General features: G+C 42.8%; 4 protein-coding genes, 1 long non-coding RNA gene and 2 pseudogenes across 8 annotated transcripts; 5 read left to right on the plus strand and 2 right to left on the minus strand.

Moving 5' to 3' along the window:
- Positions 1-15171: 15171 nt before the first annotated feature.
- On the minus strand, positions 15172-20575 carry LOC111955448 (type-4 ice-structuring protein LS-12-like; annotated as a pseudogene).
- Positions 20576-34813: 14238 nt separating this feature from the next.
- LOC111956211 (LIX1-like protein) lies at positions 34814-53309 on the plus strand. Its single transcript, XM_023976664.2, has 6 exons — positions 34814-35334; positions 36387-36550; positions 39292-39432; positions 39628-39723; positions 45356-45433; positions 49071-53309. The coding sequence occupies exons 1-6, from the start codon at positions 35013-35015 to the stop codon at positions 49323-49325; spliced, it is 1056 nt and encodes a 351-aa protein (XP_023832432.1). The 5' UTR covers positions 34814-35012; the 3' UTR covers positions 49326-53309.
- A 5595-nt stretch (positions 53310-58904) lies between these two features.
- LOC111955857 (splicing factor 3B subunit 4) lies at positions 58905-68141 on the plus strand. Of its 2 annotated transcripts, XM_023976205.2 has the most exons (6): positions 58905-59013; positions 60526-60654; positions 65983-66525; positions 66844-67005; positions 67336-67497; positions 67911-68141. In XM_023976205.2, the coding sequence occupies exons 1-6, from the start codon at positions 58980-58982 to the stop codon at positions 68081-68083; spliced, it is 1203 nt and encodes a 400-aa protein (XP_023831973.1). In that variant the 5' UTR covers positions 58905-58979; the 3' UTR covers positions 68084-68141. The 2 variants fall into 2 exon arrangements, with proteins under 2 accessions (XP_023831973.1, XP_070292581.1); XM_070436480.1 differs by lacking the exons at positions 58905-59013; positions 60526-60654 and adding an exon at positions 61790-62485.
- LOC111955856 (synaptic vesicle glycoprotein 2A-like) lies at positions 60565-93796 on the plus strand. Of its 2 annotated transcripts, none has more exons than XM_023976203.2 (13): positions 60565-60654; positions 79352-80126; positions 83209-83389; positions 83696-83847; positions 83994-84127; positions 88963-89052; positions 89347-89454; positions 89723-89811; positions 90086-90250; positions 90427-90560; positions 90822-91025; positions 91241-91400; positions 91578-93796. In XM_023976203.2, the coding sequence occupies exons 2-13, from the start codon at positions 79526-79528 to the stop codon at positions 91759-91761; spliced, it is 2202 nt and encodes a 733-aa protein (XP_023831971.1). In that variant the 5' UTR covers positions 60565-60654; positions 79352-79525; the 3' UTR covers positions 91762-93796. The 2 variants fall into 2 exon arrangements, with proteins under 2 accessions (XP_023831971.1, XP_023831972.1); XM_023976204.2 differs by lacking the exon at positions 60565-60654 and adding an exon at positions 70864-70982.
- Positions 93797-96617: 2821 nt separating this feature from the next.
- On the plus strand, positions 96618-97696 carry LOC111956206 (uncharacterized). Its single transcript, XR_002876222.2, has 3 exons — positions 96618-96706; positions 96825-96954; positions 97115-97696. It is a non-coding gene; the product is annotated as an uncharacterized lncRNA (long non-coding RNA).
- Positions 97697-103897: 6201 nt separating this feature from the next.
- Positions 103898-120061, plus strand: LOC111955627 (dysbindin). 2 transcript variants are annotated; one of them, XM_023975845.2, is made up of 4 exons: positions 103898-104224; positions 117927-118160; positions 119343-119486; positions 119595-120061. In XM_023975845.2, exons 1-4 carry the CDS (start codon positions 104179-104181, stop codon positions 119843-119845), a joined length of 675 nt encoding a protein of 224 aa, XP_023831613.1. In that variant the 5' UTR covers positions 103898-104178; the 3' UTR covers positions 119846-120061. The 2 variants fall into 2 exon arrangements, with proteins under 2 accessions (XP_023831613.1, XP_023831614.1); XM_023975846.2 differs by having other exon boundaries at positions 119352-119486.
- Positions 120062-122737: 2676 nt separating this feature from the next.
- Positions 122738-125577, minus strand: part of LOC111955739 (protein Jumonji-like) — an 89023-nt pseudogene continuing 86183 nt past the window's right edge.

Genomic DNA, 125577 nt, shown 5'->3' on the forward strand with positions numbered 1-125577 from the left:
CGTCATTGGCGTGACATGAAGGCGTCGCTCTCTGACCAAATATGGTGTCCTATAGGATATACTACACCCCTAATGAAATAGTGAAGTCTTGTTACCTTCTAGGATCTCTGAGGAATACATATAAACGTGATTTGAATCGTTCAAACAACATTTAGGGAGAAATTTTCACAGATTGCTTTCTTTGCAAATTGAAAGAGTGGAAATACAAAATCAGTCGCGTGTGCTATATGGACCTTTTTATGATATGAAAAATGATTTTATCTAACAAAATGACACTTCATGTTATCTCTGGGACCCTTTGGATGATAAATCAGAGCAAGATTTCTGAATGTAAGTACACATTTCACCTTCAGAGGTGAATTATAAAACCTATCGCGTTGAAAAAAGTGTTTTGTTGTTAGGAGCTCTCCTCAAACAATAGCATGGGATTTTTTCGCTTGGACAGTGCAGTTATATTAACAAGAATTTAAGCTTTCAGCCGATATAAGACACTTCTATGTACCAACATTTGTTGTTACTCTAAAATCTGAGATCTTGATATAACGCGCTGCATGATTTACAACTGTTACAATTTACAACTGTCCCGTTGACGGAACGCCGATCCTTAAGAAAAGTGGTGATCCTAACTGACCTAAGACGGGGAATTTTTACTAGGATTAAATGTCAGGAATTGTGAACAAATGATTTGAAATGTATTTGGCTAAGGTGTATGTAAACTTCCGACTTCAACTGTAGTTTTGATTATATCACTAATATTCTACAAAGTAAAAAAAAAAAAAAATCTTGAATGAGTAGGTGTGTCCAAACTTTTGACTAGTAATGTATAATACGAATTGAAATTTCTGGCATATCATACAAAATGGGTGATGGATATCCACAAATTACTATATACAGTACAAAACATGACATATCATGCTAAATGGAAAGCCTTGGATTTACGTACAGAATAATACACCATGCTCTGAGAGCAGGTTGCAGTGATGACAAAAGCCCTGGTCTACCCTAGAATGCCTCAACAAAAATATAGATGCAACATGCAACACTTTCAATGATTTTACTGAGTTAAAATTCATATAAGAAAATCAGTCAATTCACATAAATTCATTAGGCCCTGATTTCACATGACTGGGAATACAGAAGCTTATGAGAATGGCTTTCAGACAATGAGTTCAAATTTCTTTTCAATGACAGTCCACATATGGCTTCTTTTTATCTTCTTCCAAAAGTCCCACAAGAATCTTGAAAACCTCCCAGGCAGACCAGTCATCAGTGGTAATGAAAGTCTGACAGAACCCATCTCCAAGTACATTGATTACTTTATTAAGCCTTTTCTGACGTCACTGCCAGCCAATCTCAAGATACCACAGATGTGTTGAACAAAATTAAGGAATTGAACAATATAGGTACAGCTTCATTTTTGGTAAACATGGATGTGGAGTCTCTATACACCACCATTGAACATGAACAAGGATTGGCAGCTATGCACCATTTCTTGAGTACCCGGCCTGTGACTGAGATGCCTCCCATAGAATTCATTGTCTCACTGACTGAATGGACTCTTAATAATAACATCTTTGTCTTTCAGGACTGTATTTTTAAACAAAGGATGTGCCATGGGAGCTTGCTACAGCCCTTCCTATGCTGGTTTGTACTTAGGTAAATGGGAAAATTACTTCATTTTGGATCCTTCAAAAAAACAGTTATTTGACTGGATTATATGGCGGGGACGCTATTTTGATGATGTTTGCCTGTTCTGGTCTGGCTCAGAAGATGAACTTATTTCTTTCAACCAATACCTTAACAGCAATAACTCTAACATCAAACTAACTATGGAGTACAGCAAGGATAACATGCATTTTGTTGGACCTTGACATCAGTAAAAATGACGAAGGTAGTTTGCACACATCAATCTTTAGGAAGCCTACAGATGGGAATACCATTCTGACGGCAGACAGTTTTCACCCCAAAAGGCTAAAAGAGAACATTCCATATGGCCAATTCCAAAGAGTCCGCAGAATTTGCGATCAGGCAACAGACTACAGTGTCTAATCTGCTGAATTGGAGAATCGCTTCTTGAATCGGGGCTACAGCGCTCAGGTCCGGAAAGATGCAGGTATAAGGGCCGGATGACTTGACAGAGAGAACTTGTTGCGAAGGGTAGCGCCTCGTGATGCATCAGAGAACATTAAAAAATAATTGATGAATCATCCAAAGTGATACGCTACCACGCTAAGTCTTCCCAGAGCCACCAGTCATAATCTTTAAGAGATGTCCTACCTTAATGACAAATTAGTTCACAGCTATCTTCCTGGTGACAGTCAAAAAACTTGGCTAGCACACAAACTCAAGGGCTCTTTTAAATGTAACCAGTGCAACCATTGCAGATATTTTGCACAGAAAAAGTTTTTTGTTGACACAGCTTCTAAAATGGAGTATCAAGTCAAGCATTTCATTAACTGCAAAACCAATCATGTCATCTACAGATTGGATTGTCCACAGTGCAAGGTATTCTACATTGGACAAAGAGACGCCTTCAAGACCGCTTAGAGGAACACAAGTACGGCTTACGGGTAGGCAATGAAGACTACCCCATGGCAAGGCACTACAAGTCCTTACACCATGGTAACGCTGCCTCCCTACAAGGTATGGGTATTGATCATGTTCCGGTCTCAATTATAAAAGGGGACCGTCTTAAACAGCTATACCAAAGGGAACGGTTTAAGATTTACAAACTACAGGCCACTAAGTACCCTGGTTTAAATTAAGATATGGATTTCTCACCTTTTCTGTGGGGTCGTGATAGGTCTATTTGCTGTCATCTAGTGGACATTTTTGCTCTTTTGTCCTCAGCTATGTTTAGACTGTTGTCCATGTTCGCTGTGTTTTAGGGTACTATGGAATAGATGGCCCTCCTATTCTTGGCACTTTGTCCAGTCATATTCAAGGTTGGAACAACCTTTCTAGGGGTTCTGATGCTTCTAGCTTGGAGTTGCATTTTTGATAACATATTTATAGTATTTCACCTTTTAATGTGTATAGTATTGCTTACTAGGTGTTGTCCAATGAATGCTGTAACCACTCCCTCTTCAAATCAGGACTGATTTGAAAAAGCTGTTCAAAAGAGAACATTTTATTATCATTTCTTTGTACTCCCTGACGAAGGCCATGCAGCCGAAACGCGTCAGAGTTTTTAAACTTTGTTTCCATTGAACATGCCATACAAATAAAGGCATTTAAATTACTTATATGAATAGTGCCTTGGTCCTCCTTTCTTTTTGATGACAGATTTGCATCTGTTGGCCACAGACACATAAAAAAAAGTTAGGGGCGCGGATCAGTAAACCAGTCAGTATGTGGTGTGACCACCATTTGCCTAAAACAGCGTGACACATCTCCTTCACATAGAGTTGATCAGGCTGTTGATTGTGGCCTGTGGAATGTTGTCCCACTACTCTTCAATGGCTGTGCGAAGTTACTGGATATTGGCTGGTACTGGAGAACGCTGTCCTGCACATCGATCCAGAGCATCCCAAACATGCTCAATGGGAAATATGTTTGAGTATGCAGGCCATGGAAGAACTAGGACATTTTCAGCTCCCAGAAATTATGTACAGATCCTTGCGACATGGGGCCGTGCATTATCATGCTGAAACATGAGGTGATGGCGGAGGATGAATGGCACGACAATAGGCCTCAGGATCTCGTCATGGTATTTCTGTGCATTCAAATTGACATTGATAAAATGAAATCGTGTTCATTGTCCTAGCTTATGTCTGCCCGTACCGTAACCCCACTGCCACCATAGGGCACTCTGTTCACAACGTTGACATCAATACACTGCTCGCCCACACAACACCATACACGCTGCTTTCCATCTTGCAGTTGGAAAGTTGAAACCGGGATTTATCTGTCGAGCACACTTCTCCAGCATGCCAGTGGCCATCGAAGGTGAGAATTTTCCCACAGAAGTCGGTTTACGATGCTGAACTGCAGTCAGGTCAAGACCCTGGTGAGGACGACTAGCATACAGATGATTTTCCTGATTTCTGACAGTTTGTGCAGAAATTCTTCGGTTGTGCAAACCCACAGCTTCATCAGCTGTCTGGGTGATTGGTTTTAGACAATCCCACAGGTGAAAAAGCCGAATGTGGAGGTCCTGGGCTGGTGTGGTTACACGTGGTCTGCAGTTGTGAGGCCGGTTTGAAGTACTGCCAAATTCTCTAAAACGACTTTTGAGACAGCTTATGGTAGAGAAATTAACATTACATTTTCTGGCAACAGCTCTGGTGGATGCTCCCTCAAAACTTGAGACATCTGTGGCATTGTGTTGTGTTTCATTTTATTGTCCCCAGCACAAGGTGCACTTGTGTAATGATCATGTTGTTTAATCATCTTCTTTATATGCCACACCTGTCAGGTGGATGAATTATCTTGGCAAAGGAAAAATGCTCACTAACAGGGATGTAAACAAATTTGCGCACAATCTTTGAGCGAAATAACTTTTTTGTGCGTATGGAACATTTCTGGGATATTTTATTTCAGCTCATGAAACATGGGACCAACACTTTACATGTTTACACTACACTTCTTCCATTTAAGAATGATTGAGGCCACTGTGTTCTTGGGGACCTTCAGTGCTGCAGAAATGTTATGGTACCCTTCACCAGATCTGTGTCTCGACACAATCCTGTATCGGAGGTCTACGGACAATTCCTTCGACCTCATGGCTTGGTTTTTGCTCTGACATGTACTGTCAACTGTGGGACCTTATATAGACAGGTGTGTGCCTTTCCAAATCATGTCCAATCAATTGACCTCTGAATTTACCAGAGGTAGACTCCAATCAAGTTGAAGAAACATCTCAAGGATGATCAATGGAAATAGGATGCACCTGAGCTTAATTTCGAGTCTCATAGCAAAGGGTCTGAATAATTATGTAAATAAGGAATTTCTGTTTTTCATTTTGAATATATTTGCAATCATTTCTAAAAACGTGTTTTCGCTTTGTCATTATGGGTATTGTGTATAGATTGCTGAGGATTTTTGTTTATTTAATGCTTCTCCCTCCCTCTTGGTCCTAGGCTTTGGGATAGTTAAAAGGCCAGTGCCAGAGTACCTTAAAGACCTACTAGAACATTAATAATTTAGCTGTTTGAAAACCAATTTCTCCAGAATCGAGTTGTGTGACATTATTATTATGCAACAAGTATGTAGTCACAAGCTTGATGTCATCATTGCATGCTAGGAATATGGGACCAAATACTAAACGTTTAACTTCTTTCATACACTATAAGTACATTTGTTCAAATACTTAACTTCTTCAAATCGGGGGGCTAGATACATAAAGTGGGGAAGAACTGGGACGAAAGGTACACTTTATTTTCTTACGTACTCAGAGATTGATAGAGCTAGAGCCACCATATTTTACTATAAACCACTTATACATGTCCTCAACCATTAGCAACTGTAATTTCATTTCTAGGTTAAAGGAGTTCAAATGAAATAGACAGAGAACAGAACTACCACAACTTTTGTACCTACTGCGGGCCGAAGTAACACATGCTTTGTCGGAAGTAAGGGCTAGCGAGAAGTGCACAATATCTGTGTCATGACTGTCCATGAGAATCCAAATAGGTCAGATCAGGTTTGCAATGAATGACTTCAGTCAGACGTAGACGGGGAAGGAAATAACTAGTGGGGATTAACAACTCACGTACTGTTGTAAATCAAGGGAGAAGATCCAGGCCTGTGCTCTCCAAATCCACCAAAGGAATGTGCTTTGTCTCAACAGACATTTTTCCCGCTGAAACTCTACCACGTTCAAAAGCAAATACTGGAAAAACATTTCTAATGTAGAACATGGGGAACGGTCAGAGGCGATCTATAGAACACTAATGTCATTTTGTTTGTCATTAAAAATGTTATAAAGGAAATACTGTAACTTGGAAAGTATACCCACTACAGTACATATATGAAGTTTCCATACTATGCGTTGTAATTACTATGTGTTGCATGTAATATGAAAAATTATTTAAATGATTTTGTTAAGATAGGGATGTGATGTGAGAAGCTGTAAGAGAGAATTGTTTTCTATAACTTTGCACTGTGAGTAGTCACCGCCCCGAAGTGAGCCACCCCTTTCAAGCAAAAGGTATAAATGATGTGTTAAGAAAAAAAACACATTAGACCGGAAAAAGTATGAAGCTGCACGTTTAAAATGTTTTGAACATTGAATCTCAACACGAGGTGGAGACGATAAACTCACCTCCCCGGACAATATCTGGTACAGCTGATTAGCTGTTGTAAGTAAAGTATCTTCGAAAGCGAATTTAAGTAGGACCATTCTGTTACTCTGCTCAAACCATCATATTACGCTACTCTCATCACCCCACTGGGGAACCATCGATATAGCTGGCTAGCCTATCTTCAAAGAAGTCTCTTCAAGAGTGAATGGAAGGAAAGTCAACTCTGTAGTTCTTTTCAGGACTACACGACAAGTCACAGGATACCGGACAACTACAAAGAAGGACAACAGTAGAAGACTTGTTGGAACCATTTCGGACAATCAGAGCCTTACAAGAGTGCCGCCAAAAGGCCCAATCCCCTTTCCAAGGCTGCCCTATTCACAGAGAGATCCCCGGCGAACCCAGTCATTTCACATAAATACATTTATGATTTCGTACTCAAAGCGGGCGGCGGTTCGTGTGCAAAGTATATGGTTACTGTAGGTGAGAGTAGTTTCTAAATGTACCAGTGTCTCCGTCCCTCTCTCTCTCCATCTCTTCTTTAACAAGCAGCCATGTTTTTGTCATTCCGCTAGGGATCTGTTTTCAGCATATGAAGTCTCCAATCAATAACCGTTGGAAAGTGTGTATGTTTATCCTGTGTTCCCATTTAATTAGCTAGTAAATGAATAATTAAACCAATTTGTGTAGGAACTTTTCTGGACTCTATGTAAATTGGAAACTATATATCCGGGGCTGCATTTATTGTAGCTGGGAATTTTAACAAAGAAAATTTGGAAACAATGCTATCGAAATCTTATCAGCATAAAGATTGCACGACACGTAGGGCAAATATTCTTGACTACTGCTACTCTAACTTCCGTTATGCATACAAAGCCCTCCCCCGCCCTCCCTTCGGCAAATCTGACCACGACGCCATCTTACTCGTCCCGGCTTATAGGCAGAAACTCAAACAGGATGTACCAGTGACGAGATCCATTCAACGCTGGTCTGACCAATCGGAAGCCACGCTCCAAGATTATTTTTATCACGCGGATTGGAATATGTTCCGATCAGCCTTAGAGGACAATATTGACCTATACGCTGACTCGGTGAGTGCGTTTATAAATAAGTGCATTGGAGACGTTGTACTAACTGTGACCATTAAAACCTACCCTAATCAGAAACCGTGGATGGATGGCGACATTTGCATAAAACTGAAAGCGCGATCCACCACATTTAACCATGGAAAGAAGTCTGGAGATATGGCTGTGTAGTGTAGTTATTCCCTCCGCAAGGCAATCAAACAAGCAAAATGCTGGTACAGGGACAAGGTGGAGTCGCAGCTCACATACACGAGACGTATGTGGCAGGGTCTACAGGCAATCACGGACTATAAAAACAAAAACAGCCAAGTCACGGATACCGACGTCACGCTTCCAGACAAACTAAACACCTCCTTTGCCCGCTTTGAGAATAATACAGTTCCACCGTCACGGCTCGTCAGTCTGCGCCCCCCCCCCCCCCCAGATGGCATCCCTAGCCGCATCCTCAGAGCTTGCGCACACCAGTGTGTTTACAGACATATTTAATCGCCCCCTATCTTCCATGCTTCAATATGGCTACCATTGTTCCTGTACCCAAGAAAGCAAAGACAACTGAACTAAATGACTACCTGTCATGTTTTGTCATTGATTATCATGTCTTGTCCCTGTGCTTCCCTCTGCTGGTCTTGTTAGGTTCTTTCTCTTTCTCTCTCTCTCTCCTCCTCCCTCTCTCCCTCTCCCGCTCTCTCTCTCTCTATCGTTCCGTTCCTGCTCCCAGCTGTTTCTCATTCTCCTAACGACCTCATTTGCTCTTTCACACCTGTCCCATATTTGCCCTCTGATTGGAGTCCCTATTTCTCCCTCTGGTTTCCGCTTCTGTCCTTGTCGGATTCTTGTTTGATGTTTGCTGTTCCTGTGTCCTTGTTCCGCCCTGTCGTGTTCTTTGCCTTCTTCAGATGCTGCGAGTGAGCAGGTGTCTAGGTCAGCTACGGCCAGTGCCTTCCTGAACGACCTGCAGTCTGTGGTCGCGTCTCCAGTCTCTTCCTCTCTTTTGACGAGAGGATTTCAGTTTCCTTTTTGGATTTCCAGGAGAATCATTATTTGTTTTATATTGGAATAAAGACTCTGTTACTATTACGTCGCTTTTGGGTCCTCATTCACCAGCATAACAGAAGAATCCGACCAAGATGGACCCAGCGACTATGGATTCTCTCAACACTGCCGTCGAGTTCCAGGGAGCAATGCTCGGCAGACACGAGCAGGAATTGTTTGCTGCTCGTCATGCCTTGAGACCCTGGCCGCTCAGGTCTCCGATCTCTCTGGACAGTTTCAGAGTCTTCGTCTCGTGCCACCAGCTACTTCCTGGTCTTCCGAGTCTCCGGAACCTAGGGTTAATAACCCACCATGTTACTCTGGGCAGCCCACTGAGTGTCGCTCTTTTCTCACCCATGTGATATTGTGTTCTCTCTCCAGCCCAACACGTACTCTAGTGAGAGAGCTCGGATCGCTTACGTCATATCACTCCTTACTGGTCGGCTCGGGAGTGGGGCACAGCTATCTGGGAGGCAAGGGCTGAGTGTTCTAACGATTATCAGAACTTAAAGAGGAGATGATACGGGTTTTTGATCGTTCTGTTTTTGGGAAGGAGGCTTCCAGGGCCCTGCTTCCCTATGTCAGGGTGATCGATCCATAACGGATTACTCTATAGAGTTTCGCACTCTTGCTGCATCCAGTGACTGGAACGAGCCGGCGTTGCTCGCTCGTTTTCTGGAGGGACTCCACGCTGAGGTTAAGGATGAGATTCTTTCCCGGGAGGTTCCTTCCAGCGTGGACTCTTTGATTGCACTCGCCATCCGCATAGAACGACGGGTAGATCTTCGTCACCGAGCTCGTGGAGGAGAGCTCGCGTTAACGGTGTTTCCCCTCTCCGCATCTCAACCATCTCCTCCACCGGCTCAGGACTGAGCCCATGCAGCTGGGAGGTATTCGCATCTCGACTAAGGAGAGGGAACGGAGAATCACCAACCGCCTTTGCCTCTATTGCGGTTCTGCTGGACATTTTGTCATGTCATGTCCAGTAAAAGCCAGAGCTCATCAGTAAGCGAGGGCTACTGGTGAGCGCTACTACTCAGGTCTCTCCATCAAGATCCTGTACTACCTTGTCGGTCCATCTACGCTGGACCGGTTCGGCTGCTTCCTGCAGTGCCTTGATAGACTCTGGGGCTGAGGGTTGTTTTATGGACGAAGCATGGGCTCGGAGACATGACATCCTCTCAGACAGTTAGGGAAGCCCACGCCCATGTTCGCCTTAGATGGTAGTCTTCTCCCCAGTATCAGATGTGAGACACTACCTTTAACCCTCACTGTATCTGGTAACCACAGTGAGACCATTTCCTTTTTGATTTTTCGTTCACCTTTTACACCTGTTGTTTGGGTCATCCCTGGCTAGTATGTCATAATCCTTCTATTAATTGGTCTAGTAATTCTATTCTATCCTGGAACGTTTCTTGTCATGTGAAGTGTTTAATGTCTGCTATCCCTCCTGTGTCTTCTGTCCCTCTACTCAGGAGGAACCTGGTGATTTGACAGGAGTGCCGGAGGAATATCATGATCTGCGCACGGTCTTCAGTCGGTCCAGAGCCAGCTCCCTTCCTCCTCACCGGTCGTATGATTGTTGTATTGATCTCCTTCCGGGGACCACTCCCCTCGGGGTAGACTATACTCTCTGTCGGCCTCCGAACGTAAGGCTCTCGAGGATTATCTGTCTGTTTCTCTCGACGCCGGGTACCGTGGTGCCTTCTTCCTCTCCCGCCGGAGCGGGATTTTTCTTTGTTAGAAGAAGGACGGTACTCTGCGCCCCTGCGTGGATTATCGAGGGCTGAATGACATAACGGTTAAGAATCGTTATCCGCTTCCCCTTATGTTGTCAGCCTTCGAGATTTTGCAGGGAGCCAGGTTCTTTACTAAGTTGGACCTTCGTAACGCTTACCATCTCGTACGCATCAGAAGGGGGACGAGTGGAAGACGGCGTTTAACACTCCGTTAGGGCATTTTGAATACGGGTTCTGCCGTTCGGTCTCGCTAATGCTCCAGCTGTCTTTCAGGCATTAGTTAATGATGTACTGAGGAGACATGCTGAACATTTTTGTTTTCGTTTACCTTGACGATATCCTGATTTTTTCACCGTCACTCGAGATTCATGTTCAGCACGTTCGACGTGTACTCCAGCGCCTTTTAGAGAATTGTCTCTACGTGAAGGCTGAGAAGTGCGCCTTTCATGTCTCTCTGTCACTTTTCTCGGTTCTGTTATTTCGCTGAAGGCATTCAGATGGATCCCGCTAAGTCCAGGCTGTCAGCGATTGGCCCGTTCCTAAGTCACGTGTCGAGTTGCAGCGTTTCTCGGTTTCGCTAATTTCTATCGGCGTTTCATTCGTAATTTCGGTCAAGTGGCTGCCCCTCTCACAGCTCTGACTTCTGTCAAGACTTGCTTTAAGTGTCCGGTTCCGCCCAGGGAGCTTTTTGATCTCCTCAAGAAGGCTTTTACATCCGCCCTATCCTTGTTACTCCTGACGTCACTAAACAATTCATTGTCGAGGTTGACGCTTCAGAGGTGGGCGTGGGACCATTCTGTCTCAGCGCTTCCAGTCTGACGATAAGGTCCATCCTTGCGCTTACTTTTCTCATCGCCTGTCGCCATCGGAACGCAACTATGAGTGGGTAACGCGAACTGCTCCCATCCGCTTAGCCATAGGCGAATGGCGACAGTGGTTGGAGGGGCGACCGTCCCTTTTGTCGTTTGGACTGACCATAAGAACCTTGAGTACATCCGTTCGCCAAACGACTAATGCACGTCAAGCTCGTTGGGCGTTGTTTTTTGCTCGTTTCGAGTTCGTGATTTCCTATCGTCCGGGAAATAAGAACACCAAGCCTGATGCCTTATCCCGTCTCTTTAGTTCTTCTGTGGCTTCTACCGACCCCGAGGGGATTCTCCCTGAAGGGCGTGTTGTCGGGTTGACTGTCTGGGAATGTAGAGGACAGGTAAAGCAAGCACTCACTCACACTGCGTCGCCGCGCGCTTGTCCTAGTAACCTTTCGTTCGTTCCTGTCTCTACTCGTCTGGCTGTTCTTCAGTGGGCTCACTCTGCCAAGTTAGCTGGCCACCCGGCGTTCGGGTACGCTTGCTTCTATTCGCCAGCGGTTTTGGTGGCCTACTCAGGAGCGGGACACGCGCCGTTTCGTGGCTGCTTGTTCGGACTGCGCGCAGACTAAGTCGGGTAATCTCCTCCTGCCGGTCGTCTCAGACCGCTTCCCATTCCTTCTCGACCATGGTCTCACATCGCCTTTAGACTTTATTACCGGTCTGCCTTCGTCTGCGGGGAAGACTGTGATTCTTACGGTTATCGATAGGTTCTCTAAGGCGGCACATTTCATTCCCCTCGCTAAGCTCCTTCCGCTAAGGAGACGGCACAAATCATCATTGAGATGTGTTCAGAATTCATGGCCTCCCGTTAGACGCCGTTTCAGACAGAGGTCCGCAATTCACGTCACAGTTTTGGAGGAGTTCTGTCGTTTGATTGGTGCTTCCGTCAGTCTCTCTTCCGGGTTTCATCCCAGTCTAACCGTCAAGCAGAAGGGCCAACAAAGTCGATTGGTCGCATTTTACGCAGCCTTTCGTTTCGAAACCCTGCGTCTTGGGCAGAACAGCTCCCCTGGGCTGAGTACGCTCACAACTCGCTTCCTTCGTCTGCTACGGGCTATCCCCGTTTCAGAGTAGTCTTGGCTACCAGCCTCCTCTGTTTTCGTCCCAGCTCGCCGAGTCCAGCGTTCCCTCCGCTAGGCTTTTGTCCAACGTTTGTGAGCGCACCTGGAGGAGGGTCAGGTCTGCACTTTTTTCCGTTACAGGGCGCAGACTGTGAGAGCCGCCAATAAACGTAGGATTAAGAGTCCTAGGTATTGTCGCGGTCAGAGAGTGTGGCTTTCCACTCGTAACCTTCCCCTTACGACAGCTTCTCGCAAGTTGACTCCGCGGTTCATTGGTCCGTTCCGTGTCTCTCAGGTCATCAATCCTGTCGCGTGCGACTGCTTCTTCCGCGACATCTTCGTCGCGTCCACCCTGTCTTCCATGTCTCTTGTGTCAAGCCTTTTCTTCGCGCTCCCGTTCGTCTTCCCTCCCCCCCCCCCCCGTCCTTGTCGAGGGCGCTCCTATTTACAAGGTACGGAGGATCATGGACATGCGTTCTCGGGACGTGGTCACCAGTACTTAGTGGATTGGGAGGGTTACGGTCCTGAGGAGAGGAGTTGGGTTCCATCTCGGGACGTGCTGGACCGTTCGTTGATTGATGATTTCCTTCGTTGCCGCCAGGGTTCCTCCTCGAGTGCGCCAGGAGGCGCTCGGTGAGTGGGGGGTACTGTCATGTTTTGTCATTGATTATCATGTCTTGTCCCTGTGCTTCCCTCTGCTGGTCTTGTTAGGTTCTTTCTCTTTCTCTCTCTCTCTCCTTCCTCCCTCTCTCCCTCTCCCGCTCTCTCTCTCTCTATCGTTCCGTTCCTGCTCCCAGCTGTTTCTCATTCTCCTAACGACCTCATTTGCTCTTCACACCTGTCCCCTATTTCTGCCCTCTGATTAGAGTCCCTATTTCTCCCTCTGTTTTCCGCTTCTGTCCTTGTCGGATTCTTGTTTGATGTTTGCTGTTCCTGTGTCCTTGTTCCGCCCTGTCGTGTTCTTTGCCTTCTTCAGATGCTGCGWGTGAGCAGGTGTCTAGGTCAGCTACGGCCAGTGCCTTCCTGAAGCGACCTGCAGTCTGTGGTCGCGTCTCCAGTCGTTCCTCTCTTTTGACGAGAGGATTTCAGTTTCCTGTTTTGGATTTCCAGGAGAATCATTATTTGTTTTATACTGGAATAAAGACTCTGTTACTATTACGTCGCTTTTGGGTCCTCATTCACCAGCATAACACTACCGCCCCATAGCACTCACTTCTGTCCTCATGAAGTGTTTTGAGAGGCTAGTCAAGAAGCATATCACCGCCACCTTACCGGCCACCCAAGACCCACTTCAGTTTGCATACTGCCCCAACAGGTCCACAGATGACGCAATCGCCATCACACTGCACACTGCCCTATCCCAACTGGACAAAAAGAATACCTATGTAAGAATGCTGTTCATTGACTACAGCTCAGCATTCAACACCGTAGTACCCTCCAAGCTCATCATCAAGCTGGAATCCCTTGGTCTCAACCCCTCCCTGTGCACTTGGGTCCTGTGCACTTGGGTCCTTATGACGGGCCACCCCTAGGTGGTGAAGGTAGGAAACAACATTTCCACTTCGCTGACCCTCAACACTGGGGCCCCACAAGGGTATGTGCTCAGTCCTCTCCTGTACTCCCTGTTCACCCACGACTGCGTGGCCACGCACGCCTCCAACTCAATCATCAAGTTTGCAGATGACACAACAGTAGTAGGCTTGATAACCAACCCACAACGAGACAGCCTACTGGGAGGAGGGGAGGGCACTCGGAGTGTGGTGACAGGAAAACAACCTCTTGCTCAACATCAACAAAACAAAGAAGAAGAACCTGAAGGTTCTGGAGAAGGTCTGTATGGAGGAGTGGGCCAAAATCCATGCTGCAGTGTGTGCAAACCTGGTCAAGAACTACAGGAAACGTATGATCTCTGTAATTGCAAACAAAGGTTTCTGTACCAAATATTAAGTTCTGCTTTTCTGATGTATCAAATACTTATGTCGTGCAATAAAATGCTAATTAATTACTTAAAAATCATACTATGTGATTTTCTGGATTTTTGTTTTAGATTCCGTCTCTCACAGTTGAAGTGTACCTATGATAAAAATTACAGACCTCTACATGCTTTGTAAGTAGGAAAACCTGCAAAATCGGCAGTGTCTCAAATACTTGTTCTCCCCACTGTATATACTGTATTTTATACCATCTACTGCACCATGCCTATGCCACTTGGCCATCGCTCATCCATATATTCACCACTTTAGATTTGTGCGTATTAGGTAGTTGGTGGGGAATTGTTAGATTACTTGTTCAATTTGTGTGTAGTAGGTAGTTGTTGGGAATTGTTAGATATTACTTGTTAGATATTACTGCACTGTTGGAACTAGAAGCACAAGCATTTCGCTACACTCACATTAACATCTGCTAGCCATGTGTATGTGTATGTGACAAATAAAATTTGATTTGATGTCTGGAACAGGAAAAAAATTAAAAACACAATTCTACAAAAAACACGTCTTTCTTTTTTTACTTTCCCTTGCTCAAAACAACTTGTGTATATAACTGGTTGAAATGTTGTTGCAAGCGTACAGATTTTTTGCTGGGAGGTTGTCTTCCTCATTAGGCACATGCGTGTGTCATTACGTCATTCTAGCTTCTGTGTTATTTGAGAAAATGGGTGTGTTACTTCCGCACCGCGTTACTTTCGTCATGGTTTTGCGGTGAGGACTAGATGGTATACAGCTTCGAACAGAATTTACTTTTCATAGGTTAAGAGAACTTACACAGCAGGTTATGATAATTAACATAGCAGGTTAAAATAATTAGGTAAAGGTTAGGACACTGCTTAGGTTTATGCGTAATTAAAATGCAAAAATTCTGCCCGAAACAACAAAATAAAAGACAATTTATGCAACGTAGGTGTCACTTCCATATGTAGTGTCACGCCCTGATCTGTTTCACCTGTCCTTGCGCTTGTCTCCATCCCCCTCCAGGTGTCGCCCCTCTTTCCAATTATCCCCTGTGTTTTTATACCTGTGTTCTCTGTCTGTTTGTTGCCAGTTCGTCTTGTTCGTTCAAGCTAACCAGCAGTTTCCTGTCAGCTCCTATCGTTTCCCAGCCTCTCTTTCCTCATCTTCCTGGTTTTTGACCTCTGCTTATCCTCACCCTGTACTGCCCGCCTGACCTTTCTGCCTGTCCCTGACCCTGAGTTTGCCTGCCGTCCTGTACTGTTGCTCCACCTCTGGATTACTGAACTCTGCCTGTCCCTGACCCTGAGTCAGCCTGCCATACTGTACCTTTGCTTTACCCTGGATCTTCGACCCCTGCCCGCCTTGACCTGTCTTTGCCTGCCCCTGTTGCAACAACAAACATTGTTACCTCGACAGTCTGCACCTGGGTCTTACCTTTATTACTGATATGTAGCTGTATACCATGTAGCGACAACCCGGTTCTCCACTGCTTTTATTTAAAAACGGTAAAAACGATATGTATTAAAGTACCCTCAGATGAAAGGTGACATGTTGTACTGTCACCTCATATGAAACATTTGCTATAAAATACAAAATGCTGTAGAAGAGCCAAAAGTACACATTTTAGTTTCACTGTCCAAATAAATACGGAGGGGAGTGTATTGATGTTTTAATTGAGGGATTGGGTTGGTAGTGTATGACCTGTGATGGAATAAAATGGGTTATTGAAACGAGAATTCCTAAATTGAGGAATTAAACAGATTTTCAATAATCGTACACCAAACAAATATGTGAAGTGATTTATGACTGGAAACTAATTTCAGTGAAAATGAATAGACTACAAATTACAATAGAGACCACAGAACCAGTTTCCAAGTTGTAATGATGTTCTGGATTACTACTGTCTGTCTTTGCATGTCAACAATATTCGTCTTGGCACAAATACAGAAGACTTTCTAGGGAGTTTATCCTAGCCACCGTGCTTCTACACCTGCATTGCTTGCTGTTTGGGGTTTTAGGCTGGGTTTCTGTACAGCACTTTGTGACATCAGCTGATGTAAGAAGGACTTTATAAATACATTTGATTGATTGATTGATTTGATTGACTTAAGCAGAGGGTTGAAAGCTTGTCTGGTTCAACTCTTGGTGGATTGGTTTTGGCTGATTGAAGCCCATGGAGCTGTTGATTCGGTCCCAGGTGATAAGGTTATTGAAAAATAACTGCTTTATTGGCCGAGGGACTTGTCTGGTCCATCAGCTTGCGTAAGAGTCTTCCATCTGAGCCTGGAAGTTGTCGACCAGAGGCTTAAGCTGGGCCTGCATGTTCTCAGCCAGGGGCTTCAGCTGGCCTGGATCTGCTGCAGCTGGCCTTTTCCATCCTCTACGAACGTCCTGTTTGGAGGAAGCTGGTGGTTAGTGGTCTGAATATTGACAAAGGAGAGTGCCAAAAATATATTTGAAAATAAGTTCAAACACATTGCCTGTTAAGCTTTTGCAGTCATTGTCACGTTCCTGACCTGTTTTCTATTGTTTTGTATGTGTTAGTTGGTCAGGGCGTGAGGTTGGGATGGGCAGTTGCTGTTGTTTGTTCTATGTGGGAGTGTGTTGGTTAATTAGCCTTATATGGTTCTCAATCAGGCACAGGTGTTATTTCATTTCCTCTGATTGAGAATCATATATAGGTTGGCTGTTCTCACTGTTTGTTTGTGGGTGATTGTCTCCTGTGTCTGTGTTGCACCATACGGGACTGTTTCGGTTTGTTTGTTCGTTGTTTTATGTAGTCATTTTTCCTGTTCGTGCGTTCTTCGAGTTACATTAAGTTCTTACGTTCAGGTTTGTCTACTCCGTTTGTTGTTTTGTTTAAAGTCAAGTATAGTTCGTGTCAGTGTTCGTCGCTTGTCAATAAATCATTATGTCAACATACCTCGCTGCGTGATTGGTCCACCGATCCTTCTCTCCTCTCCTCGTCGAGGAGGAGGAAGAGCTAGAGACCGTTACAGAATCACACCAACCTAGACCAAGCGACGGGGGAGAGCGCACAAGGAAACCAGGACTCGTGGACATGGGAGGAAATATTGAACGGAAAAGGACCCTGGGCTCAGACAGGGCATATCGCCGCTCCATTGAAGAGAGGGAGGCAGCTAAGCCCAGGAGCGTGGTTTGAGGAGGCAGCAGGAGACATTGCTGAAACCGAAAAGCGCGGTTAAAGGGAGAGTGGCGAAGTCAGGTAGAAACCTGCGCCTACTCCCTGTACTTACCGTGGAGACGAGAGGTACGGGCAGACACCGTGTTACGCAGTAGAGCACACGGTGTCTCCTTACGTGTGCATAGCCCGTGCGGGTTATTCCACCTCCCGCACTGGTAGGGCTAGATTGAGCATTGAGCCAAGTGCCATGAAGCCGGCTCTACATATCTGGCCACCAGGCGTCTCCTCGGGCCGGCTTACATGGCACCAGCCTTACACATGGTGTCCCGGTTCGCCTACATAGCCCGGTGCGGGTTATTCCCCCCGCACTGTCGGGCGACGGGGAGTATTCAACCAGGTAAGGTTGGGCAGGCTCAATGCTCAAGGGAGCCAGTCGCCTGCACGGTCCGGTATTTCCGGCGCCACCTCCCCGCTCCAGCCCAGTACCACCAGTGCCTACACCACGCACCAGGCTTCCTGTGCGTCTCCAGAGCCCAGTTCCTCCTCCACGCACTCTTCCTGTGGTGTGTGTCTTCGGCCGGTGCCTCCAGTTCCGGCACCACGCACTAAGCCACCTGTGCGTCTCCAGAGCCTGTATGCACTGTTCCTTCTCCCCGCACTCGCCCTGAGGTGCGTGCCTCAGCCAGTACCTCCAGTTCCGGTACCACGCACCAGGCCTATAGTGCGCATCGAGAGTCCAGTGTGCCCTGTTGTTGTTCCCCGCACTAGCCTAAGAGGTGTCCTTAGCCGGTACCTCCAGTTCCGGCGCACGCACCAGCCTATAGTGCGTCTCAGTCGGCCAGAGTCTGCCGTCTGCCAAGCGGCGCCTGAACTGCCCGTCTGCCAAGCGGCGCCTGAACTGCCGTCTGCCAACGCGCCTGACTGCCCTCTGCCAAGCGGCGCCTGAACTGCCCGTCTGCCAAGCGCGCGTACTGCCGTCTGCCAAGCGCGCCTGAACTGCCCGTCTGCCAAGCGTCGCGCCTGAACTGCCCGTCTGCCAAGCGGCGCCTGAACTGCCCGTCTGCCACCGGCGCCTGAACTGCCCGTCTGCCCAAGGCGCCTGAAGCGCCGTCTGCCCAACGGCGCCTGAACTGCCCGTCTGCCCAACGGCGCCTGAACTGCCCGTCTGCCCAACGCTGTCTGAACTGTCCGTCTGCCAAGCGCCGCATGAACTGCCCGTCTGTTATGAGCCTTCAAAGCGCCCGTCTGCCATGAGCCTGCAAAGCCGCCCGTCTGCCATGAGCCTACAGAGCCGTCCGCCAGACAGGAGCCGCTAGAGCCGTCCGCCAGACAGGAGCCGCTAAGCCTTCCGCCAGACGGATCAGCAGAGCCTTCCGCCAGACCGGATCAGCCAGAGCCTTCCGCCAGACCGGATCAGCCAGAGCCTTCCGCCAGACCGGATCAGCCAGAGCCTTCCGCCAGACCGGATCAGCCAGAGGCTTCCGCCAGACCGGATCAGCCAGAGCCTTCCGCCAGACCGGATCAGCCAGAGCCTTCCGCCAGACCGGATCAGCCAGAGCCTTCCGCCAGACCGGATCAGCCAGAGCCGTCAGTGCGATGACAGCCAGAGCGTCAGCGAGCCATGACCAGCCAGAGCCGTCAGCGATGACCATGCGCAGACCATGACCAGCCAGAGCCGTCAGCGAGCCATGACCAGCCAGAGCCGTCATCCAGCCAGATCCGCCAGAAGCCCCAGAGCCAGCCGTCATCCAGCCAGGATCCGCCAGAGCCGTCATCCAGCCAGGATCCGCCAGAGCCGTCATCCAGCCAGGATCCGCCAGAGCCGTCATCCAGCCAGGTCATCCGCCAGATCGACGTCATCCAGCCAGGATCCGCCAGAGCCAGCCAGCCAGGATCCCGCCGTCCCTCAGTCCGGAGCTGCCGTCCCTCAGTCCGGAGCTGCCGCCCTCAGTCCGGTGCTGCCCCTTAGTCCGGTGCTGCCCCTTAATCCAGTGGGGTTAATTTGGGGGTGGCCATTTGGAGGAGGCTACGAAACGGGTAGTGACTATGGTGGGGTGGGAACCACGCCCAGAGCCTGAGCCGCCACCGTGGATTGATGCCCACCCAGACCCTCCCCTAGACTTTTTGGTGGTGCGTCCGGAGTTCGCACCTTGAGGGGGGGGTTATGTCACGTTCCTGACCTGTTTTCTATGTTTTGTATGTGTTTAGTTGGTCAGGGCGTGAGTTGGGATGGGCAGTCTGTGTTGTGTTGTTCTATGTGGGAGTGTGTTGGTTAATTAGCCTTATATGGTTCTCAATCAGGGACAGGTGTTATTCATTTCCTCTGATTGAGAATCATATATAGGTTGGCTGTTCTCACTGTTTGTTTGTGGGTGATTGTCTCCTGTGTCTGTGTCTGTTGCACCATACGGGACTGTTTTCGGTTTGTTTGTTCGTTTTCATTTTATGTAGTCATTTTCCTGTTCGTGCGTTCTTCGAGTTACATGTAAGTTCTTACGTTCAGGTTGTTCTACTCCGTTTGTTGTTTTGTTTAAAGTCAAGTATAGTTCGTGTCAGTGTTCGTCGCTTCTTTCCGCCCCCTTGGTTTTCAATTAAAATTTTTTCCCCATTATTTTTATTTTGGGGTCCTGTCACATACCTCGCTGCGTATTGGTCCACCGATCCTTCTCTCCTCTCCTCGTCCGAGGAGGAGGAAGAGCTAGAGCACCGTTACAGTCATTAGCATTTTTTTAATCTAATTTTGGAATGTATATGATTGTTGCGAAGCATCCATTCTACAGCATTATTTTTGACTGCTGTTTATTGTAAATTATGCAAAAGAATGAAGATGTGTTGTGTTTGTTTCACAGTTAATAGTTTAAAAAATGTCACTCACTCTGACTGGATCTTCTGCACTAGCTCCTGAGTGGTGGAGGTCAGCTGAGCTGACAGATCCTGGAAATACTGTGCCAGCGTCTCAACCTCGGGGGACTGTGCTGCTTGGCTTCCTATGGGTAGCCAGAGGATAACTTCATTAACATATTCCAACATTGTACTCAAACCGTTTATGCCCATACAGCATACAACAACACATACAAGACCCTCTCTACATACAGTCATTTAAAATACATGAGTTATAAATAAATCCACCAACTCTGCAATATAAGATTCCTATATCTCGCATATCTCTCAGTATTGTTGTATTATACGCTGAGTATAGCAAACATTAGGAAACCCTTTTGCCCTCAGAACAGCCCAGATTTATCGGGCATGGACTCTACAAAGTGTCGAAGCATTCCACAGGGATGCTGTCCCATGTTGACTCCAATGCTTCCCACAGTTGTGTAAAGTTGGCAGGATTTTCTTTGGGTGGTGGACCATTCTTGATACACACGGGAAACTGTTGAGCGTGAAAACCCAGCAGCATTGCAGTTCTTGACACAAACCGGTGCTCCTGGCACCTTCTACCATATCCCGTTCAAATGGACTTAAATATTTTCACCCTCTGAATGGCACACATACACAATCCACGTCTTAATTGTCTCAAGGTTTAAACATCCTTATTTAACCTGTCTCCTCCCCTTCATCTACACTGATTGAAGTGGATTTAACAAGTGACATCAATAAGGGATCATAGCTTTCGCCTGGATTCACCTAGTCAGTCTATGTGAGGGAAAGAGCAGGTGTTCTTAATGTTTTGTACACTCAGTGTATCGTGCAGATATATGAAATATAGTTATAGATCCACATAATCTCCATACAGAATGCAATCTATGAGACTGTGTGTGTGTGTACGTGTTTTTGTTTCAGCTATGATTGTGTATTTAATTCTGAGTGCTACCACAGGGGAGAAACTAACGACAGAGTGTTCCTTTCACTTATGAAGATTTTTCACTTAAAGTGTGCCAGAGCGAGCACGACAACTAGGGCGGCAAGGGAGAACTTCATGGCTGCTGAGTATGGCACCTGAGGAGAGAAGAAAGTGCTAGGATTAGCTTGACCCCATAGGTCTGTGGAGGCATGGTTTGATCACCGGATGGCTGTGGTGTAAAGTAACTAAGTAAAAATAATTTTAAGTACTACTAAGTCGTTTTCACTTTACTATTCATATTTTTGACAATTTGTACTTTTACTCCACCACATTCTTAAAGAAAAGATGTACTTTTTAATTCCATATTTCCCCTGACACAAAGTACTTGTTACATTTCAAATGCTCAGGCTGGAGAGAAATATGGTCCAATTCAGACACAACGCATTGTCATCACTACTGCCTCTGATCTGGTGGACTCACTAACCACAAATACTGCGTTTGTAAAATATGTCTGAGTGGTGGAGTTTGCCCCTGGCTATCCGTATATTTAAAACACAAGAACATTGTGCTGTCTGGTTTGTGTAATATACGGAATTTGATGAAGACACATAGTATTTACTTTTTATATTTTTACTCAAGTATGACAATTGATTACTTTTTCCACCACTGTACTTTAGTACATTTACTGAAGTAGTATTTTACTGTGGGACATTCACTTTTACTTGAGTCATTTTGTATTAAGGTATCTTTATTTTTACTCATGTATGACAATTAAGTACTTTTCCCACCACTCCCGGGTGGTAAGATTGCCATCCCTGAAGCATTTAGTTGTTTCAAGGATTTTCCCTTGGTATAACAAATAAGGGCACTCAGTGGCACGTTTGGGATCAGTTAAACTTAACTCAGTTAATTCAGGAAGATTTTGAAATCATAATGAATTGGTTTAATAGTAATGGAGTTGGTCAAATACATGGCTCCCGAGTGGCGCAGCGGTCTAAGGCACAGCATCTTAGTACTAGAGGCGTCATTACAGACCCTGGTTCGATTCCAGGCTGTATTACAACCGGCTGTGATTGGGAGTCCCATATGGCGGAGCACAATTTGTCCAGCGTTGTTAGTGTTTGGTTGGGGTAGGCCGTCATTGTAAATAAGAATTTGTTCTTAATTGACTTACCTAGTTAAATAAAGGTTAAAATAAAGAAAAAAAATACCCGTACCCCTGCCTCCCTAGTAAATTGCAACTTCTGCCTTAAGGACAACAAAGTCAAGGTATTGGAGTGGCCCTGACCTCAATCCTATAGACAATTTGTGGGCAGAACTGAAAAAGCGTGTGCGAGCAAGGAGGCCTACAAACCTGACTCAGTTACACCAGCTCTGTCAGGAGGAATGGGCCAAAATTCACCCAACTTATTGTGGGAAGCTTGTGGAAGGCTACCCAAAACGTTTGACCCAAGTTAAACAATTTAAAGGCAATGCTACCAAATACTAATTGAGTGTATGTAAACGTCTGACCCACTGGGAATGTGATAAAATAAATAAAATCTGAAATAAATCATTCTCTCTACTATTATTCCGACATTTCACATTCTTAAAATAAAGTGGTGATCCTAACTGACCTAAGACAGGGAATTTTTACTAGGATTAAATGTCAGAAATTGTGAGTTTGTATTTAGCTAATGTGTATGTAAACTTCCGACTTCAACTGTATATACACTACCATTCAAAAGTTTTGGGTCACTTATAAATGTCTTTGTTTTGAAGGAAATGCAATTTTTTTGTCCATGAAAATAACTTCAAATTGATCCGAAATACAGTGTAGACATTGTTAATGTTGTAAATGACTATTGTACGGCTGATTTGTAATGGAATATCTACATAGGCGTACAGAGGCCCATTATCAGCAACCATCACTCCTGTGTTCCAATGGCAAGTTGTGTTAGCTAATCCAAGTTTATCATTTTAAAAGGCTAATTGATCGTTAGAAAACCCTTTTGCAATTATGTTAGCACAGCTGAAAACGTTGTCCTATTAAAGAAGCAATACAACTGGCCTTCTTTAGACTAGTTGAGTATCTGGAGCATCAGCATTTGTGGGTTCGATTACAGGCTCAAAATGGCCAGAAACAAAGGACTTTCTTCTGAAACTCGTCAGTCTATTGTTGTTCTGCGATATGAAGGCTATTCCATGCGAGAAATTGTCAAGAAACTGATGATCTCGTATAACGTTGTGTACTACTCCCTTCACAGAACAACGCAAACTGGTTCTAACAGAATAGAAAGAGGAGTGGGAGGCCCAGGTGCACAACTGAGCAAGAGGACAAGTACATTAGAGTGTCTAGTTTGAGAAACAAACGCCTCACAAGTCCTCAACTGGCAGCTTCATTAAATAGTACCCCGCAAAACACCAGTCTCAACGTCAACAGTGAAGAGGCGACTCCGGGATGCTGGCATTCTAGGCAGAGTTCCTCTGTCCAGTGTCTGTGTTCTTTTGCCCATCTTAATCTTTTCTTTTTATTGGCCAGTCGGAGATATGGCATTTTCTTTGCAACACTGCATAGAAGGCCAGCATCCAGGAGTTGCCTCTTCACTGTTTACGTTGAGACCGGTGTTTTGCGGGTACTATTTAATGGGGCTGCCATATGTGTTATTTCATCGTTTTGATGTCTTCACTATTATTCTACAATTTAGAAAATCGTCAAAATAATGAAAAACCCTGGAATGAGTAGGTGTCCAAACTTTTGACTGGTACTGTGTATATATATATATGTCTGTCTGTCTGTCTGTCTGTGTATAACTATACATTTAATATTCATTTATACTGTTATGGCCTTTTATTCATAAATGTTGCATTTGGTAATATTAGGTCAGAATTCTTTAGTTATTAATGGTGGAATTTCTCCACAAACATTTCTATATGACGTCTGCATGTAACCTGGTGCCATTTATTTCCAGTGTCTTAGAGAAGGAGTGCCGATTTACCTTGGGTTAATCACAGACTGTGTTGATTCATACAATGCCCTTGAGCTCTTGTACTTTCCTTTCAGAAAAATATGCAGAAGCTAGGCCTAAGTGTTCACTACTACGGCTTTGAATGCAAAGGGCACTCAATATCATCTGTTATTTGTAGTGGTGACCCATCATTCAGGGCGGGTCGGACAGAGCCACACCTGTTTTGAGTCCCACAAACATAATGAATGGTCCAAAAATATATGAATTAGTATATATATATTTTATTTTATTTTTGGTTGCCTGTTTTGCATGTTATTTTGGCATTAATACGTGTCACATATCAGTTTGCAAACAATGTACAAAATAAATACAAATCTTTGAGTTAATAAAGCCACATACAAACATTGAGTAAGGCAACTCCAAAATGCAGGCTTTTAAACTTAGCTCAGTGCTTTCTGTGGTGGTGGGGCAGCCAAAGGAAAATACGGAGCGTAGAGTAAAGTAAAGTTCTCTAGTTGCGCCGTGATTGGCTCAATGTTCTGTCAGTCATGGGGACACTACGTCACTAAAAAATCTACGGGGAGAGCTCGAAAATTCAAGCCCCTTGGGTGCTGCCATACAGTTACATTAGAAGTGCCCATCCAAGAAGGGTCATTGGCCACAGATAAAATGACGTTAAATCGCGTTATATATACTGTAGCTTTGAATGGACTGATCATGTCAACATCATACTTTCAAAATCTTAGCTAGCAAGCTAGACAAGCAGTCATCATCATGAATCAAGTCGACAATCTACTGGCAAATCCTTTTCAATCCTTGTCATATGAAGAGAAATTATAGATAAAACATATCGGTGCTCATTGGCCATTGGACATAAATATTACACAACAAGTTGGAAATTGCAAATTCAACAATGAGTGGTTTGGAAAGAATCAGTGGCTAACTGCAAGTGTTGCAAAGCAATCATTAGCCTGCTTTTTCAGGGTGTGTGGTCCAAGTCTGGGTTTAACTTATGGCTGAGATCCCGTTAACGGGATCGATATGACAAACAGCCAGTGAAAGTGCAGGGCGCCAAATTCAAACAACAGAAATCTCATAATTAAAATTCCTCAAACATACAAGTATCTTATACCATTTTAAAGGCAATCTTGTTGTTCAAAAAGGCTTTACAGCGAAAGCACCACAAACGATTATGTTAGGTCACCGCCAAGTCACAGAAAAACACAGCCATTTTTCCAGCCAAAGACAGGAGTCACAAAAAGCAGAAATAGAGATAAAATTCATCTCTAACCTTTGATGATCTTCATCAGATGACACTCATAGGACTTCATGTTACACAATACATGTATGTTTTGTTCGGTAAAGTTCATATTTATATAAAAAAATCTCAGTATACATTGGCGCGTTATGTTCAGTAGTTCCAAAAACATCCAGTGATTTTGCAGAGAGCCACATCAATTTCCAGAAATACTCATAATAAACGTTGATTGGCGCGTTATGTTCAGTAGTTCCAAAAACATCCAGTGATTTTGCAGAGAGCCACATCAATTTCCAGAAATACTCATAATAAACGTTGATCAAAGATACAAGTGTTATACATAGAATTTTAGATCCACTTCTCCTTAATGCAACCGCTGTGTCAGATTTCAAAAAAGCTTTACGGAAAAAGCAAACCATGCAATAATCTGAGTACGGCGCTCAGAGCCCAAACCAGCCAAGAAGATATCCGCCATATTGTGCAGTCAACAGAAGTCAGAAATAACATGATAAATATTCACTTACCTTTGATGATCTTCATCAGAATGCACTCCCAGGAATCCCAGTTCCACAATAAATGTTTGTTTTCTTCGATAATGTCCAAATAGCTACTTTTGTTAGTGCGTTTTGTAAACAAATCCAAAGTCACGACGCGCGTTCACTAGGAGCAGACAAAATGTCAAAAAGTTCCGTTACAGTCCATAGAAACATGTCAAACGATGTATAGAATCAATCTTTAGGATGTTTTTAACATAAATCTTCAATAATGTTCCAACCGGAGAATTCCTTTGTCTTCAGAAAAGCAAATGGAACAGAGCTCACTCTCACGTGAACGAGCGTCACGAGCTCAAAGCATTCTGCCAGACCTCTGACTCATTACCCTCTCATTCGGCCCCACTTCACAATAGAAGCATCAAACAAGGTTCTATAGACTGTTGACATCTAGTGGAAGCCTTAGGAAGTGCAACATGACCCATATCCCACTCTATCTTCAATAGGGAATGAGTTGAAAAACGAACAACCTCAGATTTCCTACTTCCTGGTTGGATTTTTTCTCAGGTTTTTGCCTGCCATATGAGTTCTGTTATACTCACAGACATCATTCAAACAGTTTTAGAAACCTCAGAGTGTTTTCTTTCCAAATATACTAATAATATGCATATATTAGCAACTGGGACTGAGTAGCAAGCCGTTTACTCTGGGCACCTCTGGGCACCTTATTCATCCAAGATACTCAATACTGTCCCCAGCCATAATAAGTTTTAAGGGTCTCTTTACCAAGCTCAAAAGAATAAACATTCAACACCATGGGCCAGTAAAGGTTGTATACATTGGCCATGCTGTCAATCCAGCATGACTTCTGCGGCGTTCAAAACAACTGGAAACTTGGTACTGGGAAATCTCAGACTTCAGTGAGTTCAAGACAACTGGGAACTCTGAAAAAAACTAGTTCCAATTAGGAAAATACGTATTGAACGGTCATCCAACTCGGAATTCCAAGTCAGGAACTCTGGCCTCTTTCTTGAACTCCAACCTGAAGATCACTGATGTCATGATTCAACCTTGTTTTTTTCTGAGTTTGCAGTTGTCTTGAATGCATCTTCAATCCAGAGAATGCCAGACTTTGATGGCAATGTTTGATGATAAAATTTGCACACAAGAAGGACCGCCGCACCAGCTTCCTGTTCAAGTGAGCACCGCACAACAAGTTGAGTCCAAAAATGTATTGTATGCTGCTGCATATAAGATGTAATATGCCAGGGAGATATGTATACTGAATCTAAGAAAGTAATACTATGTGTACGTTATGTAATAAGCTGTTAGTAACCCATGAGCCTCACCCAAATAAGTTGGTCTCTTTCCCCCTCATAACTTAGCCTACTTAACCTGTTTTAGAGAAATGTAATCATCGAATATTGTAAGAGCTTTCATTGTCTGCATATATGCCCCCTTTATTTATCCGACGGTTCTAACTTGGTGTACAGGGAGAATACTATAAGAACGGCCCATGTTCTGAATTCTGTCACTGTACATGTCAAAAGTGCTGAACAGATTGACTACGTCCTTCCTCGCTCGGTCATAAATGTCTTAATTGAAATTACGGATTGCCTCTTATCCACTCATCGTCCCCTTATGCCATAGTTTGTACATGTCAATTGTCAGTAGAAACCACATTTGTTTAAGCAAGTCAGCCATATGAGCTATGTTTTTTTGAAAGGCAGTAAATGAGGCTGAATGAACTGTTTCGCTGCCAGACAAAGCTCTGCTGATCGCCAGGTGTAGCAGTGGTAAGGATTCACTCCATGGTGCTGAAAAGAAAGCTCTGCTGTTGGGACAGCTTTATGTAGGCCCTAACAGTTTGTGGGCAGTTTGTCACCGTTATAGTGTAATTCATGTATTGGTTAGTGTTGGGTTGTGTAGGGGCTTTGCTTGCATGCATCTAAAAAAAATGTGTTTGCCCCACCAAGATTTACATGCTAAAATCGCCACTGGTTATTTGGTGAAGATGCAAGTCCAGGGTGACAAAGAGAAACAGGGAAAAATGCAGAGAAAGTAGTGACAATGTAGTAAAAGCTTGCGTTCTTGGGATCTGTTGTGATATTATGTCAAATACTTAAGAGATTTTGGTTGCTGTGGCAGCTAGTAACAAAATTGAAATTGTCTACGGCGCTAAAAAGGTATTTGAAAGGGCAATGTAGAATGAATCTAAAAAGTATTATTTTACTGTGTGGACCCCATCCTGACAATGCTATGAAAGCTCTCTTTGGACTAGCTAAGTGTATCATCACCAGAAAAGAGTCATGTAACCTCATTTGATCTGAGCAGGATTCTTGCTATGACAACGCGTTTGGTCAAAGGTCAGCCTTCTTCCTAATCTATTAGGTTATAGATACAGGTAACTGCCAAAATAAAGGGTGTTAATAGGGCATTGGGCAATCACGAGCCAGAACAGCTTCAATGCACCTTGGCATAGATTCAACAAGTATCTGGAACTCTATTGGAGGGATGCGACACCATTCTTCCATGAGAAATTCAATAATTTGTGTTTTGTTGATGGTGGTGGAAAACGCTGCCTCGGGCGCTGCTCCAGAATCTCCCATAAATGTTCAATTTGGTTGAGACCTAGTGACTGAGACGGCCATGGCACATGATTTACATTGTTTTCATCAAACCATTCAGTGACCACTCGTGCCCTGTGGATGGGGGCATTGTTATTCTATTGGGGATAGACAAGACATGGTAGGCAAAATAATAGCCAAAATAATGGCCTGCCCAGCACTTTTATACATGACCCTAAGCATGATGGGATGTTAATTGCTTAATTAACTCAGAAACCACACTTGTGTGGAAGCACCTGCTTTCAATAAACTTTGTATCCATCAATTACTCAAGTGTTTCCATTATTTTGGCAATTACCTTTATATCGCCAACATGGAGCTGATATGGGCTGATATGCTAGATACCTCATCTGTATTCTGAATGTGTTTTAAATAGACATGCTATGATCTGCTTCTGAAATTGTACAGAATCTTCAGGAACGTTAAAGGCACAATCAGATATTTTTCTTGATACTCCAATTAATGATATATACCCACCGATTATTGAAGAAAATAACTTGAGATTTTTACAACCGTCTTTCCCCGTCATAACCCAAAATGTAAGGTTGCTTTGCTCAATTGTTTGTAAATAACATTGATGTTAACAAAAAGGTCCAGCTTCAAAATATGTTAAACATACAGTCTGGGATTGATTTTTTTTTCTTTTAAATATATGATATAGATTTTGGAAGAATATACACTATATATACAAAAGTATGTGGACATCCCTTCAAATGAGGGGTTTGGGATATTTCAGCCACACCGGTTGCTGACATGTTTATAAAATCGAGCACACACCAATCCATTCTCCATAGACAAACATTGGCAGTAGAATGGCCTTACTAAAGAGCTTAGTGACTCTCAACGTGGCACCGTTATAGGATGCCACCTTTCTAAAACAATTCAGTTCATCAAATTTCTGTCCTTCTACAGCTGCCCCTGTCAACAGTAAATGCTGTTATTGTGAAGTGGAAATGTCTAGGAGTAACAACTGCTCAGCCGCGAAGTGGTAGGCCACAAGCTCACAGAACCGGACCGCTGAGTGTACCAGTCCCATATTGCCTCTCTTTGGACTAGCCAAATGTATCATCACCAGAAGAGACTCACATCATGTAACCTCGTTACCTCATTTGATCTGAACAGGATTCTTGCTATGCCAAAGTGTTTGGTCAATGGTCAGCCTTTTTCCTAATCTACTAGGTTATAGATATACAGTGCCTTGCAAAAGTATTCAGACCACTTGGATTTCTGAAAATTTGATTGTGTTACAAAGTGGGATTAAAATGGATTTAATTGTAATTTTTCGGTCAATAATCTACAAACAATACTCTAATGTCAAAGTGGTAGAAGAAAAATTTGAACATTTTTTAAAGATTAATACAAAACAAATAAATAAATAAAATATAGTCGTTGCATAAGTATTCAGCTCGCTGATACCAGAAATATGTTAGAAACACCTTTGTTGGGGATCATGGCTAGACACCAATTTTCAGCTCTTGCCATAGTTTTTCAAGCAGATTTAAGTCAAAACTGTAACTTGGCCATTCAGGAACATTCACTGTCTTCTTGGTAAGCAACTCCAGTGCAGCTTAGGCTTTGTGATGTAGGTTTAGTCCTGCTGAAAGGTGAATTCCTCTCCCAGTGTCTGGTGTAAAGCAGACTGAATCAGGTTTTGCTTTAGGATTCTGCCTTTGCTTAGCCCTATCCAGTTTCTTTTTATCCTGAAAAACTCCCCATTATTTGTCGATGTCAAGCATACCCATACCGTGATGCAGTCACCATCATACTTGAAAAAAATAAAATGTGATTTAAGTATTGACATGGACTCAGAACATCCAATTTCACTGTTTCTCTATTAATAGTTTTTGGGGGTGGGGGATGGGGGTGAAAGCCAGGACAAATAAAACAGAGAAAATATAAATATAAAACAGAATTTGAGAAAATTAATCACAGATTTTATAGGGACCCCCTTAGAGTTGCTAATTAACCATTATTTTACCAAGTACAGTATGTTGCCAGAAAACATAGTGCACTACTTTCTCTTCTACACTAAGGACCTGGGAAAGAGTTGCGGGGAAGAGATGCCCCCTGCAGAAGAGAATGAGCCTATTTGAAAGCTCGAAAAATTAGTAGCTCGCGACATTCTTAATAAAAAAAAAAAAAGTATCTCTCATGCTAGAAACGTTTGGAGACCCCTGCTATATACTATAGTTTATTTCAGCAATAAGGCCCTAGGGGGTGTGTTATATTGCCAATATATTTATTCAAATGTGTCCTCTTATGTTTGTGTATTGTATTGAATTGTATTGTATTGTATGTTTGAGTGGGCTATGAATCCAGGAAGATTAGCCATGATGGACAAATGGATATATTAGTAAAATAAACTACAAACATTTAATATTGAGTCTGAGGTGATACACAACACATAGTATAAACCCATTCACCAGGTCAATGCAACCCCAGTGCCTTATCATACTTTATAACCGTTACGTTAATCTCGTCAGAACATAAGCCACCACTAGGTAATACATCAGGTGAGCAGAGTAGGGCCAATTGATATAGGCAGCAATGATGAGTATAATGCATTCTGGGAATTTTGATTGAAAATTATATTTGGTAAAACTTTACTGTAGCCCCCCTTGTGTATGCATTCAAGCATACAACCATTATAACCTCTACATTATAACCGCTAATTACCACTACATTATAACATCCATCATAGGAAGTCATAAACATTTAGAACACTGCCGTAAGACATTTGGCACGGCTGTCTTCCTCGTCTGAAGATGTGTAACAAGGATCGGACCAATATGCAGCGTGGTAGGTGTCCATGTTTTAATATAGAAAACTGAACAATGAACACCAATACAAAAACAATAAACGTGAACAAACCGTAACAGTCCCGTGTGGCACAAACACTGACACAGGAAACAATCACCCACAAAATACCCAAAGAACATGGCTGCCTAAATATGGTTCCCAATCAGAGACAACGATGAACACCTGCCTCTAATTGAGAACCAATCTAGGCAACCATAGACTTACATAAACACCTACAATGAACACAACCCCATTACTCTACAAAAAACCCCTAGACAGTACAAAAAAAACCTAGACAGTACAAACACCCTAGACGAGACAAAAACACACAAACCACCCTCGTCACACCCTGACCTAACCAAAATAATAAAGAGAACAAAGATAACTAAGGCCAGGGCGTGACAACATTATAAATGCACTTATAATGGGCATTATAGATGACAGGCAATTTTGTTGTCATGTGCTCTTATGTCAACACAGGCTACACAGTAACAATAACAGTTCTGCTTTAACATGCTACTTAGGAGGCTACAATGCAATTCATAAAGCTTTGTGTCACATATCTCAAGGCACACTATAGTGAATGTCATAATCCCCATAATTCTCCTTTGTTGTTATAGCGAAACATTTCAACTCTATATCTGACATGGTACAGGGGTCTTCTTTTTTTTATGAAGTCAACTGTGTCATGTGTCCTTATTGAGTGTACATTGCAGGCTTATGTAAAGTGACACCAGTTTGGTGTGACATAACAGCTTATAAACCACATCACAAGCACAGGTTCAAATTACTTAGAAAAGTCCCTGACTGAGAGGATGTGGCAGGGGACAGTTGAGTGGGGCTTTGGTTAGCATCTGTTGGCAGCAGCATGGGATGAACATTCGGGGGGAACAGTCTGTAGCTGCACAGTGCCCTCTACTGATGCATTGCAGGGCTGCCTGACAAAAGCCTGGCCTGAGAGCCATACTTTACGTATTTCTGAGCACCTTCAAGACATATACCAACTACAGGTCTAGTTCCTTTAGACATAAACGAAAGTAGAGAGTTTTTTTGAGAGGTTGGTCAGGGAAGATTGGTGGGCGTAATACGGGACTGTTTAGTGATTTAAAAGTTGCGTGTTCGAATCGCATTGGGGACAACTGTAGCATTTTACCTAACCCTTCCCCTAAACCTTATACTAAATGTAAAACCATATACTGGAGTGGGCCGAATCAGGAGTGTTTCTTGCCGGTCTTAAACAAATGTACTTTGAAACAAAAGTATACACCTCACACACATAGTTATGGGCTTAACAAAAAGAAGACACATGTACCATGTCAGATATACAGTGAAAAGTATTCAGACCCCTTGACTTTTTTCCACATTTTGTTACGTTACAGCCTTATTCTAAAATGGATTAAAAATATATATATTCATCAATCTACACACAATACCCAATAATTATGAAGCAAAAAAGGGTTTTATTCTAAAATGGATTAACTTATTCTAAATTTGATTTAAAAAATAAAAATCCTCAGCAAACTACACACAATACCCCATAATAAAAACAGAAGTACCTTTTTTACATAAGTATTCAGAACCTTTGCTCTGAGACTCGAAATTGAGCTCAGGTGCATCCTGTTTCCATTGAGCATCCTTGAGATGTTTCTACAACTTGATTGGAGTCCACCTGTGGTAAAGTCAATTGATTGGACATGATTTGGAAGGCACACACCTGTCTATATAAGGTCCTACAGTTGACAGTGCATGTCAAAGCAAAAACCAAGCCATGAGGTCGAAGGAATTGTCCGTAGACAGAATTGTGTCGAGGCACAGATCTGAGGAAGGGTACCAGCATTGAAGATCCCCAAGAGCACAGTGGCCTCCATCAATCTTAAATGGAAGAAGTTTGGAACCACCAAGTCTCTTGCTGGAGTTGGCTGCCCCCGGCCAAACTGAGCAATCGGGGGAGAAGGGCATTGTCAGGGAGGTGACCAAGAACCCGATGAGAGCTCCTCTGTGGAGATGGGAGAACCTTCCAGAAGGACAACCATCTCTGCAGCACTCCACCAGTATGGCATTTACGGTAGTGGCCAGACGGAAGCCACTCCTCAGTAAAAGGCACATGACAGCCCACTTGGAGTTTGCCAAAATGCACCTGAAGCATCCAACAAGTGCTCATACAATTTTGAACATGAAAAGTTATTAATAAACAAATTAGGCACATTTAGGCAGTCTTGATAGAAAGTTTTGAACAGGAATGCAATGGTTCATTGGATCAGTCTAAAAACTTTGCGCATACACTGCTGCCATCTAGTGGCCAAAATCTAAATTGCACCTGGGACGGAATAACATATTACGGCCTTTCTCTTGCATTTCAAAGATGATGGTACAAAAAAAAAATCTAAAGAAGGCTTGTTTTTTTCTTTCTATTATCTTTTACCAGATCTACTGTGTTATATTCTCCTACATTCTTTTCACAATTCCACAAACTTCAAAGTCTTTCCTTTCAAATGGTACCAAGAATATGCATATCCTTGCTTCAAGGTCCTGAGCTACAGGCAGTTAGATTTGGGTATGTCATTTTAGGCGAAAATTGAAAAAAAGAGTGGAATACTTAAGAGGTTTTTGAAATTATGTAAAAAATAAAATCTGAGAGGTAGATCTCGGCTTGCATTTTGACTCAGAAAGTGATCTTGACTCAGAAAAGGTTGGGGACCACTGTTCTAGAGTTTTCCCTGTTAACATTATCAACCATGTTTCCCTTTTTTCTGTGGCAATTGTGATCTAATCTACGCAATATTAGCCACTTTCAATGCAACATACTGAAACAAAATTAAGTACGCAAGATATTTTGTTGTAGGCAGAATGCATTGGAGTAGGATTCTATTCCAATAACACCCATGACTCAGCCCATACTCTACACAGACCGGTGTGGCATGAACAATCAGAGCTGCAGTAGGCCTATATGCAAATAGACCATTGCCATATATGGATCTGTGCCATTTACTATGAACTGGACTGTGTTTACAGCATGAGCGTTCATGAGTAGATGCACTTGTTTTGTAATCAAAGTGGGAGCTGCATGTAGCCATGTGTGCACATTTTGCTCATATCCTTTGCTAGTTAGTGAGTTATTAGCCCAGTTATAGATCATTTGTAGTCAGCAGTAGGGGAGTGATTGCTTCCTACAAGAGCACTACTTGGCCACAGGTAAAACTGTAACTTAAAGTGGGTACAGCCTCAGTGTTCACAGTAAAAGCATGCTGAAAGTTTTCACAACGTTTAAGTTTGCGATCAGCAGACCTGGAATTCAGTCAGTGCCAAAACAAATTAGAGGGAACATTGCCCCCAACCATCCGCTCAATAAAAAATTGTCCCACTGCTTGATCTGGACTGTGTTATATTTAGATGCCCAGTTGGTCTAGATAGTGAAGATGACTAGTTAGGAAGATGGATGGATGGATGGATCGAGATTGATGGATGGATGGGTGGGTGTGTGGGTGGTTGGGGGGTGGATGGATGGATGGATGGATAGATAGTGTGTGTTGCTTTTATGGTTAAAGAATAGTATGATTTAAAGGTATCTACCACCGTGCTGTCACGGTCATTTACCAAAACCTTTTTTTAAACGTTTTGAATAATTATTTCTGTAGCTACTATTTTTCCAATGTATAACAATTTAAATCACATTAGCCACAGAATTCCTTTACAGTTTTGGTTACAGTAAATGGCCCATTCACAGCTCCCCATTTTCACGTCTCTGATTTCTCCGCCCCTACTCCAAGATTGACAGCCAAGCAGCCTAATCCTCACAAAGACTAAAGGGATTGGCAGGATACATTTTTCTCCGTGAGGAAAACAGTGCTTTTATTTATCACTGTCTTTTTTTGTTTCGTTGTTTTCATTTTCTATTACAATATCAGCGGGGAAACCAGTATTTTCATCACGAAATTTCTCTATTACCCCATACTGTTGACGTTTACGCTTCAACAATGGAATCTATCCGCCCTCAGCGACTTCAACCAGGGATAGGATTTGGAGCTGGATCGACTGGGACCCTACGGTCTTCTCTCCGGCCCGGGGTTACAATGCCAACCGCACCTCTACTGCCTCCCCCGGCTTCTTTATGTGCTTCCTCTGGGCCGCCTCCGCCGCTTCAACTGCACAGTCTTCACGGCACTATTGGGAGTGCGGGGCTCGGAACAGGGATGGCTGGATTCGGTCTATGTAATCCGGGGAACCCGGCGGTCTTGAAGGAGGCGGTGGAGGCTGTTGTTCGGAGTTTTGCGAAGCATACGCAGGGCTATGGCAGAGGTAACCTGGAAAAAATTAGTCGCAGAATGTATGTCCTCCGACTTTCCCTGGCCGTTATTCAAATGCAACTGGTCGTAGTTAAAATGTAACCTACTGTAACTGTGATTAAGATAAGAAATGGGATTAAAATAGCCTAGTAGTGCATGTGCAACATGCAGATTGTGTCACCAAAACTGACCATTCAGTTCATAACAGTAGGCTACATGAACATACCGAGTTTATTATAGCCTATATTTTTGTCATGTCTAGCCTAATGACTACAGGATACAGTTGACTACAGGATACAGTTGTGTGCTCAATTTACATAGCATTTGGGCACTCCATCCGACATTTGACACTTCAAGTCACCCACAATGCTTTAAACTAGACCTAGCCAACATGTCATACTATCATCCAAAAACCCAATCAATTAAATGTGAGTAGATAGACCTGTTCAATTTTCATTTACAGAAGTAGTATGATGTTACATACTCTTCATTAATTTTTAGTTTATGTGGACTATTATAACTGTGTTGAATGTCAACACAATTATGGGCAGCTTCATTCAGTTCAGTGTCTGTCAGTGGGTGGTTCCTTGTTGTTTACTTATAAAATAAACAGGATGTTTTTGGCTATATCCATATATGTACAAAAGTAGTGTTAATGCTCACTCGTGTGTAATAACCCACTGTGCCACTTTTATCCTTTCTTAAATCCAAACCTGCATACCAAATGAGAACACCAGACCATATTTAAAGGTAAAATCAGCAATTAGAACTTGAGATATTGAGATGCAAGACTTCGCTCTCACAGTCACACACAGTATACGCATGTGCATGGGTTCACGTCAGGCTGTTACAGCGTGGTAGCCACAGGACCAAAACAGCGGAGAAGTTGAGCCTCGCACTTCAACGGTCTTCGTTGTTGCGGATATTAACCCACTATGCCGTTTACTTTCTTCATCTGTCATATCGCTGAGTCAGCCTTTAAGACACCATGCAGAGGAACGTTAAACTATAACTTTATGTCTCCTCCAGTGAACGTTAAGCTGTGTCATTTTATGTCTCCTCCAGTGAATGTGGTGGAAGCCTTGCAAGAGTTCTGGCAGATGAAGCAGTCAAGAGGGGCAGACCTCAGGAATGGGGCGCTGGTGGTGTACGAGATGGTCCCATCAAACAACCCACCCTATGTTTGCTACGTCAGTCTTCCAGGGGGAAGCTGCTTTGGGAGTTTCCAGGTGAGCTAACCTGTGGCCGTAGGTGTTCTCAATATAGTTGTTGGCACTAAAACGTTGGTTTGCGCCTCAGGTGGAAGCCCCCCTGTATAGTATCACTGAGTTAGAGAAAGTGCTTGAATATTGTCTTTATTTTTACCACAACAGTACAATATAATGGTTTGACATTGTGTTGGTGTAGCTGCATGAATTAGCCTAACTTCCTTATATGGCCATGACATTAGTGATTTATCCGACCATACAACTCTACTCATGCACAAAAGCTCCCACCCAAATCAATTCTGCCAATCTGACCTTTAGTACATTGCCCCGGATTTTCAGATCAAACGTCAATCACTGGGAGCCTCTTCTGGACTGTCATGAGAAATGTCAAGTGAGCGCAAGAGAAAAATTTGGCCTGGGTCATGTTTATTGGGGCACACTGTAGCAAAACGTTGTGCAATTGAAAACAATGTTTATGTAGTGTCTTTGTTTGCAAACTTCTAACGGTGCAACCATATTCTGCTGGAAGCATATGACACTTACAGCAGCAGACACTTTTATCCAAAGGGACTTACTGTACAGTGAGTGCATACATTTTTTGTATGTGATTCCTCTGAATCACGAAAATGTGCGTTTCTTATTAGAGAAGTCCATGTAGTCCCTCCAAGTTTCAGTCCGTTTTCTTCCGTTTGGTGCCTTATGAACATGATCCGGATGTTGCCGGGACTTACGGCTCACACTCTTGATAAATCTGGCCTAAGTAACTAATCAAGTTAAAAGGCATCGTTGCATGTTTTACATAGTTTATAACTTGAGCAGAACAGTTGAAGTGTGTGTATATGTGTGTATATACAGTACCAGTCAAAAGTTTGGACACACCTACTCATTCAAAAGTTTTTCTTTATTTTGACTATTTTCTACATTGTAGAATAATAGTGAAGACATCAACACTATGAAATATGACATATGGAATCATGTAGTAACAAAAAAAGTGTTAAACAAATCAAAATATATTTTATATTTGAGATTCTTCAAAGTAACCACCCTTTGCCTTGATGACAGCTTTGTACACGCTTGACATTCTCTCAACCAGCTTCACCTGGAATGCTTTTCCAACAGTCTTTTTTGATTACAACATGATTCCATATGTGTTATTTCATAGTGATAATGTATTCACTATTATTCTACAATGTAGAAAATAGTAAAAATAAAGAAAAACCCTTGAATGAGTAGGTGCGTCCAAACGTTTGACTGGTACTGTATATATCAAGTTTTTATTATTATTGGTTGGGGGGCTTGAACACACTCACAGCTAATAGCTGAATTGCAGTATACAGGGGGAAAAAGACAACTGTTAGCTGAAGAATAAAGAAATGGAGAGGGATAAGTCTCCAGCTTTAGGCTGCTCTTGGTGAATGGTATAGTATGTATACTGTGAATCCCAGATTAAAGCAGTTTGCTGTCTTCCATCAGGATTACAAACCAAGATTAAATTCAATAGCTAACCATTGGCAAATCTCAAATAATAATCCCTGGATCTGAACCTTTGCTGAGGTAAAAGACACTGCCACGTCAATAACTCTAGGCAGTTGGGTCCATCAAAAACATGTTAGCAATGTGTAGAACAGTTTTCTCCAACTGATTTTCATTGGCGGACATAAAAGACTGTAAAAACACCAGGAAATCAACTCCCAAGTTATTTTAATTTAAGAAATCTGTTCCCAAGTATTCCCATGCATAGTAGAGAGACGTGACCGTATGCAAATGTAAAAAAGGTTTGAAATGGTTATGTTTTAGTCAAACATTATATCTGTTTAAGCTTCTTGCGGTCAATTTGCAGTCTACAAATTATTTGTAATTATGTTTCGGCCCCCCAACCATCCGCTCAAGATGAAATCGGCCCACAGCTGAGTCTAGTTGATGATCCCTGGTGTAGGATCCTGCTTGTCTTCAGGCTTAGCATAAAACAAATCTTATAAGGAAATTCAAGTTTAACTGAATTCATGATGTAGGAAACCACATTTGGCTGTTGACGAGTTCATTATCTATCTATGAACTTGTATACATAATTACATACAGTACAAGCCATATTCCTATCTTTGCTAAATAATCCACCAGTATTATTGAAATAGTAAAGACTCCTTTAATGTACATTCTTATTTTTTTCAAATGTTATTTGAAATTCTAAATCATACACTAAATATTAGACAACTTAAGCATTGTGCCTAACAGAATATTCCATGGGAGAATGACATGTTTTGCCATTTCTTCCTCTCTTCGAATTGCCTGGCTGCAATGCATACTGGAATGGGAAACTCATCTGGTGGGTGGCTCATCTGGTTGTTATTAGAGCCAAACATTGAGCTTAGAAGGACCTGTGAAACCCCTCCCCACATTCTCCCCTCATCCCATTTGCACAGAGCCTCCCTTGCCCCTATCCTTCCTAACTCTCTTTCTTTCTTTGAGATAATAGCAATGAAGTGGAAGCGTCGATATTACTTAAATGTAATGATACAATTTAAATAAGAAAAGATTAACATACATTTCAAATGCATAATCTTTCAACAACAAAAAATGTCCCTATTAAAATGCACTTCTAAATGACTTCCAGAAGATCCATACAATAACTTGACCTAACCATCTTCCAGATATGATATTGCATGTATCCATGTCTCACAGGGTCATAACGTTTTGTGCTATAGGCTACATATATTTTTTTGGGACCATTCAGAAAAGTACTAAATATGCTTTACTTTCGGCAGTTTTGTCCAACCAAGGCTGAGGCAAGACGTAGTGCTGCCAAAATCGCTCTGATGAACTCGGTTTTCAACGAGCATCCTTCCCGCCGCATCACAGATGACTTCATTGAGAAGAGTGTATGTGAGGCGCTGGCCTCCTTTAATGTGAGTGTCATTGAATGTGTTTTTCAGATAAAATGACTGACATGAACAGTAGCAGTGAGCACTGCTATTTAATATAGTCATTACTGTAGCTCTTATTAATTAAAAGGTCACGTCCTTATGAGGGTAAGATTTTAATCTGATTGGGCTCTTAAGGAGAAAAAGACTGGATGATTGGACTCTACTTGTCTTTTACAGGGAAACCGAGAAGAGGCAGACAACCCCAGCACAGGTATCGGGGCGTTTCGCTTCATGCTTGAGTCCAACAAAGGAAAGTCAATGCTGGAGTTTCAGGTAAATAGAGGATGGAGGAACGCAAAGTTGGATTACTTGTAATGATACAGTGGACGTTACTGCAATGATACTTAACATAATTAATAGGTTGGACTGTATATGAGGCTAGTTTAGGAATGTTGCTGCCACTAACTATGGGTAATTACACAAAGCAGACAGATACAGTGGGGAGAACAAGTATTTGATACACTGCCGATTTTGCAGGTTTTCCTACTTACAAAGCATGTAGAGGTCTGTACTTTTTATCATAGGTTACATCTTCAACTGTGAGAGACGGAATCTAAAACAAAAATCCAGAAAATCACATTGTATGATTTTTAAGTAATTAATTTGCATTTATTTGCATGACATAAGTATTTGATCACCTACACAACCAGTAAGAATTCCGGCTCTCACAGACCTGTTAGTTTTTCTTTAAGAAGCCCTCCTGTTCTCCACTCATTACCTGTATTAACTGCACCTGTTTGAACTCGTTACCTGTATAAAGACACCTGTCCACACACTCAATCAAACAGACTCAACCTCTCACAATGGCCAAGACCAGAGAGCTGTGTAAGGACATCAGGGATAAAATTGTAGACCTGAACAAGGCTGGGATGGGCTACAGGACAATAGACAAGCAGCTTGGTGAGAAGGCAACAACTGTTGGCGCAATTATTAGAAAATGGAAGAAGTTGAAGATGACGGTCAATCACCCTCGTCTGGGGCTCCATGCAAGATCTCACCTCGTGGGGCATCAATGATCATGGGGAAGGTGAGGGATCAGCCCAGAACTACACGGCAGGACCTGGTCAATGACCTGAAGAAGCTGGACCACAGTCTCAAAGAAACCATTAGTACCACACTACGCCGTCATGGATTAAAATCCTGCAGCACACGCAAGGTCCCCCTGCTCAAGCCAGCGCATGTCCAGGCCCGTCTGAAGTTTGCCAATGACCATTTGGATGATCCAGAGGAGGAATGGGAGAAGGTCATGTGGTCTGATGAGACAAAAATAGAGCTTTTTGGTCTAAACTCCACTCGCCGTGTTTGGAGGAAGAAGAAGGATGAGTACAACCCCAAGAACACCATCCCAACCGTGAAGCATGGAGGTGAAACATCATTCTTTGGGGATGCTTTTCTGCAAAGGGGACAGGACGACTGCACCGTATTGAGGGGAGGATGGATGGGCCATGGATCGCGAGATCTTGGCCAACAACCTCCTTCCCTCAGTAAGAGCATTGAAGATGGGTCGTGGCTGGGTCTTCCAGCATGACAACGACCCGAAACACACAGCCAGGGCAACTAAGGAGTGGCTCCGTAAGAAGCATCTCAAGGTCCTGGAGTGGCCTAGCCAGTCTCCAGACCTGAACCCAATAAAAAATCTTTGAGGGAGCTGAAAGTCCGTATTGCCCAGCGACAGCCCGAAACCTGAAGGATCTGGAGAAGGTCTGTATGGAGGAGTGGGCCAAATTCCTGCTGCAGTGTGTGCAAACCTGGTCAAGAACTACAGGAACCGTATGATCTCTGTAATTGCAACAAAGGTTTCTGTACCAAATATTAAGTTCTGCTTTTCTGATGTATCAAATACTTATGTCATGCAATAAAATGCAAATTAATTACTTAAAAATCATACAATGTGATTTTCTGTATTTTTGTTTTAGATTCTGTCTCTCACAGTTGAAGTGTACCTATGATAAAAATTACAGACCTCTACATGCTTTGTAAGTAGGAAAACCTGCAAAATCGGCAGTGTATCAAATACTTGTTCTCCCCACTGTAACTATATTCTCATTTAGCTTTGTATTTCCAGTTCATAAAGAAAACTACAAGTTATTTCTGAGTGTTTATCTGTCACGTCCTGACCTGTTTTCTGTTGTTTTTGTATGTGTTTTAGTCGGTCAGGGCGTGAGTTGGGGTGGGCGTTCTATGTTATGTGTATCTATGTTGGTTAATGGGTTCCTGATATGGTTCTCAATTAGAGGCAGGTGTAATTCATTTCCTCTGATTGAGAACCTATTAAGGTAGGATGTTCTCACTGTTTGTTTGTGGGTGATTGTCTTCCGTGTCTGTGTTTGTCGCGCCACACGGGACTGTTTCGGTTTGTGTAGTCTATTCCTGTTCTGCGTGTTTATGTAAGTTTTTCCAGTTCAGGTCTGTCTACGTTATTTTGTTAATTATCAAGTGTAGTTCGTTTTCGTCTTGTTTAAATAATTCATCATGTCTTCATTACCCGTTGCGTCTTGGTCCAATCTCTCTCCTCAGACGATCGTTACAGAATCACCCACCAACCAAGGATCAAGCACGGGGGGGAAAGCAGCAACAACAGCGCACGAAGGAGGAATGGACATGGGAGGACGTTTTGGACGGCAAGGGTTGCTACACATGGGAGGAGATACTGGCTGGAAAAGATTGCCTCCATGGGCGCAGCTGGAGGCGATTAGGGAGCAGAGGCAACCGGAGAGAGGGACGGCGTTATGAGGGTACGCGGCTAGCACGGAAGCCTGTGAGTCAAGCCAAAAATTATTGGGGGGGGTAAAGGTAGTGTGGCGAAGTCAGGTAGGAGACCTGCGCCAACTCCCTGTACTTACCGTGGAGAGCGAGAGTACGGGCAGACACCGTGTTACGCAGTAGAGTGCACGGTGTCTCCTGTACGTGTGCATAGCCGGTGCGGTACATACCAGCTCCTCGTATCTGCCGGGCTAGATTGAGCATTGAGCCAAGTGCCATGAAGCCGGCTCTTCATATATGGCCTCCAGTCCGTCTCCTTGGGCCGGCTTACATGGCACCAGCCTTACGCATGGTGTCCCCGGTTCGCCTACATAGCCCGGTGGGGTTATTCCACCTCCCCGCACTGGTCGGGCTACGGGGAGCATACAACCAGGTAAGGTTGGGCAGGCTCAGTGCTCAAGGGAGCCAGTACGCCTGTCCGGTATTTCGGGCGCCACCTCCCCGCCCCAGCCCAGTACCACCAGTGCCAACACCACGCACCAGGCTTCCTGTGCGTCTCCAGAGCCCAGTTCCTCCTCCACGCACTAGCCCTGTGGTGCGTGTCTCCAGCCCATTACCACCAGTGCCTACACCACGCACCAAGCCTCCTGTGCGTTTCCAGAGTCCTGTGCGTCCTGTTGCTGCTCCCCGCACTAGCCCTGAGATGCGTGTCCCCAGCCCGGTACCACCAGTTCCGGCACCACGCACCAGGCCTAATGTGCGTCTCCAGAGTCCAGTATGCCCTGTTCCTACTCCCGCACTAGCCTTCAGGTGCGTGTCCCCAGCCCGGTACCACCAGTTCCGGCACCAGCCCCAGGCCTACAGTGCGCCTCACCCGGCCAGAGTCTGCAGTCTGCCCAACGCCGTCTGAGCTGCCCGTCTGCCCAGTGCCATCTGAGCATCCGTCTGCCCAGTGCCATCTGAGCCATCCGTCTGCCCAGTGCCATCTGAGCCATCCGTCTACCCAGCGCCATCTGAGCCATCCGTCTGCCCAGTGCCATCTGAGCCATCCGTCTACCCAGCGCCATCTGAGCCATCCGTCTGCACAGCGCATCTGAGCCATCCGTCTGTCCAGCGCAGTCTGAGCCATCCGTCTGTCCCGAGCCATTAGAGCCGCCCGTCTGTCCCGAGCCGTCAGAGCTCGTTCCAGTCAGGAGCCGCTAGAGCCATTCGTCAGTCAGGATCTGCCAGAGCCGCCAACCAGAGGATCTGCAGAGCCGCCAACCAGACAGGATCTGCCAGAGCCGCCAACCAGACAGGATCTGCCAGAGCCGCCAACCAGACAGGATCTGCCAGGCCGCCAGTCAGCCAGGATCTGCCAGAGCGCGCAGTCAGCCAGGATCTGCCAGAGCCGCCAGTCAGCCAGGATCTGCCAGAGCCGCCAGTCAGCCAGGATCGCCAGAGCCCAGCAGCCAGGATCTGCCAGAGCCGCCAGTCAGCCAGGATCTGCCAGGATCTGCCAGAGCCGCTAGTCAGCCAGGATCTGCCAGAGCCGTCAGCGAGCCATGAGCAGCAAGCCGTCAGCGAGCCATGAGCAGCCAGAGCCGTCAGCGAGCCATGAGCAGCCAGAGCCGTCAGCCAGTCCGGAGCTGCCGTCCTTCAGTCCGGAGCTGCCGTCCTTCAGTCCGGAGCTGCCGTCCTTCAGTCCGGAGCTGCCGTCCTTCAGTCCGGAGCTGCCGTCCTTCAGTCCGGGAGCTGCCCCTCAGTCCGGAGCTGCCCGTCCTTCAGTCCGGAGCTGCCGTCCTTCAGTCCGGAGCTGCCGTCCCTTCAGTCGGAGCTGCCCCTCAGTCGCGGAGCTGCCGTCCCTCAGGTCCGGAGGCTGCCCCTTTATCCGGTGCTGCCCCTTGTCCCGCTGATGCCTCTTATTTTAGGTGGGTGTATTTGGAGGGTGGTCATTGGGAGGGGGCTACAAAAGTGGGAATTGACTATGGTGGGGTGGGGACCACGCCCAGAGCCTGAGCCGCCACCGCGGACAGATGCCCACCCAGACCCTCCCCTAGACTTTATGCTGGTGCGTCCGGAATTCGCACCTTGAGGGGGGGGGTTATGTCACGTTCCTGTTGTTTTTGTATGTGTTTAGTCGGTCAGGGCGTGAGTTGGGGTGGGCATTCTATGTTATGTGTATCTATGTTGGTTAATGGGTTACCTGATATGGTTCTCAATTAGAGGCAGGTGTAATTCATTTCCTCTGATTGAGAACCATATTAAGGTAGGATGTTCTCACTGTTTGTTTGTGGGTGATTGTCTTCCGTGTCTGTGTTTGTCGCGCCACACGGGACTGTTTCGGTTTGTGTAGTCTATTCCTGTTCTGCGTGTTTATGTAAGTTTTTCCAGTTCAGGTCTGTCTACGTTATTTTGTTAATTATCAAGTGTAGTTCGTTTTCGTCTTGTTTAGTAAATTCATCATGTCTTCATTACCCGTTGCGTCTTGGTCCAATCTCTCTCCTCAAGACGATCGTTACATTATCAAAGTCGTTTGGCTTAATCACCTCTGCTTCATGACCTACTAATCTGGTTTCCCAGGTTGAATGAAAAAACTATACAGTAGAACTTGATAAATTCAATGGTATAAGACTCATGACCACATGAACTAAAGCAGAGCATGCCAGTTTCAGGAGCAAATAAAACAATGTACAGCCATTGAACTGGGACTTGAGAACTGCAGCTCACAATAACAGAGTTTGGACTCCAAAGTGCACTTATCAGGAATCAACTGTAGATTTCAAGGACTAGAGTATTAGACCCACTACATGAATGTGAGGACCATCATGCGTGAAGAAGAGAATAGTAGCAGAAACCATGTATTCTCTGTGGTTCTAGGAGTTGCGTATGAGAGCTTGTGGGTCTGGCAAACACATCTGGACTGTATTGCTGGCTTCCACTCTTTCATTGTTTGTCATCCATATCCACTGATCTAATGCATGGATTGGTTTTTGCTAAACCACAGCTCATGATTTAGGGTTCTACACATGCAAACAAATGAATGCTAGCTATAGACCTTTCTCCCTGTTAGCTTCCCCTAAAAACATCAACAAATATTGTGACTTTGACATTAAAAACTTGCTTTCTTGCGATGACAATCAAACTTGAAATTGTGCTCTCCATCAGCACAGGCACACACAAAAATGCTTCTTGTCGATGCTGAACTGTGTTTTTCTTTCAGGAATTGATGACAGTCTTTCAGCTGCTGCACTGGAATGGAAGCCTGAAGGCCATGAGAGAGAGACAATGCTCCCGTCAAGTAAGATCTCCTTTGGATAAGAGTACTGATTAAAGGTCCAATGGAGTTGTTTTTATCTCAATATCAAATCATTTCTGGATAACAATTAAGTACCTTACTGTGATTGTTTCTTTTTGACCATTTTAATTTAAAGCAAAAATAGCTTCTTAGCAAAGGGTAATTTCTCAATCAAGAATTTAGCTAGGACTGTCTGGGAGTGGTCTGAGTGGGGAGGGGAAAAATGAAAATTAGGTTTGGAACACTCTTATTTGTCTATTAACTAATTTACCGCATGGTGATGTCACCATGGAAGGCCACAATTCCCTCCCACCAAAACAGGCTGAAATGTCATGCAGTCTTTTCAAACAGCTCTTACACTTAAAGGGCATTATCATCATTGTCACAATTTTACAGTATTCCTCATAGTGTGGAAATATACACTGTGGCCCATTTATTAGGTACACCACCCTGTTCACGAAAATGGTTCGCTCCTACAGACAGTGAGTCACGTGGCCGTGGCTTGCTATATAAAGCAGGTAGAGCATAGTATGATCATCGGTGCCAGGCGCGAAAGTTCCACTATCTCAGAAACGTCCTGCCTCTTGGGCTTTTCACGCATGACAGTGTCTAGGGTTAACCAAAAAATATCCAGTCAGCAGCAGTCCTGTGGGCGAAAACAGCTCATTGATGAGAGTTCTAAGAGAATGGCAAGAATCGTACAAACAGGCAAATAACGGCGCAGTACAAAGGTGGTCATCTCGGAACGCATCTCAGACCCCCCTTTGACTCTAAAACAGCCTGAATTCTTCAGAGCATGGAAACGTTGCTCAATTGGTATTAAGAGACCTAACATGTGCCAGGAAAACATTCCCCACACCATTACACCACTGCCACCAGCCTGTACTGTTGACACCAGGCAGGAAGGGGCCATAGACTGCTTACGCCAAATCCTGACTCTGCCATTCGCATTTACGCAACAGGAAATGAGATTCATCGGACCAAGCTATGTTTTTCCACTCCTCAGTGTTGGTGATCGCGTGCTCACTGGAGCTGCTTCTTTTTGTTTTTAGCTGATAGGAGTGGAACATGGTGTGGTTGTCTGCTGCAATAGACCATCCGTGACAAGGACCGACGAGTTGTGCGTTCTGAGATGCCGTTCTGCACACCGCTGTTCTAATGTGCCGTTATTTTCCTGTTTGTGGCCCACCTGTTACCTTACACTATTCTTGCCATTCTCATTCGACCTCTGATCAACGAGCTGTTTTCACCCACAGGACTGCCGCTAACTGGATGTTTTTGTTTGTCGCAAAATTCTCGGTAAAACCTAGACACTGTCGTGCCTGAAAAGCACAGGAGGCCGGACGTTTCAGAGATACTGTCTGCCTGCTTTGTATAGCACGCCACAGCCACGTGACTCACTCTCTGTAGAAGCTAACAATTTTCGTGAACGGGGTGGTGTACCTAGTAAACTCGCCACTGACTGTACATCATCAGTCACAGGCTTCATTAAGAAATGTGTTGATGAGGATGTACCCACAATAATACCCCAACCAAAAACCCTGGATGAACAAAGATATCCGTTAAGTGCTAACAGCCCGTACTGCAGCATTCAATGTCCGCAGAATGAAACACGATGACTTGGTGATGCACAAATCCGCCGGCCCAGATAGCATCCCTGGCCGCATCCTCAGAGTGTGTGCTGACCAGTTGCCGGGCATCTTCTCAGACATCTTTAACGTGACTCTGTCCCAGGCTGTAGTCCACCATCACCATCCCAGTGCCCAAGGAGACCACCACCGTCCCAGTGCCCAAGAAAAACAAGGTGACATTACAATCGCCACGTACCGCTCACCTCGGTCATCATGAAGTGCTTCAAGAATCTGGTCATGGCCCACAAGGCACACTGGACCCACTCCAATTTGCCTATCGCTCCAACAGATCCATTGCTATTCACATGGCCGTAACACATCTGGACAAGAGGAACACCTACTGTATGTGAGAATGTTGCTCATCGACTACATTTCAGCATTCAACACTATTGTTCCCTCCAAGTTCAACACCAAGCTCAGACCCCTGGATCTGGACACATCCTCTGCAGCTGGATCCTGGACTTCCTGACGGGCAGGCCACAGGCTGTGAGGATTGGCAACAACATCTCCTCCACACTGACTCTTAACACAGTGGCCCCCCAGGACTGTATCATCCGTCCTGTACTCCTGTTCACCTACGACTGCATGGCTTTGTGCGTAACCAACTCCATCATCAAGTTTGCAGACGACACAACGGTTGTAGGCCTGTAACCAACAATGACGAGTCAGCCTAAAGGGAGAAGGTAAGTAAACTGCCATTGTGGTGACACACACCTGGTGTAAAAGATGGAAAATATAACTCAATCATAACTTTGTTTCAGCAACAGAATAACTGATCAAACTAAACATTTATTGGAGAGCAAAAACAGTAATTTGACTGACAGTTTCCATTAAATCCCTCTGCAGTTTTGGAGAAGAAATCATAGCACTTATCCTTACACACTGCCAGTGATAGTGTTTAATCATAACTCAAATGGTACAGCCAACACTGTATCTCAGTTCAACATACAAAAAGTACAGAATGGGGGTGAAACTCACTAAAGATAATGAGTAACATTGTCTGATTTAAACTCTGGCTTGAGTTAGGATGGAATGTCGTGCTCAAGGATCTCTCTAAACCACATTGTGTGGGCTGAATAAATACCTATGGAGGTATTCCGTTCCAGGCGGAGTCGGGTGACCTCAACGTTTATGTGCAGTCCTCATTATCTCATGCATCTTACTGTACATACAGAAACAACTTTTAAGGTGTCAACTACAGTATGAGCCTTGATCAGTTTGGCAAAAGTTTGCGTTTTTCTTTCTGATCTCAAAAATACACAACTTTAACTTTTTATTTATATAACCTTTATTTAACTAGGCAAGTCAGTTAAGAACAAATTCTTATTTACAGATAATAATGAATAATCCCTCACCCTTCATGTTTGCTAATATACAAATGGCAGCTTTATGACATCGTTATTGCAGAATGGGGGTCAATTCAGGCAACTTCCAATGTATTACTTCACCTAAATAATAACATTTGTGCCTCAACCCTGGCTTTTGCCAATCTACTCCATTCTGATCTGAAGTCTAAGAGGAGGAAGAGCAGCCAGCAACTCCATGATTTGGATAGATACGACTCAGTTGTATTGTGTTTTTCTAGGGTTACAGAGTGCTCTTGCCTTGTGTGTCCCTTGACTGATTAGGTATTCTCTTTGGTCTGGTCTTATGCCTTTCATCTCAGTGGTTAAGGAGAGGAGTTGAGCCACTGGAGTAATTAGCGCTTCCAGATGTCTCACATTCCTCATGTGAATTGATGTTATTGCTGGCCATGCAGCTTGCTTATTGTGCATAAAATGTGTGGTTCCAGGTCATTTCATGTCCAGGCATTTCTGGATCATTTAACATAATCTGGAACTCAATCAAACCTGCACTGCTAGGAAACCAGTACTGTTGAAAAATATAATGATTTAATGGAGCACTTCCACTTCCTACCCAGCTAGCCTGAATTTCTAATGATCATGGACGTGGTGTGAATAAGGTCCATTTCGGCCTAACAAATGTTTGATTTTGCTTTCCCCTAACAGGAAGTGCTGGCTCACTACTCCCATCGGGCGCTGGATGATGACATGCGTACCCAAATGGCTGCTGATTGGGTGAACCGGGAGCAAGGCTTGGCTGGCACCATCGCCCAGGAGGTGGCGGCAACAGATCGAGAACTTGAGGAGGCCAGGCTGTCCGGCCAGGAGCTGCGCTTCCACAAGGAAAAGAAGGACATCCTGATGCTGGCTGTTGGCCAACTGGGTGCAGCCAACAATGCCACCCTGCCTTCAACCTGCTAGGTATACGCTGGATTACAACCCCATAACTTGATTCACTTCTATCTTCCCACATTGACTTCCCCCTCGTGATTCTCAAACGTCTCCATAGGTGAGGGAAACGTTCTAGTAACTCTGCATAGCTTCCACTATATGGCTTTTACCTATTCAGTCCGATCAGATCTGCCCGTTCGGAGTCAAGGGCAGATGGAAGGAAGTTGGTTGTCAGTTTGGAATCTGGCCTTAGAGATGGAATGAGTAACAAGTGGCCAATACCATTGATTGGATAGAGGCTAGCAAGGCAGCCATTTAGGAGCTTTGAATTATAAACAGTTAGTGTTTTTCCAGCCAGTGCAAACACACCTGATTTAGCTAATGAAAGTCTTGAGAATAAGTTGATTAGTTGAATCAGATATGTTAGCGCTGGTTTAGAACAAAGTCTTGCACATGCTATGGGTCTTCGTTACCACGACTGAAAAATTCTGTTACATAAAAGTTTAAGTAATTGAGGTCATTTTGTGCTGCCATATTGTTGGGTTTGTGAAATTCACATGGAATAATGAACTGTTACCATTCCTCTCATTCCCTTTCTATACTTGTAGACAACTCAACCACATGGGTGAAATTAAAGCCCAGGACCTGCCTTTGCTAATGATTGTACAGGACATAATCTCAAGGATATTGTCACAGAAAGATCTTACACACCAAAATAGACCAATGTCTGTCACTTAAATCTATCTCACTAGATTTTCTGCATGAAGGACTTTGAAAGTTATTTGAACATTACATCATTTAAGCACATACAGTTGAAGTCGGAAGTTTACATACACCTTAGCCAATTACATTTAAATTCCGTTTTTCACAATTCCTAACATTTAATCAGAGTAAAAATTCCTTATTTTAGGTCAGTTAGGATCACCACTTTATTTTAAGAATGTGAAATGTCAGAATAATAGTAGAGAGAATGATTTATTTAAGCTTTTATTCAGTTATTCACATTCCCAGTGGGTGAGAAGTTTACATACACTCAATTAGTATTTGGTAGCATTGCCTTTAAATTGTTTAAATTGGGTCAAACGTGTCGGGTAGCCTTCCACAATAATATGGGTGAATTTTGGCCCATTCCTCCTGACAGAGCTGGTGTAACTGAGTCAGGTTTGTAGGCCTCCTTGCTCGCACACACCATTCAGTTCTGCCCACAAATGTTCTGTAGGATTGAGGTCAGGGCTTTGTGATCACCACTCCAATACCATTACTTTGTTGTCCTTAAGCCATTTTGCCACAACTTTGGAAGAATGCGTGGGATCATTGTCGATTCAGAAGACCCATTTGCGATCAAGCTTTAACTTCCTGGCTGATGTCTTGAGATGTTGTTTCATTATATCCACATAATTGTCCATCCTCATGATGCCATCTATTTTGTGAAGTGCACCAGTCCCTCCTGCAGCAAAGCACCCCCACAACATGATGCTACCACCCCCGTGCTTCACAGTTGGGATGGTGTTCTTCGGCTTGCAAGCATCCCCCGTTTTCCTCCAAACATAATGATGGTCATTATGCCAAAACAGTTCTATTTTTGTTTCATCAGACCAGAGGACATTTCTCAAAATTATGATCTTTGTCCCCATGTGCAGTTGCAAAGCGTAGTCTGGCTTTTTTAATGGCAGTTTTGGAGCAGTGGCTTCTTCCTTGCTGAGCGGCCTTTCAGGTTATGTCGATATAGGACTCGTTTTACTGTGGATATAGATAATTTTGTACCAGTTTCCTCCCGCATCTTCACAAGGTCCTTTGCTGTTGTTCTGGGATTGATTTGCACTTTTCGCACCAAAGTACGTTCATTTCTAGGAGACAGAACGCGTCTCCTTCCTGAGTGGTATGATAGCTGCGTGGTCCCCTGGTGTTTATACTTGCGTTCTATTGTTTGTAAAGATGAACGTGGTAGTTTCTGGCATTTGGAAATTGCTCCCAAGGATGAAGCAGACTTGTGGAGGTCTACAATTTGTTTTCTGAGGTCTTGGCTGATTTCTTTTGATTTCCCAATGATGTCAAGCAAAAAGGCACTGAGTTTGAAGGTACGCCTTGAAATACATCCACAGGTACACCTCCAATTGACTCAAATGTCAATTAGCCTATCAGAAGCTTCTAAACCCTTGAAATCATTTTCTGGAATTTTACAAGCTGTTTAAAGGCACAGTCAATTTAGTGTATGTAAACTTCTGACCAACTGGAATTGTGATACAGTGAATTATATGTGACATCGTCTGTCTGTAAAGAATTGTTGGGAAAATGACTTGTGTCATGCACAAAGTAGATGTCCTAACCGACTTGCCAAAACTATAGTTTGTTAACAAGAAATTTGTGGAGTGGTTGAAAAACGAGTTTTAATGACTCCAAACTTAGTGTATGTAAACTTCCGACTTCAACTGTGTATATATATATATATATATGTGTGTGTGTGTATATGTATGTGTGTATGCATATTTATGTGTGTGTGTATGAATAGCTATTACATTACAGATCTTATATACAGATGTTGGATCTTAATTTGATCACTCTTTTGTTGCTAAGAATTTTCCTGCACTGCAGGAAATGCAGATGAGCTTCGTGATTTACATAAATTCAAACTAACACACGGTTATATTAATAGCATTGCACTTTTCATACTTTTGGCCAGATAATAGCCTAACCACTGATCAAGAATATTATGGACAACATTTTCAAATCTTGTTGCTGCAGGATTGTTTTGCTGTGAAAATACAGGTCAAATTAAGATCCTATATCTGTAGAGTATCTTAAGTGATAGCCAGCCTTATTTGCAAAGAAAGAACCGCTTCACCGCTTCAAACTGATTTGCCTTGCTTTGCTTGTTAGAATGGATCATTCACAAGAATGTCAGTTATCCAAGAGTGTTGGAAAAACTGGCCTTAATGCAGCTTAATGACTAATCGTTCAGCGTTATCATTCATTTTAAACTCTATTATTTGGCTAACACTTAAAGTAATTTAGACGATACTGATATGCGGATTGACCAGTGCATTGGCGTTAACAACTCTGTAATGTGAAAATTGTGTGCAAAACAAAAACATAGCATACACAGTGCACAAACGTAGTGTTTGTAGGAATATATGGATTGCACTTTCCCCCTAACTACAAGTTACTCTCAAGGTTAAAAAAAATCTAATATTGAGGCGTTTTGGCAGCAATACGCTTCCATAGATGAATAAAAAGGACAAAAAAATAATTGTACATTTTAAATAAATGTATGGTGAGTTAGCCATGGTTTTTATGGCAATTGTCTGGCTACCATTAACATATACATTGTCAAAAAAACGTTGTACTTCAGGAATTAAGTTGTTTAATGTTTGGTTCCCACTTTTATATAAAGTATAACTAAAACTACCAATCTTACCTGGTTGTAATTACATTAGCAGGTACATTGTTCACATTGTTGTAAGAGTACTGTTACCTGTTTTAACCCAATCAATTTCAGTTTGTTGCAACATTTTTACACATGTAATTTGTATCCAGATTGATAAAATGTGTACCTACACTGAACCTGTCTGTGTAATTACAATGTAATTACATATTTTTTTGTGTCATTTAGCAGACACTCTAATCCAGAGTGATTTTCACTAGTGAGTGCATACATTTTCCGACTTTTTTTCATACTGGTCCCCAGTGGGAAACGAACCCACAACCCTGGCGTTGCAAGCGCCATGCTCTACCAACTGAGTTATTAAGCGACACTTAATATAACGTGGGACTAACGTTTGAGTGTAATTCCTTTTAACAGGCGGCAATCTTTTTGTTATTACCCTGCCTTCTAGTTATCAAGATGTGCATGATTCATAAATCCATTATAAGAAAATGTTATCTATATAAACTTTGTTTGTTTTATACTATTCTTATGTATTTTATATGACCCGTTTTAAATTGTTACTTTTTTACTCAGTGTAGGTTTGTATTTCGATTTATATACATAAAATGCAATAAAGCAGTCAAAAACAACTCTCACTGCTTCCAATGCCTTCCATTATGAATGAATGAAAATTTAGTTTGCTGGAGCACACTTCCTCATGACAAAGTCAGTTCTGCTAAAGAAAATCAGCAAAAAAAACTAATCTCATAAGTCTGTTTTTCAACTAAAACAGACTCCGAAGTGCCTTTCTCCTGTCCTACGTCAAGTCCCAGAGGAGGGGTCGTTGAAGTCCACAGACACAGTAGGAGGGCTATTACTGCAGATCCGTGTTTCAGGCACTGTGCCTCCTAACTGACAGATAGAGTTGCACATACTGTAGGACAGGGGTAGCTCGAGGCCTTCGATGTCCTTGAAAGCCTGGTTAACGATGCGGCCCCTGCACTGGTCACAGTAGAAGTGTCCGCAGACCAGCCGAGTCTCGTAGGAGATGCAGCTCTGGCAGTGCGGTGGGTCGAGGCTCAGGGAAAGACTACAGGTCTGAGGGCTGCTCTTCTGAGGGCTGCTCTTCGCCTCCGCTGGCAAGCTGTTTCAGGAGGATGAAGGAAACAAATGTCCATTACCTCCTAAAAAGTGTACAGCGGAGAAAAAATAAATAAAAATGCCATTAATTTCAGTCTTATAGTATACATTATACACTCACCTACGTATTTATTTTGACAGTGAAGCCTAAACTTTTAATTTGGCTCTATACTCCAGCATTTTGGAAGTGAGATCAAATGTTTTATATGATGCGACAGTACAAAATGTCACCTTTAATTCCAGGATATTTTCATACTTATCTATTTTCTCGTTTTAGAAATGAAAGCACTTTATGTATGCAGCCCCCCCCCCCCCCCCCCCCAAGGTGTCATAAGTACTAGGATACATTTACTGTATTAAGTAGTCAAAAGTTTTGGAATTAGCCCTATATTCCAGGCACGCAATGACTACATCAAGCTTGTGACTACAAACTTGTTGGATGCATTTTCAGTTTGTTTTGGTTGTGTTTTGGATTGTTGTTCCCAATAGAAATGAATGGTAAATAATGTATTGTGTCACTTTGGAGTCACTGTTTTTGTAAATAAGAATAGAATATGTTTCTAAACACTGCAATATTAATGTGGATGCTACCGTGATTACGGATAATCATGAATTAATTATAAATAATGATGAGTGAGAAAGTAACAAGAAAAATGATCATACCTCCAAGACATGCTAACCTCTCACCCTTACCTATAACAGGGGAGGTAAAACAGATATGTATGAAAATACCCCAAAATAAAAGGTGACATTCTGTACTGTCGCCTCATATGAAACATTGGATCTCAGATTCAAAATGCTGGAGTATAGAGCCAAATGAAAAGTTTAGCTTCACTGTCCAGTGTAGGCTATACTGTAGCTCCTAAACTGAACATGTAAATGGTCTATTCTTAGGCCCATGGAAGAATTTGACAACTCTGGTTCAACAAAGTGTCTGAGTGAGTTAGAAAAAGAACATGGTCAGGTCACCTCCATTCTAAAGCACTACATTTGAACCCAGGGTTCTTACATTCAGTTAGTTTTGGTTGTGTATCACCAGCTATAACTCAATGCATGTTTAAGGATTTTAGTCAGTTAAAGTTATGGTAACCTAAAAGAAAGTTAACCATTAGAATATAGAGGAGTATACATCCCCTGTACTTTTTACTACAACTCTCTTGTCTGAGCATTATACAGTTGAAGTCGGAAGTTTACATACATTTAGGTTGGAGTCATTAAAACTCGTTTTTCAACCACTCCACAAATTTCTTGTTAACAAACTATAGTTTTGGCAAGTTGGTTAGGACATCTACTTTGTGCATGACACAAGTCATTTTTCCAACAATTGTTTACAGACAGATTATCTCACTTATAATTCACTGTATCACAATTCCAGTTGGTCAGACGTTTACATACACTAAGTTGACTGTGCCTTTAAACAGCTTGGAAAATTCCAGAAAATGATTTCAAGGGTTTAGAAGCTTCTGATAGGCTAATTGACATTTGAGTCAATTGGAGGTGTACCTGTGGATGTATTTCAAGGCCTACCTTCAAACTCAGTTCCTCTTTGCTTGACATCATGGGAAAATCAAAAGATATCAGCCAAGACCTCAGAAAACTGCACTCTGATTCGCAATAAAAAATAAAAAAATAAAAATAAAATAAAAAAAGACCTCAGAAAACAAATTGTAGACCTCCAGAAGTCTGGTTCATTCTTGGGAGCAATTTCCAAACGCCTGAAGGTACCACGTTCATCTGTACAAACAATAGTACGCAAGTAAAAACACCATGGGACCACGCAGCTGTCATACCGCTCAGAAAGGAGACGTGTTCTGTCTCCTGGAGATTAACGTACTTTGGTGCGAAAAGTGCAAATCAATCCCAAAACAACAGCAAGGCCCTTGTGAACATGCTGGAGGAAACAGACACAAAAGTATCTATATCCACAGTAAAAACGAGTCCTATATCGACATAACCTGAAAGGCCGCTCAGCAAGGAAGAAGCCACTGCTCTAAAACTGCCATTAAAATAGCTAGACTACGCTTTGCAGCTGCTCATGGGGACAAAGATCGTACTTTTTTGGAGAAATGTCCTCTGGTCTGATGAAACAAAAATAGAACAGTTTGGCCATAATGACCATCATTATGTTTGGAGGAAAAAGGGGGAGGCTTGCAAGCCGAAGAACAACATCCCAACCGTGAAGCACGGGGGTGGCAGCATCATGTTGTGGGGGTGCTTTTCTGCAGGAGGGACTGGTGCACTTCACAAAATAGATGGCTTCATGAGGAGGAAAATTATGTGGATATATTGAAGCAACATCTCAAGACATCAGTCAGGAAGTTAAAGTTTGGTTGCAAATGGGTCTTCCAAATGGACAATGACCCCAAGCATACTTCCAAAGTTGTGTCAAAATGGCTTAAGGACAACAAAGTCAAGGTATTGGAGTGGCCATCACAAAGCCCTGACCTCAATTCTGTAGATAATTTGTGGGCAGAACTGAAAAAGCGTGTGCGAGCAAGGAGGCCTACAAACCTGACTCAGTTACACCAGCTCTGTCAGGAGGAATGGGCCAAAATTCACCCAACTTATTGTGGGAAGCTTGTGGAAAGCTACCCGACACGTTTGATCCAAGTTAAACAATTTAAAGCGAATGCTACCAAATACTAATTGATTGTACGTAAACTTCTGATCCACTGGGAATGTGATGAAAGAAATAAAAGCTGAAATAAATCATTCTCTCTACTATTAATCTGACATTTCACATTCTTAAAATAAAGTGGTGATTCTATCTGACCTAAGACAGGGAACTTTTACTCTGATTAAATGTCAGGAATTGTGAAAAACTGAGTTTAAATGTATTTGGCTAAGGTGTATGTAAACTTCCGACTTCAACTGTATATTTCGCAAAGTGGCAACCACTCACCCTTGAGCAGTTGTTTTTGCCCAAAGTAGAGGCAAATTGATGTCCAGTGTGTTAACAGTCACTGCTAGACAGCTATTGAACAACAGTTACACAGAAGTGCATAGCATGAACCCAGGAAAGTCAGACGTAATAAGAGATACAATTATAATACATTTTGTCAAATAGGCAGAGACAAAAAGTATAGGCCTATAAAAAAAAAATCCAATGTAGTTAACTTTTTTTATCCAGACCATTTGGTATTTATTGAATGTTATGTTAAAGCCAAGATTTGCATATACATGTGACCCCTCTCAAATTCATACACTGTGCTATAGATTCAAGAACATCCTCATCCACATGACAGTTGTAAGGTTCTGTGTTTATTTTCTTAGTCAACCTTGTGTTCTGAACGTAGCCCTGTTTCTTTGTGTTCTTGAACGTAGCCTTGTCTTTCATTTTTGTTCATTGATTTCACCTGTGTTAGTGACTCACCTGGTCTCATCAGCTCCATATTTAGTGCAATTCATTCTGTTTGTGCCTTTGTGGGGTATTGTTCATTTTGACTCTACTAATCCTTTAACCAATTTGTTTGTGAGAACCATTTATAGCTTTCAGTTCTAGTTTTGATTCACCTGCCTGTTTACCTACCTGTGTATGACCATTTTCTGCCTGTGACCACGATTCTTGCCTTCAGTGAAGGCGAAATAAACACCTGCGAGTGAATCTACACTTTTTTCTCAATGAGTGTTCATTACAACAGTTTTAACCCTTTTATCTGTTTATCTATTATTATTTGTCAACAATATAGTAATACAATAAAACCGTATTTGGAATTATGATATGATAGGGTAAAACAGTTGTGAGCTCAATAATTTGTCAAGAATAAATATATCTAATCGTAGATTCTTAGACTGAACATACAGGGCCTTCAGAAAATATTCACACCCCTTGACTTTTTACACATTTTGTTGTTTTACAGCCTGAAATTAAAATTGATTAAATTGAGATTGTGTGTCACTGATCTACACACAATATCTCATAATGTCGAAGTGGAATTATGTTTTTAGAAATGTTTATAAATTAATAAAAAACTAAAAGCTGGAATGTCTTGAGTCAATAAGTATTCAACCCCTTTATTATAGCAAGCCTAAATAACTTAATGAGTAAAAATTTGCTTAACATGTCAGATAAGTTGCATGGACTAACTCTGTGTGCAATAATGGTGTTTAACATGATTTTTGAATGAACTGTTAAATGGCTAAGAAAACTGAGGATGGATCAACAACATTGTAGTTACTCCACAATACTAACCTAAGAAGGAAGCCTGTACAGAATGCAAATATTCCAAAACATGCATCCTGTTTGGAATAAAGCACTTAAGTAATACTGCAAAAAAGTGTCAAAGAAATTAAATGAACTTTTTGTCCTGAATACAAAGCATTATGTTTGGGGCAAATCCAACACAAAACATCACTGAGTACCAGTCTAAAATATTTGTTTAAGCATGGTTGTGGCTGCATCATGTTATGGGTATGCTTGCAATTGGTAAGGCCTAGGGAGTTTTTTATGATAAAAAGAAAAGTAATGGAGCTAAGCATAGGCAAAATCCTAGAGGAAAACCTGGTTCAGTCTGCTTTCCAACAGACACTGGGAGCAAATCCACCTTTCAGCAGAACAGTAACCTAAAACTTAATGTAACCGATGTGAAATGGCTAGCTAGTTAGCGGTGGTGCGCGCTAATAGCGTTTCAATCGGTTACGTCACTCGCTTTGAGACCTTGAAGTAGTGGTTCCCCTTGCTCTGTAAGGGCCGCGGCCTTTGTGGAGTGATGGGTAACTATGCTTCGTGGGTGTCAGTTGTTGATGTGTGCAGAGGGTCCCTGGTTCGCGGTCGGGGCGAGGGGACGGACGTAAAGTTATATTAAGGCCAAATGTACACTGTAGTTACTTGCCAAGACGACATTGAATGTTCCTGAGTGGACTAGTTACAGATTTGACTTAAATCGGCTTGAAAGTCTATGGCAAGACTTGAAAATGGCTGTCTAGCAATGATCAACAACCAACTTGAAAGAGCTTGAATAATTTTTGTAAAGAATAATGGGCAAATATTGCACAATCCAGGTTTGCAAATCTATGATATCCATGATATCAATGATATCAGCTGCATCTTGAACGAGAGCTCACCGTTACAGACAGCCCGCCACTAGAGGGCGACTTTATCGAATCGCGTTCTTTGGTTTTGTCGGATATGTTCCTTGCCCATCAGATGAACATAACGCTGCCCTCACGCCGGATTTAACATGGCGGCGGGACCAATTTCGGAGCGAAACCAAGGTAGATAAGTCTTTATAACTTACAATGAATTTCATCAAATGTGGCCATACGGGTAGTTTCAATCACATTTGACCGCATGGCCAGAACACTAGCTAAATTAAGTAGTTAGCCATATCCCCTTGCGTGTGTGACTGCATTCCATTGCCAAACTAAGCTAGTTAGCTTCATTCTCGTTTACTAGCCAACGTTTGCCATGTCTAACAAGCTAGCTATTTAGATACATAGACATGACCTGGAAATACAGATACAGGACATTACATGGCAATATCGCTAGCCATATATTTTCATGTCCTGACGGACTCGTCAGATTTGTCTAGGTGTCTGCCGGGCTATGAATGGGTAGCTAGCTGGGTCATTCCTAGTATACGGTTCATTTTATGTCCCCAGGAATGTTTTGTTCATATTTAGTGTAACATTTGTATTCCGAAAGGCATTAACTATAAGGTCAGGTGTCCTTTACCTTAAAATACAAAAATATGGATCTGAAAGGGAATTTTATTTATTTTAAACGCTTTGTCAGTGGGTGTAGGCCATTATTTTGCAATGTCCAAAGGTGTCATTTATCAACTTCCACAAGAAATATAAGTAGAATACACAAGATGCAATTTTGAAATGTGGTTGTGCATCAACAGTTTCTCTTGTATAAATCACTTATAGTCACTCAATTAGCCTATGTCAGTATATAGATTGTTCTAGATAGCTGGACGCTAAACTAAGTTACCTATCTAAACCTGTAGTAATCAAAGTCGAATCAGAGCCAGTCTCACTCAGATATCATATAAAAAAAACTCCACCCTATGGCAAAATCTGTAGAATTCCAGGAAATTATATGTAAAATGGTTTTGATTTACAGGGTCAGCCATAGCATTAAAGTGCCCCTGGAGCAATTAGGGTCAAGTGCATATCGACAGATTTTTCACCTAGTCGGCTTGGGGATTAGAACCAGCGAACCTTCGGGTACAGGCCCAACACTCTTAATCACTGGGCTGCCTGCCACTTCTATTCCCTGTCTTTGGCAACACTGCCCATTTTGCAGGGTTTGTGCTAGTGAACCACCACAGATGGGATGTAAAAAGAGTAGATTTACAGCTTTCTTGTGCACTGCTCGGTAATGTAATAGGAACCGATTATGTACATGGGGATGGTGTTGCTAAAAACAGGTAACGTTAGTCATTTCGTCAGAACTTGAAATATCTCGTATGGCAAGGTCTTCTGTTTGGGTTTATACACATCCACTTAACAACCATGTTGTTGTTATGTTGTGTTGCTACCATGCTGTATTGTCATGTGTTGTTGCCTTGCAATGTTGTCTTAGGTCTCTCTTTATGTAGAGTTGTGATGTGTGTTTTGTTCTATATTTATATTGTATTTATTTTTTAAATGTTTAATCCCAGGCCCCCAGGAGGCCTTTTGGTAGGCCGTCATTGTAAATAAGAATTTGTTCTTAACTGACTTGCCTAGTTAAATAAATGTTAAAAAAATAAAAATTTGGTTTTGCTCGGATCATTTTAGATGCCACTGTGTATGTGGGTGGTCTGGATGAGAAAGTGGCAGAGCCACTGCTGTGGGAGCTCTTCCTACAGGCTGGGCCTGTGGTCAACACTCACATGCCCAAAGACAGAGTCACGGGACAACACCAAGGTAAATAACAGTCATAAACAACACATTGTTAACAAAACTGACACATTCTACCATCGGTAAGACCAATAAGTATTTTTTGCTTAAACGATGCATGGCCGTTATATTTCTGTTAATCATCGAAGAATGCGTTCCAGCTACATTTCCTAATGTTTTGCTTGAAGTTAATCTTGCATTTTATCAGAGAAAATTAGGTTATGCTGAGAAAAGTGTTAAGTTCATGTTTTAAGTATCCCTATATTTCGGTTATTACGGGGCTATCACTCTGTGAAGAGTGCGCCTGCGCAGGAAGTTTGGTTGTTGATGGACCTAGCCTTGAGAGGAATGGCTACCTTGTATTGTGTTCATACAGTATAGTAAACTTTTTAAAACTGGAACCTTGTCGTTGTGTCATTTCGAGTTAACAAAAAGTACCAGAAAAAAAGTAGCTACACGTCAGTCAGAGCGCTGCCTGTTGATAGAATGCCCTTTGGTGAATTCTCATCCAATTAGAGAAGTGCAACTGAAGCACAAAATATGTCTGATGCCGAGCAGAATTTACAATAGGAACCTTTTGTGGTCTGCGTTTACAATACGCAGCAAGATATTTGTTATATATATCTTTTGTGAAAAATGCAGAATTCTGCTTAATTACACTGAACAAAAATATAAACACAACATGCAACAATTTCAAAGATTTTACTGAGTTACAGTTCATATAAGGAAATTAGTCAATTTTAAATAAATTCATTAGGCCCTAATCTATGGATTTCATGACCGGGAACACAGATATGCAAGAAGCTAAGGTAACTGAACTAAGTGACTATCACCACGTAGCACTCACTTCTGTCATCATGAAGTGCTTTGAGAGACTAGTTAAGGATCATATCAGCTCCACCCTACCTGATACCCTAGACCCACTCCAATTTGCTTACTGCCCTAATAGGTCCACAGACGACGCAATCGCCATCACACTGCACACTGCCCTAACCCATCTGGACAAGAGGAATTCCTATGTAAGAATGCATTTAACACCATAATTCCCTCCAAACTCGTCACCATCCTGGGTCTCGACCCCGCTTTGTTCAACTGGGTCCTGGACTTTCTGACCCCCCCCCCCCCCCGATGGTGAAGTTAGGAAAATCTCCACCACGCTGATCCTCAATACTGGGGCCCCACAAGGGTGCGTTCTCAGCCCTCTCCTGTACTCCCTGTTCACCCATGACTGTGTGGCACTGCACGTCTCCAACTCAATCAAGTTTGCAGACAACACTGCAGTGGTAGGCTTGATTACCAACAACTATGAAATGGCCTACAGGGAGGAGGTGAGGGCCCTCAGAGTGTGGTGTCAGGAAAATAACCTCTCACTCATTGTCAACAAAACAAAGGAGATGATCGTGGACTTCAGGAAACAGCAGAGGGAGCACCCCATCCACATCGACGGGACAGCAGTGGAGAAGGTGGAAAGTTTTTAGTTCCTCTGCATACACATCATGGACAAACTGAAATTGTCCACTCACACAGACAGCGTGGTGAAGAAGGCGCAACAGCGCCTCTTCAACCTCAGGAGGCTGAAGAAATTTGACATAACTTAAAACACTCGCAAACTTTTACAGATGCTCAATCGAGAGCATCCTGTCAGGCTGTATCACCACCTGGTACGACAACTGCACTGCCCTCAACCGCAAGGCTCTCCAGAGGGTACTGCGGTCTGCACAACACATCACCGGGAGAAAATTACCTACCCTCCAGGACACCTACAGAACCCGATGTCACAGGAAGGCCAAAAAGATCATCAAGGACAACAACCACTCGAACCACTGCCTGTTCACCCCACTATCATCCAGAAGGCGAGGTCAGTACAGGTGCATTAAAGCTGGGACTGAGAGACTGAAAAACAGCTTCTATCTCAAGGCCATCAGACTGTAAATCAGCCATCACTAACATAGAGAGGCTGCTGCCAACATACAGACTCAAATCTATGGCCACTTTATTAAATGGATTTAATAAAGGTGTCACTAGTCACTTTAAATAACTCCACTTTAATAATGTTTACATATCCTACATTACTCATCTCATATGTACAGTTGAAGTCGGAAGTTTACATACACCTTAGCCAAATACATTTAAACTCAGTTTTTCACAATTCCTGACATTTTAATCCTAGTAAAAATTCGCTGTCTTAGGTCAGTTAGGATTACAACTTTATTTTAAGAATGTGAAATGTCAGAATAATAGTAGAGTGATTTATTTCAGCTTTTATTTCTTTCATCACATTCCCAGTGGATCAGAAGTTTACATACACGCAAGTAGTAATTGGTAGCGTTGCCTTTTAATTAAATTGTTTAACTTGGTTCAAACGTTTCGGGTAGCCTTCCACAAGCTTCCTACAATAAGTTGGGTGAATTTTGGCCCATTCCTCCTGACAGAGCTGGTGTAACTGAGTCAGGTTTGTAGGCCTCCTTGCTCGCACACGATTTTTCAGTTTTGCCCACAAATTATCTACAGAATTGAGGTCCGGGCTTTGTGATGGCCACTCCAATACCTTGACTTTGTTGTCCTTAAGCCATTTCGCCACAACTTTGGAAGTATGCTTGAGGTCATTGTCCATTTGGAAGACCCATTTGCAACCAAGCTTTAACTTACTGACTGATCTCTTGATGTTGCTTCAATATATCCACATAATTGTCCTTCCTCGTGATGCCATCTATTTTGTGAAGTGCAGAAGTCCCTCCTGCAGCAAAGCATCCCCACAACATGATGCTGCCACCCCCTTGCTTCACGGTTGGGATGGTGTTCTTTGGCTTGCAAGCCTCCCCCTTTTTGCTCCAAACATTCCGATGGTCATTATAGCCAAACTGTTCTATTTTTGTTTCATCAGACCAGAGGACATTTCTCCAAAAAGTAAGTTATTTGTCCCCATGAGCAGCTGCAAACCGTAGTCTGGCTATTTTATGGCAGTTTTGGAGCAGTGGCCTTTTAGGTTATGTCGATATAGGACTCGTTTTTACTGTGGATATAGATACTTTTGTGTCTGTTTCCTCCAGCATGTTCACAAGGTCCTTTGCTGTTTTGGTATTGATTTGCACTATTCGCACCAAAGTACGTTCATCTCTAGGAGACAGAACACGTCTTCTTTCTGCGATATGACAGCTGCGTGGTCCCATGGTGTTTATACTTGCATACTATTGTTTGTACTTGCATACTATTGTTTGTACAGATGAACGTGGTACCTTCAGGCGTTTGGAAATTGCTCCCAAGAATGAACCAGACTTCTGGAGGTCTACAATTTGTTTTCTGAGGTCTTGGCTGATTTAATTAGATTTTCCCATGATGTCAAGCAAAGAGGCACTGAGTTTGAAGGTAGGCCTTGAAATACATCCACCGTACACCCCCAATTGACTCAAATTATGTCAATTAGCCTATTAGAAGTTTCTAAAATGACAATTTTCTGGAATTTTCCAGCTTAGTCTATGTAAACTTCTAACCCACTGGAATTGTGATACAGTGAATTGTAAGTGAAATAATCTGTCTGTAAACAATTGTTGGAAAAATGACTTGTGTCATGCACAAAGTAGATGTCCTAACCGACTTGCCAAAACTATAGTTTGTTAACAAGACATTTGTGGAGTGGTTGAAAAACAAGTTTTAATGACTCCAACCTAAGTGTATTTAAACTTCCGACTTCAATTGTATATATTGTATTCTATACCATCTACTGCATCTTGCCTATGCCGCACGGCCATCGCTCATCCGTATATTTATATGTACGTAGTCTTATTCATCCCTTTACATTTGAGTGTATGTATATAAGGTAGTTGTTGTGAATTTAAGATTACTTGTTAGATATTACTGCACTGTCAGATCTAGAAGCATAAGCATTTCGCTACACTCGCATTAACATCTGCTAACCATGTGTATGTGACCAATACAGTTTGATTTGATTTGGTCACAGATACCTTAAAAAAACAAAATAGTGGCATGGATAAGAACCAGTCAGTATGTGGTATGACCACCATTTGCCTTATGCAACGCGACACATCTCCTTTACATAGAGTTGATCAGGCTGTTGTTTGTGACCTGTGGAATGTTGTCCCGCTCCTCTTCAATGGCTGTGCGAAGTTGCTGGATTTTGGCAGGAACTGGAACACACTGTCGTACGGGTCAATCCAGAGTGTCCCAAACATGCTCAATGGAGCATTGGACATGGAGATGAAGCATTATCATGCTGAAACATGAGGTTATGGCGGCGGATGAACGGCACGTCAAAGGGTCTCAGGATCTTGTCACAGTATCTCTGTGCATTGAAATGCCATCGATAAAGTGCAATTATTTTCATTGTCCGTGGTTTATGCCTGCCCATACCATAACCCCACATCCATCATGGGGGCACTCTGTCCATCAGCAAACCGCTCGCCCACACGACATCATATACACTGTTGTCTATCTGCCCGGGACAGTTGAAACTGGAATTCATCTGTGAAGAGCGCACTCCTCCAACGTGCCAGTGGCCATCAAAGGTGAGCTTTTGCCCACTGAAGTCAGGTACGACGCCAAACTGCAGTCAGGTCAAGACCCTGGTGAGGATGACGAGCACACAGATGAGCTATCATGAGACTGTTTGACAGTTTGTGCAGAAATTCTTCGGTTGTGCAAACCCACAGTTTCCTCAGCTGTCCCGGTGGCTGGTCTCAGACGGTACCGCAGATGAAGAGGAGGTAGTGGAGGTCCTGGGCTGGTATGGTTACACGTGGTCTGCGGTTGTGAGGCCAGTTGGACTTTCTGCCAAATTATCTAAAACAACAAAGGTGGCTTATGGTAGCGAAATGAACTTTAAATTATTTGGCAACAGCTCAGTCAGCATGCCAATTGCACGCTCCCTCAAAACTTAAAACATCTGTGACATTGTGTTGTGTGACAAAACTGCACAGTTTAGAGTGGCCTTTTGTTGTCCACAGCACAAGGTGCACCTGTGTAATGATGATACTGTTTAATCAGCTTCTTGAAATTCCAGACCTGTCAGGTGGATGGATTATCTTGGCAAAGGAGAAATGCTCACTAACAGGGATGCACGAAATTTAAGAAATACGTTTTTTGGCTTATGGAACATATCTGGGATATTTTATTTCAGCTCATAAAACATGGGACCAACACATTATATTTGTGTTCAGTGTATGAAGGGTATTGAATTGAATAGGTCTATGCTATGAATGCAAACCCAACACTTGATGTCACGTGATATTTGGAGACTGCTTTAGTGACAAATAGCCTGTCAATAATGCTGATTAGAAAGAGACTTTAACAGTTATAATTGAATGTTGTTCTTTGCTCTGCCCCCCCCTGCTCTGTAAGGCTATGGCTTTGTTGAGTTCCTCAGTGAAGAGGATGCGGACTATGCCATCAAGATTATGAACATGATTAAACTATACGGCAAGCCCATCCGTGTCAACAAGGCCTCAGCGCACAACAAAAACCTGGATGTGGGCGCAAACATCTTCATTGGTAACCTAGACCCGGAGATTGACGAGAAACTCCTCTACGACACGTTCAGTGCCTTTGGGGTCATACTCCAGACCCCCAAGATCATGCGCGACCCGGACACTGGCAACTCCAAGGGCTACGCCTTCATCAACTTTGCCAGTTTTGACGCCTCTGACGCAGCCATCGAGGCCATGAACGGCCAGTACCTGTGCAACCGTCCCATTACGGTGTCATATGCCTTCAAGAAGGACTCCAAGGGCGAGCGGCACGGCTCAGCCGCTGAACGCCTCCTAGCAGCACAAAACCCACTTTCGCAGGCCGATCGGCCGCATCAGCTATTCGCAGACGCACCGCCTCCCCCCTCTGCCTCGACACCTGTCCTCACCACCCTGGGAGCCGGGATGCCCATGCCTGGTAAGTGTGTGTGTGCGTGGAAGTGGGTGCACCAGGGTTGAATAATTTAATTTCATCTTCCAAAATCCTTCGGATATTTTGTGGGTGTACTTAGATAGGATCACTATTTGCCCTGTATAGCTTAGCCATAGATTGTGCTCTGTAGATTTGTAAGAGTAAGAATGTCAAAAACTAGATTTTCCTCACAATTTGAAAGTTTTATGTTGGCTTCACAATAACTTAACTAATAACTTCAGTAACACATCTACATCAAGTTCATTTCAATTCAACTTTACAAAATGTGTAATTTCCCTCTCTTTCTCGGATCTTAATTTCCAGGCATGCCCCCTCCTGGTGCCTTCCCTCCTGTGCCACCCCCCGGATCCATGCCTCCTGGTATGCCCCCTGGCATGCCCCCAGCCCCAGGGACACCAGGACCCCAGGGAGGGGGCTCAGGCCCCCCACCTGGCCCACCACCCTTCCACCAGGGCATGCACCCGGGTAAGTCACTCACCACGACCATATCATTGGAATGAGTACAACTGTCAGGAAAAGTTTTCCCAGATTGTTACATTTGGTAATTGTAGTGTGTGGAATTGTAAGTTAGTGTTACTTCTGGTTAAAGAAAGAGAGCTTATTGTGTGTGATGAGGTGCATTAATATATGCCATTTAGCAGACTCTTTTATCCAAAGCAACTTAGTCATGCATGCATACATTTTGCGTATGGGTGTTCCCGGGAATCAAACTCACTATCCTGGTGTTGAAAGCGCCATGCTCTACCAACTAAGCTACTGAGGCCCACCACCAATGATATTGTTCATATCCAACAGGAATGCCCCAGATGCCCATGCATCCTCATGGCCATCCCCCGGGTATGGTGCCTCCACCGGGCCCCCCAGGATCCAACCAGCACCGGGCACCTCCACCCCCCGGCATGCCCCCTCATCCACACATGGGCATGCCACCGAGAGGGCCCTATGGGCATCCCATGGGTGAGTGCTGTGCCTTCACAAGGCTAGGGATAAGCTGATAGGAGATTTCAACTGATAGGAGTTGAAATCTCTTATCAGTTGAATAATTGCCTTTTAGTTGACTCCTGATTCATGCAAAACATTTAATCACTTTTGGTTATGTTACTATTCTGTTTCTTAATGTTTAAAGCTAGAGTCCGCATTTGGTAGTTCCATTTTGGACTTTTACAAAATGTATGTAGTTGTAAACAAACACTGTTTAGCTTCAAAACATTTTGACAAATGTATCTAAAGGGACACAATAAATAAATACATTAATTTGATGGATATCCTAGAGCTTTGTTTCCTAATATCCTTGTTGAAATGTGCTGCTTGCGCTGAGATGATATATCATTGTGTGAATCGCCCCTCTCTCTCTCTCCCCATCCACACAGGTCACCCCATGCATCCAGGCATGAGAGGACCCCCTCCTCCCATGCCCCCACCAGGCTACGGTGGGGGTCCCCCTCGTCCACCTCCGTTTGGTTTCCAGAGGGGGCCTCCAATGCCACCAAGGCCCCCCGGCGGCCCACCTCGAGGTCCCATGAGAGGACCAATGCCCCCATAGACTACGGAAAACCACAGCAAGGCGCATGACCATGCTTTCATTTAGCTTTTTTTTTGTTCTATTCCAGATGACAATTTAGAGACATAGTGTAGCTCCATTTTTTTGTATGTTTTTTTTCTTCACTGTACAGATGCCAAACCTGCAAGGAATAAAGGTTTTAATACAACAAATTGGGTCTTTCAATTGATGTCCTTTCAGTTCTCTCAGATGAGATTTAATTCAGAACATGCATCATATCAATGAACTTCTGCTTTCCTGGTACAAACATAAGACACAAAATGTAGTTGGTCCCCTGAATAGGTTAGAAACTACAAATGTGATCAAAAGGCCAGTCGTTTGAGACCATTGGTAGCCAGGAGAGAAGGTGATGCATGTCCATAATGACAAGATGAACGGGATGGTTATGTTTTGACCAGACAAAGCACACGTAAGTTGATAGGTTCCAGACCTAATACAAAACTAAAACCTCTTCACCAAATATAAACCTGAAGTGTTTTTTATAAACCCCCTGAAGTAACTAGAAACCCACAAAATACAGTGCCTTGAGAGAAAGCTATGGGTAGATTACAAATACTAATTCTGCACTTGCTTCCAAACTACAAAAAAAATTGTTTGTTGCGTCCATGTTGAATGAGGTGCTCACTCGGTCTGTTGCCATGGTTATGGCAGATGCCACTTTTCTGAAGTAGTGGGTTATGGAGGAGGATGTAAAGGGCTGCATAATCACACTGATATTTTAGGCCATTTTTGATCATTTAAATTATGATATTGATTCTTAAAGATATAGTAAAAATTGGTTGATGCCACTGAGCGTAGCTGAAAAGGGATTTTGAGAATTAGTTAATTGTGGCTGGACCCAACCTAGCTTGACCGTGGAGACAGAATATTGAGTGTGTCAGCCCAGACCTAGGTCAACAACACGAAAACAAGGCAGTCATGTAAAATTTCTCTGGGCCGTGAAAATCTTCTAGGGGTCACTTCCGGTTCCGTGGTATCTAGGTCTCTTTTCATGTCACTTCGATACAGCTATGACCGGAAGTGATTTTTGTACATAGCGGGTAAGGAGAGCATTTTCGCTAAGCCTTTTCTTAGCCTTAACCTCAGTCTCCTAACCTTCTGCGTTAATTCTAACCTGCTGTGTAAGTTCTCCTAACCTGCTACGAAAAAGTAAATTCCTGTCATAGCTGTATTGAAGTGGTGTTAAGTGTTTCTCTTTTTTTAGGTGGATAATGTTTCCTTACATTGTGAAGGGTACTTATTTTACTAATTATTATTATTAAGCAGGTCTTATAATGAGCATTGGTGGAAAAAGTACCCAATCTTTATACTTGAGTAAAAGTGAAGACCCAAATGACCCAAGTGAAAGTCACCCAGTAAAATACTACTTGAGTAAAAGTCTAAAAGTATTTGGTTTTAAATATACTTAAGTATCAATAGTAAATGTGATTGCTAAAATATACTTAAGGATCAAAAGTAAAAGTATAAATAATTTTTAATTCCTTATATAAAGCAAACCAGATGGCATAATTTTCTTGTTTTTAAAATGTACAGATAGCCAGGGGCATGGTCCAACACTCAGACATAATTCACAAACGAAGCATGTGTTTAGTGAGTCCCCCAAATCAGAGGCAGTAGGGATGACCAGGGATGTTCTCTTGATAAGTGTGTGAATTAGACAATTTTCCTGTTCTGCTAAGCATTCAAAATGTAACAAGTACTTTTGGGTGTCAGGGAGAATGTATGCAGTAAAAAGTACATCATTTGATTTAGGAATGTAGTGAAGTCAAAAATAGAAAAGTAAAGTACAGATACCCCAAAAAATGACTAGTAGTACTTTCAAGTATTTTTACTTAAGTACTTTACACCACTAATAATGAGTGATTAATGAGTGCAAACAAAGAGGCTTAAAACCCTATATTAGATTGGTTTATTAAACCGCCCTTTAAAATAAGAGTTAGCAATTTTCATAGAGCTAGAATAACTGATATTTTCTGCATAACTGAGCTGGGCAGGAAAGTCATGGGTAGTCAATTAAGCTCACTTGTTTCTGGTCCTGTGATGTCACTAGGTGGGATGGGCCAGTGGTTGGCATAGAAACAGGGGCAGTTGTGTGTGTGAGAGATAGAAATATGGGGTTGGCATTTTGATTTTTCAGCTCAGGGAGACATGTCCATGAACATGGAAAATATTGTTTCAGAGACCTCTTATGCCTGTTGATTAGGGGCTACTATTAGTGTTATTCCAACGATTAAAAAAACATACAACTCATTATATTTAAGCTGTTCTATTAGAACATTGAATTGGAGCAGAGTAATACAACATTTGGCAACTTAAGTGTATCACTGAAAGGGAGGCAATTCTTATTATAGGCTGTATGTAGGCCTACATGTTTGCGTGAGTGGTAAAGATACATCTTTTCATTCAGGGTATGTAAGCCTAATACAGCTAAAGCTTAGGACACATTCATCGATTTGAAACATAAACATACCAACACCTTGATTAATATCAATAGGCTACACATCATAGTTGCTTGCTTTCACATGTAGGCCTAGACATGATTCAAATAGAATTGTGTGTGTGTGATGATGAGAGGGTGTGGTGGGCAACATTTAATGCGAAAGCAAAATGGATGTTTAATACTTAGAAATTGTTTGAAATACGGGTTAAGATAAATTAATAACTTGAGAACCAATAAGAGRGSSRGGGGGGGGGGGGGRGGGRATCTACGATGCTACTTATGGTACCCACTGAGGTGGTACCTCTTGGTTCTAGCATCACGCTTCCTCTTCAGTCAGTTGGGTTACGGGGAGCCTATCCACGTTGGAGCAGCAGCAGCATCAACGCACTGTCATCCTGTTGACAAAATTCAAGCTGAGGATATAGTGAAATAATAATTACGGTGAGATGATGCTGTTACCTTTACTAAAATGAAACTCGGCAAATTAGTTATAATTAGACTACATAGGCCGACTCCGTTGTTATACGAATGTGGATGTGCGTGCTTCCCAAAATATCTTACCCACTGGCCACGATTTAGGATGTGAAAATCATATCGTGTTTTATTGAAATGTAGCCTATTTCTATTTATGCGACTATGCAGGTCGATGCAGACTCAATACAGACTAGAATTATTGATGTTATTGATATTTCTTGTAGCCTATTTAACATGACAGCAGGCCTATCTATCTAACATGATACCCAAGTCTTCCCTGCGTAAAAATGCAGTCACGACAATTCAATGTCTCTTCAAATGAAGAGATTGGAACTGCGTTTGAGTTTAAATCGTTTATATTACCGAAAACATGTTGAATATTGCATTTAGATAATTATTTCAACAATTGAGCTAATTGCTTTAGGTCAGTTGTAAAAGTCGCGCTGGTCTTGTTGCACTACGTTAAATATTTAATTATAGGCTTATCCGAAATAAAATGATCAAAATAAAAGATATTACTGGTAGCATACTATCATGATTTCGCAGTCGTATCGCGCCTGAATGGAGAAATGTGTTATAATTTTGCCATCGTCCTACACGTAGGCGATTCATCATGATTGTGTTGGCGAGGGGGATGGTAACTAGGCATTGTGTCATCCTCAGGTTTTTAAAGGGGGATTCCGTGTCGACTGAATGCCAACCGTCCGTAGTGCATGTTATTGGCAGACCATTTATGAAATAATAAACTGACACTTGTGACCTTGCAAAGATCTCACAACGATTGACCATTATCTTGAAGCCGTGCTACTTTTGGCAAGACAAGACATGTGCATTCCTTGCCTCCATCTATAACGACCTTGTCTCAGACTGGCGCCATTTGTTGCTGATGCTCAATGGGTTTACTATTTCCCTTAACAAATAGCCTACATATTTCCTTAACCGTTAAAATAAACAAGCCTGCAAAACATAAACAGAAGGTGAATTTTTTGAGAACATTGTTATGGAATGCAGAGGACATGCCTAGGGGCACATGCCCCCTCAGATTTGCCCTGTTTAAAATTAATACATAAAATATATATATATATATATATATATATATATACCTACTCATTCCAGGGGTTTTCTTTATTTTTACTATTTTCTACATTGTAAAATAATAGTGAAACTATGAAATAACACATATGGAATCATGCAGTAACCAAAAAAGTGTTAAACAAATCAAAATATATTTCAGATTTGAGATTCTTCAAAGTAACCACCCTTTGCCTTGACAGTTTAGCGCACTCTTGGCATTCTCGTAGTCACCTGGAATGCAGTTCAATTAAAATGTATGCCTTGTTAAAAGTTGATTTGTAGAATTTCTTTACATCTTAATGCGTTTGAGCCAATCAGTTGTGTTGTGACAAGGTAGGGGTGGTATACAGAAGATAGTCCTATTTGGTAAGAGACCAAGTCCATATTATGGCAAGAACAGCTCAAATAAGCAAAGAGAAATGACAGTCCATCATTACTTTAAGACATGAAGGTCAGTCAATTCGGAAAATTTCAAGAACTTTGAAAGTTTCTTCAAATTCAGTCGCAAAAACCATCAAGCGCTATGATGAAACTGGCTCTCATGAGGACCGCCACAGGAAAAGAAGACCCAGAGTTACCGCTGCTGCAACCTCTGTGTCTTTGTGAGACGCAGTGTAGGTGAACGGATGATTTCCGCATGTGTGGTTCCCACCATGAAGCATGGAGGAGGAGGTGTGATGGTGTAGAGGTGCTTTGCTGGTGACATTTTTGGTGATTTATTTGGAATTCAAGGCACACTTAACCAGCATGGCTACCACAGCATTCTGCAGCAATACGCCATCCCTTCTGGTTTGCGCTTGTTTTTCAACAGGACAATGACCCAACACACCTCCAGGTTGTGTAAAGGCTATTTGACCAATAAGGAGAGTGATGGAGTGCTGCATCAGATGACCTGGCCTCCACAATCACCCGACCTCAACCCAATTGAGATGGTTTAGGATGAGTTGGACCGCAGAGTGAAGGACGGTTGGAAAAACATTCCAGGTGAAGCAGGTTGAGAGAATGCCAAGGGTGTGCAAAGCTGTCATCAAGGCAAAGGGTTGCTAATATATTTTGATTTGTTAAAAAAAAAATGGGTTACTACATGATTCCATATGTGTTATTTCATAGTATTAATGTCTTCGCTATTATTCTACTATTTAGAAAATAGTAAAAATAAAGAAAAACCCTTGAATGAGTAGGTGTGTCCAAACTTTTGACTGGTATATATTTTTACAAACAAAATGTATCTGTAATACTACTAGCCACTTAGCAATTGTATGAAGTCACCTTTAGCTAGCCCAGATAGGTTCCCAATCCCCCAACCTCATAACTAGCTACCAAGAAGCCATTGCAGGCTATCAATCATAGTTAGAGTAGCTAGCTTGTCTAACTATCTTAGCTGGTATGCCTGCTGGCTAGGTTGGTAGACTTTAGAAAAGCAAGCAGTAACTAAATGTACTGAATAAGACTCATATTGCTTTCAATCTTTTACCCATATTTTAGCAGAGGTGCAGAGAAGCATATATTAATTATTGTATTTTTTTTAAAGAACCACTAGTCAGGAGGATACAGACGGCTCAAGATGTATGCTTAGATATGCAGAAAAATATACATATATTTTTTACATGGAATTAAGCATAATGATCGTGGCTCTAAAATGCAGAATTCTCCAACTTATGGATGGGCCGTAGCCCCCCTCCGGGCCACGCCCCAGTCATCCTCGCTTACTTTGTGCCACCACAGATTTTTGGGGTTTCCAACGCCACTGATGGCTTGCCTGCCAATTCCTAATTAACACACACTATTGGTAATAAGGATAACTTTGCATCAGTGTCTGTCTGCACACCAATGCTGTGGAATGAAATGGGTTTAATATCACACCAAGCCCTCTACTGCTCAGAGTAGCTATTGCCTCAACACCATCTTATAGCCTAGGCTATCCAGTGACCTCGTCAACGGGTTGTTGGACTGATAGTCCCAGGGCCTCTGGTTCAGGTCCTGGTCAGGGCTGCCACCCTGAAGTGGGATGGCACCCAAGTTCGTACATTGAGTGTGTTCTATGGTGTAAGGGAATGGCTAGAGTAAAGTACTGGGACGCCAGGAGGGCGAGTTTTGCATTTTAGGACCAATATGTGTTTAAGTGAGGCTCATCCCTTTCTTTGAACCCACATGTGTAACCGTGTGGGCGTGTTACTGACTAAAAGATAGCATATCTGGTGTGTGTATTTACTGCTCAGAATGTGTGACAGTGTTTTAAAAAAATAGATGGATGTGTTGTCATTACTGTACCCAATTAAGCCTCACTCTTTCAGCTTTTGGCAGGCATCTTTTAGTCTAATGTGTGACCCAGTGGCCCTTTAATCATTTTGTGTGCCACCCTGTTGTCAGGAAGGAATCCCCTGAAGAATGCTCTCTCCCTCTCTCCCTCTCTCTCTCTCTCTCTCTCGCTCTCTCAATTTCTATCTCTCCTTTTCTCAATTTCTCTATTCAATTGTCTGTGCATTGCATCTTGTCCTGTCTCACTTCCTTTGCTTTCTCCCTTCCCTCACTATCTCTCTCTATGTTTCTCTCCCCCCACCCATCTGTTCACAATCGCGACCTCCCAAAAGTTCATCCTCTCACTCCTGTACTGTTGTTTTCCCTTCGTATAATCCCAACACATGGCATGAGAGGATTAATAATCCTCATTAGCCAGTTAAAGCAGTCACTGCTTTAAATACCCTACAATGGCAAGATAAGTAAAGAAGAGCATGAGAGCTTATCTCCAGCTCCTGTCGAAGATTAAGTGGACAGCTGTTTCAACAAAATACATATAGTTTGTAGGTTTCAGCCTTCTTCAATGGGTTTTTGGTGTTTTGCTGTCGAGGAAAATGTGGCCACATCCATAGACTGAGACAATAAAGAGTTGTGAAAAGCAGAAAGATCAAATGACAAGAACATATAGCCCATCCCTCTGGGCAGTCAGTTCGAAACATTGAATTGAAGCTCAGTTACATTTTGACCCACCCATTTGATCATGTTAAATATAGAGATTCTTCGATCAACACATCTCTTCATCACTGTCTTACAACATCCAATTCTATACTAATACAGTTGAAGTCGGAAGTTTACATACACCTTAGCCAAATACATTTAAACTCAGTTTTTCACAATTCCTGACATTTAATCAGAGTAAAAATTCCCTGTCTTAGTTCAGTTAGGATCACCACTTTATTTTAAGAATGTGAAATGTCAGAATAATAGTAGAGAGAATGATTTATTTCAGCTTTTATTTCTTTCATCACATTCCCAGTGGGTCAGAAGTTTACATACACTCAATTAGTTTTGGTAGCATTGCCTTTAAATTGTTTAACTGGGTCAAGCGTTTTGGGTAGCCTTCCACAAGCTTCCCACAATAAGTTGGGTGGAATTTTGGTCCATTCCTCCTGACAGAGCTGGTGTAACTGGGTCAGGTTTGTAGGCCTCCTTGCTCGCACACACTTTTTCAGTTCTGCCACACATTTTCTATAGGATTGAGGTCAGGGCTTTGTGATGGCCACTCAATAATTTGACTTTGTTGTCCTTAAGACATTTTGCCACAACTTTGGAAGTATGCTTGGGGTCATTGTCCATTTGTAAGACCCATTTGCGACCAAGCTTTAACTTCCTGACTGATGTCTTGAGATGTTGCCTCAATATATCCACATAATTGTCCTTCCTCGTGATGCCATCTATTTTGTGAAGTGCACCAGTCCCTCCTGTAGCAAAGCACCCCCACAACATGATGCTTCCACCCCCGTGCCTTACGGTTGGGACGGTGTTCTTCGGCTTGCAAGCCCCCCCCTTTTTCCTCAAAAATATAATGATGGTCATTATGGCCAAACTGTTCTATTTATGTTTCATAAGACCAGAGGACATTTCTCCAAAAAGTACGATCTTTGTCCCCATGTGCAGTTGCAAACCGTGGTCTGGCTTTTTTATGCGGTTTTGGAGCTGTGGCTTCCTCCTTGCTGAGCGGCCTTTCAGGTTATGTCGATATAGGACTCGTTTTACTGTGGATATAGATACCTTTGTACCTGTTTCCTCCAGCATCTTCACAAGGTCCTTTGCTGTTGTTCTGGGATTGATCTGCACTTTTCGCACCAAAGTACGTTCATCTCTAGGAGACAGAAGTCTACTTCCTGAGCAGTATGATGGCTGCGTGGTCCCATGGTGTTTATACTTGCATACTATTGTTTGCACGATGAACGTGGTACCTTCAGGGTTTTAGAAATTGCTCCCAAGGATGAACCAGACTTGTGGAGGTCTCCAATTTGTTTTCTGAGGTCTTGGCTGATTTCTTTTGATTTTTCCATGATGTCAAGTAAAGAGGCACTGCGTTTGAAGGTAGGCCTTGAAATACATCAACAAAGGTACACCTCCAATTGACTCAAATTATGTCAATTAGCCTATCAGAAGCTTCTAAAGCCATGACATAATTTTCTGGAATTTTCCAAGCTGTTTAAAGGCACAGTCAACTTAGTGTATGTAAACTTCTGACCCACTGGAATTGTGATACAGTGAATTATAAGTGAGATAATCTGTCTGTAAACAATTGTTGGAAAAATGACTTGTGTGCATGCACCAAGTAATGTCCTAACCGACTTGCCAAAACTATAGTTTCTTAACAAGATATTTGTGGAGTGGTTGAAAAACGAGTTTTAATGACTCCAACATAAGTGTATGTAAACTTCCGACTTCAACTATATATGCTATATTTATTTGTTTCACACTACAGAAAGAGACCATTGCAGGTTTACCTCTGTGATAGGCAGACATACAGTGCCTTCATAAAGTATTCACAACCCTTGACTTTTCCACAATTTGTTATGTTACAGACAGAATTCAAAATTGATTACATGGAGATGTTGTGTCACTGGCCTACACACGATACCCTATAATGTCAAAGTGGAGGTCCAGTTATTTTCTTATTTATTTTTTCTAACTAATACAAAATGAAAAGCTGAAATGTCTTAAATCAAGTATTCAGCCCCTTTGTTATGGCAAGCCTAAATAAGTTCAGGAGTAAAAATGTGCTTTACAATCACATAATAAGTCGCATGGATTCACTCTGTGTGCAATAATACTGTTTAAAATGATTTTTGAATGTCTACCTCATCTCTGTACCCCACACATACAATGATCTGTAAAGTCCCTCAGGCGAGCAGTGAATTTCAAACACAGTTTCAACAACAAAGACCAGGGATGTTTTCCAATGCCTCGCAAAGAAGGGCACCTAATGGTAGATGGATAAAGAAAAGCATGGTGAAGTTAATAATTAAACTTTGGATCACTACAAAATCACTACAAAGACAGGTTCAGAGTTTAATGGCTGTGATAGGAGAAAACTGAGTATAGATCAACAACATTGAACATGTGGCAAAGAAATTAACTGTATGTCCTGAATGCAAAGCATTATGTTTGGGGCAAATCCAACACAACACATCACTGAGTACCACTCTTCATATTTTCAAGCATGGTGGTGGCTTCGTCGTGTAATGGGTATGCTTGTCATCGGCAAGGGAGTTTTTTTGGGGTATAAGAAGCGGAATTGAGCTAAGCACAAGAAAAATCCTAGAGGAAAACCTGGTTCAGTCTGCTTTCCAACAGAAACTGGGAGACAAATTCACCTTTCAGCAGGACAATAACCTAAAACATAAGGCCAAATATACACTGGAGTTGCTTACCAAGACGACATTGAAGGTTCCTGAGTGGCCTAGTTACAGTTTTGACTTGAAAATCTACGGCAAGACTTGAAAATGGGTGTCTAGCAATGATCAACAACCAACTTGAAAGAGCTTGAAGAATTAAAAATAATAATAATGTGCAAATATTGTACAATCTAGGTGTGCAAAGCTCATAGCTGTAAATGCTGCCAAAGGCGATTCTGCCAAAGGTGATTCTAACACGTATTGTCTCAAGGGGTTGAATATGTATGTAATCAAGATATATTAGTTTTATTTTTCATATTTTTTTTCACAAATGTTAGATTTTCTTTGTGTAGATCGTTGACAAGCAATGGCAATTTAATCCATTTTAATCCTACTTTGTAACACAACAAAATATGGAAAAAGTCAACGGGTGTGAATACTTTCTGAAGGCACTGTAGATAAAAGGCTATTGGCCCAGCGTCGTCCGGGTTAGGGGAGGGTTTGGCCGGGGGGGCTTTACTTGGCTCATTGCGCCCTAGTGACTCTTTGTGGCGGGCCGGGTGCCTGCAGGCTGACTCCGGTCATCAGTTGAACAGCGTTTCATCCGGCACATTGGTGTGGCTGGCTTCTGGGTTAAGCTGGCGAGTGTTAAAGAGCGCGTTTAGGTGGGTCTTGTTTTGGTGGACGCATGACTCCTTAAAAATAAAGGAGAGCCGCACACTCTAGGAGCTCAGATGCAAAAATGTAATTACCAACGTTCGACAGCCAAGCTGTCTTCATCAGGGACGCATGACTCCACCTTTGCCTCTCCCGAGCTCTTTGGGAAGTTGCAGCAATGAGACAAGATCGAACAAAAAAAGAGAACTAATGTGATGTGTTGTGGTCCCTATATACACCTAAATACTAAGCGTTATCTACATTTTACAGGCCTTTTACTTCCAGTATGGTCAGTTCTGCATCTTAACATGCGAGAGGCCATTTTCAAATAAAGCAGTATAAGTCAAAAGCAACATTATTTGTGCACAGCAATAATGCGCTCTTGGACTCATACTCATACTTACAATATATTATTTTAAATGTATTTTCCATTTGTTTGTGAAGAATATTGTTTTTGACTTCTCCATGAATCCATAGTCCACTAGGAAGAGTTAACACCCTTCTCAGTTTGTCCCTGCTTTACTTTCCCTGGTGTTGAGTTGTTATCAGATGGACACAAGACACAATATGTCAACATCGAACAGTAAGCCATTCCTAATCAGTTTACAGAGAATGCTATTTGAGATAAGATGCTACTTGGCATCTGCTTAGAAATACGCTTCCCCTAGCAAGTAACAGGATCTGGGCTTACTCATATTGAGCATTATAGAGATAGAACGTTACTTAAAGGGGCAATCAGGGATTCTAAAAACCACTAATTGGTCACCCCGCCACTTGTTTTGATAAACAGCTGAGGGATGAAGCTATGGATGCAAGGACTGCATTAGACCACAATTGTGGTTTTAAACATGTTTTGAAGCTATACAGTATTTATTTACAATTGTATTGACCCAAACCCTGATTCAAAAGTTTGGTCCATGTGACTAACAATGTATTTGCGCTTTCCCTCTGTAGAGGAGAAGTCCATCGCAGAGCGGGCCCTGTGATCCAATCCAGCTCAACTCTCCGCCACCCTATTGAGGGTAAACTTGAACACTGCCTGACAAACACTCCCCAGAGATTCCTGAGCTCCATCCTGCTTTTCAGGTGATAAACCCCTGCCTTTGAGATTCCTCGACCCTTCAAATAATGGAGGACGGCTATCAGAACAAGACAGCCTTTATAAAGGGCGCCAAAGACATTGCCAAGGAGGTCAAGCGCCAGGCAGGCAAGAAAGTGGGCCGCGGTGTGGACAAGATGACCGACGAGTACAGCAAACGCTCATACGCCCGCTTTGAGGAAGACGACGACGATGACTACCCTGGAGTGCCTGGGGGGCAGGACGGTGGTTACTACCGGGGCGACAGCCAGGCAGCCAATGACGATGAAGGTGGCCACAGCGACTCCACAGAGGGCCACGACGAAGACGACGAGATCTACGAGGGCGAGTACCAGGGCATTCCCCGCGCTGACTCGAGCAAGGCTGCCGACAGCCTAGCAGGGGGAGATGGGCAGCAGTTCAGGGACATGGCACAGTTTGAGGGGGAACGGCGGAAGGATCAAGAAGAGCTAGCCCAGCAGTACGAGACCATCCTGCAGGAGTGCGGCCATGGAAAGTTCCAGTGGACCCTCTACTTTGTGCTGGGGCTGGCCCTCATGGCGGACGGTGTAGAGATTTTTGTGGTGGGCTTTGTGCTCCCCAGCGCCGAGAAAGATATGTGTCTGTCAGAGGAAAGCAAGGGCATGTTGGGTAAGTGTGACCCTTAAACTGTGTCTTTTTAATTAACTTGATTGATTTACATGCTAGGTTAGTGAGCCCTTAACTGTTTTTCTCCGATCAAGTGTCAAATGTGGGGGAGTTAATCGGCTCCAATGCAAATTCAATAAAAACCCTGTCATTCTATGGTAAATTCCTCACATCTTATGTCTTTGATAGACAATAAAATTATCAATCTATGAATGTGTAACCTAACGTAGGAGGCGTAAAAAGACTCCTGAGCGGAGTCCCCACATCCATTTTTCAAGTTAGGTTGTATCCCTGAAAACCGGAAACATCTGCTTTCTGCCGACCCTCTGGAGAGTGATGAATGTGTAACTCAGTAACCTATTCATTGACATCAGCACCGGATACACAAATGTCAGCTTGGCAGCACTTCATTTTATGATAAAGAAATTACCTGGTATTTTTTTTATTCACGGAAATAACCAGGTACTGTAGTTACTAGTGCAGACTTTAAAAAATTAAATAGTACCCTTCGTTACCACATTTTTCTAGCAAAAATCAGTACAGTTAAATAAAATTGTATTGTGTGTTTGTGTTGAGTTGTGAATTTCATGCCAGTGTACCACCAGCATTCAGCCAGTTGCGCTCTAGCATCTTAAACAGGTCTCCCTCTGTTTTTTCTCTTACCGTCTCTCTGTCTTGTGCTATCTTTAGAATACTTTATAAGTGCCCATAAACTTTGTTGTGGCTCAGAAACGGTCCAAAGCAGAGAGCAACCTAGGCCCAAATTGGCTACCCATTTTTCTGAGGAGATAAACATGAACATCATTTTATTATGCTGAAAGAGTATGATAGAGGAAAACATGCAAAACATTGCTGGTTACTAGTTTTGATTGAATATAGGGACCCTAATTTATGCTCTGCAGCTTGCGTTGATCTTGTCTCTCTGACACGTATATAATAATAATAATAACAACAATTGATTAACCTTATATCTCAAAGTGCTTCAAGAGCAAAAATCAAACAAGCAATATGCAGTATCATGACAAGTCAACCAATAGAGGCCAAGTCTTTGCTGCATCCTCTGAAGATAGAGAGGGTCAGTTCATGGGTTGAGCGTTGGGAGCTGGTCAGAGGAAGGTAAATGATGGCGATGGAGTCCGCTGATGATCTTGTAGAGGGCAAGTCTTGAGTCTTATAGCCACTGGACTTCTCCTCTTCCACTCTGTGATGCCGCAGCAGTGATGCCTTGGCAGCTCTGGGCACCAAAAAGCTCACCACACAAAGTTCAGAATAGAAGCCAGTCGTCCTCACTACAAGCCCTCTGCTTTAGCACTGCTGTATTTCTCTACGTAATACTGGCACCCAGATGGAACAAAAAGCTGGTAATGTGTCCAGGTGCATTTTTCAAACAAAAACATTAGCCGGGTAGCCATAGCTAGCTACCTATGTCTACGCTGACAAAGAGAGTTCATTCTTACATAAAGGGGAAAACCATCTATGATTAGCCTCCTCCATCCCACACCTCCCGCTTCACTACCCTTGAGCTTTGTGTGTGTAGGTGTGTACGTGTGTGTGTGTGACCTTTGGAAGAGATTACAGCCTCGAGTCTTCTTGTGTATGACGCTACAAGCTTGGCACACCTGTATTTGGGGAGTTTCTCCCATTGTTCTTTGCAGATCATCCCAAGCTTTGTCAGGTTGGATGGGGAGCATTGCTGCACAGCTATTTTCAGGTCTCTCCAGAGATGTTTGATCGGGTTCAAGTCCAAACTCTGGCTGGGTCACTCAAGGACATTCAGAGACTTATCCGGAAGCCACTCCTGCATTGTCTTGGCTGTGTGCTTAGGGATTGTTGTCCTGTTGGAAGGTGAACCTTTCCCCAGTCTGAGGTCCTAAGTACTCTGGAGCAGGTTTTCATCAATGATCTCTCTGTACTTTATTCCGTTCATCTTTCCCTCGATCCTGACTAGTCTCCGAGTCCCTGAAAAACATCCCCACAGCATGATGCTGCCACCACCATGCTTCACCATAGGGATGGTGCCAGGTTCCTCCAGACATGACACTTGGAATTCAGTACAAATAGTTCAATTTTGGTTTCATCAGAGTATCTTGTTTTTCATGGTCTGAAAGTCTTTAGGTGCCTTTTGGCAAACTCCAAGCGGGCTGTCATGTCCCTTCACTGAGGAGTGGCTTCCGTCTGGCCACTCCACCATAAAGGCTCCAGAGATGGTAGTCCTTCTGGAAGGTTCTCCCATCTCCACAGAGGAACACTGGAGCTCTGTCAGAGTGACCATCAGGTTCTTGGTGGTCCAAACTTCTTCCATTTAATAATGATGGAGGCGACTGTGTTATTGGGGACCTTCAATGCTGCAGAAATGTTTTGGTACCCATCCCCAGATCTGTGCTTCGACACAATCCTGTCTCGGAGCTATACAGACAATTCCTTCAACCTCATCGCTTGGTTTTTGCTCTGACATGCACTGTCAACCATGAGACCTTATATAGACAGGTGTGTGCCTTTCCAAATCTTGGTGTGTGCCTTTCCAAACCTTCTAAAAGGTGGACTCCAATGAAGTTGTAGAAACATCTCAAGGATGATCAATGGAAACAGGATGCACCTGAGCTCAATTTCAAATCTCATAGCAATCGGTCTGAATACTTATGTAAACAAGTTTTTTTTGTTTTTGTTTATTGTAAGAAACCAATAAGATTAGCATTCCTGGCACGTTATTTTGTGGAAATATACAGTAATTCCATCTCTGATTGCACCCAAATTGGCCATTGTAATTTATAGGATTCATATAATATAAAGTTTTGACAATTTCTTTGGATTCCTCATGTCTAACTTTTTTTTAAAGTTTGGTTCAAATGGATGTTAGGTATTATATTTATTAAATGTTATATGAATCCTATAAATCCTATAAATGGCCAGTCCTATAAATTAAAATGGTCAATATTTAAAAACATAAACTATGAACGATCTGAGATGGTGGGTGTCGAAATCATCTTTCTTGTGCCACATGTTGTGCCGAAGGGTAACAAATAAAGCAGCTGTATGCACAGGTATGAAACATGTAACTCTCATTTTCTCTTTCTGTCCTCTGCAGGTCTGATTGTTTATCTGGGAATGATGGTCGGTGCATTCGTGTGGGGTGGGCTCGCTGATCGGATAGGCCGACGGCAGTCCCTTCTCATCTGTCTCTCCATCAACAGCGTATTCTCCTTCTTCTCCTCCTTTGCCCAGGGTTACAGCACCTTTCTCTTATGCAGACTACTTTCTGGTGTTGGGTAAGATTCTGAAAACCGATGGATGGTGAATGATAGATAGAGACAGAGTTACACGCAGACGCAGGTGGGCTTAATAGCTTTTTTTATAGTTATATAGCAGAGATATATATGTCTTTTTGCTTTAATGCTATGAAGGACATTTCATCCAAAGAGCACCCTCACAGAAGCTAAGTAGCACCCCTACCACCAATTATTCTCCCCAAGTTTGATTTCATTTACAGATTTTCCAAAAAGATTAAACATGAACAGGATTAGAAAGTCCAGCTCAACTTCCAGTGGTTTATTTCTCTGTGCTAATCCTTACAGGATCGGTGGTTCCATCCCCATTGTGTTCTCCTACTACTCAGAGTTTCTGTCCCAGGAGAAACGTGGGGAGCACCTCAGTTGGCTCTGCATGTTCTGGATGATTGGTGGCATCTATGCCTCAGCTATGGCATGGGCCATCATCCCACACTATGGTGAGTAGCCTATGGCGGGTAGGCTACTCACGGATATTGTCCCAAAAGCGCACAAAATGCCTTACAACAAAGTTGTATCTAGGGATTACGCAGGTTTACAGTTTGTGCTTCGTCCCATTTCTCTCTCTTTGCTCCTCTCCTCCCAGGCTGGAGTTTCCAGATGGGGTCAGCGTACCAGTTCCACAGCTGGCGTGTGTTCGTCCTGGTGTGTGCATTTCCCTCTGTTGCGGCTATTGCTTCTCTCACCACCATGCCAGAAAGCCCGCGCTTCTTCTTAGAGGTAAGCAGGGATCACTTTCTCAAGTCCATATAGTCCATATAAGTCCATATAGAAGCAGTTTACCCAATTCCAATTCTAACCTCAATCACTTGAAGCCATATACAGTTGAAGTTGGAAGTTTACATACACCTTAGCCAAATACATTTAAACTCAGTTTTTCACAATTCCTGACGTTTAATCCTAGTACAAATTCCCTGTTTTAGGTCACTTAGGATCACCACTTTATTTTAAGAATGTGAAATGTCAGAATAATAGTAGAGAGAATGATTTATCTCAACTTTTATGTCTTTCATCACATTCCCAGTGGGTCAGAAGTTTACATACACTCAATTAGTATTTGGTAGCATTGCCTTTAAATTGTTTAACTTGGATCAAACGTGTCGGGTAGCCTTCCACAAGCTTCCCACAATAATTTGGGTGAATTTTGGCCCATTCCTCCTGACAGAGCTGGTGTAACTGAGTCAAGTTTGTAGGCCTCCTTGCTCTTACACACCATTCAGTTCTGCCCACAGATTGTCTATAGGATTGAGGTCAGTGCTTTGTGATGGCCACTCCAATACCTTGACTTTGTTGTCCTTAAGCCATTTTGCCACAACTTTGGAAGTATGCTTGGGGACATTGTCCATTTGGAAGACCCATTTGCGACCAAGCTTTAACTTCCTGACTGATGTCTTGATGTTGCTTCAATATATCCACATAATTTCCCTCACGATGTCATCTATTTTGTGAAGTGCACCAGTCCCTCCTGCAACAAAGCACCCCCACAACATGATGCTTCCACCCCCGTCCTTCACGGTTGGGATGGTGTTCTTCGGCTTGCAAGCCTCCCCCTTTTTCCTCCAAACATAACGATGGTCATTATGGCCAAACAGTTCTATTTTTGTTTCATCAGATCAGAGGACATTTCTCCAAAAAGTACGATCTTTGTCCCCATGTGCAGTTGCAAACCGGTCTGGCTTTTTTATGGCAGTTTTGGAGCAGTGGTTTCTTCCTTGCTGAGCGGCCTTTCAGGTTATGTCGACATAGGACTCATTTTACTGTGCATATAGATAGTTTTGTACCTGTTTCCTCCAGCATCTTCACAAGGTCCTTTGCTGTTGTTCTGGGATTGATTTGCACTTTTCGCACAAAGTACATTCATCTCTAGGAGACAGAATGCCTCTCCTTCCTGAGCAGTATGACGGCTGCGTGGTCCCATGGTGTTTATACTTGCGTACTATTGTTTGTACAGGTGAACGTGGTACTTTCAGGCGTTTGGAAATTGCTCCCAAGGATGAACCAGATTTTGTTTCTGAGGTCTTGGCTGATTTCTTTTGATTTTCCCATGGTGTCAAGCAAAGAGGCACAGAGTTTGAAGGTAGGCCTTGAAATACATCCACAGGTACACCTCCAATTGACTCAAATTATGTCAATTAGCCTATCAGAAGCTTCTAAAGCCATGACATCATTTTCTGGAATTTTCCAAGCTGTTTAAAGGCACAGTCAACTCAGTGTATGTAAACTTCTGACCCACTGGAATTGTAATACAGTTAATTATAAGTGAAATAATCTGTCTGTAAACAATTGTTGGAAAAATTACTTAGATGTCCTAACCGACTTGCCAAAACTATAGTTTCTTAACAAGAAATTTGTGGAGTGGTTGAAAAACACGTTTTAATGACTCCAACCTAAGTGTATGTAAACTTCCGACTTCAACTGTAAAGTGCCTTCAGAATGTATTCACAACCCTTGACTTGATTTTGTTGTGTTACAAGGTGGGATTAAAATGGATTTAATTGTAATTTTTTGTAAATGAGCTACACAAAATATTCTGTAATGTCAAAGTGGAAGAAAAATACTAACATTTATAAAAACTTAATGAAACTCAAAACGATAATATATCTTGATTACATAAGTATTCAACCCCCTAAGGCAATACATTTGGCAGCAATACCTTTGGCAGCGATTACAGCTGCAAATATTTCTGTTTAAGTCTCTAAGAGCTTTGTACTCCTGGATTGTACAATATTTGCACATTTATCTTAAAAAATGTATTGGTTGTTGATTTGTTAAGTTGGTTGTTGATCACTGCTAGACGGCCATTTTCAAGTCTTGCCATAGATGCTGGGGCGGCAGGTAGCGTAGTGGTTAGAGCGTTGGGCTAGTAACCGAAAGGTTGCAAGATCGGATCCCCGAGCTGACAAGGTAAAGATCTGTCATTCTGCCCATGATTAAGGCCGTCATTGAAAATAAGATTTTGTTCTTAAGTGACTTCCCTAGTAAAATTAAATAGATTTTCAAGACGATTTAAGTCAAAACTGTAACTAGAACACTCAGGAACAATGTCATCTTGGTAAGGAGCTACAGTGTATATTTGGCCGTTTGTTTTAGGTTATTGTCCTGTTGAAAGGTGAATTTGTCTCCCAGTGTTTGTTGGAAAGCAGACTGAAAACAGGTCTTCCTCTAGAATTTTGCCTGTTTCTGTTTATTCTAAAAAAACTCCCTAGTCCTTGCCAATGACAAGCATACCCGTAACATGATGCAGCCACCACAATGCTTGAAAAATATGACGCTTTGTATTTAGGACAAGAAGTTAATTGCTTTGCCACATTTTTTTGCAATATTATTTTAGTGCCTTGTTGTAAACATTCTGTACAGGCTTCCTTCTTTTCACTCTGTCAATTAGGTTAGTATTGTGGAGTAACTACAATTGTAAGGATCTATGTGTAGCTGGTGCAGAGGAGTCAGGAGCAGGACAGCAGAGATGAGTAAATAAAAGTAACTTTACTCAAAGTCATCAAAATACAAGAGAATTACCAAGCCCACAAATACGGACCACAATGCAACAAACAATCACTCACAACCAAACATGGGGAACAGAGGGTTAAATAATAAACAGGTAATTGGGTGAGTGAAACCAGGTGTGTAAGACATAGACAAAACAAATGGAAAATGAAAAATGGATCGGCGGTGGCTAGAAGGCCGGTGACGTCGACCGCCGAACGCCGCCCGAACAAGGAGAGTGGACCGACTCGGTGGAAGTCGTGACAGTACCCCCCTTGACCCCCCCCCCCCCCCCTTGACACCGACCTCTGGGATGACCCGGAGGACGAGGCGCAGGGCGATCGGTGGAGACGGTGGAAATCCCGCAGCAACGAAGGGTCCAAGACGTCCTCCACCGGCACCCAGCATCTCTCTTCCGGACCGTACCCCTCCCACTCCACGAGGTACTGAAGGCCCCTCGCCCGACGCCTCAAGTCAGGATGGCTCGAACAGCATACGCCGGGGCCCCCTCGATGTCCCACACCTCAGCTTCCTGGAGTGAGACCAGCCACCACCGGCCTGAGGAAGACACATGGAACGAGGGATTAATACGGTAATCTGGGGGAAGCTGTAACCTGTAGCATACCTCGTTCAGTCTCCTCAGGACTTTGAATGGCCCCACAAGCTTCCGGCAGGGCAGGCGGAGGGGCAGGTTCCGGGTCGAGAGTCAGACCCTCACTGCAGTGACGGTCGGCGCTCGCCTTCTGCCACCTCACGGCCCGTTGCAGGTGCACATGGGCGGCGTCCCAGGTCTCCTCAGAGCGCTTAAACCATTCGTCCACCGCAGGGCTTCGATCTGGCTCTGATGCCACGGTGCCAGAACCGGCTGATACCCCAGTACGCACGGAAAGGAGAGAGGTTAGTGGAGGATGGCGGAGTGAGTTTTGGGCCATCTCTGCCCAGGGGATGAACGCGCCCACTCCCCGGCCGGTCCTGGCAATATGACCGCAGAAACCTAGCCACATCCTGGTTTACTCTCTCCACCTGCCCGTTACTCCATAACAATGGAGTTGAATACTTATTGACTGAAGATATTTTAAGCTTTATAAATTTTATTAATTCCACCTTGACATTATGAGGTATTGTGTGTAGGCCAGTGAACAGAAATCTCAATATAATCCATTTTAAATTCAGGCTGTAACTAGGGATGCACCGATATGAAATATTTGGCCGAAACCTAAAATATTTTCTCACACCACAACACCACACAACACACACACAACACACACAACACACACACACACCACACACACACACACACACCACAACACACACACACACAACACACACACACACACACAACACACACCACACCACACACAACACACACACACACACACACACTGTGCTGTCAGATGCTCATGGGGCTGACATCGCTGGTCCAAATATCAGTCTTGAAGCTAATAGCAGTTATGCCCATAACAAGTAGCTTGTGGACGCGAGTTTCAAAAGATTGTTAACTCTGCCTACCAGGCAACATCTGCCAACTCTGCCTACCAGGCAACATCTAAACAATAGTGCCTACTTGGTAGTGTGTACCGGTGCTCGACCAGTCGGCGAAAGCCAACATCATCCACGACTGAGAACGGTTGATTGTCAAGGGCAATGAATTTTTAGCTAATATCGTTCGATTCGATATCTTACCGATATATCGTGTGTCACTAGCTGTAGCACAACAAAATATGGAAAAGGTCAAGGGGTGTTAATACTTTCTGAAGGCGCTGTATGTCATTACCTTGACTGAACAGCAGTAAATATTGCAGATTATACCTTTAAAGGTACAATCTGGGATCTTGTGAATTTAGTCTTTTCAATTCTTCAGATTCTTCAGATTGATTGTTGAATTAGCAAAAACTGTCTTACTCTAGTAGCATAAACCTAAATATAAGGCTTTATTACAAATTCATGGAAATTAAGGCACATTACAGTATACCCTTAGACACTTACTTCACACAGACATAATGTTTGCAATAACTCGTAATGTGTTTCAACTGTAAGTAATTTTGATGAAGTATGCAATCATTTCCCAACAGAACGGCAAACACGACGAAGGCTGGATGATTCTGAAACAAGTTCACGACACCAACATGAGAGCAAAGGGACACCCAGAGAAGGTGTTTTCCGTGAGTATTTCTGAGACAAACATGTAAAGTCTTTGAATCGAAGGGTTCTTCTGCAAAAAGTGTTTATGAAGTTGTATTCTCCTGTCCTAGCTGTTTGTTATTGTGTAACCACGTCCCCAGGCTGGAAGAGTCTGATGTTGTCTACTGCGTAGCCTAGACGCGCTATGTTTTTGTTTTTTACCACTCCAAACAAGAAGTTTCCTCATGGGAAAATCTAATTTCATCTAATGTAATCTAATGTATACATGTACTGCACACAAATGAGTTGAAAATGGAAGGTCTTATTTTTCCCAGGTCACCACCATCAAGACTGTAAAGCAGATGGACGAGCTGGTGGACATGGGAGGAGACATATCAACTTTGCGACGCTATAAATTGAAGCTGACCAGCCTATTCCACCAGGTAAGAGTCATGTTAAGATCCCTATAAAGGTATGAGGTTATGATTATTTTCTGTGTATATCTTTTATATTTCATACAGAATATGTTAATTTGCGACTGCATACACCGTTTAGCAGACGCTTTTATACAAAATGACCAAAGCCCAATTTATGCTTAGGTAAAAAAAAAGTTTTGTGCAATGTGTTTTATAGTGGGTTTTTATGTTTTTAAACCGTGTCAGCAGTAAAACCTAGATGCATATTTGAGTTATTTTCTGTGGGTTGCTATAGGTGCGGAGTAACTTCTTGGCCATCTTCAATCCAGAATACAGAAGGACCACCTTCATGATGATGGCTGTCTGGTTTACCATGTCGTTCAGGTAGCAGGACCAGGGCCGTGACCATAGTGGTTATCAGCGGCCTATGCACAAACTGGTTATTTTATTGATCAATCAAACAGCTCAAGAAATGTTTTGTCATATCAAATCTAAAAAGATTCCCCAAAGAAATGGTGGCTCCTGCCGTCTTAACTTACTGGGCATTGATATTATTAAGGTTCATGCTTATCTCAACTGATTTCAACATAGTGAAAAATGAAGAAACATAATCATGTTTGTTTGGTTGAACCACATTTGTCTTTTGCTTCTCCCCCAGCTACTATGGGCTGACAGTGTGGTTCCCTGACATGATCAAGTACATCCAGAAGCAGGAATATGCCTCGCGCACCAAGTTCTTCACCAAGGAGCGAGTGGAGCATGTGACTTTCAACTTCACCTTGGAGAACCAGGTGCACCGCCAAGGACAGTACTTCAACGACAAGTCAGTCCTCATGATATTACACAGAACTTTCTGAATTTGCTAAATTTTCTTCTTAATCGGGAGTGGTAAACTGCTAGTCTTAATTTTGCAACTATGCAATGGACACTAATTGTTAGTCGACTCTAATGCAACTGGGCCGCTAAATACGTCTTTCTTACTTTTACATTGTCCACAAGGTTCATCAACCTTAAGATGAAGTCCATGGTGTTTGAGGACTCATTGTTTGAGGAGTGCTACTTCGAGGACATCACCTCTAGCAGAAGCTTCTTCAGAAACTGCACGTTCATCTCAACCCTCTTTTACAATACAGGTAAAGTGTCTCCCAAAACAAGAAGCATAAACAATATAAAGTGGAGCTTACAATAGTTATGAGCTCAGTCCATGCCTAGATGTTCTGTATTATGTAATTCTGTATTATGTTTCATGTTTTGTGTGGACCCCAGGAAGAGTAGCTGCTGCTTTTGTAACAGCTAATGGGGATCCTAATAAAATACCTAATACCATTGAACTGGGCAGTATCCTACTCTTGGACCCTTCTTGACACCTCTCTTACTTTCTTTTCTCTTGACAGACTTGTTCCAGAACAGAATCATCAACAGCAAACTGGTAAACAGCACCTTCCTACACAACAAGGAAGGCTGTCTGCTGGACTTCACTGATGACAACAACGCCTACATGATCTACTTTGTCAGCTTCCTGGGCACATTGGCTGTGTTACCCGGCAACATTGTGTCAGCCCTGCTGATGGACAAAATTGGACGTCTGAGGATGTTGGGTATGTCACGCCTTCATTCATGTGTTTTTAATGCTTTATACAATATTTAAAGAATATGTGCATATTTTGAGATTATACATCTGATGATGCATTAATCATGCACCCCTTCCTACACCACAGTATTTCATGATTAGCCTACTAAAGAAAGATCCCTTATCTTTGTCTGATCTGTTTCACCCTCTTTCTCTTCCCCCTCAACCTCTTTTCCTACACAGCGGGATCAAGTGTCATATCTTGTGTCAGCTGTTTCTTCCTGTCATTCGGCAGTACCGAGTCGGGAATGATCGCCCTTTTATGTCTCTTTGGCGGCATCAGCATAGCTTCCTGGAATGCCCTGGATGTGTTGACTGTAGAACTGTACCCCTCGGATAAAAGGCAAGTGCAGCTACCTCACATTTTGAAGGTGTTACAGCTCCTTAATTCTTGCACAGTGAATAAAGGTGTATTTGATGCAAACATATTTATTGAAAAGATTTTTAAGTTTTCATGTTAAGTTTTAAGAAGTGACCCTGTCAGAAGTGCTGACAATTTCCATTGTTTTCTCTTTTTTAGGACCACTGCATTTGGCTTCTTAAATGCCCTTTGCAAGTTGGCTGCTGTCCTGGGCATAAGCATCTTCCAGTCCTTCGTAGGCATCACCAAGGCTGTGCCCATCTTGTTCGCTGCGGGAGCACTCGCTGCCGGCAGTTTCCTAGCACTAAAGTTGCCTGAAACACGGGGCCAGGTGCTGCAGTAGCACAATTCACCACCAGAAGGCAGCGGAGTGTAGCTCCCGACCAACCGTACAATCTCAGCCTTTAGCAATCCAACGTTGCTCATTAAACACTAAAAAACAGACTGTCATCAACAGTGTCACAACAGTCCCAGATTACTGAGAAAATATGAAGATAGCATCATACTTAAAATGCAGATGTGACCCATATAGCCAGCACAGACTAGCTGGCATCTTCACCACAGCATAAAATAGCACATTGGGTTTGCTTCTCAGAGACCCTACAGATTAGACAGAATGAAATCCTGCCAACAAAGATATAAGCTTCTAAACCACTACCAAAGGATACAACGATACTGCTTGATAGCTACAATGCCTAATGGGGATACTTCCCAACAAAAGAGATCAAACATCTATACACCCTCAATTCATCCTAGCACCCATATCTGACCCTAATACCAAATAATATGAGGTTAAAGATGCCCTCCAACAGATTTCCACCTGAAAATAGCTTTCACTGTAACTTAGCTTTCCACTGAATTTACATATCTTATTGGCTTCCTCTGAAAGAGAATATTGCAGACAATATTTCCCTTACCAGGTGACATGCACCAAGCTCCCTGCGTCAAAATAATATAGATTATGTGTTCAAACTTGGCATTGATACTAGTTATTTTATCATATATAAAATATATTGCAAAGAAAATAAATAATGACAGGACAAATAACTGGTAAATATTTAGTTTATTTAGTTTATTTATTGATGGTAATTCGAAGGGATTGGTTTTGTTGATATGCACACAAAAAAATTACTTTGTATGTTTGTCCACATCAAGCAGTGAAACATATGTCTAAATAGTTATATGTTGTGTGCGTATTAGGGAGAAAGATGGAGAAAGTGTTGCATCCTTCTGTATGTTTTTGTAATTGGTTCAATGAGACTTCTGAGGAACTTATTCATGTACATTGATCTACATTGATAAAGTGCATCATTATGGTTCTGTAAAGATATTGGAAAAACAGACAAAGATGAGTAAATAAGATGAGAACCTATTTAACACATCAGTGGAGATATCCTTTCATTTTGAAAGGCTAGAATATTGTTACTTTAGAATAACTTTTAATGCATCAATGAGTCCAGCATTACAGCTCATGTTTCCTGCGTCTCACACCGTGGTCTTATGCTCACTCTTCATCAGCATGTTTAACATTCCAGTTAGCTAAGGCCAACATGTGCCCTCTGCTGTCTATTAAGACCTAAAGAACATTACACCTAGGAGGACCAAAGTCAGTCGGTTCAGTCGTTAAACGATGCAGTATTAATGAAGCACAAATTATTCCATATACACTGTTACTAAGCACATTGTCCTTCAGTCACGCAGCTCATGGGAAAAGAACCATAGCAACTAGTCGCTCACAGATTCATTTGAAGCGCTCAATTAAATCCAAACTGTGTTGTGTTTTTCCACAGTAGTATAAAACACAATTTTCTCTGTGATAAGAAATGTTCAAGTTTTTGTGTTCCCCGTCCCTCCCCCTCCCTCTCGAAAAATCCCCTCAAAGGTAGATGCCTACAGTTATCAGAATAACATGTGTACAAGGGTATGTACATTGGCAAGGCAGGCTTGGTTGAATCTAGCCCTATGTCTTTATTGATTACTATGTGCTTACCTGTCACCGTGTCCACGCCATCCCTTCTAATCTTTGTGTCACAAGTGTGGTGACAATCAGTGAGAGAGCTGATCTCTCCATTGCTCAGCTGTAGTGTGAGTGTGATATCTGACTGCAGGGAGATTGGGCGTGTTAAATGTGTAGCCTGCGGGATTTCTCTGTTGCTGTGTGCTTGGTACAAGTGAGTGTCTGATGTGGTGCTGAATCAGATCTCTTTAGTGTTGCATATGTCTGTATATGACATTGTTGTTATTTGTGTTTGCACATAACTGACACATTTGTGTGTTTGAGTGAGTTTGCGAAAGATAATTGTAAAATAATGTGTTTATGTTAGAGAGTGTAGTTTAAATTTGTAATCTCTGTTGTGCTCGCTCTCTCTCTCTCTCTCTATCTCTCTCTCTTCTCTCTCTCTCTCTCTCTCTCTCTTCTCTCTCTCTTCTCTCTCCTCTCTCTCTCTCTCTCTCTTCTCTCTCTCTCTTCTCTCTCTCTCTCTCTCTCTCTCTCTCTCTCTCTCTCTCCTCTCTCTCTCTCTCTCTCTCTCTCTCTCCCTCTTCTCTCTCTCTCCCTCCTCTCTCTCTCTCTCTCTCTCCTCTCTCTCTCTCTCTCTCTCTCTCTCTCTCTCCTCTCTCTCTCTCTCTCTCTGTGGGTGGGTGGTGTGGTGTGAGTGAGTGTATGTGTGTGTGTGTGTGTGTGTGTGTGTGTGCGAGTGCCAAATATTTTTTTACTTCTGTTCTGGTGTTTTAATCCCAAGAACGAGCACAGATCAATAGGGGCCAATATAACATATCTATGAACTAAAAGACTAATGCAATAGATATCTAGATCAATGTGATGTTCTTTATAGTGTCAGCCTTGCTGATTAGGTCTCCATCAAACAAATGTTTGCCCCTGAAAACATTTTGTCTCTGTGATTACCTGACAGGTAATCATAACATTTGTTCAAAGTAAATTCAAATGAAATGTGTTAGCAATTGTAGCGTGGTTTTGGGGAGTGTTAAAATCCCAGGCATTCTCCCTTTAGATAGATGCTTGTTGTTTCCAGCATAAGAATCTGGACCCAAGTTTTAGACCCATCAACCTTTAAACTTTTCTCTGTTCATATCTCTCTAAGATTAAAGGTCCGTGTGGCAGGCTGGTGAAAGTAGCCCTCACAGTAAACAGGATGCTAAGCATGCTTGTGGTGTCTGATCTCTCTGGCTGCCCTGTATGCCTGGTCTGTTTGTCCAAAGCAGGAGCTGCTTTTGTATTGCTGTCTTATGGTGACACTTTGGGTCTTTGTGTAACAGTGTCAGCTCTATGATTGCTTTTTGATCAGAGTGGGATGACTTGGTGCAAGTTTAGTCTGTGTTTTTTTTAAGTAAAACATTTTTGGTGATCCTATTACTTTCGTTGGAATTGTTGTACTTCTCTCTGCTTTCAGTGGGGGGGGTAAAGTTCCAAGGAGAAAAGAAATCAAAGCAATAAAAGGGACATATTTCTTAGGGAATAGGCACAAGTAAGTAGGAATTTCAAAAGGACCACCATGTTTACGTCAAAAGAGCGCCTTTAGTCTATTAAAGCTCATGTCCACTTGAGATGAAACTGCCGTTATTGAAATGTGACTTAAACATCAACGCGCTATCATTGTACTGTGTGTAGAAACTGTAGATGTTTGTACGTATGAGTATAAAATATGTGGCCAAAAAAAGATCAAGGAAAACACTTTGACAATACTATCAACATGACAGAACACTATTGTATGTTGTTTTTATTTTGTAAATTACATATATTGAAAAAATATGTGAATATATTCTTCAGTAATCACTCCCATGGGATGTTGAGAATATTTTAGAGTGATGCTGACCAGGTGCTGTATGTATTTATTTTATGTGAGAATTGTTACTTATGCTGGGATTCACACTTGTGGGCCATTTGTCTATCCAGTTCTATGAAGAAAATAAATAACTACTATGGATATAAAACAAAGTCCTTTCCCCGTATTGTATGGTTTTTGATAAGGACGTATTTTGTGTGTGTGTGTGTGCGCGTGACCATAGGAATCAACCATGTTGAATGTTGCTCTAAGATTTGTCACAAACACAAGGCCTCATACACATCACTGTACCTTCTATCAGTTAGCAGGAAGGACATCCTTCACCGTAAGGCAACAGAGTCACTATTACATGCTTGTCTCTAAGGCCATTTTAGGGCAGCTACCAATATATTGAAGTGCTTTACCTTCCCTACAGACTCATGGTCATTACCGTCTGAGATCACAGAACTGTATTTTATATAACGTTCCCAACACAAGAACTGAGTTTGGTAAGAGTGCTTTTTGATTTGCTGCTCCATCATCTTGGAACACTTTGCAGAAGGGCTTATAACTAGATCATTTTATCCTGATTGGTGATTTTAGATCCTGTTTGGATGGCTGCTGACCACAGATTGCACATGTTTATAATCTCTTATGCACTTTGTACTGTTTTATCTTCCATTCATTATTGTGTTTATGTTGTGTTGTGTCTCATGTGTAACTAACTATATGCATGTTGCATTCTTGGCCAGGGTTCAGTTGAAAAAGAGATGTAAATCTCAATGTGACTAAATAAAAGAGGTTGGCATGGGTCCCATCAAAGAGGTCGAAGAGGTGGGCATGGGTCCCATCAAAGAGGTCGAAGAGGTGGGCATGGGTCCCATCAAAGAGGTCGAAGAGGTGGGCAATGGGTCCCATCAAAGAGGTCGAAGAGGTGGGCATGGGTCCCATCAAAGAGGTCGAAGAGGTGGGCATGGCCCCATCAAAGAGGTCGAAGAGGTGGCATGGGTCCCATCAAAGAGGTCGAAGAGGTGGCATGGGCCCCATCAAAGAGGTCGAAGAGGTGGGCATGGGTCCCATCAAAGAGGTCGAAGAGGTGGGCATGGGTCCATCAAAGAGGTCGACAGAGGTCGAGGGGGCATGGGTCCCATCAAGAGGTCAAAGAGGTGGGCATGGGTCCCATCATAGAGGTCGAAGAGGTGGGCATGGGCCCCATCAAAGAGGTCGAAGAGGTGGGCATGGGTCCCATCAAAGAGGTCAAAGAGGTGGGCATGGGCCCCATCATAGAGGTCAAAGTGGTGGGCATGGGCCCCGTCATAGATGTGGACATCAGAGAGAGGGAGGCAGACGGCAGGGAACTGCTATGTCTAATAAAGTCCTGGCCATCGTCGTTGACCATGTGGTAAACAGCGGCTTTACCATGGTAGAGGCTGACACATTAGCTCACCCCAATCTGAAAAGATCAACTGTCAATTCCATCATGAGAACATTTCGCCAAGTAAAATGGTAAGTCTGCAGGATATGCGCTGTGCTTTACCATTACATTTACAATAAATGACATATTGTTATGCAAGTAAATTCACAAAACATGTTACAGTATACTGATACTCTGTTCTACCATCAGAATTGACAGAAGACCAACAACAATCGCCCACCTTTTGAAGGGGCACCAGGTGTCTATGAAAAGTATTTACCTGGTGCCTTTTGAGAGAAACAACGACCGGGTGAAACAACTGTGGGCCGAGTATGTTCCGGTACAGCACTATATACTGTATTACTGTTACTATTTGATACACATGCTACTTCACAATATCATATTGGAACTGTACTGTAAAAAATAACTAACCAAAATATATTTTTAAAGGGTGATGTTGCTTGATGCTGCTGTGAACCATAACAAGTATATCTTTTTAGATGAAGCGGACTTCAACCTGGCCAAAACTTGGCGCCGTAGGCGGAACCTCATCGGCTAATGGGCGATCATCCAAGTGCCTGGACAACGTGGGGGAAACATCTCCATGTGCACAGCTATCTCTGAAGATGGTGTGGTAGGACGTAGGCCATTACTTGGATCCTACAATGCTGCACACCTCATTGTGTTTCTCATTTAACTTGAACAGGCTTGTCAAGGTAAAGGGGTCACCTATGTCATTGTGTGGGACAATGTCAGGTTCCACCATGCAAAGGTGGTTCAGGCATGGTTTCGGGCCCATCACTGATTCGTGACCCTGTACCTGCCCCCATACTCTCCTTTCCTCAACCCTATTGAGGATTTTTTTTCAGCATGGAGTTGGGAGGTGTACAATCACCATCCCCATGAGCATGACACTCTCCTTTTGGCCATGGATGAGGCATGCAACAACACCAATGTCAAGCTTGGACTCGCCAGGCCGAAAGGTTTTTCCCACGGTGCATGAAAAATGAGGACATTCACTGTGATGTGGATGAGAATTTATGGGCAAATGCTCAAGACAGGCTTGATGCAAATTAATGCGTGCTAAACGTTGTATATTTTAATTTCTTACATTTGATTACAGACAGTACACCTACAGTATGTTGCAATTATAACTGAAAATAAAACGGGGTTTTTTTTTGGCATTAAAGATTGTCAAGGATGTCTTCATTGATCACACCTTTTTAATTTCACATTGGATAAATATTATGTTAATGATAGATTTTCCGTTAATTTTGTTGGGTAATGTAAGTATATTGCCTATGTGAAAACTGTGTAATCTACTGTAATTTACAGTACTCTAGCATATTACGTTCAGCACTTCTAAGGGCTATGTGAAACATTTAGCTTGCATTGTTTGCTATTGGATTGGCAGTTAAAAATACTCAATTGAAAAGATATCATTATTTAGTTTTTTGTTGATTAAACCAATGTTCTCATTACATTTCACAATAAACTTCTGTTCTGAATCAATGGTTGTGTGGTGAGAGATGTTTACAATCCAAAGTAATGCATAATGACAGGTTTTGAAGGAAAGACAGGCTGCGTTACAAGTGTGACCAGTTTGAAGTTTTATACTAAGAGTTGTGAAAATGTATCACATACTTGTGAAAATAGTAACAAAGCAATTTTAAAAACTATATGCCCTGACTTTTCACTGTAGTTTWAAAWTTTTGTATCRTGTTAAATATTAGCCACTATTGGTAGCCACCGTCAGTTATACCCACATACTATACATTTATAACTGTCACTTTAATGTTAGTTTCCTTACATTTTGCTTCATTCCATTACATCTTTAGTTTACATTTCTTTCCTCTGTCATGTTCATGTGGTTGTTCCTGAGGATTGCTAGCAATTGTCAGGGTCGGATTACCGAACCAGGGGGCCCCCAATCCAAAAACATATTTGGAAATTGGGGTGCCCCCAGATAGAATATGATTACAAAATGTGTAGAATTGCAGGAAATTAGCTTTAAAACTGCATAAATGTCCCTCGGCCTCATGGCAAAATGTGAACAAAAGCATGAGATGGGCTATAACCCCCCTCCTCTCTCTCCCGAGCTTTCGCTCGCCTCCAGCACACACGCACTGTTGGGGTGAGTGACTCTGAATTTACAATGGCTAGCCCCAAGTCGTTATATATATATTTTTTGATATTGTGCATTTTGCTATTTGCATCATGACACCTGCATGCTTTGTTGACCACAAACTTTCTTTACCCAACCGTGGGACAAACTATGTTTGTTCCCACACTCGGGACTCTGACTCTCTATTGATTTCACAGACTTTTGGCCTCCCATCCTATTCTAACCACCTCTCGCCGGCTTTGTATTCATGTTACCTGATGAAATTGCTGTACAATATGATCTTGTTGCCATCTGATGCACATTCAGATGTCATAAATCAGCAGTGCAGAGCTCTCCCTGTACTATGCTGTGCCTTGATTGTATTACTGTTGATCATATCTGGAAATGTGCATGTACACCCTGGCCCACCTACTGTTGCTAGCCCCAGTTCTGACTTGTGCTCTGATATCTGCTTCACTGATTTCTGCTCCCGTAAAAGCCTGGGTTTTCTGCATGTTAACACTAGAAGCTTATTACCTATAATGGAGCAATTGAAAGTGTGGGTTCACGGCTCCAATCCAGATGTGTTGGTCATTACTGAGACGTGGTTAAGGAAGAGTGTTTTGAATACTGATGTTAACCTTTCTGGTTATAACCTTTTTCGGCAAGACAGATCTTCCAAAGGTGGGGGAGTGGCAATCTTTACCAAGGATCACCTTCAGTGCTCGGTTGTCTCCACCAAGTCCGTGCCCAAACAATTTGATTTGCTGGTTTTAAGTATTCAAATTTCAAATAGCTCTTTGTTGACCGTTGCTGGGTGCTATCGTCCTCTATCAGCACCGRCCTGTACCCCACCTGCTCTAGGCTCTCTCCTGGCCCCTTACACCAAGTCTGAATTTGTCCTGCTAGGTGACCTAAACTGGGACATGCTTAAACCACCTGACCAAGTCCTAAAGCAATGGGACTCCCTTAATTCTTCTCAGATTATTACCAATCCCACAAGGTATGACTCCCAACACCCAGAAAAGGCTACTCTTCTTGATGTTATCCTCACAAATAATCCTGATAGGTATCAGTCTGGTGTTTTCTGTAATGACCTTAGTGATCACTGTTTTACAGCCTGTGTTCGTMATGGCTGCTCAGTGAAACGACCTCTCCTGATTTGTCATAGACGCTTGCTAAAAAACTTTMAACTTTAAACTTTAATTAGCCAGCCTTCCGTCATGAACTGTCCTCTTTAAAATGGTATAGAATCCGCTTGATCCCCTCAGAAAATCTGCTGTCTCAGCTATTGCCTGTACCCCAAGGCTCAATTCTAGGCCCCACCTCTCAATTTACATCCACAACATAGCTCAGGCAGTAGGAAGCTCTCTCATCCATTTATATGCAGATGATACAGTCTTATACTCAGCTGGCCCCTCCCCGGATGTTGTGTTAAATGCTCTACAATAAAGCTTTCTTTGTGTCCAACAAGCTTTCTCTGCCCTTAACCTTGTTCTGAACACCTCCAAAACAAAGGTCATGTGGTTTGGTAAGAAGAATGCACCTCCTCCCACAGGTGTTATTACTACCTCTGAGGGTTTAGAGCTTGAGGTAGTCACCTCATACAAGTACTTGGGAGTATGGCTAGACAGTACACTGTCTTTCTCTCAGCACATATCAAAGCTGCAGGCTAAAGTTAAATCTAGACTTGGCTCGAGCGGTTCAATGTTCTTTACCATTCTGCCATCAAATTTGCCACCAATGCTCCTTATAGGACACATCATTGCACTCTATACTCCTCTGTAAACTGGTCATCTCTGTATACCCGTCGCAAGACCCACTGGTTGATGCTTATTTATAAAACCCTCTTAGGCCTCACTCCACCCTATCTGAGATATCTACTGCAGCCCTCATCCTCCACATACAACACCCGTTCTGCCAGTCACATTCTGTTAAAAGTCCCCAAAGCACACACATCCCTGGGTCGCTCGTCTTTTCAGTTCGCTGCAGCTAGTGACTGGAACGAACTGCAACAAACACTCAAACTGGACAGCTTTATCTCAATCTCTTCATTCAAAGACTCAATCACAGACACTCTTAATGACAGTTGTGGCTGCTTAGCGTGATGTATTGTTGTCTCTACCTTCTTGCCCTTTGTGCTGTTGTCTGTGCCCAATAATGTGTGTACCATGTCTTGTGCTGCTACCATGTTGTGTTGCTACCATGTTGTTGTCATGTTGTGTTGCTACCATGCTGTGTTGTCATGTGTTGCTGCCTTGCTATGTTGTTGTCTTAGGTCTCTCTTTATGTAGTGTTGTGTTGCTTCTCTTGTCGTGATGTGTGTTTTGTCTTATATTTCTATGTTATTTTATTTTTTAAATAATTTTTTWAAATCCCTTTTGGTAGGCCGTCATTGTAAATAACAATTTGTTCTTAACTGACTTGCCTAGTTAAATAMAGGTTAAATATATATATATTTTTAAGAATAAATAAATCAGCAACAACAACATAAAATCTCTGCACCATGGCAAAATGTGTTGAAATGCAGGAAGTTGGCTGATCACGCTTGCAGAGCCCGTTATGCACCTGCATAAGGTACAGTACCAATCAAAAGTTTGGACACACCTTCACCTACATTCCAGGTTTTTAATAAAAAAAATAAAAACTATTTTCTATCATGTAGAATAATAGCGAATACATAAAAACTATGAAATAATACATATGGAATCATGTAGTAACCAAAAAAGTGTTAAACAAATCAAAATATATTTGATATTTGATATTTTTCAAAATAGCCACCCTTTGCCTTGATGAAAGCTTTGCACACTCTTAGCATTCTCTCAACCAGCTTCATGAAGTAGTCACCTGGAATGCATTTCAATTAACAGGTGCGCCTTGTTAAAAGTTAATTTGTCGAATTTCTTTCCTTCTTAATGCGTTTGAGCCAATCAGTTGTTTTGTGACAAGATAGGGGTGGTATACAGAAGATAGCCCTACTTGGTAAAAGACAAAGTCCATATTATGGCAAGAACAGCTCAAATAAGCAAAGAGAAACGACAGTCCATTATTACTTTAAGACATGAATGTCARTCAATCCGGAAAATCTGTTTCTTCAAGTGCAGTCGCAAAAACCATCAAGCGCTATGATGAAACTGGCTCTCATGAGGACCACCACAGGAAAGGAAGACYCAGAGTTACCTCTGCTGCAGAGGATAAGTTCATTAGAGTTACCAGCCTCAGAAATTGCAGCCMAAATAAATGCTTCACAGAGTTCAAGAAACAGACACATCTCAACATCAACTGTTCAGAGGAGACTGCATGAATTAGGCCTTCATGGTCGAATTGTAGCAAAGAAACCACTACTAAAGGACACCAATAAGAAGAAGAGACTTGCTTGGGCAAAAGAAACAGAAGCAATGGACATTAGACCGGTGGAAATCTGCCCTATGGCCTGATGAGTCAAAATCTGAGATCTTTGGTTCCAACCGCTGTGTCTTCGTGAGACACAGAGTAGGTGAACGGATGATCTCTGCATGTGTAGTTCGCACCATGAAGCATGGAGGAGGAGGTGTGATGGTGTGTGGGTGCTTTGCTGGTGACACTGTCAGGGATTTATTTAGAATTCAAAGCACTTTTAACCAGCATGACTACCACAGCATTCTGCAGCGATACGCCATCCCTTCTGGTTTGCGCTTAGTGGGACTATCATTTGTTTTTCAACAGGACAATGACCCAACACATCTCCAGGCAGTGTAAGAGCTATTTGACCAAGAAGGGGAGTGATGGAGTGCTGCATCAGATGACCTGGTCTCCACAATCACCCGAAATCTCATGTAACGCTCTTCTACTTCGTCCTCCTCCTCAGACGAGGAGAGGCGAGAAGGATCGGAGGACCAATTTGCAGCGTAGTAATTTGACATGATTTTATTAAAGAATATAAAGACAAATACGAATAAACACTTGAGAATTTACAAAATAATAAACGAGAGAAACAGACCTGAACAAACGAACTTACATAACACGAAGAACGCACACGAACAGGAAAATAGACTACACAAAAACCGAACGAACAAAACGAAACAGTCCCGTGTGTGCAAACAGACACAGACACGGAAGACAACCACCCACAACAAACAATGTGAAACAACTACCTTAATATGGTTCTCAAATCAGAGGAGATGAAAACCACCTGCCTCTAATTGAGAACCATATCAGGTCACCCATTAACCAACATAGAAACACATAACATAGAATGCCCACCCACACTCACGCCCTGACCGACTAACACATACAAAAAACAACAGAAAACAGGTCCAAGGAACGTGACGATCTCAACCCAATTGAGATGGTTTCGGAGTGAAGCAGCCAACATGTGCTCAGCATATGTGGGAACTCCTTTAAGACTGTTGGAAAAGCATTCCAGGTGAAGCTGGTTGAGAGCATGCCAAGAATGTGCAAAGCTGTCATCAAGGAAAAGGGTGGCAACTTTGAAGAATCTAATATCTMAAATATATTTTTTGGGTTACTACATGATTCCATATGTGTTATTTCATTGTTTTAATATCTTCACTATTATTCTACAACGTAGAATATAGTAACAATAAAGAAAAACCATTGAATGAGTAGGTGTGTCCAAACGTTTGACTGGTACTGTAAGTCTGAATACCAACTACTGAGAAGTGCGTAGGAAATGCGTGCACAGGAAAGGCGTACATTTCCTAAATCTGAATTGGGCCCTAATAGAAGAGGGAGGAGAGAAGAAGAAGGGCTGATTTTTGTTATGATGTTCAGCCTTATTGAATTTGGATTATTGTCCAGCCAGATGTAAAGGATAACAACACATCATATCAGAGGTTATCTTACTCCTCCTCTCTCTGTTTTACACATGCACAAACGCACACACTCACACTTTTTGCCTCTTTGCTTCTCCCGGCTCCTATCAGAGCTCTATGACTGTGGCTAATGGTACATTCCCAGCTCTTAGCCATGTGATTGGTACATTCCTAGCTCTTAGCCATGTGATTGGTACATTCCCAGCTCTTAGCCATGTGATTGGTACATTCCCAGCTATCAGCCATGAGATTGATACATTCCCAGCTCCTAGCCGTGTGATTGGTCCATTCCCAACTCCTAGCCGTGAGATTGGTCCATCCCCAGCTCCTAGCCGTGCTCTGTCTCCACAGCCAGATCATTCAGCCTGCAGGCAGCAGCTCGACACGTTCAGACAGCCAGTGTGGGAGAGAACGTTGCTGCCGTACTTCTSTGTGTGAGAGTGTGTGTGTATAATACTGTATATGTGCATGACTGTGTGTGTGAGATAGTGGTTTAAGCAGCCTCTTAGGATGAGCGGCAGAGGGAGACAGACGGTGCTGTGATTGAGAGTTGGTAACATCGCCTCTCTTTGCCGCCTCACCCTGTCCTCAGCCCATCCTGCCCTTCTCTCCCTTTCCTCTGGCTCTGATCTACAACACCGCTGGGATGTCTTCTTCTCCAGGATCCATGGATGGAAGACAGAGGAATAACTGTAGGTACCCAYCATAGATATAYGTACAGTATATATGCATATAATACAGCGCTCTAATTATATTTCTATGGTACTGACACCCGCTTGCATTGGTTTATTTCTTTATTGTTTTTTGTTTGTGTCATAATGTCTACATGCTAATGTATGGTGGACTAGCAGATGTTGATCCATGCATGATTATTAGATAGTTGTAATATTTGTAGGAATGCTTCTTCTTTTTCCTGGTAGCCTTTTTTAAAATCTGGTTTTCTTTTCAATTTTTTATCTGAACTTTGATAATGGTCACAGTTGTCACAAAAWTGTAGTAATTTTTTGGTGGAGGTAGATCTCTAAATGGGTTGGATTTCGTTTCAAACGTGTATGGAATTCATATCAACATTATTTGATGCCAAACATTTTGAGTGAAGTGGATAAGATGCAAGCCTTCAACCACAACTGAACACATAATACTAAGTAATACTAAGATACGTATGTTATTAATGAATAACAAAACGTCTGGGATGGAAATTATTGGTGCTGTAGCTACCAGTGATTGATGGGTGATGTGACTTATTGTGACAGCTCAGTGTGGGCGTGTGCACACACACACACACACACACACACACACACACACACACACACACACACACACACACACACACACACACACACACAGGAGATGAGAGAATGAAAGCTTTTTATTGCTTTCATTATTATTGAACCCCCCACTTCCCTTCTCCTTCTGCCCTTCCATCTATCCATCCATCCACCCCCCTCCTCCACCACTCCCTCCTCCACCTCTCCACCACCGTGTTCAACTCCCTCCTCCCTATCCCCTTCAATCCATCCCTCCACCCACCCATCCATCCATCCCCTTTGTATGTCTCAGGACACTCATGTTCCGTGGTCTGTTAACACAGCCACACATCTTGAAAGCAGAATATTGGATGGTTTCAATGGGATGGTTTGACAGTGTTTAGGAAAGAGATGTGACAAGACAAGAAAGAGATGGGACAGGATGGAGGTAGGACAGGACAGGAAAAAGATGGGACAGGACAGAGATAGGACTGGGCAGTATAGAACAGGACAGGACATTGAACATTGGTCTCTGTAATCTATTGAAAAGCTTCACAATAACAGTGCTGTAGAGGAGAGGGGTGGCTCTGAATAGCCCTCTATGATGAAAGCCAGAGGGAAGCAACAACATTAGCAAAGCCAAAGAGAGAAAATGAAAGAAGAAGCAACTGTATATTGAAGTAATTAAAGRTTGCCCCCAAAGCATTGTTTACAGTGTGGTTGTGTGTGCGTGTTGCATGCGCGCTTGTGTGTATGTGTGTGTGTGTGTGGTTTGGTTTTTATTATCCTTGTTGGTATCGGAAGTCCTAACAAGGCTAGTAAAACGAGGAAATGTTATGTAATGAGTTACTGCAGCCTGGAGTATTTTAGCCTATTTGACAGATGTTGGCACACCTGGCGAATAGCATGATGTCTATACTGGGTTGGCACGATGTCTACACTGGGTTAGGGTTAGAGATGTATACTGTACACTGGGTTAGGGTTAGAGATGTATACTGTACACTGGGTTAGTCTTGGTTAACCCAGAAATAAAGTCCCACGTAATTGGTCAGCTGCTTGATTAAGTTCTGGGTCCATACGTGTGAAGAGAAGAGATGAAAAGAYGCTAGAATGAGGAGCGGAACCAGAAAACAAGCAGCTCCACCCTCTCTCTTTGCAAGTTAATGTCCCCTCCCCTTACGAAATTCGAAAGATACCAACACCTGCAAAATCGTGATTTTTCCAAATAACCAGTGACAACCAAAAAAAAGGACAAAACTACTGCTTCTCGTTATCCCACGCATCCCATTCATTCCCAATAGATTCTATGGTACCAGTTATGCACACATACAGTTGAAGTCAGAAGTTTACATACACTTAGGATGGAGTCATTAAAACTTGTTTTTCAACCACTCCACAAATTTCTTGTTAACAAACTATAGTWTTGGCAAGTCGGTTAGGACATCTAYTTTGTGCATGACACAAGTAATTTTTCAAAAAATTGTTTACAGACAGATTATTTCACTTAATCACAATTCCAGTGGGTCAGAAGTTTACATACACTAAGTTGACTGTGCCTTTAAACAGCTTGGAAAATTCCAGAAAATGATGTCATGGCTTAGAAGCGTCTGATAGGCTAACTGACATCATTTGAGTCAATTGGAAGTCTACCTGTGGATGTATTTCAAGGCCTACCTTCAAACTCAGTGCCTCTTTGCTTGACATCATGGGAAAATCATAAGAAATCAGCCAAGACCTCGAAAAAATAATTGTAGACCTCCACAAGTCTGGTTCATCCTTGGGAGCAATTTCCAAACGCCTGAAGGTACCACGTTCATCTGTACAAACAATAGTATGCAAGTATAAACACCATGGGACCACGCAGCCGTCATACCACTCAGGAAGGAGACGTGTTCTGTCTCCTAGAGATGAACATACTTTGGTGCGAAAAGTGCAAATCAATCCCAGAACAACAGCAAAGGACCTTGTGAAGATGCTGGAGGAAACAGGTACAAAAGTATCTATATCCACAGTAAAACGAGTCCTATATCGACATAACCTGAAAGGCCGCTCAGCAAGGAAGAAGCCACTGCTCCAAAACCGCCATAAAAAAGCCAGACTACGGTTTGCAACTGCACATGGGGACAAAGATCGTACTTTTTGGAGAAATGTCCTCTGGTCTGATGAAACAAAAATAGAACTGTTTGGCCATAATGACCATCGTTATGTTTGGAGGAAAAAGGGGGRGGCTTGCAAGCCGAAGAACACCATCTCAACCGTGAAGCACGGGKGTGGCAGCATCATGTTTTGGGGGTTCTTTGCTGCAGGAGGGACTGGTGCACTTCACAAAATAGATGGCATCATGAGGTAGGAACATGATGTGGATATAATGAAGCAACATCTCAAGACATCAGTCAGGATGTTAAAGCTTGGTCGCAAATGGGTCTTCCAAATGGACAATGACCCCAAGCATTCTTCCAAAGTTGTGGCAAAATGCTTAAGGACAACAATGTCAAGGTATTGGAGTGGCCATCACAAAGCCCTGACCTCAATCCCATAGAAAATCTRTGGGCAGAACTGAAAAATTGTGTGCGAGCAAGGAGGCCTACAAACCTGACTCAGTTACACCAGCTCTGTCAGGAGGAATGGGCCAAAATTCACTCAACTTATTGTGGGAAGCTTGTGGAAGGCTACCCGACACGTTTGATCCAAGTTAAACAATTTAAAGGCAATGCTACCAAATACTAATTGAGTGTATGTAAACTTCTGACCCACTGGGAATGTGATGAAAGAAATAAAAGCTGAAATAAATCATTCTCTCTACTATTATTCTGACATCTCACATTCTTAAAATTAAGTGGTGATCCTAACTGACCAAAAATAAGGAAYTTTTACTAGGATTAAATGTCAGGAATTGTGAAAAACAGAGTTTAAATGTATTTGGCTAAGGTGTATGTAAACTTCCGACTTCAACTGTAAATCTGTACACGAGAGATGAACACTGGGATGACATGACATCATCTGATCTATCATTGATAATCTTCTAAAAGACTGTTGTAGAACCATATTGCCTCTTGCTTCGACAGGGCTATCCAGAGATGATTTAGCATAACTTGTGTGTGAGCTTTTTTTTCCAGTGAAACTAAGTAAAGTACAGTATCATCTGAAAAACCATGTGCAAGGTTTTGGAATATTCATACACAGAGAAGCTCTAATCTACTGTCTGCTTGGTTAGGGAGGAGACTCACACAGAGGCTGAGGCTTGACACACTGCTCGCTTAACCAGCCGCGGCAATGAAAACTGGCAACCGTGTCAGCATGCATGCACCCAGCCTGCCACAGGAGTCGCTAGAGCAAGGACATCACGGCCGGCCAAACCCTCCCCTAACCTGGACAATTGTGTACTGCCACATGGGTCTCCTGGTCACAGCCGGCAGTGACACAGCCCAGGATCGAACTCGGGTCTGTAGTGACACCTCAAGCACTGTGATGCAGTACCTTAGGCCGCTGCGCCACTAGGGAGGCCCTTCCAAGCAGCCCAATTCTGATATTTTTTCACTAATTGGTCTTTTGACCAATCAGTTTAGCTTTGGAAAAGATCTGATGTAAAATGTTCTTAGTGGGCAAAAATATCAGAATTGGGCTGCCTGTGTAAACGCAGCCAGAGAGGTATTGGGTCAGTAAGGAAGGATCAAGTCAAATCAAATTTGTCACATGCTTCGTAAACAACAGGCATAAACTAACAGTGAAATGCTTACTTAGGAGAAGGTGACACATTGGAATGTGTTGCAGTGCAAGGAGTTTTAACAGGCTAAGAAGTTGGAAACAGTGGAATATTACCAGTGGTGTACTGTGTGGTACTACTTTGTACTGGTTGCTTGGTTACTTGCTGATTTGGCAGTGATGTTCCCTACTCATGGTTCTCTCTCCCACTCAGGGTTAGTGCTGATTGTCCATCGGACTTGAGAATGCTGCAAGAAGGAGGAGGAGGAGAAGAAGGAGGAGGAAGAGGTCCATCTTGCACAATCTGTTCATGTCCATAAATGTGTTTAAAATAGGAGTTACTATGAGATAAACCATCACTGGAGGCTATGAAAATACATGTGTTGGTCACAGGAATAAGCCACAATTGGTTAACAGTTGCCTCATTGGTTTAAATTAGTGTGCTGACATAGAACACTGACAGTTCCAGCAATGAAGTGAGTAAGCGGTTCAAAATGAACATTAGATAGTTTAATGGCAGTGAATGCTTAGTGCTCTAATAGGTATAGTGCTTGGTAGATATAATGCTTAGTGCTCTAATAGATATAGTTCTTGGTAGATATAATGGTTAGTGCTCTAATAGATATAGTAATTTGGTGATATAATGGTTAGTGCTCTAATAGATATAGTTCTGGTAGATTATAATGGTTAGTGCTCTAATAGATATAGTTCTTGGTAGATATAATGGTTAGTGCTCTAATAGATATAGTTCTTGTAGATATAATGGTTAGTGCTCTAATAGATATAGTTCTTGGTAGATATAATGGTTAGTGCTCTAATAGATATAGTTCTGGTAGATATAATGGTTTAGTGCTCTAATATATATAGTATTTGGTAGATATAATGGTTAGTGCTCTAATAGATATAGTATTGGTAAGATATAATGGTTAGTGCTCTAATAGATATAGTATTTGGTAGATATAATGGTTAGTGCTCTAATAGATATAGTATTTGGTAGATATAATGGTTAGTGCTCTAATAGATATAGTATTTGGTAGATATAATGGTTAGTGCTCTAATAGATATAGTATTTGGTAGATATAATGGTTAGTGCTCTAATAGATATAGTTATTGGTAGATATAATGGTTAGTGCTCTAATAGATAGTAGTATTTGGTAGATATAATGGTTAGTGCTCTAATAGATATAGTATTTGGTAGATATAATGGCTAGTGCTCTAATAGATATAGTATTTGGTAGATATAATGGTTAGTGCTCTAATAGATATAGTTCTTGGTAGATATAATGGTTAGTGCTCTAAATAGATATAGTATTTGGTAGATATAACGGTTAGTGCTCTAATAGATATAGTATTTGGTAGATTATATGCTTAGTGCTCTAATATAGTGTTGTTGTTTGACTCTGCCAGCTCTCTCTCTAAGGATGTTGAGTGGGCCTGACAGCAGTAGAGTGACTCAGTTTGCCCCCAGGTTCCCACTCCTACGCTTTCTTGTCTGCACAAACCAAAGTAGAATGCAGATAGCCTGGGCACTGTGTTCCGTGAGTACTGTAATGAAACTCCTCTTGTGTATGTGGTGTGTGTTGTGTTTGCTTTGCCATAATCATTATAGCACATGTTCGCTGGATGCAAATGAAGCTATTAAACAAAGAAAACAAAGACAGAGTGGTCTTGTCGTTCTGGCGCCCCCCTCACTGTCATTAATCAGTTCACTTTGTCATGAGCAGCTCACCATCAGTTCACTTTGTAATGAGGCGCTCGATGCATGAATGTAATTAATCCTGTGTGCCAGAACAAGCACAGATGAGCATGTTGCTCCTAATCTTAACCCTAGCTTCATATCCACATCAACAATTTAACGCTAGCTTCAACCCTAACCCTAACCTTTAGCCTAATCCTAACACTAGCTTCATGTCCACATCCCCGTTCAACCCTAACCCTTGTCTCAACCACAACCTACCCTAGTTTCATGTCCACATCCCAGTTCAACCCTAACCCTTGTCTCAACCACAACCCTTAACCCTAGTTTCATTCCACATCCCAGTTCAACCCTAACCCTTGTCTCAACCACAACCTTAACCCTAGTTTCATGTCCACATCCCGTTCAACCCTACACCTAGTCTCAACCACAACCCTTAACCCTAGTTTATGTCCACATCCCCGTTCAACCCTAACCTTGTCTCACCACACCCTACCCTAGCTTCATGTCCACATCCCGTTCAACCCTAACCTTGTCTCAACCACAACCCTTACCCTAGCTTCATGTCCACATCCCGTTCACCCTAACCCTTGTCTCAACCACAACCCTTACCCTAGTTTCATGTCCACATCCCAGTTCAACCCTAACCCTTTCTCAACCACAACCCTTACCCTAGCTTCATGTCCACATCCCCGTTCAACCCTAACCCTTGTCTCAACCACAACCCTTACCCTAGCTTCATGTCCACATCCCCGTTCAACCCTAACCCTTGTCTCAACCACAACCCTTACCTAGCTTCATGTCCACATCCCCGTTCAACCCTAACCCTTGTCTCAACCACAACCCTTACCCTAGCTTCATGTCCACATCCCGGTTCAACCCTAACCCTAGTCTCAACCACAACCCTTACCCTAGCTTCATGTCCACATCCCGTTCAACCCTAACCCTTGTCTCAACCACAACCCTTACCCTAGTTTCATGTCCACATCCCCGTTCAACCCTAACCCTTGTCTCAACCACACCCTTACCCTAGCTTCATGTCCACATCCCCGTTCAACCCTAACCCTTGTCTCAACCACAACCCTTACCCTAGCTTCATGTCCACATCCCGGTTCAACCCTAACCCTAGTCTCAACCACAACCCTTACCCTAGCTTCATGTCCACATCCCCGTTCAACCCTAACCCTTGTCTCAACCACAACCCTTACCCTAGTTTCATGTCCACATCCCAGTTCAACCCTAACCCTTGTCTCAACCACAACCCTTACCCTAGTTTCATGTCCACATCCCCGTTCAACCCTAACCCTTGTCTCAACCACAACCCTTACCCTAGTTTCATGTCCACATCCCAGTTCAACCCTAACCCTTGTCTCAACCACAACCCTTACCCTAGTTTCATGTCCACATCCCCGTTCAACCCTAACCCTTGTCTCAACCACAACCCTACCCTGCTTCATGTCCACATCCCGGTTCAACCCTAACCCTAGTCTCAACCACAACCCTTACCCTAGCTTCATGCCCACATCCCCGTTCAACCCTAACCCTAGTCTCAACCACAACCCTTACCCTAGTTTCATGTCCACATCCCCGTTCAACCCTAACCCTAGTCTCAACCACAACCCTTACCCTAGCTTCATGCCCACATCCCAGTTTAACTCTAACGCTTGTCTCAACCACAACCCTAACCCTACAGTAGCTTCATGCCCACATCCCAGTTTAACTCTAACGCTTGTCTCAACCACAACCCTAACCTACAGTAGCTTCATGCCCACATCCCAGTTTAACCCAAGCCTCACCATGACCCTAACCTTAACCCAAGCTTTATGTCCACATCCCAGTTCAACTCTAGCCTCAATCACTAACCACTAACCCATACGAACTTCCACTACTACTACTACTACTGATCTTTTACTTTCTAACTTTCCACTACTGCTTACTGATCCTTTACTTCTAACTCTCCACCACGCTTACTGATCCTTTACTTCTAACTCTCCACTACTGCTTACTGACTTTTACTTCTAACTCTCCACTACGCTTACTGATCCTTTACTTCTAACTCTCCACTACTACTTACTGATCTTTTACTTCTAACTCTCCACTACTGCTTACTGATCCTTTACTTCTAACTCTCCACTACTGCTACTGATCTTTTACTTCTAACTCTCCACTACTGCTTACTGATCCTTTACTTCTAACTCTCCACTACTACTTACTGATCTTTTACTTCTAACTCTCCACTACTGCTTACTGATCTTTACTTCTAATCTCCACTACTGCTACTATCCTACTTCTACCTCCACTACTGCTTACTGATCCTTTACTTCTAACTCTCCACTACTGCTTACTGATCCTTTACTTCTAACTCTCCACTACTGCCACTGATCCTTTACTTCTAACTCTCCACTACTGCTTACTGATCCTTTTACTTCTAACTCTCTCCACTAACTGTGCTTCTGTACTTCCTTTACTTCTAACTCTCCACTACTGCTTACTGATCCTTTACTTCTAACTGCCCATTACTGCTTACTGATCCTTTACTTCTAACTCTCCACTACTGCTTACTGATCCTTTACTATTAACAGCGTAAGTTATTTTCATGTTGGCTACTGCCTTGCTGGAAATCTGAACACTTGTGAGAAAGATACCTGCAATCTAAAAGTAACATTGCATAAATGCACTGCTACAACTGTCAAGAATGTGAGGTTCATCAGGCCACTAGTACATCTTATTTTTAACCATGCATAAACAAATTCATTTCAGAGTAGACAATCCTTTAAGATGATGAGTTTACAAGAACCAAATTATATGCATTATTTATATGCATTTTTAAAACTCTAATAATAGACAATAATTTGAGCTGATGCGTTTCAGATGAATAAGGGAGGGAAATTGACAGCATTGTTCTGTATTGTGAGTAATGTGTCCTCGTGAATGGTGTTTATTGCTAATCTGTTGTCTCTGTGGTGGGATGTGCTTGCATTAGCCTACTTTCCACTATTGGGCTGGATGAGACAGCTCGATTGTGTAGTCTGGCAACACTCTAAATGGAGACCTGCAATCAGATAATGATGTCCAGGTTCATAGAGGCCCAGCCAAAACCCTCTCACAGAATACTAATATAATTTTACTGCTTATACAGTGCCTTCGGAAAGTATTCAGACCCATTGTCTTTTCCATATTTTGTTACATTACAGCCTTATTCTAAAATGGATTAAATCAATGTTTTCCCTCAATCTACACACAATACCCCATCATGACAAAGCGAAAACWGGTTTTTAGAGATGTTTGCAAATGTAAATAAATAAATAATATTCAGACCGTTTGCTGTGGGACTCGAAATTGAGATCAGGTGCATCCTGTTTCCATTGATCATCCTTGTTTCTACAATTACATTTAATTGATTGGACATGATTTKGAAAAGCACACACCTGTCTATATAAGGTCCCACAGTTGACAGTGCATGTCAGAGCAAAAACAAAGCCATGAGGTCGAAGGAATTTTCTGTAGAGCTCTGAGACCGGATTGTGTTGAGGCACAGATCTGGGGAAGGGTACTCAAAAATGTCTGCTGCATTGAAGGTCCCCAAGAACACAGTGGCCTCCATCATTCTTAAATTGAAGACATTTGGAACCACCAAGACTCTCCCTAGAGTTAGCCTCCCGGCCAAACTGAGCAATTGGGAAGAAAGGCCTTGGTCAGGGAAGTGACCAAGAACCCGATGGTCACTCTGACAGAGCTCCAGAGTTCCTCTGTGGAGATGGAAGAACCCAGAAGTACAAATATCTCCGCAGCACTCCACCAATCAGGTCTATTAAGGTCGAGTGGCTAGACGGAAGCCAGTCCTCAGTAAAAGGCACATGACAGCCCGCTTGGAGTTTTCCAAAAGGCACCTAAAGACTCTCAGACCATGAGAAACAAAATTCTCTGGTCTGATGAAACCAAAATTTAACTCATTGGCCAGAATGCCAAGCGTCACATCTGGAGGAAACCTGGCACCATCCCTACGGTGAAGCATGGTGGTGGCAGCATCATGCTGTGGGATGTTTTTTCAGCGGCAGGGACTGGGAGACTAGTCAGGATCAAAGGAAAGATAAATGACGCAAAGTACAATGAGATCATTGATGAAAATCTGCTCCAGAGTGCTCAGGACCTCAGACTGGGGCGAAGGTTCACCTTCCAACAGGACAGCGACCCTAAGCACACAGCCAAGACAACGCAGGAGTGGCTTCGGGACAAGTCTCTGACTGTCTTGGCCCAGCCAGAGCCCGGACATGAACCTGATCGAACATCTCTGGAGAGACCTGAAAATAGCTGTGCTGCGGCGCTCCCCATTCAACCTGACAGAGCTTGAGAGGATCTGCAGGGAAAATTGGGAGAAGCTCCCCAAATATAGGTGTGCCAAGCTTGTAGCGTCACACCTAAGACTCGAGGCTGTAATCTCTGCCAAAGGTGCCTCAACAAAGTACTGAGTAATATTCCATTTCTTTTTTCTTTATTTGCAAACCTTTCTAAAAACCTGTTTTTTCTGTGTCATTATGGGGTATTGTGTGTAGACTGATGAGGGAAAACGATTTAATCAATTTTAGAATAAGGCTTTAACGTAACAAAATGTGTAATTCAAGGGTCTAAATACTTTCCGAATGCACTGTGTGCTTTGTAAGTGAACCTTGGTCATCCATTCTGATTACAACCCATTAAGAGTTGTTATGTAGTAATTCCCACACATCTGTTTATTGGTGTGGTTGGAATATGTCTGGATGGAATCTAATGTCTATAAATACAGATTTCTTCATCAGTTAACATCACAAATATTTTATTTGATAGCACATACATGAGCAATCAATCAAAGTATTTATTAAGCCCTTTTTTCATCAGCAGATGTCACAAAGTGCTTACACAGAAACTCAGCCGAAAACTCCATAACAGCAAGCAAGCAATGCAGATGTAGAAGAAAGGAACTTAGAAAAAAAACTAAAGAGGAGCCAGGCTCTGAAGGGTGGCCAATCCTGTTCTGGCTGTGGCGGGGGGAGATTATAAGAGTACATGGCATTAAGGCCAGATCGTTCTTCAAGATGTTCAAATGTTCATAGATAATAATCACAGTGGTTGTAGAGGGTGCAACAGGTCATACTACTCAGAGTAAATATCAGTTGGCTTCCATAGCCGAGCATTCAGAGGTCGAGACAAACAGGTGTGGTAGAGGGAGGGAGGGGAGGGAGGGAGGAGAGGGAGGGAGGGAGGGAGGGAGGGAGGGAGGAGGAGGGGGTCAAAACAGCAGGTCGGGACATGATTCAATCATCTTGGCACAGTAATATGACTCATTTCATTTTTACAACATCGGCGCAATTTTACTATGTCAAGTCGAGTGGAGACATTCTACAAGGGCAGAGATCTTTGTATATCTTAAATCCACAGTGGTTCCTATAAACATCTTGCACATTTAGCCAACTCTTTCACAACAGCAACAACACCCCACAGCAACTACATGAACAAGTCACACACAGGCAACAAATCACACTACTGTCCCCCATGAGATAACCACAATCACCACAACACTCACACCAACAACAGCAAAACCATACACCTAGAACATAACACAAGGCAACAAAAAGCAACAAACAAGAAATGTCAATAAAGAATAAAGAAGAAGGCACAGGATGTACGTACACACTCCAGAGTACGACACACACACCACGTCGAGAGCATCACAATACAGTGATAAGATGAAGCAAGTGGAGTGATGGAAGAGAGAGGGGAGGCAAAGTAGTGAGGATAGAACTAGAAGAGGGAGAGACTGTGACAGCTGCTGATATTGGGGACGTCAACTGTACCTGCTCTCTTTCTTTCTCTTTTCTCCACTCTATCTATCCCAGTCTCTCTCCTTTCGTGACTTAGATCGTTCTTATTATATAAGGACTCTCCCCGTCTGAGAGAAACAGTTAGCTGAAGTGACACTGTGTCGTCTAATCTCCAGGCTCTGTCATCATCCAGACAGACAGAGATGGTCAGTAGGTCTGTCATCATCCAGACAGACAGAGATGGTCAGTAGGCTCTGTCATCATCCAGACAGACAGAGATGGTCAGTAGCTCTGTCATCATCCAGACAGACAGAGATGGTCAGTAGGCTCTGTCATCATCCAGACAGACAGAGATGGTCAGTAGGCTCTGTCATCATCCAGACAGACAGAGATGGTCAGGTAGGCTCTGTCATCATCCAGACAGACAGAGATGGTCAGTAGGCTCTGTCATCATCCAGACAGACAGAGATGGTCAGTAGGCTCTGTGCATCATCCAGACAGACAGAGATGGTCGTAGGCTCTGTCATCATCCAGACAGACAGAGATGGTCAGTAGGCTCTGTCATCATCCAGACAGACAGAGATGGTCAGTAAGCTCTGTCATCATCCAGACAGACAGAGATGGTCAGTGTAGCTCTGTCTGCATCATCCAGACAGACAGAGATGGTCAGTAGGCTCTGTCATCATCCAGACAGACAGAGATGGTCGTAGGCTCTGTCCATCATCAGACAGACAGAGATGGTCAGTAGGCTCTGTCATCATCCAGACAGACAGAGATGGTCAGTAGGCTCTGTCATCATCCAGACAGACCAGAGATGGTCAGTAAGCTCTGTCATCATCCGCAGACAGGACATGGTCAGTAGGCTCTGTCATCATCAGACAGACAGAGATGGTCAGTAGGCTCTGTCATCATCCAGACAGACAGAGATGGTCAGTAAGGCTCTGTCATCATCCAGACAGACAGAGATGGTCAGTAGCTCTGTCATCATCCAGACAGACAGAGATGGTCAGTAGCTCTGTCATCATCCAGACAGACAGAGATGGTCGTAAGCTCTGTCATCATCCAGACAGACAGAGATGGTCAGTAAGCTCTGTCATCATCCAGACAGACAGAGATGGTCAGTAGGTCTGTCATCATCCAGACAGACAGAGTGGTCAGTAGCTCTGTCATCATCCAGACGACAGAGATGGTCAGCTAGACTCTGTCATCATCCAGACAGACAGAGATGGTCAGTAGGCTCTGTCATCATCCAGACAGACAGAGATGGTCAGTAGGCTCTGTCATCATCCAGACACAGTCAGTTGCTTTTCAAAGGCTCAAGCTCTAGGGCAACTGATATCACAGCATTTTGTATCAAATTATTTCATGCAACAGAGCTACAATAATGTATATGGGATGCTGTACACACCTGTAATCCACGCTAGTAACCACCTGTAATCAATGCCGGTAATCATTCATTGTTATTTGAGTTTAGCTGTTAAAAGCTCAGTGCAGGCAAAAACTTGATTTTCTTGTGTTTTATATATATATTTCCATAATATGAGGTTGAAATAACACTGTGAAATTGAGAAAATTATGATAATGCCCTTTCAATGTATGAGCTGTTTGAAAAGACCATTTGCCTGTTTTGGTGGGATGGAGTTTTGGCCTGCCTGGTGACTAGACCAATACAAATCAGTTCCAAACCTCTCTGCCAATAACAGCTAGCTTTCAGTTTTCCCCTCCCCACTCAGACCACTCCTGGAAAGTCCTAGCAAAATTCTTGTTTGAGAAATTGTTTGAGAAATTGTTCTTTGCTAAGAAGCTATTTTTGTTTATTTTTGACAATTTTTATTGAAAATAAAATCACAGAAAGGTACTTCATTTTTACCCAGAAATGATTTGCTAGTGCGATAAAAATGGCTGCATTGGACATTTAAATGAAAAATGTAAATATCTCGGCCCTGTGTAGCGGATAAGGTGCCACCCCAGGTGAACAAGGCGGAGCCTGCCCAGGTTAAGTTAAAGGAGGTGGATCCTCCCCAGGTGAAGCCAAAGGAGGTGGAGTCTAGCCAGTTTAAGCTGAAGGAGGTGGAGCCTGCCCTGGTGAATCTGAAGGAGAGGCAGAAGTTCTTTGAAGAGGCATTCCAGCAAGACATGGATCAGTACCTGTCCACCGGCTACCTGCAGATCGCTGAGAGGAGAGGTGAGAGACCCACCTTAACGCCTTATCATCTTCAATGGAGAAGTATGGTCACAGTGACAGATGGTGTGTGTGTGTGTGTGTACTGGTACATTTCCAATAAGGATTTACCCCAGTGTTTTACCCAAAAGGTTCAGACTTTTTTGTTTCGATCTACATGGGCCGGAATCTGTTTTACACTGGGCCATGGCTCCGGCGGACCTGCACCTTCTCACAAAACAACAGATTTGAATGATGCAGACATTGTTGATTTTGCTCACCACAAGTCTTAAGTGTCACACTTGATGGAAAAACAACAGCTTACATTAAGATAAAACACTGGCGACCCACTGGTGTGGGAGTAAGTCTCATTGGAAAAACACCATTTGTGTGTGCGTGCATGTGTGTGCGTGGCTGGCTAATAACAGTTCCCTCTCTCTTTACTCTGCCCCAACCTGCTGTCCTGCCCTGCTCTCCTCGTATCCTTGAGGTATGCCGCCTCAGCTGTCAATCATCCTTCACAGTGCACTGTGTGTTTGTAATGCGTGCACCACGTGATCTTAACACAGGTATTACAACAGGTACTGTTCCTGCAAGGTGATGAATCCAGGACATTGATTGAACAGACACCGCCTGGAATAATTTACGACAGGTTAGAACCATAGACACCGACTGGAATAATTTAAAACAGGATAGAACCATAGACACCTCCTGGAATAATTTAAAACAGGATTGAACCACAGACACCAGGCTGGAATCAATTTAGACATGATAGAACCCTACAGACATCAACCTAGAACAATTTCAGGGTTTCTGGTAAGTCAGTGAGGATTGATTAAAACAATTATTCAGATGAAGATCAGCTCTTTTGATGGAACATGATTTCTTGAAGGTTGTGTTTGAATCATCTGAAGGTTTGGGGGGGGGGTTGTGGTGAGTAGGCGCTGAATCTGCGGTTTCTGTTCATTCAGATTTAGCCACTTTCACACCCAGAAGAATAGTCAGTTAGCTCAAGCATGCAAGATTTTGTGGGTTCAAATATAAATATATTTGCCAAAAGCAGTAAATGATTTTGGCTTTTTATTTCTTTGAGAGTTTTAAAACCAAAAAGGCTTTAAGGCTCTTCCTGGACTCAGCCCCTTGCCGTTGCATTCTTGGTGAAGTTCTGTATGCGTTGGTGACTAATACCTGTGTCTTGCTGATCAGGGCCAATAGGCAGCTTTTCATCCATGGAGGTGAACGTAGACATGCTGGAGCAGATGGACCTGATGAATATGGCCGACCATGAGAGCCTTGACGTCTTCCTCCTCTCTGGGGGAGAGGACAACAGCGTTGCCTCGCCCATGCTGGGTATGACACAGACACACATACATTTGTAAACAAACATGCACAGTAAACAGCAACTTCATACTTCGATTAGTTCTTGGGCACTGCACAAAACTTCCCTCTGTCTCTCAGGTCCAGACGTGGAGTCAATAACCACAGAGATCACACTGCAGGTTCCCACCCAGGCTGAGCTAAGACACAAGCTTTCCTCCCTCTCCTCCACTGACAGCCAGGACACTAAGGCCAGGGAGGATGAAGGGGGTAGGGAGGACCGCATCCACTGTCCTGTCGGGGTGCAATCATACGAGATAGAGGTTCCCCCCAACACAGGCCTAGCAGAAAGGCCACTGCCCCCACCCAGAAACCAGACACTTAAACACTGAGGACAGCAGCTCACAGGTCACGTAAGGGCCAGGGTAGAAGCGAAGACACTGAACGGCCCAAACCCCTGCGAGGACTGGTTGCTATGCACTGGATGCATGGAAGAGATGCATCATTTGTTCACTGTATTTTCATCCGTTTTGTAAAGAAATAATTCCATGTTGAACATTGTGTGGTTACAGTATTATCCCCCCCCCCCCAAATCTCTTGAATTGGTAATAAACATTTCACCCCCTTGTACTGCCATTTCTCATACTGATCCCTTAGTGCTATTTCAGAATGAAATGAAACAACCCTGTTTCATAGTACCGCTCCACTAGTCTGTTGATTTATAACCCAGCCTGAACCCTTTGAACACAGGGACAGCTGACCGGCGCCACCGCAGACGAGCGCTACATACATTCACGGTTTATTTTCTTTACTAGAGGCCATTGCACACACCTGCATATGTTTTCATAACATGGTTATATAGAATCATATCATACAGTTGCTTGACGCGCCAGCACGGCCTGCTAATGGAGTAATCGCTCACAGGTGTGGGTGATTGGCAGGTTATTGTAGAGTGAGAGGTGAACTAAGTAGCCTCTCGGTCTGGCGGGGTCTTACAGTGTTGGTTTGACACCTTTTTGTTATTATACCCTTTGAGATATTTCCATTTTTGTTTTGACCATTTGAACTTAAATGGTCTGGTAGGGCTGGCTGTCAGAACTCGCCCTGGACAGTACGCCGTTTCCTGGGTACATTACAGACATCTGTCCACTTACCCTTGGTTCACACATTTGTATCAGGTTATGGACCAGTTAGTCAGGCTTGGACCCCTAGACATGAGATTAAACTGACAGAGTATACTTATTTGTAGAATGGCTAGTTAGTTTTTTTAACATCCCATCTTCAGAACACCACAACGACAGACACGCAGGTTCAAAAGAAAAGACAGTGAATTGTCTGTACGTTTTTATTAAACCTTTAGTACAAACTGCAAAAGTAAAAAACTGGCAATATAACCAACATGAACTCTTTCCAAGTGGAAGGAAAGATGGAGACGCAGTGCTAATAAATTAACTTGCCAGACCGTGAGCAATAGTTTATACTGTAGAAAAAGAAAATTGCAAAGAAATCTGAATAAAATACATTGTAAGGCCATGACAACCACTTTTTTGTTGAAAACGACCGACTTAGTTTTCATTAAATATTCCTAAAACAGTTCAGTCTTCTGTAAAGGACAACAACAACCAACAAACTGGATAATAGGATCACCTTGTCAGCCACCACTGGCAAGCTCAGTGCAACATGAGGAGCTACTACATTGTTGAATTTTCAGTACATTTTTGTGAACATATTTTCCCTTTTCTTTAAAAAAGTAAAGCTAAAAAAAATAAAAAAAAGGGGGCCATAGCTACTCCATATCTTTGTCTTAGTGATGTAAGCAGCACTTAAAATGTATACACGTAACCAGAGCAACCCTGTAAGCATCAAACTCACACAGATGAAGAAACTGAAACGTAAGGCTTTTCTTCATCAAGCACTTCCTCCCTTGCTTCCTGTAATACCTTTAGAGGTATCATTTTCCTTCCTTCACCCCAGAAAAGGCTTGAGTATTTAAAGACATTTACAGGATTATGTACAAAAATGTATGTTGTGTTGGACCTTCTGCTAAAATAATTCATAATACATCTGAAAAAGGGAGAAACCTAAAATACACACCAAAAAACAAACAAACTTGGATTTCCATATTTCACATTTCACACCCTTTGACTAGTGACTCTACTCGCACATCAGAACAAAAACACAATCAAAATAGAAAATAAAATTATTAATGTTTACTGGTACAGATGAAACAGTAGGACTGGAAGAATGGAATGTTAACATGATTGCACATCGAGAAGAGGAGAGCCTAGAACCCTAACCCTATGGGAGAGGAGAGCCTAGAACCCTAACCCTATGGGAGAGGAGAGCCTAGAACCCTAACCCTATGGGAGAGGAAGAGCTAGAACACCTAACCCTATGGGAAGGAGAGCTAGAACCCTAACCCTATGGGAGAGAGCCTAGAACCGTAACCCTAATGGAGAGGAGAGCCTAGAACCCTAACCCTATGGGAGAGGAAAGCCTAGAGGCTACCGCCCTGTGGGTACAATTCTTTTGTATTGTTAACAGTAATAATAACCAACAGCACAAAACAATGTATCTCTTTTGTTGAGTATCAGGCACAGTTTTCCACTTGCTAGCGAAGGAGGCTCCCTCCTACTACAGAGACAGAGACCAGCGGCACCTAGGTCTGTATTTCTGCATACAGCCATGGCACCTTGGTCCGTTTGACATACAGCCACGGCACCCCAGGCTGTGTTTTCTGACATACAGCCTGGCACCACTAGTTCCACAAGTAACAAAGAAAAAGGAAACAACGACAACAAAATAAACACAGAAGACTTTCTCAAAATCTAAAATCAAAGCTAAAATCCCAAATAAAACAAGCCAGCCAAAACAATCTGCCTTTCAAGTTTTACCTGTGTGGGTTAGGGAGCAACAGGCCCTGAACAACAGGAGCTTCTGCAGGCAGAGGAGGAGAACAAAAACAACTCATCTTCAAAAACTAAAGATGAGGAAAAACTTTGGGTTCTACTTGTGTCATTTCAATAAAATGAAAAAAGGCACCTTCTCCATTCGTCCCTTTTGTTCACAGTTGAGTGACAGATGGTGATGGGTCTGACTGCACACATGGGGTGGGGGGGGGGGGGGGTGGGGGTCAGTGCAAAGGGGCACAACATTTACCTGTGAACGTTTCAATTAATGCCAAAAAAGAAACTGAAAAAACATTTTCCGTGCTAGTGCAAAAAAAGACTGCTTGTTTTCAAGTTTGCCATACTAAGGGGGTGGGGTAGTTTGCCATACTAAGGGGGTGGGGTAGTTCGTCATAGTAAGGTTGCGTGGGAGATTTGGGGCATTATATTTTTTCTTTCTTTAAAAAAAGGACAACAGTGATTCTCCAAACTAAGATGGAGGGGCAGTGGGCGGTGTTAACTTCCTCATGTGACGGCTGCGGGAGACAGGTGGGAGGAGGAGAGGCGGGACAGGGACACCTCCACGGTCTCTCTCTTCCGGGGTCCGCGTTTAGGTGGTGGTTTGATGGGGCTTGCACCGTTACATTTCTCGGTCGTCTTCCCCAGGGCCTTGCCACACACCTGCTTCACCAAGCTGTTGATCTGCTCCTGGGGGGGCGAAGGCACGAGGGATTAGACAGAACATATGCGTTATAATGAACACTACACTAGAAATGAACAAATATCATATTTATCCAAACATTGCATGTTACACCACTCCGCTGTTGAAGGTTCTGATCAATTCTACTCAGATAAGAGCGGGTCATCCCAGCAAACCAAAATTGTTCCAAAAAAGTTCTAATAACACAATTTTTGTATAAAACATTCACCTGATTGCAAGACCATTCCCAGAACACATGTAGTTATTACATTACCTGAAAATGTAAGAAACTTAGGGGATTGTTCTGTGTGGGTTGTTAGATGTTGTGCACAACATTTTTGTAAATGTTAGGAAGACATTCCAAGCATATTTCATTTAAAACATTAAAAACATTTTATCTAAAACATTAAAAGAATGTTTTCATCATAATGTTCGATAAAAACTGAACTAGAACTTAAGCCTCTATTCAATCCGTATCCTGGAAGTTCAGCCTTAAAGCCCAATTTAAAGGCAATGTTCCCACGGTGGCAGAGACAGTATTCACGTTAAATGCTGCATACGATGGCTCAATCAGAAATGTTATGATCATTTTCCATCGCGCAATCTGTAACGCTTCAGCGATAAATTGAATAGAGCCCTTAATGGGAATTTTAGCTAATGTCCTGGGAATGTTCCAGGTTTGCGGGGATGGAATCTTACCTCATCGTAACGATACATCATCTTGAGGCCTCTGCAGGACTTGTGATTCTCCACGTATCTCAAAGCACACTCCAAACAGAAGACTACGTTTTCATTCTCCTGGACCACCTGGGATGGACATCACAACTCAGAATTCAACACATCTTTTCATGGAATGGTAAACTAAATTCATCTTTACATTTAAACCATTTAGCTGACGCTCTTATCCAGAGCGACGCACAGGARCAATTAGGGTTAAGTGCCTTGCTCAAGAGCACATGGACAGATTTGTCACCTAGTCAGCTTATGGATTCGAAACAGCAACCTTTTGGTTACTGGCCCAACGCTCTTCTCCGCGAGGTTACTTGCCAACCCGTACATGGAGTGGTTCACTACATTCACCCAGCACCAGCTCTAGTTCCAACCCAAATTAACACTACTCTCCATAACCCAGCCCTAACCCTAGCACTATTCCCCATGGGCCAGCTCTCACCATGGACAGGTAGCAGAGGTGTTGGCAAGTCTGGCAGCGTCTCTCTGACGACTCCAGCGCCAGCCACTTCCTGGGTTTCTTGCGTCCATCACCGGGCACCAGGCTGTTATCATGTGTTCCGTAGCGGGCAGAGGACAGAAGCCCTGCCTCGTACAGTTCCTGCCGTTGTCTCATCTCTATGTTCCTATTAGAGCAGAGCAACACAACTCAGTGATTCAGAACGTTGTGATTAAAGCTCAGTATTAACTGTTTGCTGTATTATCTAAAGGTCTTTCCGCCCTGATGTAGACACTAWGTCCATCCATTAAATCATGGAGTGTATTTGAAACAGAAGATTTTGGGGTATTTTCAACATGGCTTTGACCACAGTTAGACTGAGCTATGTCTTTGATCATACTGGCATGGCAACAGAGGATGAAGAATGAGGCCGTAACAGCATCCATGTTTTGATGTGCCCGGTTTCCATGGCTACCGACCTGAGGTCTTTGAGAAGAGCGGAGATCGTAGTCAGAATGTGCCCATTCTCGCGTTTGGATTCGGCCGTGGCGATCTGATAGAGTAACTTCTCCATGGAGAAGGGTTTGGCTATGTGCCGGCATTTCAGGTCCTACAGTGGGAAGGCAGAGAGACACTGCGTTAACACAGAACTTTGACAGAATATCCTACAGCCTTTTGTATCAACCAGATTACATATGGCACTACACTGATCAACAGGAAAAAAAACCTGCATAGACTGTAGAGCAGTGCTGCCCAACCCTGTTCCTGGAAAGCTACAATAACCTCCTGTAGGTTTCCGCTCCAACCCCAGTTGTAACTAACCGGATTAATCTTATTAACCACCTATTAGAATCAGGTGTGCTAAATTACATTTGAAGCCAAAACCTACAGGACGCAGTWGCTCTCCAGGAACAGGGTTAGGCTAGTGCTCCCGAGTGGCGCAGCGGTCTAAGGCACTGCATCTCAAGTGCTAGAGGCGTTAATACAGACCCTGGTTCRATCCCGGGCTATATCACAACCGGCTGTGATCTGGAGTCCCATAGGGCGACACACAATTGGCCCAGCGTCGTCTGGGTTAGGCCGTGGTAGGCCGTCATTGTAAAATAAGAATTTGTTCTTAACTGACTTGCCTGGTTAACTTCTCTAGGGTAGGGGGCAGCATTCGGAATTTTGGACTAAAAGCATGTCCAAATTAAACTGCCAGCTACTCATCCCCCAGAAGATAAAATATGCATAGTATAAGATTTGGATAGAAACCACTCTGAAGTTTCAAAAACTGTTTGAATCATGTCTGTGAGTATAACAGAACTTATTTAGCAGGCGAAACCCCGAGGACAAACCATTCAGATTCTTTTTTTTGAGGTCACT

The sequence above is a fragment of the Salvelinus sp. IW2-2015 genome, linkage group LG31 (assembly GCF_002910315.2).
Source record: "Salvelinus sp. IW2-2015 linkage group LG31, ASM291031v2, whole genome shotgun sequence".
Lineage (NCBI taxonomy): Eukaryota > Metazoa > Chordata > Actinopteri > Salmoniformes > Salmonidae > Salvelinus > Salvelinus sp. IW2-2015.

Excerpts from the sequence above, each read along its gene's own strand:
- LOC111956211 (XM_023976664.2), top strand. The coding sequence starts at position 35,013 with ATGGAATCTATCCGCCCTCAGCGACTTCAACCAGGGATAGGATTTGGA. Across the intron at positions 36,551-39,291 it reads GCTGCTTTGGGAGTTTCCAG|TTTTGTCCAACCAAGGCTGA; the intron begins GTGAGCTAACCT and ends TACTTTCGGCAG. Across the intron at positions 39,433-39,627 it reads AGGCGCTGGCCTCCTTTAAT|GGAAACCGAGAAGAGGCAGA; the intron begins GTGAGTGTCATT and ends TGTCTTTTACAG.
- LOC111955857 (XM_023976205.2), top strand. The coding sequence starts at position 58,980 with ATGGCGGCGGGACCAATTTCGGAGCGAAACCAAG. Across the intron at positions 66,526-66,843 it reads AGCCGGGATGCCCATGCCTG|GCATGCCCCCTCCTGGTGCC; the intron begins GTAAGTGTGTGT and ends CTTAATTTCCAG. Across the intron at positions 67,498-67,910 it reads GCCCTATGGGCATCCCATGG|GTCACCCCATGCATCCAGGC; the intron begins GTGAGTGCTGTG and ends CCATCCACACAG.
- LOC111955856 (XM_023976203.2), top strand. The coding sequence starts at position 79,526 with ATGGAGGACGGCTATCAGAACAAGACAGCCTTTATAAAGGGCGCCAAA. Across the intron at positions 83,390-83,695 it reads AGACTACTTTCTGGTGTTGG|GATCGGTGGTTCCATCCCCA; the intron begins GTAAGATTCTGA and ends TAATCCTTACAG. Across the intron at positions 89,812-90,085 it reads TGGTTTACCATGTCGTTCAG|CTACTATGGGCTGACAGTGT; the intron begins GTAGCAGGACCA and ends CTTCTCCCCCAG.
- LOC111955627 (XM_023975845.2), top strand. The coding sequence starts at position 104,179 with ATGTCTTCTTCTCCAGGATCCATGGATGGAAGACAGAGGAATAACT. Across the intron at positions 118,161-119,342 it reads GCAGATCGCTGAGAGGAGAG|GGCCAATAGGCAGCTTTTCA; the intron begins GTGAGAGACCCA and ends CTTGCTGATCAG. Across the intron at positions 119,487-119,594 it reads CGTTGCCTCGCCCATGCTGG|GTCCAGACGTGGAGTCAATA; the intron begins GTATGACACAGA and ends TCTGTCTCTCAG.